Source organism: Ambystoma mexicanum, chromosome 6q (genome assembly GCF_040938575.1).
Source record: "Ambystoma mexicanum isolate Mex_15411 chromosome 6q, UKY_AmexF1_1, whole genome shotgun sequence".
NCBI lineage: Eukaryota > Metazoa > Chordata > Amphibia > Caudata > Ambystomatidae > Ambystoma > Ambystoma mexicanum.
In genome coordinates this window covers 782,448,169-782,592,347 of record NC_090937.1, presented here as the reverse complement: position 1 = coordinate 782,592,347, position 144,179 = coordinate 782,448,169, and positions in this window count along the sequence as shown.

Here is a 144,179-nt window from a genome sequence, read left to right as displayed (position 1 = left end):
AGAGTGGGGGAAAGAGAGACACAGACATAGAGATAGTCAGGGAGAGAGACAGAGAGAGATAGAGAAAGAGAAGGAAAACATCCAGCACTGGTCGTTGTTTATGCTTTTCTGCAGTCTCCCTATCAGTTGCATCATGTTCTGCCACTGACTTCTCTCTTCCATCTCTGTGAGAACTCTAAATCGAAATGGAAAAAGAGGTGCTATTAGTTGTTCTGTGTGATGGGGCAACAGAGAAAGAGAGGGTAGAGAGGGAAAGAGCAAGAGACAAAGATTGAGGGAGAGGAAATGAGACAGAGTGACTAGTATTTGTTTGCTGGATAAAATAAACAAAAAGTAGATACTGTCAGAGCCATGATGTGTGTTGGGAAGAACAGAGAGTTAAGAGGAAAGGCTAGAGAAGGAGAGAAAGGGAGAGAGACAGGGTGAGAGTGAATGGGGTAAGCTCACATGTTCAGCTGTGGTCATCATATTGCCCACTGTGAGGTCAACAGGTTACCCATTTGTGGATGCACACATCTCTGCCATGTGGGCCCAGTACTGCTTGTGGCATTTCCACCACACGTGCTAGAAGAGCAGTCTCAGAACTGACCAAAGAACTATCTTGCAGCATTTCAGCAGACGCCCACATAAAATGTACAAGAATACAGTCAAGCTTATGAAAGACTACCATGCCCCTGGTGCTAATACTAGCACACTACAACAGAGTACAGCAGGGACAGGGGATGTAGGGACCATTCTTAGCAGCATGCTTACAAGCACCTATTGTCTGTCATCAGCCTGGGTGCCAGGATCAGGCCATTGTGTCAATGGTGAACCAGTGGTTGTGGAAGCCATGATCATACTCATTTTCACTTTGAATGTTTGGTCACTTGCTGGTGGTTGCCATCCTTACTGTCTTTGTGCAGAATCCCTCACAATGTCATTCTCAACGAGGACCATCCCCATGTTTATCTTGGACTGATTTTTTGGAGGAACCATTCATCAATTTCCGGGCACGTCAAAAATACTGCATGATCAAAATATCATTGGATTTCCACAGAGAGCTTATTACAAAGCAAACATTTCAAATCCTTTACAGAGAAATTAACACACCACTGAGCCAAATCTGTAACTTGGCATCACCTTTGGGAGTGGATATTTGTTTTAGATAGATATTCTAGATTTCACTGACCTAGATAATTTATAATATGCTTCATATGAACACCAGAGATGATTCAAAACGTGTGTAATATCATAGTCATTCAAGTGTATGGGATTAGCATTGGGTTATTATACAGCCCGCGGCAGCGGCCGTGTAGTTATGGTTAAGTTGCTAAACTCATAGGAAGATCACTTTTTGGGCGGCCCCTTGACCAATCCTTACCAGAATTTGCAAAAAAAAAAAGTATATGGCCCATTCTTAATTATTTTGAACAGTTGAGAGAGGTTTCGTGGAGGGAGGGCAAAGTTATAGGGGGGTCCCAATTTTGTTTTCCCCATAGAATGAATGGGCAAAAACTTTGCGCACGCTGAAAAGCCGAACGGCTGGACGGATTTTAACCAAATTGTGGCAGGAGTAGGGGGCTTGGTATAGAAAGCGTGCTTTTGTGTGTTTGGTGGAAATCCGACCAGTACTTTTGTTGCAAAGAATTGAAATGTACATCTAAAAAAATGAGTGACATCTGGCTCCGCTCCGCTGCCCCATTTCCCTGTTCGCTCCGCGGAGAAAAGTCTCATTGGCTTGCAGTCAGCGGTGATGTCGGTGAACATTGGACGCTGCCGGTGGTTGGCTGGAACGAAGCGTGCTGTGCATCAAAATTTCTGGGAAAGGCCGCCATGGTGTATCAGAGGACTGTGCGGCGCTGAAAGGGCCTAGCAAACATACTTTACACCATGTGGTGGTGGGAAGAAGGGATGGAAAGGGTGGGGGAGTGAGAAGTGGTTAATCTCCGAGTTGGGTGGTAAGGGATACAGGGCACTGGTAAGGAGACCGGTGCCGGTAATCCCTTACCGCCCAATTCCGAGGTCCCTTAGCGGGAACCGCGAAGGACGTGTGGTTGGACCACCCGGTCTTTACGGGTCCCGCTAAGGGACCAGGGTGCTAATTACGGGCCTGCTCTGAGCAGGCCCGTAATTAGCCCCTTCCCCATTCCCATTGAGCCCGCTCAAATGGGAATGGGGAATGGTCAGGTGAATGGGGACTTACCGGGTCGCACAAGTCGGAATGTGCTGGTAAATCCTCATTTACCCAGACCAGACACGGACCCGGGTTTGGAGGCAGCCATGGCGCAAATAGCGCCATGGCGACCTCCAAACTCAGAATGAGGGCCATAGTATTAAGTGGAAGAAGACGGTGGTGTGCCTGCATTATCCATGCATGCTGCACCAATTCACGGGTCCCCCCCATAGGTGACTATCAGTGTGGGGAATGCAGGCAACCTTTGATATGGCACGGTAGCTCGTGCCGCGACCTCTTACCGTGGTGACTGGTGGCACCTCAATTGCAGAAGGGGAGTGCATTGCACATGACATAAACATTGTAACATAGCCTGTGCTATGTTGTGTTGCGTGTGGTAAGCCTGTAGCCTCTTCCATGCATGCCTGGAGGCCTTCACTGACAACTATGGGCCCTGGTTGCAAGTAGGTTTGACATTGTTGCCTTGTGTGTGTGGTGTGTCAGCATTGCATACATTGTTGGTTCAATGGGAGCACCAGAAGTGAGCTGACATGCATATATTGTTGGTTCCATGGGTGTGGCCATTGTTAGAACATCCTACAGTTTTCAGTGTATGGCTGGAGATGGTGCAGTGACAAGACCTGCAGTGTGCCCACTGGGTGCAGTGTTGGAATACTGTCAGTATAGAAGAGGGTAGGGTGCAAGTGCATCTTTTATGTGCTTGGATACTGCAGTGTGTCAAGTGAGTGCAATGTTCTAATAGTGTGTGCATAGAAGTGGATAGGGTTGAAATGCATATTTTATGGGCTTGGGTAGTGTCCATTGCGCGGAGTGCTGACTACTGTACTGCACTGTGAAGTATTGGTTTTGTGCACTGCATGGAGTGTTGGGAGCAGGGCCTCTGTTGTGAACAATGTCTCGGTTCGGTTGGCAGTAACAACATATTATGTGAATGAAAGTGTGTAGGCGTGCCGGAGACTGTGTTATGTTTGTAGATTCTGCTAACTTTTGCATGTTTCCATGTATAGCTGTATTACAGTGCGGATGTTGGTTAGGAGTGCCGGTGGTTGTGGTATGTTTGTGGATAGTGGTACTTGTTCACATGTTGGCATGCTGGTTGGATTATGTTGTGGTGGGTCGGTCCAAGGCCTAGACTCTTGGGTGCATGGCCAAAGGCCGTAGGCCATGCACCCAAGAGCCAAGGCCTTGATCACACCCACCGCAGCAATGCAGTTTGGACTCTGCATCAGTCAGAGGGTGGTGACCTGTAAAGAATGGTTGTGGACCCCATGTTAGACTTGATAGAGCACTGGAAGTGAGCTAACCTGCGTACATTGTTGGTTCCATGGGTGTGGTTATTGTTGGAACATCCTCAGTTTTTGGTGTATGGCTGGAGATTGTGCAGTGACAAGTCCTGCAGTGTGGCCGCTGGGTGCAGTGTTGCAGTACTTTCAGTGTAGAAGATGGTAGGGTTGAAGGAGATCTTCTATGTGCTTGGATACTCTGGTTTGTGCAGATTGGTGGGGGTAGGGCCAATGTTGTGAAGATTTTGTGGTTTGGTTGGCAGTGACACAATACTTAGTGACTGGAAGTGGTTAGGGGTGCCGGAGGCTGTGGTATGTTTGTGAATTCTGCTGTTACATGTTTTGATGCATCGCTGTGTTATGGTGCGGGGGTTGGGTAGAAGTGCCGCTGGAGATGTAACGTTTGTGGAGTGTGCTATCTGGCCACATGTTCATATGCATGGCTCCATTATGTTGTGCTGGGTGTGGGCAAGGCCTACACTCTTGTGTGCATGGCCAAAGTCGTGATGGGTGTCGCTTTGGATGATTTTGGATGGTGAAATCGTGGAATCTTTTGCAGACCTTTCTACTGGAGGTGCTTTGGAAGCACACGTGACGGGCACTTGAAGTGTTTAATGGTAAATATGGAGTGCTGAACAGAAATTATAGTGTTGGAGGCAGAGGTCCTGGATGTCAATGGTGCATGCAGTACCCAATGAGGGAGTTCTGGAAACACCAACAACTATGGGCCTGGTTGCATGTAGGTTTGACATTGTTGCCTTGTGTGTGTTGTTTGTCAGCATTGCATACATTGTTGATTCGATGGGAGCACCAGAAGTGAGCTGACATGTGTATATTGTTGGTTCTATCGAAGTGGTCATTGTTAGAACATTGTACAGTTTTAGGTGTATGGCTGGAGATGGTGCAGTGACAAGTCATGTAGTGTGCCCACTGGGTGCAGTTTTGGAATACTGTCAGTATAGAAGAGGGTAGGGTGCAAGTGCATCTTTTATGTGCTTGGATACTGCAGTGTGTCAAGTGAGTGCAATGTTCTAATAGTGTGTGCATAGAAGTGGATAGGGTTGAAATGCATATTTTATGGGCTTGGGTAGTGTCCATTGCGCGGAGTGCTGACTACTGTACTGCACTGTGAAGTATTGGTTTTGTGCAGTGCATACAGTGTTGGGAGCAGGGCCTCTGTTGTGAACAATTTCTCGGTTCGGTTGGCAGTAACAACATATTATGTGAATGAAAGTGTGTAGGCGTGCCGGTGACTGTGTTATGTTTGTAGATTCTGCTAACTTTTGCATGTTTCCATGTATAGCTGTATTACAGTGCAGATGTTGGTTAGGGGTGCCGGTGGTTGTGGTACGTTTGTGGATTGTGGTACTTGGTCACATGTTGGCATGCATGGTTGGATTACATTGTGGTGGGTCGGTCCAAGGCCTAGACTCTTGGGTGCATGGCCAAAGGCCGTAGGCCATGCACCCAAGAGCCAAGGCCTTGATCACACCCACCGCAGCAATGCAGTTTGGACTCTGCATCAGTCAGAGGGTGGTGATCTGTAAGGAATAGATGTGGAGCACATTGTAGACTTGATAGAGCACCAGAAGTGAGCTGTCCTGCATACATTGTTGGTTCCATGGGTGTGGCCATTGTTGGAACATCCTACAGTTTTCGGTGTATGGCTGGCGATAGTGCAGTGACACGTACTGCAATGTGGACACTGGGTGCAGTGTTGGAATACTGTCAGTAAAGAAAAAGGTAGGAGTCAAGTGGATCGTCTATACTCTGCTTTGTGGAGATTGGCGGAAGTAGCGCCAATGTTGTGAAGATTTTGTGGTTTGGTTGGCAGTGACACAAAACTTAGTGAATGGAAGTGGGTAGGGCTGCCGGAGGCTATGGTATGTTTGTGGATGCTGCTAACTGTTATATGTTTTCATGCATCACTGTGTTAAGGTGCTGGCCTTGTGTAGAAGTGCCGCTGGCTATGTAACATTTGTGGAATGTGGTGTCTGGTCACATGTTTGCATGCATGGCTCTATTATATTGTGCAGGGTGTGGTCATGGGCTAGACTCTTGTGTGCATGGCCAAAGTCGTGATGGGTGCCGCTCTGGATGATTTTGGATGCTGAAATCATGGATTCTTTTGCAGAAGTATCTACTGGAGGTGCTTTGGAAGCTCATGTGATGGGTGCTCAAAGTGTTTAACGGTAAATATGGAGTGCTGTACAGAAAAGATGGTGTTGGATGCAGAGAACTTGGATGTCATTGGTGCATGTGTGTGTGAATATTTCACAGTACCCAATGAGGGAGTGCTGAAAAAGAACATTAGAAAGGGAAGAAGTACTGTCCCTACTTTACTGAGGTGTGGCCCTCACTGTAGCTGGAAAAACGCAAGTGCCACATCCTGCCATTGTGAGCATGGTGGATATGGAAATGAAACTATGGGGATTATCCAATCAGGTGTTCAGGGTGTGGTTGACAGGAAGGGGCGGTTCTATTTTTTCCGAATACTTTGTTTAGTGAGGTTGGTAGAGATAGAGAGATGCACAGTGCTGATCGTGGGTGATACCTTTGCGCAACATCTGCACAGGTGTGCGGTGCAAATAGGCGTTGCTGATAATTTTGGGTTGGAAGGAGGGGGCGCTTTATGGGGCAGTGTCTAGGAGTGCAGTTTCCACAGGATGGTTCGCCTTTGCAGATATGTGGCGTCGGTGGCTACCGTTAATGTTGTGGTGGTGCATTATGGAAGTCTATGTTTGGGTTACATGTCGTGTGGACATTTGCTCCATCACCTGAAGAAGTTGCTGAATGTAGTGATTCTGATTTTTCCCACTGCATAACACCAAGAGGAGTATGGGACTATGCCAGTGTAATTTGTCCCCAGCCAGAGCTCAGAAGGTGTCTTATAAACAGAAGCATGTGTGAATTTATGCACACTGCTGGGATGTTCTCCACCCACTATGAGATCATGAGGTCACAATATATGCAGTGGTTCCATAGAAATGGAATTTATTTGACCGCCATTGGCAATGCCATTTTTGTTTACACTGTGCAAGAAGCGTTGACCAGAATTCAGTAAAAATGTAAGGAGGAGAAGAAATCAGAAACTTATATGAAGAGAAAAAAAAGTTGTGTGCAAGCACGTAAAAAAACATGTAACAAAAAATGTATAATGATCTTTTCAGAGCCACTGCTACAGACCCAATCCCCTACCTGGTTTCAGATTTCTTCCCCACCTCCGTCCCCTTCCTAGCACAATAACTCTGCTGATTCCGCGGTAGTTTCAGGATTACACGTGCCACATGCGGCCCTTTTCAGGATTGCAGGCATGGAAATGGGACTGTGGAGTGTGCACGGTAAGGGGAAGGCATCCTGTTTGCACGCATGCATTGTATGTACTTCTACGTTGCCAAGAAACATTGAATGCTGCTTTTGTGCAATATTTTTACAAATTTTGTTGGAGATGGGTAGTTGCGGTACAGAATTTGTAGCATTGTCGGAAGGAAAGAAGACAGTTACTGTTTGGATATTAGAATGGCTAATATGGGTAAAGGAAAACTTTGAAAGCATATTCCATTGCAGTGGCACTAGATGGTAGGTGATGGGAGAAAGAACAGTATGTCTTGTAAGTACGTTGTGGACGTTCAGTGGCAGAGAGCCTGCTCAGAGGCACTTATAACAGAGTTGTAAAAATAGTGTACAGAAAATATTTCTATGTGTACTTTGCGGTGATGGGTGGCCATGTGAATGAATGTGGATGCAGCGATCTTGGATAGTTTTACACAACTTTCTACTGGAGGTGCTTTCACATCACATGCCACTTGCACTCTGAATGGGTAACAGTACATATGAAGTGCTGTACAGAACTGACAGTATTACATGCTGATGTCTTCGATGTGATTGGTGGATGCGTGTGTGAATATTTAACAGTACTCAATGAGGTAGTGTTGGACAAAAAATAGTGGAAAGGGAAGAAGGGCTGGTCCTGATTTGCTGGGGTGTGGCCCTTGCGGTACTTGCGCATAGTTCATTAGTCTGCATAGTTTGGAAGACTGACATTGAGAAATGCATTGTGTTGGTTTCGGGTCATGCATTTGTGGTAGATACGCAAAAGTATCCCCACAAAAGGCACGTTGTTGGCGATTTTGGTTTGGAAGGAGTGGATGCATTGTGGTGCGCTGTCCATGTCCGCAGTTTTGGCGTTTTTCTTGACCTTTGCAGACAAGTGGCCAGTTTTGCTACAGTGCACATTGTCGTTGTAAATTATGGCAGCAGGCATTTGGGTTACATGACTTGTTCACTTGTGTTCCATCAACTGAAGAGGTTGATGAAGGCAGTGAAGAGGTTTTTTCCCACTGCCTAGGTGTTTTTCTCTGCCATAACACCAATAAGAGTATGGGACTATCCGAATGTATGCTGTGCCAAGCCAGAGGCTGGAAGTGGTCTCATCGATAGAAGCATGTGTGATTTTTTGTCCGCTCGTGGGATGTTATTCTGCAACCATGACAGCATTATTTTCGTAAAATGTGGTGTGTTTCCATGCAAATGCTATTTCTTTGTCCAGCATTGGTAATGCTCTTTTGTTTGCCCATATACAGAAGGCTTTGAAAAGTTTATTGTAAGAATGTGAGGAGGAGAAGAAAACCGAAACCCTATAAAAAATAAAAATAAAGGTGTTTCTCTAGAAGCATCTACAAAAAAAATTAAAAGGCTCTTTTCAGAACCATCATTGAAGACGAAATCCCCTACCCTGGTTGCAATTTATTCCCCCACGCCCAGCACGAAAGCCACATCCAAGGCTTTTTGAGGATGGCGGGCATGGAAATGGGACTGTGCAGGCTAAGCGATTGCGCAGTAACATTTCTGGGTGTGGGGTCTACGCAGATGAATGTTCTTCAGAACTGATAGGGTAACATGGAGAGCTCTTCACTGTGATTGGTGGATGCATGTGTGACTATTTATCAGTACCGAATGAGGAGTTGTTGGAAAGAAGATAATAGAAAGGGAAGAAGGGCTGTTATGCTTTACTAGGGCACAGCCCTTGGAATACTTTGAGAAGCGCATGTGCCACGTGCTTACGTTATGAGCATGCTGCCAATGGGATTGGAATAGTGGGGATTATCGGTACTGAAGGTGTGCTTCACAGGAAGGGGCGTTAATACTTCTCTCCATTACTGTGTGTAGTGAGCTGGGTTTACATGGTCGCCATCACTTGCAAAGGTAATTTAGTATAGCAGAAATTGTTCCAAACTCAATTACAGCTCACAGCTATGTAGGCTGTAAGCATGCCATTTTCCAATAACACTTCGTAGATCGCAGAACATTTCACTTTTCCACTGGTCGAGGGTCCCGATCGTGTCTGCGCCGTAAAGGCTCAAGTGCAGCGTGGGTGCGATCCCATGATGATGTCGTGAATGTTATCCATTTTGGGCAGAATATTTTGTACGCATGTGCATAGGTGTCCCAGGCACACTGTTGGGATCACTGCAATAATCAATAGTGTGACACACGTGCGCCGACCACTTTGGGACACGCTGGGTGTTTGAAGGCTATAGTAGGTGGGATTTTTATGTGTACAGCTACCTCTAGGACGTGGGAGGGCGCCTCAACCTACTTAAAGTTTGTCACAAGTTTCTTCACATATGCTGGACAGGGGCAGTGTTACCAGGAGATAGAGGAAGAGATGTGCATGCCCGTACTTGTGCAACGGACAAACGTCCACTAGCACAAATAGTTATAGGTGGTTCACAAGGGGCAGACATGCAGTTCGGACTTGCATGGTACAGTTTCCTCCATTATGATTACGGATAGGCCAGGCAGGTGCGGTGTCAGTAGGACACCTCCCTTTTCCTTAATTGTGGTATTTCCCACCAGTACTGTGTGCTGCTGAGTCATAACAGCATTTTTAAACCAAAGGAAAAGGCATATGTACATTCAGAAACAATTTACATATCAACGATTCCTTCCACACATTCATACATGCCATTAGGAAAGGGAGGCGGTAGCAGATTTGGATACTTATTTTGGAAAATTGGGGATTTGCGCAGTTGGTTGTGAGGGGAAGAAGGGATTGAGGTAGCAGCGTAACGTCTCTAATCACACAGATTTTTATGGGATGGCAGGCTTGAAATAGGGAAGGGGTACATGTGCAGGTCAGGCAGTAGTATTTTATTTTGACCTATGTCCTTGTACGTCATCTTTTAAGGCAGAAAAAATTGTTCACCAATTCCTCACTTTTGCCTTCCAGGCTGTCCAGTTTGCTATTTACAGAGCCTCTTTCCTTTCCTGTGCCCATATGCTAAATCTGTTAGGTGTACACGAAGCAATAGATTTTACATATTTTACGTTTCAGACTGCTGTATGTTCCATTGGGGTTACTATCGTAAGTCATTGCGTCAAGAGGGACATTTTTTCAGCCACTCTATGGTGCTTGCCATTGCTGCATAAAAAAAGAAACATTATGCTTCTCAACTGTTGTATACTGCACCACCTGTGCAATTATCAGACAAACTTCAATGTGCTTACTACGTTGTAGTGACGTTCTGGTCTTAATACTTTCCAGTCCTTACTCTGCCCGTTCGTTCTTTGTTACCATGTAAAGTAGCAGTGCGGTAAGATTATTGAAGGCACACGGCACTTCTCTTGTTGGTGCATTCCATTATGGTGTACTCCCTATGCCTTTGTGCTGTTTGTTTCATAAGAACACAGTTTGCAGACCTGCTCTATTTTCCCTTGCACTTTATGCACATGGTGCTGTTTGTATATGTTACTTGGGTTTGGTGAATGGTACGACTAATTAAGAAAGCCCCTGCCTTTCTAAGCAGGTTGGATGCCACCCGAAGTCCGCAACCGGCCGCATAGTCCACGACTGCTGTGCGCATTCACATGGTGCCAGCAGTTTCAGTATGTTCTACAGTACATATTTACAAACTAAAGGGATCCTGGTAAAAACATATGAAAATCTGTGAAAAAACTTTGTTAAAGGGACATTATGGTTAAGTTGCACTAGTAAAAACCTATGAAATTCAATGGAAATACGTTGTTGCCCAGCCGTTATGGTTACAGGTAAAACCGAAAAACCCCAGAAATTCGCCAGTTATATGATGTCATCTTTGATGGCATGGGCGTTAGTCCTTGCAGTGCACAGTGGTAGTGTGAGTTATGGTTGCTTAGCTCACCATAACTGGAGAATTTCTGGGGGTTTTCGTTTTTACCTGTAACCATAACAACCCTGTAACAACGTATTTCCATTGAATTTCATAGGTTTTTACTAGTGTAACTTAACCATAACGTCCCTTTAATAACGTTTTTTCACTGAATATATGTTATTTGTTATGTATGTAAACGATTGGGTGGACATGTTTTAATAGACCCAAAATAAACATAAAGAGGGGATATATTTCAAAACAATAGCACAGCCAATGATGTGGATGACTATGGGGGTCATTCCGAGTTTGGAGGTAAGTAACGGACCTTACCGGCATGGCGCAAATAGCATGTCGACGTATTCAATAGCTCGCTAATAGAGGGCTATTACGACTTTGCGGGCACAAGCTTTGCGCCATGCCGGTAAGGGCATTACCGCCATCCTGTTAAAGGCACAAAAAAAGCCCTTAGCAGCATCATGCATAGCGCAGATAGCACTACCGGCATGAGCCAATGTGGCATTAGCGGTGACCGCTATTAGCGGTCACCGTAAATAAGTGGAACCGGAAGTAGCGTCATCACACAGCAACTGGAAGGAGCATGGCGGCCATCTTTAAAAACACAATCCATTGCCGTGCTCAGCACATAGGACCTGTGGGACTCTGCTGTTTGTCAGAAAACCTTAATCGAACACACTACAATGCCCAAGGTCCTTAAGAAGGGAGCTGCCCGCCAGCTCAAGGAGCACTTCAACGAGGATGAGTTGGATATGCTACAGGGACACTGCAAAAAGAGATCTTGGCACTTGTGGCACAGAAAGTTAGCACAGTTGGAAACACCCCACGCACCACAAAAGACTGTCGTAAGCGCTGGGATGACTTGTGGCTCAGAGTAAGGAACATACTCTCGGTCAACAGGAGACAGACAATGGCAACAGGAGGAGGTCCCAGCTCACCCATCAAGCTAACCCCATGGGAGGACATCTGCGCCAGCATAATTGGAATGGAGGGGATCGAAGGTGTCGGTGAGATGGAGTGTGGCGCAGCAACATCGGCCGATGGAGGTGAGTGTCCTAAGAAAACACTGTAATGCAAAGTCTGATGAAAGTCAACCAATATGTCAGTCCAAAGAGGCAAGCCAGGCCCACAACACACACACTCCCAGCAAAGTAGCTGTACGCATCACAGACACATGCAGATGCATGCAGCAAGGCAATGCCGTACCTGACACATACCACACAAAGATGTAAATGCCATAAGTCACACAGCATGCAGGCCCCAACAAATATGCATGTCACATAGCATAGGTCTTGGCCAACATGAGTGACCCAGACAAGGGTAGGGGGAGCAGGTGCATTCTATGGGTCCCATGACTGGGTGAATGTCTGGGCCCGAGACTGGGATCATATAGTTATTGCAATCACTCTGATTAGGGGGATTTGTTACCTTGAACGCATCCAGTGTATCTGGTATTTTTTTGCAAAACACAGCCCATACCTTTGAGCTGCTTGGGCAGATGATGCGCCTGGCCTACTCTCTGGGGAATCAGAGGATATAGCTGATAAATTAGGTGTGTTAAAATTCATGCTGCAGTTAATGTTCAGAGGACGTTCTTCTGATATCACTGAATAGGGCACAGATGTGACAGCAGCTCCCTTCCTCACATCAATGGTGTCAATAGCCTCAACATCACCCAGGAGATCTTGTATCTCTGTTATCAGAACATTTACAATGTCTATAGGTTTGAATAATTAATACCGTTTTTTATGGCCGTCCGCTGGGGAGATTAGAATAGTAGCTTTACTTTTCCTCATAATTCAAGAGAGCCGAACAAATCGCTTCCAGGTCGACCTCTGGCTGTAATGGCTTTGAAATGAACTGTGCAAATATAGCAGGTAAGGCAAATGGTGGAAAATATGCAACTAAATAGATAAAAGTAAAAAATAGGCAGTGACTGTCTGTGCCAGACTTTTTGGTTACTTGGTCTGGGAAGCTCACTTTAGGCTAACCGCTATTGCCTACACAAGGTGCTGGACTGTTTGAATGCTGGATTTCCCAGGAATAAATGGTTCAAATAGACGCAGAATAAAAATGCCTGCTGGCCCTGGCAGTAGAATATAATAGCTAAATAAAATGAAATAGCTGAAAATAAAATATCTCAATAGTGCCTTGCAGAGTTTTGTTTTTAAATTAGATTTGGCATGAACTAGATAGAGAGGGACAAGGGGACCAATCAGAAAGCAATAGTTGAAGCAGGCAGGTCTTTTTAAAATGCTTCTCCCAGCTGAGGGGCGTTAAATAAACATCTTTGTTTTCTGCACAGTGTCTGCTGTTCCATGAAGTATTTGATCCGCTTATATCTGCAAAGTTGTCCCCCTTTACACAAGCGCCATCACCAACAATTAATACGGGTTTTAACTTTGATTCCTATTCTAAATGTGTTGAGCAGGAATGGCACTGCAGCATATCACAGGAAAGGAACGTTTAAAAGAGCTATTTACAATATCACAAGTGCAGATTGAGTGAAAAGCTTTCTTTTGTAACAATGAAATGAAATGAACACTATCAGCGTGTTGATGTTATGTCTGCGTTTAGCAAGAATACCACTGGTGGCGAAAATACCACCTCCATATGTCTGCAAGTCCATCCTGTTCCGAGTGTACCACTGGTCAATTTGGTATTTCAGGAATATCCCCTAAGGTTTTCATAAAATAGCACCTTTACCTATTTTCTACCCATACTGTGCAGTAGTGGTTCAAATCCCTACTGCATATTTATTTAATGCTGAAAAGGATCAATAGGGACACATGTTTGCATTACATGGGTAAAGTGGTCAGAGGGGGTATCGTAGTTGCCCACATTTGCACCCCCTTACTATACACCTAATACACTTTTTTACTGTTGATGTGAAGTACCTGCACTTCCCTTCTTTGCAGTAATCAAATACATTTACTTTTTTTTTAATGCCTTTTTTTTTTTGTTTTTTTGTTAAAGCATTACTTTGCTAGAGGAATCCCCCAACCCGGAATCCGGTTGAGGGTTATTCAGTTGATGTTTTGCAAATACTGCCTGAGTAACCAACATCGTTGAGCTTGTAATGACCACCTACGTATTGGACAGAAAAAAGTGCCCCATAGTTTATAAAATATCCGTATTTTAGACAAGGAGTTTTGTTTCTGAAGTTTTTAGAGAACGCTATTGTGCAGTCGGTTTGAAATGTATTTATTCAATTATGCATGTTGTATTTGGCCCCAAAAAACACAAGTAGCCTGCTTTTATACAAAATGTCAGACTGCATAAAAAAAACGTGATTGCCATATAGTTTTCAATTTTTGTGCAACAGAACAAGTGTTCTGCAGGTACTATGAATTGTGAAGATGAATGCTTCTTTTCTTGTTGGACATAGACGTATCCATACTGTAATGAGTGATTCTGAATTGGATTGATTTGCATATCTTTCAAAGAGGGTTTTTTCTATTGTCGCTAGTAATATTTCCAATGATCTGATTTGGAGAAATATATCTATCTCATATGCGCCTGTGAAAGCAGGAGGATGCCAAAATAAAATCTTTCTAAAAACGCACCCAAGTATGTAAACAAGGTGTACCTAATCGTTATCCAAACCTTTTGGCGGAATACAAAAAGACTACTATTACAAAGTCTATTAAAGCATCCTTTAAATAAAATGTAGTCCACTTCAAAGAGAGATTGAAGCATTGTGGTCAGTATTTTTCGGATTACAAAGAGCAATGTACACTACGCTGGCCTCCCGCCCTCCACAATATACTCCTTCATTAAGGCATAATCTTATAGCGGAAAACGACTCTCAAATCATGTATTTTTCTTTTTTCAGCCCAGGCCATCCCAAGCCCGTCCCACTGTACTTTAGCAAGTTCTTGTTAACATGACAGCCCCAATATTGGACGTTCTCAGAGACGTGTGAGCATTGTTATGAGGGAGCGAGCCCAGTGTTATGAATATCATAGTGTAATCACGATCATAAGTAATCCTACCATTACTACTTGACTCCTCCAGCCTCAGTATCCTCACTCATTGAGGAGATACCAAAGAAGAGCAATCAAGTGTCAAACCAAGTATGCAAAATTAATTATGAATAACGAAATAGTGAAAAGCAGTGAATGCCTTATGTAACAAAACCAAATTACTGTAACTTTAAATGTGTGAATCTGTGGGAAACCCAGCAACCCGAGAGGGGTGACATTGTTAAGAATTAATAACTACAAGCAATTCCCAAGCCAATAAAGACTGAAATCAAGGCAAACACAATCCAGCAGAAATTGCCAATGGCAGAAGGGGGCTAATGAAAGGTCCATAAATTGTGAATCGTGTTGCCCATACTTTGTACAACATATGGTAAAACCTGATATAAACTCACATTGTCAAAGCCAATGGAGAAAACGACCTATCCTTGTCAGCATTTGGTTACTTGTGCAGTGGAGAACCAAGAGTCGTAAAAATGCTGCCCTTCTGGAAAAGGATATCCAGAAGGAGAGGAGCATTATTTACAGAAGAGTACTAAAGAGCAGCAATGTGAATCTTGTTTTCCCTGAAGAGTTGTTGAAAGATTTGAAGCTGCAAACTGTTGAGCACTGTGAAGCTGTGTTGAACCTCTTGTCAGTTGATCTTAACCACAAAAGCATTTGTTTTGGTGAAACGCTGTTCTGGCAGGGAAGTATACCTCAATGGCAAACCTTTGAAAAGTAGGCCTGGCACAGGAGTAAACCAGGTGTGAACTGAGGTAGTAGGCCTGGCATGGAGGTAAACCAGGTGGAAGTTGAAGAAGTGCTACAAAGTGGTCCTGACAGAGAAAATGGGCCTCATTACGACCACTGCAGTAGCCATAGCGGTAAAAACGGCACAGTTGCTGCCGGAGTCGTGTTTTTTTCTGGCGCCTGGAAATGGGCAATTACCAGGGATTTACAGCCCCGGCATTCCCTGAAGCCAGGCACCGGAAAAGGTAACTCCCCATTCCCATTCATGTCCCATAGGACTCAATGGGGATGGGGAGGATGGATACACCGGCACTGTGTGCAACAGTGCTGGTGCATCCATCATAGTCTACAGGCGGGTACCATTCCGCCTACCAGGTGAGTCCTGGCGGGCGGGACGGCACCCGACCGCAGAACTCGCAGTGTGCCGGTCGGGTAACAATGGTGCCGGTAGCTTGCCAGCACTGCTGTTACCGGACCGGCATACTCATAATAAGGCCCAATGTATGTTGTTTGTGGTGCTAAAGGAAGAACTGTGTAAAGCTGTTACAAATAAGTTATATTTCTTTACAATTTCTCAAGGTGTGGCAAAACATTCTGACCAAGACAATTATTGTTGCTATTGATGAACTGAGAACCTGTTCAAGGAAGAGGAAAAGCCTACTATGTTCTTTGTTTGAACTTTCTGTTGACAAGTTGCAGCTGCATAGAACTGGGTTGGAACTTTGTTGCAAACCAGGATTTCCTTATTTTCTTTTTTTGAACTGTGAAGTTGAATCCCTCTTAAATCTGGGGAAGGGGATTTCACCCAAGTTATAAAGAGAGACTGTGGTTACATTACAAATTCAATCATTATTGCTTTGTACTGCCATGCATAAAGCTGCATATTAATGATGAAGTATCCACAGATTGAAAATATTACCAGCTATCTCCTGTTTCCATCCAAGTATCATACTATACGTGTCACAGCATGGAAAGAAGAGTAAGGCTGCACGCAGCAACCAATGGAGATCCTAGTCCCCAGTGGACTGGTCATGGCTGGCAAGAAGTCTTGCACGAAAATCAAATCTGTAACTATCTGACTATATACTGACCCGCGCACTGAGCATCACCTCATGGACTACCAGGGGCTTTGCCCACTTGTGCGGGAAAGGAGCGCTATCTTCTCATACATTTGATCTTATATGCCTCCAGGAGACCTGGTTGGTATCTAAACCACTGTGTGAAGATTTTAAAATATGTTTTAACCAGGCTATAACTAGGAAAGTGGGGAGGCCCTCTGCGGATTTACTGACCCTGATGAGACTGGGGCAAACTCTTAAAATCTTGGACTCTAGAAATCCCAGTCGTCTTAGAGTGGCGAGTACCTCTGGGTTAGGAACACCTGACGTTAGTGTTATTCAATGTATATTGGAAGCCGTCAGGGATTGATGACGAGGAGTTTATTGACATGATCACTGGTCTGATGGACAAGTTTTGGGTGTATTTAAAATCCCCCCTTTTCCTGATATGTGGAGACCTTAATGCCAGGCTCTTGAACTAAACTTGCCCAAACGTCCGGGGACCTACTACTGTCTTTATTTAGGCCGCTTCCAACCTCATCTGAATTGCCAATTCAATTCCTTATGTTGACCTTTGGTTAGGTCACCCTTATGTGTCCGGCTTTTACAACTATTTACTTATATAGATTGCTGCAATGTGACTACTAATTGAATGTACTATAACTGATTATTTACACAAGTCACTGGAGGTGAAGGATTTTCACAAATATCACTACATGCTATTGAGTTTTTGTATCTTAGGATAAAGAATCAAAACCTTGAAATGAACTCTATGGCCAAACACTTTGTTTAAAAAAATCAAGAAAACAAACAAAATAAGACCACCAATAAACACTGGTCTATTTTTGAATAAATTTGGTGTGCTCTCTTTCTGAGCATTGTTGAAAATAATGTGTATGGTACACTGAAGTCGTTTAACTGTGTGCCCCTCATGACAAAGACATAAGTCTGATTGCCGAATTGAAAGGCAAACAGCAAAATACCAAGGGAAGGGCACCCCCTCTGTGTTAATATTTAGTAATCCCATGGCCCTTTCTCCCTTTCAGGGCTGTCCCTTCTGTTATTAGTTTTTGGATGAGTCGAGGGAGAAACTACTGCAGGGCTCTATGCAAAAAAGGCAGCTATGTGAATGTTTGAGTTGAAGGAACGGGGAGTATGTATGATGAATGGTACAAGTATAGGTGACATTCCAGGAAGAGCGACCTGAGCGCAGGGCACTCAAAAAGCCCACTTGGACTATTATTTTGCATCTTTTAGCCTGGTTACATAAATGCACTCCCTGAATGTCACACGTACTGATGAAAGTGATCATGCTATCTTACATCTTTATCTCAAGAAACAGGATAGAGAATCAATGGGAAAAATGGGGATGGTGGTGCAAACCAATCAGGTAAGGAATCGCTTACGAATTCTTCTGGGACAAGTCCCAGAAATGACTGCGAGTTATAAAATATCCTTGGCTGCTAACTCCCTGGGTGTGAATTATTCTGGTATTATCTTGAGATTCCAGACGAACTCAAGGCCTGGAAATAACTCGATAGTTAGCATAGTGTGCTATCCCAACAAATAAGTAAAAATTCAAAAAATAAACATAGAGGTGATATGCGGAAAATGGAGAGACATGAAAGGGTGATAATATTCCCATGAGGAAAAAAAGGAGTATAGGAGCTGGCTTTTGGCCACGAAGGCACAACGTCTTCAAACTGACGCCAAAGTCATGATGAAAATTATAGCCCAAAAAATACCCGTGAACTTTGGGGCTTTTTAAACAACAATTCCACGCTCCAACTGGCTACCATGATCCCGGATGTTTCAGAAAGGGCTTGGATTGAGTTATTTTCGGGGCTCTTCTCAAGCAATTCTGAAACAATTACATCGAGTATGGAGTCATCTAGTAGGCCATGGTCTATCGACTTTACTCGAGAGGATATTGTTATTAAGATTAAAAAATGGAACTCCTCTCGAGCTGCAGGGCCGGACGGTGTGCACAGTAAAATGTTAAAACGCAATCCTGAGGACTGGGCAGATACTGGCCTCTATTTAATCAGATTTTGACAGCTAGAAAGGTCCCTGCATCCTGCAGGGCAGCAATAAAAGTGCCAATCTACAGGAAGGGGATCGGTAATAGTGCCAATCTACAAGAAGGGGATAGGGAAAAATCCCAAAAAAGCTATGCCAATTACCCTGTTAGATACGCTAGTTAATATATTTGCATTAATCCTGTTGGGACAGCTTAAGGATTGGGCTATAAAAGTAGGCCATCGTGATAAACGACAGACTGGGTTTGTCACTGGGGTTGGCACTAGCCTCAACCTATTCCTTCTTAACATCTTAAAGTCGAAGGCTTGCAAGTCAAGGCAGAAGGTTTATTTAGCCTTCATTGACCTGAAGCAAGTTTTCGACTCTATTAGTAGAGACAGGCTTTGGAAAAATCTTGCTAGCTGGCACTGCCAACAAGACCTTCTGGAAGCAATAAAAAACCTGTATTCGTCAACTTCCATTCAAATCAGGATGTCGGGTGCAGGGACACTAACGAAATCTATTAGCAGCTCAAGAGGACTTAAAAAGGGCTGCTCTCTGGCACCTGAATTATTCATTTTGTATCTATCCGATATGTAATAGTCAGGCAGAAGTCAATGCCTTTCCTACTAAAATCTACAGCCACCCGATCCCATGGGTCGTCTATGCAGACGACCTGGTCTTGATTGACTACACGCCAGTTGGGTTACAAAGGCGTTTAAATCAACTGGAGACTCTCCTGGTAGAAAACAACTTGAGGGTGAATAAAAGAAAAACTTAAAATATGATTTTACCCAAACCGGGAATAAGGAAAAGGCTAAAATTCAGCTATACAGTAAACTCTGAGAAAATTGACATGATTGACCTTATGACTTACTTGGAGTTCCTTTCAATTGTAGCTTAATTGAAAAACCTTGGGTGAACGCCCTAAGACTCAAATGTGTGAGACTTGCTGCACAGACAATGAAAATAGATAGCAAGTTCGGCAAATTCACGATCAAACCTTTGATTGCCTTTTATAAATTTATATATACTGGCCCTCATTAGGACCCAGGCGTTAAGGGGTTTACGGCGCCGTAAATGGCGCCGACCCTAAACGCCTGATTCCAAGGTCCCTTTGGGGGATGGTGATTTTAACGCCTGCTTTTTGCAGGTGTTAAAACCCATGCCGCAAAGGGACCTTGGTGCTAATTACGCCACCATAATTTACGGTGGCGTAATTAGCGCCTTTCCCCATTCCCATTATGCCCTATGGGGCAAAAATGGGAATGGGGAAGGGTAAAATGGGAAATGGGGATTTACCGCCCCACTCACCTTGGAATGGGGCGGTAAATCCGCCAACCACCATGGCGTAAACGTAGTTTACGCCATGGTGGTAAGGGTACGACCCAGGCGGTAACTTACCGCCTGGGTCGTAATGAGGGCCACTGTCATATGAAGGGTAAAGGAGGTAACATGCAGTATCCTAAATTAAAGGAAAAATGTACTATGACACATGTGAAAAAGAGTAGGGAGGAACAGGGGTAGATTAGTCTGTTTGACTGTTGGGAATTAGAAATGATTAATGGTCGCACTATTAGTGATTCCCCAGCCAAGCAGACTTGGTCCAATGGTATCGCTTCGAGTACAATGGATTATATTTTTATGAGTCCAATATTATTACATCAGGTGATGGACATGGAAGTGATTAATAACAGCTGGAGTGACCATGCAATTTTACGGTGCGCACTTAAAATTGCTAGGGACCCTACTCCTCAGTCTTATATGGGTAATATTATAGTTAATAACGTTGGTACACGAATAAGCTGGTCTGATAAAAACATAAGATCAGCAACGGAGTCACTGATCCATCTTGACAATTTGAACCCTTTGTATTTCGAGGGTATGAACATTAATACAATAGAAGATTGGATCTTGGCCTTCTCCGGCAAACATGCTTCCAATTCCATAGGGACAATGTTAAGAACAGAAGGCAATACGAGATCCTTTAATAAAGAAATAAGAAATGCTAAAAGGGATCTCAGAGCCGAGTTACGAAGAATTAAGACTATGAAACTACCCATGCCTCAATATAGTGAACTGACTAGGAAAATAAAAAATAGATATAGGATAACTATTAAGAATATCAAAAAGACCGAGAGTACACGCTTGTACCAACGATTGGTGCAGACAATTGGGTCTAGACACTCGCGTAGCATTTGGGCGCTGCTAAGCGAGGCTAAGGGTAAGAGTAAAGGTCAATTGGTCAATCCCATAAGTGGGGCAGCATGGGTAGAATTCCTTGAAACTCGTAATCTGAAAAGCCAGGTAGATAAAGACAGGCCGATAAGACAAATTCCTTATGAGCAGCCGTTTGAGGTAACATATGAGGCGATATATAATAAAATTAAAGATTTGAAAGATTCAAGAGCCCCTGACCCTAACGGATTGTCTAACGCCGTTATTAAGAACTATCCAGATTTCTGGGCCAGTTTGCTTACTATCTTGTTTAAGAAGATCATGGCAGTAGGGGAAATACCTAATACCTGGCAAACAGCGATCCTAATTCCCATTTTTAAAAAGGGAAATCGGCTTGATCCTCATAACTATAGGTTATTGTCTATGCTAGATATTACTGGAAAACTGTTTGCCTCTTTACTGTTGAGTGAAATCCAGAAGTGGGCTGATGAAGCTAATATCCTGTGTAAATTCCAGAGCGGATTTCGAAGGGGATATTCTACGATCCACAATTTAATAATTAAAGATATTTTGCGTACTAGAGCAAGCATTAAGGGGCAGCCTCCTATGTATGCATTATATATCGACTTTAAGGCGGCGTTCGACACCATTCCTAGAGAACGGTTATGGGTAAAACTTGAAAGTATGGGTTGCCCTGAAAGGCTACTGTACTACCTTAGACTTCTTCACTTAAACACCTCAGTCCGTCTTAAATTAGACCAGGAAGGACATTTGACCAGTAGTGTCTTGCAGAATAGAGGGGTGAAGCAGGGGTGTGTTACGGCCCCGTTAGTATATAACTTGTATGTCCATGATATTCCAATAGTATTAGCTGCTGTGGAAAATTGTCCCCCTAAAGTAGGAGAATCCCCTTGTGTGGTCCTTGCTTATGCAGACGACCTGGTAATATTAGATAATACCATAAGTGGATTACGAAGGTCGGCCATAGCCTCATGGGAGTATGTCAGTAATAATGGCTTGACCATTAATTTAGAGAAAACAAAAGTGTTAACATATACTCATAAAAAAGTATCCCGGGTCAACCTGGTGGTGGGTAACACTACCATTCTCTATGCACCGTCTTATCGCTATTTAGGGGTAGAATTCGAACCCCACGGGGATAACAAATCTTGTAGACAAATACGTACTATCAGAGCTGCCCAAATTACGGCTTTAATGGCCAATTTCACTCGTAAACAGGGTGGATTTACGATATGGGCAACACGTCAACTGTACATCCAAGTATTTATCCCTACGATTACCTATGGACTGGAGGCGTTGTTAACTTTTGATTTACACTGGCTACAAATCATTGAAGGCAAATTCTGGAGACGGATCTTGGGGCTGCCCCCTGGAGTACCTATGGCCATTATAAGACTGGAACTAGGACTCACCTCCCTAAAAGCTGTGGTGTTAAAAAAGAGAGCGGTGTTCTTTTTAAAAATTATGAATACTACCTCCAATACCCTTTTATCTGCTGTGTACCAGGAATTAAATAAAAAATACAGTAGGGATAGATTATATGCACCCATGATGAAATACCTAGCGGAGATAGGTTGGAATCATACAGGAGCTAGCATTACAAAACCTGTTATTAATGCATTGAGTAAGAAAGTTGATTTGTGGGACTGGCTCGAGAATTTTGCTCACTTAAGTACATTGAAAAACTATCATTTTGTCCAAAACAGAATGTATACTTTTATGCAACCACAGAACTATTTGAACCTCTGCCCAGCTAAAAAACTTAGAAGATTTATCATCCTACTGAGAATGGAACAATTACCAACCATGATGAATCTTGGGAGTAGATCCAAGATGCCTATCCAAGATCGTATTTGCCGGCTTTGCAAACAAATGGACAAACTAGAGACAGTCAGACATCTATTAACGGATTGTCATGAAATGAACAATATGATCCATTTGTTGTTGGGTAAATATGTGCATAACCTGGAATCTCTGAAAGAGCTATCCTTCTGGTGCTATTGTATAAACTCAGGGAATATGTGCCTACTAATTGCCCTTTATAATGTATGGCTTAAGGCTGAAACCAAGATTGAATTGGTTAAGAGAGATATTGGCGAGTAGGAGCTGAACCTGAATAGAGCCGAAGATGAGAGTCGACTGAGTGATAAAGCTTGAGCGGTGATGGGAATTATGATCGGAGGTAGGATGTGTATTTAAGTGATAAGCTAGTAGAGTTCGGACTTCTTGTTTTGTTTGTTGGCTCTATTACTCCTCATTTTAAGCTGTATATCTTCTTAAAGTGATTTATTGTAATTGTAATTATGGAATTACTGCTATATATATTGTATAATTGTGTGAGTTATTTTATATATATTTATATTTTTATAATATGTGTAAAGTTTGAGTTTTCTCTGACTAAATCACATTAAATAAATAATAATAATTTTTATAAACTCAAGGTTGCACCAATATTGATATACAGAGCGGGATCTGCTCCCCTTCTGCCTAAGGCAACTTGGGATCGGTTAGAGGGACTTTTTTGGAGGAGGGTGTTGGGGCTCTCACAGTCCTTACCCATCTCCTTTGTATGATTCGAACTTGGTTTGCAATTGCTCAGATCAATCTATGCACCGCCTCCTCTGCCGCCTTCACCGATGCTGGCACAAGCACCGCTCTCCAGCCAACCAGGTAACTTAATTCTCCTACCAAACTCTCTAGGACAACTGCATCAAATCTGCCAAACAAACTTACTTTTCAGACCTTCTCCACACTCAATCTTCTCACCCTTCTTGCATCTTTCAAACTTTGACTCACCTTCTCTCTCCTCCCACTCCTGACCCTTCCATTGCTTCACCTCTATCAGCCAGTGATCTTGCTAACTCTTTCTCCTCCAAGGTACATACTCTATGTCAAGATATTCTACAATCCCCTTCATATATTCCCTCCTCTCCATCTTTCCCAAACCCCTCCACCACCGTTCTTAACTTCGCTTGTGTCTCAGACTCTGAAGTCTCCCTTCTCCTATCTAAAACTCACACTACTGTGGCCCCTGGCAATCCTCTTCCCACCTCTCTCATTCCCAAAGTCTAGCCACTCCTGATACCTTCCCTTGCATCCTTTTTCGACCAGTGTCTCCCTACCTATACCTTTCCCTCTGCCTTCAAGCATGCAATCATCATTCCCATCTTGAAAAACCCCATAGCAAACCCCCTTCTGGTATCAAACCTTCGCCACATTTCCCTTGCTATCCAAGCTCCTTGAACGCCTAGTCTACTCCCGATTCTCAGCACACATCTCTAATCTATCTCTTCTCCCTCCTACTCAATCAGGGTTTCGCACTCCCACAACTTCGCTGAAACAGCTCTTACCTCATTTCTCAAATCCCTCCTCACAGCCCGCTACTCTAAACACTCTTCTGTCCTTATTCTTCTCGACCTATCTGCTGCCTTTGACATAGTAGATCACTCTTAGCTACCTGACTCTCTCTCCTCCTTTGGCTTCAGTGTTTCTGTCCATGCCTGGTTCACATCCTATCTATTTAACCGTACCTTTGCCGTTTATTGGGGCGGCTGCACCTCCCCTTCCTTTTATCTCGCCCACAGCGTCCCCCGAGGCTCTGTACTTGGCCCTTTTCTCTTCTCCTTGTACACCTCTCTTCTTGCTCCTATCATCTCTTCCTTTGGAGCCTCTCACCACTTCTATGTTGATGACACTCAGCTTTTTCTCTCTTTCTCATACTTCACCCCCGTCATCCATCACAAACTCTCATCCTGCCTCAGCGCCATCAAATCCTGGATGACCTCCCACTTACCCTGAATGCTGGGAAAACAGAAGTTCTATTTGTTCCCACTAATGTCCTCCCTCCTCCTTCTCCTCCTCTTTCCATTCTCTTTCCTCCCTCCCTTCTCCCTATCCCCCCCTCTGCCCGCAATCTTGGTCTCCACTTTGACACTAATCTCTCCATTGCTCACCAGATCTCTATCACTTCCCAAGCCTGTCATTTCCATCAGTATAACATACGCAAAATGTGCCCTTTCCTTACTTTCCACACCGCAAAACTCCTTATATCTTCCATAATCTTCTCTCAACTTTTCTATTGCTCTATTCTCTTCTTTGGCCTTCCTTCCTCACGTCTAGCTCCTCTTAAATCAATCTACCATTCTTCCAGCCGTTCTCTCTGTCTTCTTTACCATCAGGACTCAATTTCTTCATCCCTTATCTCATTGGGATGGCTCTCCTTTCACTCTCAACTCAAGTACAACTTCCTCTGTCTGGTCTTCAAAGCTCTCTACGGTCTCACTCTCTCCTATCTTACTTCCCTCCTCTCCTTCTATTCTCCCTATCGTTCTCTCTGCTCTGCTGTTCACTTCTGACTTACTGTACCATGTTCCCCTTGTGCACAGTCCCGTTTTCGATCCTTCCAACTTCTTGCTCCTCTTCACCGGAACCTTCTCCCTCTCTCTCTCCACTCCATTACTTCCTATTCCTCCTTCCGCTCTTCTTTAAAAATGCACCTACTTCAGTCACCTGCCTGACTGTTCATGGCTGATTCTGCTCATCGATCCACACTGCATAAGTTATGTATTACTGACTGTTCTTTGTAAATTGTTTCTGCAAATTGTTCTTTGCTACTTGATTCTAAATATTGACTCAAATTGCTTATTTTATGTATTGCATATTGTTCTCTTTAAAGCGCGTTGGTTAAAAGCGCTATATAAAACTCAATAAATACCAATACAAATCAATGATTTGCTGGAGATCGTTGTGTGTGTCTGAGAGAAGGGTACCCCCATTTGAAATCTTGGATAAAGGAGGTTTATGGGAACCGATCACGTAGTGGATGGTTGGAAATCCTCTTGTCGAGACCTGCTCATACATTTAAACCTAACAGAGGAGGTCCTTCTTTCCAATCCAGATAAAGTGAAGTGCCAGTTTAAGAGATTGGATTGGATTAATACGCTCGAACAGAGAAGTTCATATACCCTAGCTCTGAGTATGGAGCAGGAAAGGAGACCACTAAACGCCCTCCCCAAATATCTATTGAAATTTCCATGTAAACCTTATGTGATGCTCTTTATGAGACCAAGACTAAACATTCTCCCTCCTAGGGCGACAGACCCTGTTAACTGACTCCTTCTGCATTTGTTGCAATAAGCAAGCAACATTGGAATCATCTAAACATCTAATGTCAGAGTGCCAGTCGATGGAGGGGGAAAGGAGACTCTATATAAGTCATACAACAAAGGGCTGTAAACCCTGACATCTCAAGAGTGGTGAGACATGTTTATCTTGGGTGAAAACACCTCTATGATGCTGGCGGCAATGAAGATCCTTGAACTATTGTCGGAACTAACTAAGGATCCATGAAGGGAGCGGTTGAGGGGTGATGGGTCAGGCAGATTGAACTCATAAGTGACATTTGGATCTCGCAATCAAATTGTGCTTGAATTGGATTGGTCGGGTTGTATATTCAGTGGCCAAATTGGGGTCTCTGATTTTTATTTATTTTGATTAGGGTTTTTTTTTGTTTTAAGGAGGAAAAGGAAAAGTAATGGAAATTGATGAATTATTTTGGATGTTGTTGTTTTTTTGTAAGGTTTGTAATAAACCAATTAAAAAAAAAGGAACTTTCTGTTGACAGGTTGCAATTGCATAGAACTGGGTTGGAAACTTTGTTGCAAACCAGGATTTGCTTATTTTCTTTTTTTGAACTGTGAAATAGAATCCCTCTTAAGTCTGGGGAAGGGGAATTCGTCCAGTTTATAAAGAGAGACTGTGGTTACATTACGAATTCAATCATTATTGTTTTGAACTTCCATGCATTTCCTTATTTATTTATTGTATGTATAGGTGTGAGAGACAGATATTTTTTGTTATAGAGTGTTTCCTTTATTATATTCCAGGCAGGAAAGGTGAGGCGTGTATCCAACCTTCTAATATAATAAATGGCATTCGTTGAAAAACCTTAACAAAGTTGTACACCTCACATTTCTGACCCCTTCCAAGTGTCTAGGCTGGGTAGGGTGTTTTCAGTTTGGCAATTTGGCAAGGTATCTTGTTGACTTTGTGCAGACCTAGTTGATTGATTGCAGTGTTTGACAGCCTTGAAAAGGGCTCTGCTCTGTTGAACGATTCTGCTGTGATGCTGTGTGGTAATGTAATTTGGACGAGGAGATGAGGGCCCGGTGCGCTGAGCTGTAGATTTTCAAGGTGACAAGATCTCTTTTTTGTGTTTTTCTCCAGATATTTTCTTGTTTGTAGATGGCACGTGTACTGTCGGTCAGTTCTTAAATGTATCAGGTTGTGGAAGGCTTGGTTTTGTTGGGTTGTAGTATCAATAGAACATGGATAAGGGTAGAGTCAGAGTGCATTTAAGCTTGTTGAGAAGGATGCTGATGTCCAATAAAGATGTGTGGTAGCCAGGTAGGTGAGATTTTCTTTGAAGGCATTCATAGGTAAGCTTTTTAATGGGCCTCAAGGTGTCTTTCTTTGTTTCAATTGCACCCGATGGGAGGGATCTATGTAATCGTACACTACGATGAGCCTTCAGGAGTCCACTATCACACATGGGTGAAAGGAGGCACTGTGAAGTAACTGCAGCCAAGTTACCACTGTGCCACTTTTGTCTGGGTGAAAGGCTATGAACCTGTGCTTATTTATTTTTACACAGGCTCTTGCAGTGCATCAACATTTTCTCTCCCTATGAACTACATTAATGTTTATTCTACTTTTGCATTGCTTCTTGAGCAATTGCTGAACACTGGCAAATGTTTGGTGAGGTGTCCATTATGATGTGCATGATTAAGCCACCATTTTGATGTATGTACCATGGCATTATGCAGTACTGTGCAGCCAGGCACCAGCAATTGGTGTACAGATGTGTCTATCACAACCATTCAGATGCACCATGTTCCAGCTAGGCACCAACATTGTATGTACGTGTTTGTATTGGTGCAGGGTTTTAATTGGTGGCAGGATGCAATCTGCACTGACACATGCCTACAGCAGTTGAGTACCACACATGGCTAATAGGTGGCACTGTGCATCCTCACAAAAGTAGTATACCTGCAGAGAAGCTACAATTGTATCACTTTTGTTCAGGTGAAAGATAACACTAGGGATCTATGCTTCTTAAAATGTCACAGGCTTTTGCGCAAGCAGAGTTATTCCACTATTCTCGAGCTCTAATAGTCAGACTTGTGCACTTAGCCACCAACCCTGGATGTACGGCAGTACACAAACAAAAGCAGTTTATGGTTGGTGTTATGCCGTCTGGCATACGAATTAGGAGTGCAGTCATGTTAAACTTGTGCACTGCTACCTTTGACATGATGACATATTGGGAAGTGAATCTGTTGGTCCTTATTTGTCAGCCTGGTTGCAATTTGTATTAAATGGCCAGCTGTGGAATGTATGTACTCTTTGCGATGCTGTATAAGTACAGATGTAGGAAACACATACACGTGTCTCTATATATCTTTTATGTTTCTCATGCACAGGCAATTCTCCCTCTAATTATTACAATTCACACTTCTATCATGGTACTCAAGTGTCTCTGTGCATACAATAGTTACTGCACACACATTTATACCATAGAACACAAATGTGGACTCCTTAAACGCTTGTGTTCCGGTAAACATTTGTTCAAGGCACTCTAGCAATGATTTCCGCAAAGCAGGAATTTAGGAGACACAAAGGGGCTAATTCATGGACTTATTTGCACCAGAAAACAGGGATTTGCCTGCCATTCTGCCCGCAGATCCCTGTTTAACAAATGGGGATTTGTGGGCAGAATGGCGCACAAATCCCTGTTTTTCGGCGCAAATAATTCCATGATCAGCCCCAAAATGTCCTAGGGTGGGACAAATGAAACGCAGGGGATTTGCTACTACCGCATCCCATCTTAAATCAAACAAAACTGCAATATTTCTGTGTGCCTGCAAGACCAATCTTATTACTATGCTTATTTGGGAATAACGATGCCAGTATTACAAACATAATTACCCTCTTAATTGCTGTTTATTGACATAGTGCATACTATATAAGGACAATTTTAAACACATTTTTGATTCCAGGTTTACCCTTGACAGCATGGTCAACATGCTAGGCCACCGTTACATTACAGATAATAAAAACACACTCACCCAATTACAACATGAGCTGCATGTGGTTGACTGCAGTGAGAGATCCTTATCTGCTCCATTTCAATACAGAAACTTAACAGAAAAATGTGGGAAGGTCAAATTGCATACTCAACTACCAGTGCACTTCCCATTGGTAATTGCATATCTGCTATTTGGCAGGGCAGCAGGTGTAGAGCGTTAGCATTTCAGAAGCTGCAGGAGCTGATTTGAAGTCCAAAATGAATCCTTGGGGGTCATTACGACCCTGGCGTTAAGGGTTTAACGGCGCCATAAAAGGTGTCGGCGCCGTTAAACCCTTAATGCCTGATTACAAGGTACCTTTGCGGGACCCGACCTTAACGGCTGGTTTTACCATCCGTTAAAGTAGGGTGCCGCAAAGGGACCTCAGTGCTAATTACGGTACCGCAATTTGCGGTACCGTACTTAGCGCTTTCCCCAGTCCCATTGAGCCCTATGGGGCGAAAATGGGAATGGGGAAGGGCTATGGTGAAATGGGGAAATACCGCCCCGCCAACCTTGGAATGTGGCGGTATTTCCCCATTCCACCATGGCGGACTCGTTACAACACCGGCACCAACCATGGTGCTAATAGCGCCATGGTTTAGCGCCGGGGTTGTAATGAGGGCCCTTGTCTTTGGGACAACAGTTCTCAAAAGAAAATTCTCTGAGTCCTTTTGCATGAATTCTCTGTTCAGGTAAGTGAGGTGGAAAGGTCCAGTCAAGTCCCCCTGGCCCCACCACTCTGGAAAGCTGGGTAAAAAGTCCTCTGGACACACTATTCTCTTTGTTTTCTACGGCTTTTCCTAAATGTCATTTGAGAATGTCAGGCAGGAAATACATGAACATTGAATAGAGGGAATCTTGGTGCAGATACAATGTATGCTGTATTCAAATCAAAATTCTCAATAGTGGGACACCATACTGGCTGATCTAGTTACAAGCACTCTTTAGCTGGAGGGACTTGTAAGGAAGGCATCGTATCAAACAGTGACGACAGACACAAGTGATCACAGTTCAAGGGTGTTTATTGAACTTCAATGTGTTGGTTGAACGCCTGTTTAACCCTAAATTTAAAGATGTGGGCAAGCTACAACCATAAAATAACAAATAGCACCGTCCTAGTGGATTCTCTGGGCATTTACTAAAGAAAACATATTGCCAATCCTTACCTCTAATAACAAATAGTGTGGGAAACTGATGTATGCAAAAGAAAAGTATTCACGAAATAATATGTCAGGATAGTTGAGCAGTTAGCTTCCCTTCCCCACGTTTTCAGCACAGGAGAAGGTGGCCCACTCTAGCTTCACACACACTCTGGCTTCTCTAGCACGAGGATGCAGTTCAGAACATAGATATCCTTCTGCGCCAAAGACTCTTTCCCAGTAAAAGTCTCTTATTTGCAGATTGCCTGCATTAACAAACAAATACCAAAATTCCTTTCTCATCAGGTTTTTCCCATTCACAGGTTCTCGGGTTTACTGTTCCTCACAGGTCTCCCTCAATCAGGCTCTGACCCCTTAAACACAAATTCACAATAGGTCTCCCTAGGCCAGGCTAGGATATTGTAATCTCACTTTCATTGCTTTCCACTCTTTATCAAAAATGTAAGAATTTCGACTGTGCCATGGATTTAGCTTAAACTGTCGCAGGACCACTTCGATTAACTTTATTCATAGGTTTCACCTTTAAAGTTCACTTTCACTTCTGACACTTTCACCTTTAAACATTATTTTGCTTCTGCCACTTCTTGGTTGGATACCTCAAACAGAGAGCTTCGATTGAGCACACCTGCGGTGTCCGACCACTCTGTTACTTTGTATCATACCTTCTCTGATTCATATTAAAGTTCAAACATTCATCAGTAATTCAGCTTTACTCACGTCTTTCATCACATGCATAATCTTCACGCTTAATACAATGTTGCTGCTTGCAACATTGATTTCAACACAAACAGGTCTTGTATCGGTCTCCCCAACTTACCGGCTGTATTGATTTCTCTGCCGCTGCTTTGATCCTAGAGCAAAGGACGGTACCACAGCGGCTGCTGCTCCTCTCCGACTCGGCCAGTCATGCATGACAATAATAGAACAGTGAAAAAGCCTTCCTCAGGGAAAATGGAGACACCCTAGGGGGAAGCCGACAAAGGGAAAAAGGTTATCTACTGTTAGAGGTGAACTGTGTGGTGCAACCTAATAGGTTAATACTGCCTTATGTTCAAAATAGTCCATAGACACACTCAACTTAATTTGTGGTTGTATGGGGGAATTCCATATGCCACACCTCCAATGGATCAGGACGGCACACTCCAAGTCTCACCTTCCCCCATTATAGTTATGAATTCTGTAGACAACATAGATCAAAGTATGGCAGGAGGCAGACTATCCTGAGGAATAAAGTAATAAATATGTTTGTAGGCAGGCCAATCTGTCTAGCTGCCCCACATCTAAGTTAAAACTGGGAAAAGGATATATGTGCTTCTAATTTGGTTTACTCCAGTTTATCTGTTGACATATATTTTAGCACTTTTCGACCAAGGAAACAATAGTAAGTTGTATAATTCTTTTTATGAATTACTACATTTAGTGGTGATGTTTTTCCCACAGACAATTGTATTGCCACTCCTTGAATACAGAATTCATGTCCTTTTAAAATATTATTGCTAGCAGGGCAATACAAACATGGTAAAGTTACCATGATTGTGCTGTGGCAATATTTTGGACAACAGCCAGCCAGAGAAAAAAGTTTAGGCATTCTTTGGAATATACTTCAACAAAACTGTGAAATCAAATATGCACCCAGGGCAAAGTGCTCAACCAATCAGGTGTCTGGAAATGCAGTCGAGAACACACAGCATTTATCCAGCCACCCAAGGCCCTTCTACGGGTCCCACCATCGTGGTTGTGGGGAGGAAACAGGGAGCCTCTTCCTGTTGCCTCCCCATGCACCCAACCTCCCAACCACCCCCAAGACATTCCGCAGCCTTCCCCTCCCCCCTCCACCCCTCACCATTTACCTGCCTGCTGGACCGGAGCTTTGAGCTCTGGTCCCCGCATTCCATCCCACCTGTGACCACAATGAAAATAGAAAATGGACTCTGGTGTCCTTTCTTTTTATTATAGCAGCAGCCATTTTGTTTTTTTTTAATGGGAGATTGGGCTTGCGCAATACACCCATAGCCCCTCTCCCTTAAAACAATAATATAATATAATTGTTCACAGACCGTACGAACCCCAGGGTGCGAATAGCAATCACCTCTCTTAGACAGGTGTACAGGGCCATCACCGAGGCTTGGGCTGGCGGGCTGTCCCCAGCCCTGTGCAGCCTCCTAAGCATGGGTCATTGTTACAAACATCACAAACAAATTACTCTGTGTATTCTCAAGAAGTAAATCTGAAATGCATTTGCTGGGCATCAGACACAATATTATAAATTATTAATTGTCACAAATGTATGATTTTCGGCCAGCAATGACAACAACACGTTCAGGTTGAAGACATGCTATTGCCATTGGCATTACAACCCACAAATTATAAATATGTGCCAATGCAATATTTAACTTATTGCATAAAAAGGCTAGTCAAATCTGGGGGATGTGCACAATGGTCAAATCAGGCAGTTTGTTTACACAAACATAATGGGAACTGTCCCAGGTTTGAATTCTTCTAAAGGAAATAATATTTTATCTGGTCATGTGCCCATGTTGAGGAGCTGAGTAGTATTAGTTTGTTTTCTCCTTTTATTTGTTACAGAGTTTCATGTAGTGCTATGTATATCACCTTAAGGTCATTTCAGCGCACATCCTTCAACTTAGAAACATTAGGAAATTACACCAAGGAAGGAGGCAAGCAGATAGAGTTAACTTTCTACCCTCTTTTCTTCTTCTTTTTGCCCTCTCACGTGTAGTGTTCCCTAGGACTGCTCTCTTTCACTTATTTTATTCAGCTCTTGACGCTCTCGTGCCCACATCTGATTTTTCTTTTGATTGCTACACTGATGACACCCAGTTCAGTTCCTTGTCCGTCTGCAAGGGGACATGCGTAGCCCTGGTGATTTCTACTTAGCTGGTGACTGGCTGTTGCCAACATGGACACACTTAGGCACTACACTACCCACCGATCCCAGGCAAGCTGAAATGAGTAACCATGTGTAGTAAAACACACGAGAAGCTTTCCCAGTGGTGCCGTGAATTCAAAGACTTGGTCCTGGGCTTATTTTTGATGGCACATAATTTAGAAACTGAGGATGTCAAATTTCATAATCACCATCGGAATTGCACCTCTTTCAGTATGTCCTTTTCTATAATGTATTTTTATTTTTTTTATTTTATATTGTATATGGTTGTATTAAATAGTCAATAGAGCAGAAAAATATCCAAATAGCATAGAAAACATAATACAATTCCTTAAAAGACTGTTCCTTAAAGTTGAAGGAAAAAGTGCCAAAAAGTAATCTCCTTAAATTCTTAAAAGAAATAAAAGGTTATCTACCTATTTTAATAAAAGTAAGAACACAGAGCACAAACACACCTATCAGAACAAGAGGCAGCCTAATAAAGGTTTACCCCACAGTTATCTCGGGCAGTCTAGGTGGAGAATGAGGATAAATCCAGACAGCGTCAATCCCTCTCTCGAGTTTTGTATATATAAGCAGCATTGCCACACAAGGTCAATAGGTTGGCCAGAGTAAAAATCCTCCGATAAGCATAGGCAAGAATCTCTTAAGACATAAACAGGGTAATTCATAGAATTTCGCAGAAAAGTGTCGCAAGCGGCTGGCGCAGAGTGTCCGCGTGCGATTGTCTGCGCCAGGCACGTGCGCTAAAACCGATTTCCGCGCACAGCGTATTCATGGATTTTAGGCTCCCAAACCAGCCGTGGCGCAGAGTATCGCAGCGACCCTGCAGCAGCGCCAGTAACGCCCCCAAGAACGCCCTCGCACAAGGAAAAGCCATCAAAATCGCTAAATCATCGCAAAGGGCTGCGCTAACCCTGGACCAGTTTACAGGGCTGCCAAACAAGGAACGCAAAGCGGGTAACGTTCATATCAGGGGTACGCGGGAAGTTTTACACGCGATTAGCCAGGGTACGTGTATTACAGGGGTACGCGGGAAGTTTAACACGCGATTGGCCAGGGTACGTGTATTAGAGGGGTACGCGTGAAGTTTTACACGCGATTAGCCAGGGCACGTGTATTACAGGGGTACGCGGGAATTATCACACGCGATTTGGCTGGGTAGGTGTATTACAGTGGTACACGGGAAGTTTTACACGCGATTTGGCTGGGTACGTGTATTACAGGGGTGCGCTGGAATTATCACACGCGATTTGGCCAGGTACGTGTATTACAGGGGTGCGCGGGAATTATCACATGCGATTTGGCTGGGTAAGTGTATTACAGGGGTGTGTGGGAAGTTACACACGCGATTAGGCTGGGTGGGTCCTCACAGGTGTTCCCTGTACACCCTCCACGGCCCCTGCAGGCAGCCCACAAAACAGGGGACTACCCTGCACACCTGCTCATGTCCCCCTGCACCCCCACCCCCCAGCCACCAGGGGCACCCTCCACCAGGCCCCCACCCATGTCTACCACCACCCCCACCCCCCAGCCACCAGGGGCAGCCTCCACCAGGCCCCCACCCATGTCTACCACCACCCCCGCCCCCCAGCCACCAGGGGCAGCCTCCACCAGGCCCCCACCCATGTCCCCCTGCACCCCCACCCCCCAGCCACCAGGGGCAGCCTCCACCAGGCCCCCACTCATGTCTCCCTGCACCCCCATCTCCCAGCCACCAGGGGCAGCCTCCACCAGGCCCCCACTCATGTCTACCACCCCACCCCCACCCCCCAGCAGGCCAGGGGCACCCTCCACCAGGCCCCCACTCATGTCTCCCACCACCCCCACCCCCCAGCCACCAGGGGCAGCCTCCACCAGGCCCCCACTCATGTCTCCCACCACCCCACCCCCCAGCCACCAGGGGCAGCCTCCACCAGGCCCCCACTCATGTCTCCCTGCACCCCCATACCCCAGCCACCAGGGGCAGCCTCCACCAGGCCCCCACTCATGTCTCCCACCACCCCCACCCCCCAGCTACCAGGGGCAGCCTCCACCAGGCCCCCACTCATGTCCCCTATCACCCCCACCCCCCAGCCACCAGGGGCAGCCTCCACCAGGCCCCCACTCATGTCTCCCACCACCCCACCCCCCAGCAGTGCAGGGGCACCCTCCACCAGGCCCCCACTCATGTCCCCTATCACCCCCACCCCCCAGCCACCAGGGGCACCCTCCACCAGGCCCCCACCCATGTCTACCACCACCCCCACCCCCCAGCCACCAGGGGAAGCCTCCACCAGGCCCCCACTCATGTCCCCTATCACCCCCACCCCCCAGCACTGTGGGGCACCTGCCAGCAGGCCCCAACCCATGTCACCCACCACCCCCACCCCCCAGCAGTGCAGGGGCAGCCTCCACCAGGCCCCCACTCATGTCTCCCACCACCCCCACCCCCCAGCCACCAGGGGCAGCCTCCACCAGGCCCCCACTCATGTCTCCCACCACCCCACCCCCCAGCCACCAGGGGCAGCCTCCACCAGGCCCCCACTCATGTCTCCCTGCACCCCCATACCCCAGCCACCAGGGGCAGCCTCCACCAGGCCCCCACTCATGTCAACCCAGCCACCAGGGGCAGCCTCCACCAGGCCCCCACTCATGTCTCCCACCACCCCCACCCACCAGCCTCCAGGGACAGCCTCCACCAGGCTCCCACTCATGTCTCCCTGCACCCCCATCCCCCAGCCACCAGGGGCAGCCTCCACCAGGCCCCCACTCATGTCCCCCTGCACCCCCCAGCCACCAGGGGCAGCCTCCACCAGGCCCCCACTCATGTCTCCCTGCACCCCCATCCCCCAGCCACCAGGGGCAGCCTCCACCAGGCCCCCACTCATGTCCCCCTGCATCCCCACCCCCCAGCCACCAGGGGCAGCCTCCACCAGGCCCCCACCAGTGTCTCCCACCACCCCCACCCCCCAGCAGTGCAGGGGCACCTGCCAGCAGGCCCCAACCCATGTCACCCACCACCCCCACCCCCCAGCAGTGCAGGGGCAGCCTCCACCAGGCCCCCACTCATGTCTCCCTGCACCCCCATCCCCCAGCCACCAGGGGCAGCCTCCACCAGGCCCCCACTCATGTCTACCACCCCACCCCCACCCCCCAGCAGTGCAGGGGCACCTTCCACCAGGCCCCACTCATGTCTCCCACCACCCCCACCCCCCAGCCACCAGGGGCAGCCTCCACCAGGCCCCCACTCATGTCTCCCACCACCCCACCCCCCAGCCACCAGGGGCAGCCTCCACCAGGCCCCCACTCATGTCTCCCTGCACCCCCATACCCCAGCCACCAGGGGCAGCCTCCACCAGGCCCCCACTCATGTCTCCCACCACCCCCACCCCCCAGCTACCAGGGGCAGCCTCCACCAGGCCCCCACTCATGTCCCCTATCACCCCCACCCCCCAGCCACCAGGGGCAGCCTCCACCAGGCCCCCACTCATGTCTCCCACCACCCCACCCCCCAGCAGTGCAGGGGCACCCTCCACCAGGCCCCCACTCATGTCCCCTATCACCCCCACCCCCCAGCCACCAGGGGCACCCTCCACCAGGCCCCCACCCATGTCTACTACCACCCCCACCCCCCAGCCACCAGGGGAAGCCTCCACCAGGCCCCCACTCATGTCCCCTATCACCCCCACCCCCCAGCACTGTGGGGCACCTGCCAGCAGGCCCCAACCCATGTCACCCACCACCCCCACCCCCCAGCAGTGCAGGGGCAGCCTCCACCAGGCCCCCACTCATGTCTCCCACCACCCCCACCCCCCAGCCACCAGGGGCAGCCTCCACCAGGCCCCCACTCATGTCTCCCACCACCCCACCCCCCAGCCACCAGGGGCAGCCTCCACCAGGCCCCCACTCATGTCTCCCTGCACCCCCATACCCCAGCCACCAGGGGCAGCCTCCACCAGGCCCCCACTCATGTCTCCCACCACCCCCACCCCCCAGCCACCAGGGGCAGCCTCCACCAGGCCCCCACTCATGTCTCCCACCACCCCCACCCACCAGCCTCCAGGGACAGCCTCCACCAGGCCCCCACTCATGTCTCCCTGCACCCCCATCCCCCAGCCACCAGGGGCAGCCTCCACCAGGCCCCCACTCATGTCCCCCTGCACCCCCCAGCCACCAGGGGCAGCCTCCACCAAGCCCCCACTCATGTCTCCCTGCACCCCCATCCCCCAGCCACCAGGGGCAGCCTCCACCAGGCCCCCACTCATGTCCCCCTGCATCCCCACCCCCCAGCCACCAGGGGCAGCCTCCACCAGGCCCCGACCAGTGTCTCCCACCACCCCCACCCCCCAGCAGTGCAGGGGCACCTGCCAGCAGGCCCCAACCCATGTCACCCACCACCCCCACCCCCCAGCAGTGCAGGGGCAGCCTCCACCAGGCCCCCACTCATGTCTCCCTGCACCCCCATCCCCCAGCCACCAGGGGCAGCCTCCACCAGGCCCTCACTCATGTCTACCACCCCACCCCCACCCCCCAGCAGTGCAGGGGCACCCTCCACCAGGCCCCACTCATGTCTCCCACCACCCCCACCCCCCAGCCACCAGGGGCAGCCTCCACCAGGCCCCCACTCATGTCTCCCACCACCCCACCCCCCAGCCACCAGGGGCAGCCTCCACCAGGCCCCCACTCATGTCTCCCTGCACCCCCATACCCCAGCCACCAGGGGCAGCCTCCACCAGGCCCCCACTCATGTCTCACACCACCCCCACCCCCCAGCTACCAGGGGCAGCCTCCACCAGGCCCCCACTCATGTCCCCTATCACCCCCACCCCCCAGCCACCAGGGGCAGCCTCCACCAGGCCCCCACTCATGTCTCCCACCACCCCACCCCCCAGCAGTGCAGGGGCACCCTCCACCAGGCCCCCACTCATGTCCCCTATCACCCCCACCCCCCAGCCACCAGGGGCACCCTCCACCAGGCCCCCACCCATGTCTACCACCACCCCCACCCCCCAGCCACCAGGGGAAGCCTCCACCAGGCCCCCACTCATGTCCCCTATCACCCCCATCCCCCAGCACTGTGGGGCACCTGCCAGCAGGCCCCAACCCATGTCACCCACCACCCCCACCCCCCAGCAGTGCAGGGGCAGCCTCCACCAGGCCCCCACTCATGTCTCCCACCACCCCCACCCCCCAGCCACCAGGGGCAGCCTCCACCAGGCCCCCACTCATGTCTCCCACCACCCCACCCCCCAGCCACCAGGGGCAGCCTCCACCAGGCCCCCACTCATGTCTCCCTGCACCCCCATACCCCAGCCACCAGGGGCAGCCTCCACCAGGCCCCCACTCATGTCTCCCACCACCCCCACCCCCCAGCCACCAGGGGCAGCCTCCACCAGGCCCCCACTCATGTCTCCCACCACCCCCACCCACCAGCCTCCAGGGACAGCCTCCACCAGGCCCCCACTCATGTCTCCCTGCACCCCCATCCCCCAGCCACCAGGGGCAGCCTCCACCAGGCCCCCACTCATGTCCCCCTGCACCCCCCAGCCACCAGGGGCAGCCTCCACCAGGCCCCCACTCATGTCTCCCTGCACCCCCATCCCCCAGCCACCAGGGGCAGCCTCCACCAGGCCCCCACTCATGTCCCCCTGCATCCCCACCCCCCAGCCACCAGGGGCAGCCTCCACCAGGCCCCCACCAGTGTCTCCCACCACCCCCACCCCCCAGCAGTGCAGGGGCAGCCTCCACCAGGCCCCCACTCATGTCCCCTATCACCCCCAACACCCAGCCACCAGGGGCAGCCTCCACCAGGCCCCCACTCATGTCCACTATCACCCCCAACCCCCAGCCACCAGGGGCAGCCTCCACCAGGCCCCCACTCATGTCTCCCACCACCCCCACCCCCCAGCAGTGCAGGGGCAGCCTCCACCAGGCCCCCACTCATGTCCCCTATCACCCCCACCCCCCAGCCACCAGGGGCACCCTCCACCAGGCCCCCACTCATGTCTCCCTGCACCCCCATCCCCCAGCCACCAGGGGCAGCCTCCACCAGGCCCCCACTCATGTCTCCCACCACCCCCACCCCCAGCCACCAGGCGCAGCCTCCACCAGGCCCCCACTCATGTCTCCCACCACCCCCACCCCCCCAGCCACCAGGGGCAGCCTCCACCAGGCCCCCACCCATGTCTACCACCACCCCCACCCCCCAGTCACCAGGGGAAGCCTCCACCAGGCCCCCACCCATGTCTACCACCCCTCCCACCCCCCAGCAGTGCAGGGACACCCTCCACCAGGCCCCCACTCATGTCTACCACCACCCCCACCCCCCAGCCACCAGGGGCACCCTCCACCAGGCCCCCACCCATGTCTCCCACCACCCCCACCCCCCAGCAGTGCAGGGGCAGCCTCCACCAGGCCCCCACTCATGTCTCCCACCACCCCCACCCCCAGCCACCAGGCGCAGCCTCCACCAGGCCCCCACTCATGTCTCCCACCACCCCCACCCCCCCAGCCACCAGGGGCATCCTCCACCAGGCCCCCACCCATGTCTACCACCACCCCCACCCCCCAGTCACCAGGGGAAGCCTCCACCAGGCCCCCACCCATGTCTACCAGCCCTCCCACCCCCCAGCAGTGCAGGGGCACCCTCCACCAGGCCCCCACTCATGTCTACCACCACCCCCACCCCCCAGCCAACAGGGGCAGCCTCCACCAGGCCCCCACTCATGTCTCCCACCACCCCCACCCCCCAGCAGTGCAGGGGCACCCTCCACCAGGCCCCCACTCATGTCCCCTATCACCCCCACCCCCCAGCCACCAGGGGCACCCTCCACCAGGCCCCCACTCATGTCTCCCTGCACCCCCATCCCCCAGCCACCAGGGGCAGCCTCCATCAGGCCCCCACTCATGTCTCCCACCACCCCCACCCCCAGCCACCAGGCGCAGCCTCCACCAGGCCCCCACTCATGTCTCCCACCACCCCCACCCCCCCAGCCACCAGGGGCAGCCTCCACCAGGCCCCCACCCATGTCTTCCACCACCCCCACCCCCCAGTCACCAGGGGAAGCCTCCACCAGGCCCCCACCCATGTCTACCACCCCTCCCACCCCCCAGCAGTGCAGGGACACCCTCCACCAGGCCCCCACTCATGTCTACCACCACCCCCACCCCCCAGCCACCAGGGGCACCCTCCACCAGGCCCCCACCCATGTCTCCCACCACCCCCACCCCCCAGCAGTGCAGGGGCAGCCTCCACCAGGCCCCCACTCATGTCTCCCACCACCCCCACCCCCAGCCACCAGGCGCAGCCTCCACCAGGCCCCCACTCATGTCTCCCACCACCCCCACCCCCCCAGCCACCAGGGGCAGCCTCCACCAGGCCCCCACCCATGTCTACCACCACCCCCACCCCCCAGTCACCAGGGGAAGCCTCCACCAGGCCCCCACCCATGTCTACCACCCCTCCCACCCCCCAGCAGTGCAGGGGCACCCTCCACCAGGCCCCCACTCATGTCTACCACCACCCCCACCCCCCAGACAACAGGGGCAGCCTCCACCAGGCCCCCACTCATGTCTCCCACCACCCCCACCCCCCAGCAGTGCAGGGGCACCCTCCACCAGGCCCCCACTCATGTCCCCTATCACCCCACCCCCCAGCAGTGCAGGGGCACCCTCCACCAGGCCCCCACTCATTTCCCCTATCACCCCCACCCCCCAGCCACCAGGGGAAGCCTCCACCAGGCGCCCACCCATGTCCCCCTGCACCCCCACCCCCCAGCCACCAGGGGAAGCCTCCACCAGGCCCCCACCCATGTCTACCACCCTTCCCACCCCCCAGCAGTGCAGGGGCACCCTCCACCAGGCCCCCACTCATGTCTCCCAGCGTGCTACGTGTATTTCAGGGGTGCGCGGGTGTATTTCAGGGGTGCGCGGGATGTTCCACACGCGAATAGCCTGGGCGCATGCATTTCAGGGGTGCGCGGGAAGTTTTACACGCGACTTCAGCAGGGTACGTGTATTTCAGGTATGCGCGGGAATTCTCATGTAAGTGCCCTTGGAATCGTGAGGCGCACAGCCAATGATTGCTATAAGCGCTGGAATGACCTAAAGCGCAGGGCAAAGAGTAAGCTGGCCTCAAGTCAAGCCGCAACTCTAGTGACTGGAGGTGGGTCTCCAGTTGTAGACATGGAACTCACTCCACATGAGTCAGTCGCTGGGACCTACGTCACGGAGGAACAGATCCAAGGCGTGGGAGATCTGGCTGATTACGAGGCATTGTCCGGTGAGTGCACATGCATGTGTGTGTCATCCATGTGCATGGTGTGTGTGTGAGGGCTTCTGTTCGGGTGCCAGGTGAGAGTGTGTGCGCCTGAGTCCTATGGGTCAGCCATGTGCTTCATGCAATCCTTCCTGCGCAGCTGCATTTGGCCATAGCAGTATCCCTTCTGCCAACAGTAGACATCTAGCCCAACTGCACGCCAGTTGCCCTTGAAGTGTCACCTTGCCACAACATATTTGCTTCTTTTTCACTGTTCATTCAGTCAGTTTGTTTGCATTCCACCACTTTCACTAGGCATGTCGCTGTCCACTAGTCACATGTCTGACATGGGTATGGTAAAGTGGAGTGACTTTGTTACCTGGATATCATTTGTACACACATGTCCCTGTGCAATTGGACCATTTCAGACTGGCAGCTCCAGGTGAAAAAACTGACCTGTTAGAATTAGAAAAGCAATTACATGCGGGAACTGGACTGAATGAATAGGTGCTGCCCTCCTCTCCATCTTCACTCAATAGCAATGGTACATGCCATCTGTGTGATGGCATGTGTGTTTCACCTGCCAATCACAGGCCAATGTGTGATGCCACTGCCAGGCAGCATGCAGAAAATGTGTTCATCTTCCATCTTGGTGTCATCAGTGTGTGCCATTTGCCTGCACTTCATACGCAGTGAGGGTGCATGCATGGGAGGGTTTTAGTCATGTGGGACATGTGTCATTCAAGTACTGGTTCTCTTGCTTCTCAGCCCTCAATGTGTGCCATGGTGCTAATGCCTGTTTCCATTTCTTTGTTTTCATGTCTTTGCAGGGGAAGACGCACCTGATACTGCTGGGGTTGTGGAGATGGTGCAGACCCAGGAGGGGTCCGAGGGCCGACCAACCACCAGTGAGGGACATGGTGTGGTGGTGGGGGAGAACCCACAAGTGCTGCAGGTCGTGCTCTCAAGGGGTGTCTCTGGCTGCACCTCCCCCGAGCTGTACTCAGGTGTTGATTCGGATGAGACCTATGTGCCGTCGCAGGTGAGTGTTCCAGGGAGGGATTCTGTTCTGTCTCACCCACCTGCACCAGGGTCAGAACCCTCCATGGGGATGTCAGTGTTGGCAGCTACGCCTTCGGTGGTTACGGATGCAGGGTCACACTCCGCGACATCTGATCCTGTTCCCGGGCCAGCAGATCAGAGGGGGAATGCAGTCCTGCAGCCTCAGGCAGTGCCGGCACAGCAAGGTGCAGTTCGCCTTGCCCCAGACAGGTGTGGTGCCCGCCGACGTGGTGGCCGTACGCCACCCGGCAATACCGCATGGGAGCAATCCATTTACGGTATGGCAACCCAACAGGCTGCATCATCCGAGATGATGGCTCAGGCCATGGATAGGGTGGCCACTTCCATTGTCCCCCCAGAAAGGCTGATGGAGCGACTAGAGCAGGCAACCGACTCCATCTGCCAGTCACACAGGGAGGACATGTTGGGGTCCAACAGGGACAGGCGGGCGGCACTGGCGACTCTGCAGGAGGCCATCTCCATTGAGTCCCAGGGCCACAGGGAAGCCCTGAGGCAGGAGCTCATTCACCTCAGGACGACTCTTGTTGAGCTTGAGGCTTCAACAAACCAAAGGACAGAACAGCAGCTGGAGCGTCTCACCCGTACGCTCTCAGCTGAGATGCAGGCAACGAGGGCGGAGGTCCGGGCATCCCGTGAGTTGTTGCATGGGGACCTCCGCACACTCATCCTCCAGAACCAGACCTACCACACCCGCATGCTTGCAGCCATGGAGGAGCAGACTAGGGCCTTGCGTGGGCTGCCTCCCATAGTGCAACCACCTCCGGATGCAGCTGCACAGGGTGATAATAGCGACAGCAGTGATACTCCCACAATAGGGTAGCCGTGTGGGCCATGAGCCCATGGAGGTGTTTTATCTTCCCAGGATCCACGCAGGTGGGTTCTGGTGTGCATCCTGTCCTCGGACCTCCTGGGTGGCCTCCCCAACCCCCCCGGGCCCATCAATGGCCATTTTTGATTGTTTCTTATTTTTATTTTTATTTTGATTTTTATTCCCAATTTTTTTGGGACGATCTGTTGGCTTCCGTGGTTCCTGTGGGCATACGCTGCATTGTGGCTGGGCACATGCAGGCTTGTAATGTATTTGGTTCAGATGCTTGGGTTTGAGTCACACACACCCCTCCTGCTTCCCGTTTCCATGGGCTTGCAAAGGGTGTGCCCAAGTGACAGTGAATTACACAGTGACGTTGGACTCCCATGAGCTGTGTGGGCAGTCTGTAGTCAATACTGTGTATACATTCCTAGTGCATATTGCTGTTGTGTTGTACACTGCATGTTGCATTGATGTGTAACTCTTCTTCTGTGTCTACCTCCCAATTTGCAGGTCCCTTCCTCATGTCCACACAAGGACCTCTAGTCTGGAGATGGGGTCCATGTTGGCAGCAGTGCACCTACAACTCTACATGGCGACAACACTGCACAGTTGGTAGTGGTGGGAGTGCAGGCATTTCCAGGTGGTGAGACTACTAATATGTAACATTTGTGATGTCATGTTAATGGTACTACGTGCTCAAGTATGTTGTTGGTCCGGCATTGCTGTGAGCATTTCAGGTGTTGCAGGTTTCTAATAGTGCCACTGTACATAGTGAGACTGATGTCATGTTGTGGGGATTACTTTGTTTACCTGCAATTAGCATGACATGGCACGGTGTGTCGTGTGGCGGTGCTGGGGTTGGGTTGGCTGACATGGCACTGTCCTCTTGTTGCATTTTGCAAGTGGGTATTCATTTTAGCTGCTTCAATGTGTAACTTCACAAAACTGCATTGGTGGTGTCTGTGTGGGTAGGGATGCACACATTGTGACACTTCCAGGTGAACAATCTCAGGCTGACATGGTATTCCCGGTTCATTCTCCAGACATTCAGGATCAGTGTCAGGTTGAGTCATCATTGATTGTCAGATGGAATGTGCCAGGGCAGTGTGCACTCCACAGGGGTGTGATTTCTATGTGAAGTAATTAGCCACTAGCTGTGTACGGGCTGCCTCCCCCCGTGCCCTTTCCCCTCCCATGCGCAGCGGCTGTGCATGTGGTTGGGGATGTGGGGCCATCACCATGTCCACGGCCAGGCCCCGGCGTGTTGCAACGTTGTGCAGGACACATGCTGCCACTATAATCCTGCACACTACTGGGGGAGCGTATAACAGCTGCCCGCCAGAACGGTCAAGGGAGCGAAAGCGTGACTTTAGCACTCAGAATGTGCGCTCCACTATGCCCCTGGTTGTAATGTGGGCTGTGTTATATCTTACCTGGGGTGGCGTGGTGGGGTTCCGAATTGGCGTCATCATGTGGGGGCTGAGAGGGTAGGCACTGTCCCCTGTGGAGGTGGTGATTGGTATCATTGGTGGGGTTGTGACCTTGCTCAGTATCCAACATGCATGCATGTGCAGTGGCATACATACTCACCAAGCAGCCATGTATCGCCATGCCGCCCAGCTTCTAGGTCCCGGCTTAGGGTGGACATTCGGTAAATGAAGCTGTCGTGGGTGGAGCCGGGATAGTTGGCATATACTGAGGTGATGATTCCCTTGGCATTACATGCTACCTGCACGTTGATGGAATGCCAGTGCTTGCGGTTCCTATAGATGTGCTCAGATGCCCTGGGGGGACGTAGAGCCACATGGGTGCAGTCGATGGCACCTAGCACTTTGGGGAATCGTGCCACAGCGTAAAAATCCAGGGCGGCAGCATGCCTTTCTGCAGGTGTTCTGGGCAGGTATATGTGCCTGCGGACTGATGGGCGTGCAGTGATGATGTTCAAGACCTGGTGTAGGCAGCGTGACTGGGTGGCCTGTGACACCCCACCCACTATGGCACTTGTCCGCTGAAATGATCCAGTGGCTAAGAAATGCAGTACATTGAGGACCTTCTCCAGGGGGCTGAGTGCTTGGGAGCACAGGGTGGGTGATGTGAGGTCATCCTCCCACTCACTCACCAGGTCCAGTATAATGTGTGGTGGAAACCTGTACCTCCCATACACCTGGTCATCAGGCATCCCGAAAAGGCTGGTTCTGGGTGTGAATATTCTGGCCCTGACTATCCTCCTCCTCCTCCTTTGGTAGCCCACTGCCACTGCTGCTAGGAACGGTATGTTCATCCTGGTGTCTGAGCTTGTTATTGTTAAAGTCCGCAAATTTATGCTTTGCGCGTGTTCTAGGCGAGCGTGTGACCCGCGCACCCCTGGAATCCAGTTCCCAGTCCAATAGCGTGTGGAAATTCACACGCACCACGGGATACAGCGTGTGACCCGCGCACCCCTGGAATCCAGTTCCCAGTCCAATAGCGTGTGGAAATTCACACGCACCACGGGATACAGGTTCGCTGACGTACTTGCGTGTGTAAGTGCCCGCGCACCCATTAAATACACGTACATAGGCCAATCGCGTGTATGCGCACTTTTGTCCAATTACACGCGATGACACTCTGACGTGCAGTATCTCCACGTGTGCCCCGTCATCACGTGCTGAGTGGGGAACACCCGTGCGGGTCACGTCACAGACGCGCTTACGCGCTGAGGGACTCTGGTCCAATAGAATCACGTATGCGTGCAGACGCGCTTACGCGCTAAGGGCCTTTCCTCGGATTTCACGCTGACGTGAAAACGCGAAAACACACGGAAGACCACGCTCCTGCCCAGAAGGCCGAGTTAATGCCCCCCAGTGCCCCGAGCAGCCTCCCACGTGCCATCTGCTGCTGCCTGCCTGCCTGCCTGCCTACTGCCACCGTGCCCTGCCATTTGGTGCCTGCACATCAGCCATCTGCAGGGGTCCAGTTGCTGTGTCCACCCCTGCTGGAACTGAAGACTCCCGACTGGGATTACATCGCTCCACAGCCCAGCCCCAGGACCCAGTTGCCCACCCACACCTGCCTCTGGGGTTGCCATGTCGGGCACTTCCACATCTGGCACCAGTGGCAACCCCAGGCCAGAGGGGCAGAGGGGCACCAGCTTCACTGTCACCGAAGTTGGTGTCCTGGTGGAGCATGTCCTGGGGCAGTATGATGCCCTCTTTGGATCGTCCCGCGCCAGCAAGGAAGGACGGCAGAGGATCTGGGCCGACTGTGTGGTTGCCATCAACGCGGAGGGGGTGGCAACCCGCGACGTCCTGAAGATCAAGAAGCGCTGGGAGGACTTCAGGTCCAGGACCCTTGTGTAGGCCCGGCGCCTCGTGGAGGGGGGCCGGGGCCGCATGAGTTCCATCCAGATGAGGGTCCTGGAACGCGAACGCCCAGCGCTCCACGCCCAGATCCTTGAGAGGGAGGCCCGTCTGGAGTTGAGCGGTAAGTGTCCATGCATTACTGTGTGAGACAGGGCATGTTGCGGTGTGCTGGTTCTATGATACTTGCCTGTATGTGTGCCATAGGCCATGTATGCATGTATGTGTGCAGGGACATCATGGTAATGCATGTGCGACCAGTGATGTGTGATGCACATGGTTGTTGCATGTGTTGAAATGCCGCATGGGGAGCCCTATGCAGATTTTGAACATGAGAGCATGCCAGTCTCTGTACCTGGACATGGGTGGGGGTGAGGGATGGGTGCTGATGCCAGGTACATATATGGTAGCCATGTCTGTGTGCCTGACCTGCGTGTCTGTGACTTGTGCATGCCATGGATGCATGACACATGTGTGTGACAATGCACAGATTCAGTAAAGCAGCCAAATTACCCTTGTATCCGCTGTGTTTGGTGTGTTTGGGGCCAGATGGATGTGACTGAGGTGAAGTGTGTGCATGTGATAGGCATGAGCCATGATGCATGTGAGTTACATATCATTGAATGTTTCAAGAGTCCATTGGACATGCATGGAAATGTCCATGGCATGCACCATGCCTGTTACTGTGTGTGTTTTGCCTGGACTGACCCATGTGTTGTGGAGGGACATGATGGAAGTGTACTTTGACAATGGTGCTCATCTGCTATTGCTTCCTGTCTAGGGGACCATTGTACAGTGCCCTGATGCTTGTGTTCTTTGTCTCCCTCTACGCAGCGGCTAGTGAAGAAGAGGGCGGAGACGGCGCTGTGGAGCAAGGCGGCGGGGATGCCCCCACGGCTGCAGCGGAAGGGGTGGGTGAGCCCCCACAGGGGCCTGCTACGGTGGGAGACGGTGAGGAGCCATCCAGGTTGGTGGTTTGCACAGAGGAGGAGGAGGCCGCCACTGGGGCACACATGGGGCCTGGTGGGGGCATCCCTGCTGGTGCAAGTGGTGCAGTCCAGGGCCAGGGGCAGGAGGCAGCACAGGTCACCGTGGAGGGGCCTGTGCATGTCGCTGTCCCTGACCCTGTGAGTGCACCACCATGCACCAGCAGGGATGCCCCGTCCCAGGCCTGTCCGCAGGTAGAGGGGATGTCCATGTCACCTGACTCCCCTCCACCTGCGGACGTGGGATCCCCTGGCCGTGCGGAGAAGGTCCTGATTGGGGTCGCGATGCGCACGGCTGTGATTCGTGATGCCGTGCGTGCTTCCCGGGAGGAGCACGCACGTCATCACGAAGTGCACCGTGCCGACGTGGCCCAATTGGGATCGGCCATGTTCGGGGGTTTCCTGCATGTGTTGGCCAATGTGGCGGCCCTCTCCTCCTCTGTGCAGGCTATCCACCAGTCGTTCTCCTTGCCGTCTTCCAGCCCAGATGCCACCAGGGCCCCCTGTGGACCTGCCCCGACCAATGCAGCCAGCTCGGTGGGGATCCCATCCCTGCCACAGTCGGGAGTCAGAGATCCAGCAGGGGTGGACACCACAGCAACTGGACCCCAGCAGATGGAGGATGTGACGGCATCATCGGGCAGGGCACGTGCACGACGGCGTCAGTGGTTTCCATCAGCCTGGATGCCGTCGTGCTGGCACAGGCAGTTGCGTCGGAGGCAGCAGCAGGCTCAACGTGGGAGGCATCATGGCTCGGGGCCATCAACATCAGGGGTGCAGGCATCGGCCGGAGGGCAGGAGAACCCTGGAATGGGAGTGGCTTCCGTGTGGGAGCGGTTGTGCCAGCGGATAGGTGCGGAGCGGCAGCGGGCAGAGGAGGAACGGCTCACGATGGTCAGGGCGGAGGACTCCATGCGGAGGGCGCTGAGGCGGGCTGAGTGCCTCGAGGGTCTTCGCAGGGAGTTTGAGCTTGACACTGCGTTATCCCTGCGGGACCTCGGGGCCAGGGAACATGCCCGCCTCCAAGCCATTGACCAGGAGTTTGATGATGCCCTGGCCCATGACAACAACCAGTGAGCCGTCCGAATAGCCCGCTGCCTTTGTATATAGTTGCATAGTTAGGGTTAGGTTTCCTTTGTTTTTTTGATTTTTTTTTGGTTGCGATTGGACAATGCACCACTTTTTTGTATATAGTTCAGTTTTTAGTTAGTAGTCATAGTTAGGTTTAATTTGGTTGGGCTCATGGACCCAGGATGATCTTCTTCATGGTTCTTCATTGGCTTATTTTAATTTTTCAGATTATTTTCTTGGACATTCATCTTGTTTTGTTTGATTTGCTTTGTGTTTTTTCTTATTTCATTTCCATTCTACTTGCTGTTCAATACATATTTTTTTTGATTCTTCAATGTGTCGTATCATCTCATTGCTTTCAGGCATGTCATGTTGGGTGTTTTGTCATTCACTTGCAGCCATTGTGTGTGACAGACATGTGTTCAATTGCATTATTTAAATTGGGGGTGTAACATGTAATTGCCTTTGATATGTGGGTGGGTGTGATAGTTGGTTGGGCCTTTTGGCAGGGGAGGATGGGCATTACGGACATGATTGGGGAATGTTGGGACCCAGGTGCAGGGGGGCATGGATTGGACATGGGTGGGGGCCTGCTGGCAGGTGCCCCACAGTGCTGGGGGGGTGGGGGTGGTGGGAGACATGGGTGGGGGCCTGGTGGAGGCTGCCCCTGGTGACTGGGGGGGTGGGGGTGCTGGGAGACATGGGTGGGGGCCTGGTGGAGGGTGACCCTGCACTGCTGGGGTGTGGGGGTGGTGGGTGACATGAGTGGGGGCCTGGTGGAGGGTGCCCCTGGTGGCTGGGGGGTGGGGGTGGTGGGAGACATGAGTGGGGGCCTGGTGGAGGGTGACCCTGGTGGCTGGGGGGTGGGGGTGGTGGGAGACATGAGTGGGGGCCTGGTGGAGGGTGACCCTGCACTGCTGGGGTGTGGGGGTGGTGGGAGACATGAGTGGGGGCCTGGTGGAGGGTGCCCCTGGTGGCTGGGGGGTGGGGGTGGTGGGAGATATGAGTGGGGGCCTGGTGGAGGGTGACCCTGCACTGCTGGGGTTTGGGGGTGGTGGGAGACATGAGTGGGGGCCTGGTGGAGGGTGCCCCTGGTGGCTGGGGGGTGGGGTGGTGGGTGACATGAGTGGGGGCCTGGTGGAGGGTGCCCCTGGTGGCTGGGGGTGGGGGTGGTGGGTGACATGAGTGGGGGCCTGGTGGAGGCTGCCCCTGGTGGCTGGGGGGTGGGGGTGGTGGGTGACATGAGTGGGGGCCTGGTGGAGGGTGCCCCTGGTGGCTGGGGTGTGGGGGTGGTGGGTGACATGAGTGGGGGCCTGGTGGAGGGTGACCCTGCACTGCTGGGGTTTGGGGGTGGTGGGAGACATGAGTGGGGGCCTGGTGGAGGGTGCCCCTGGTGGCTGGGGGGTGGGGGTGGTGAGAGACATGAGTGGGGGCCTGGTGGAGGGTGACCCTGCACTGCTGGGGTTTGGGGGTGGTGGGAGACATGAGTGGGGGCCTGGTGGAGGGTGCCCCTGGTGGCTGGGGGGTGGGGGTGGTGGGTGACATGAGTGGGGGGCCTGGTGGAGGCTGCCCCTGGTGGCTGGGGGGTGGGGGTGGTGGGAGACATGAGTGGGGGCCTGGTGGAGGGTGACCCTGGTGGCTGGGGGGTGGGGGTGGTGGGAGACATGAGTTGGACATGGGTGGGGGCCTGCTGGCAGGTGCCCCACAGTGCTGGGGGGTGGGGGTGGTGGGGGACATGAGTTGGACATGGGTGGGGGCCTGCTGGCAGGTGCCCCACAGTGCTGGGGGGTGGGGGTGCAAGGGGACATGAGTTGGTGTTCATTAGTTCAAGGAGACATGTGCCTTTGCTGGGGGGCATGCCCATGGTGGGTGGGCTGCCTGCGGGACATGACCAGGGATGCAGGGTAGTCCCCTGTGGTGTGGGCTGCCTGCAGGGGCCGTGGAGGGTGTACAGGGTACACCTGGGAGGACCCACACTGTCAAATCACATGTGGAACTTCCCGCGCACCCCTGAAATACACGCGCCCAGGCTATTCGCGTGTGGAACTTCCCGCGCACCCCTGAAATACACGCGCCCAGGCTATTCGCGTGTGGAACTTCCCGCGCACCCCTGAAATACACGCGCCCAGGCTATTCGCGTGTGGAACTTCCCGCGCACCCCTGAAATACACGCGCCCCCAGGCTATTCGTGTGTGGAACTTCCCGCGCACCCCTGAAATACACGCGCCCAGGCTATTCGCGTGTGGAACTTCCCGCGCACCCCTGAAATACACGCGCCCAGGCTATTCACGTGTGGAACTTCCCGCGCACCCCTGAAATACACGCGCCCCCAGGCTATTCGCGTGTGGAACTTCCCGCGCACCCCTGAAATACACGCGCCCAGGCTATTCGCGTGTGGAACTTCCCGCGCACCCCTGAAATACACGCGCCCAGGCTATTCGCGTGTGGAACTTCCCGCGCACCCCTGAAATGCACGCGCCCCCAGGATATTCGCGTGTGGAACTTCCCGCGCACCCCTGAAATACACACGCCCAGGCTATTCGCGTGTGGAACTTCCCGCGCACCCCTGAAATACACGCGTCCAGGCTATTCGCGTGTGGAACTTCCCGCGCACCCCTGAAATACACGCGCCCAGGCTATTCGCGTGTGGAACTTCCCGCGCACCCCTGAAATACACGCGCCCAGGCTATTCGCGTGTGGAACTTCCCGCGCACCCCTGAAATACACGCGCCCCCAGGCTATTCGCGTGTGGAACTTCCCGCGCACCCCTGAAATACACGCGCCCAGGCTATTCGCGTGTGGAACTTCCCGCGCACCCCTGAAATACACGCGCCCAGGCTATTCGCGTGTGGAACTTCCCGCGCACCCCTGAAATACACGCGCCCCCAGGCTATTCGCGTGTGGAACTTCCCGCGCACCCCTGAAATACAGGCGCCCAGGCTATTCGCGTGTGGAACTTCCCGCGCACCCCTGAAATACACGCGCCCAGGCTATTCGCGTGTGGAACTTCCCGCGCACCCCTGAAATACACGCGCCCAGGCTATTCGCGTGTGGAACTTCCCGCGCACCCCTGAAATACACGCGCCCCCAGGCTATTCGCGTGTGGAACTTCCCGCGCACCCCTGAAATACACGCGCCCAGGCTATTCGCGTGTGGAACTTCCCGCGCACCCCTGAAATACACGCGCCCAGGCTATTCGCGTGTGGAACTTCCCGCGCACCCCTGAAATACACGCGCCCCCAGGCTATTCGCGTGTGGAACTTCCCGCGCACCCCTGAAATACACGCGCCCAGGCTATTCGCGTGTGGAACTTCCCGCGCACCCCTGAAATACACGCGCCCAGGCTATTCGCGTGTGGAACTTCCCGCGCACCCCTGAAACACACGCGCCCAGGCTATTCGCGTGTGGAACTTCACGCGCACCCCTGGAATACACGCGCCCCCAGGCTATTCGCGTGTGGAACTTCCCGCGCACCCCTGAAATACACACGCCCAGGCTATTCGCGTGTGGAACTTCACGCGCACCCCTGGAATACACGTAGCCCGCTCCCCCAGGCCCGATCGCGTGAGGAACTTCACGCGAACCCCTGTAATACACGTAGCCCGCTACCCCAGGCCCGATCGCGTGAGGAACTTCACGCGAACCCCTGTAATACACGTAGCCCGCTCCCCCAGGCCCGATCGCGTGTGAAACTTCACGCGAACCCCTGAAATACACGTAGCACGCTCCCCCAGGCCCGATCGCGTGAGGAACTTCACGCGAACCCCTGTAATACACGTAGCCCGCTCCCCCAGACCCGATCGCGTGTGAAACTTCACGCGAACCCCTGAAATACACGTAGCCCGCTCCCCCAGGCCCGATCGCGTGAATAACTTCACGCGAACCCCTGTGATGCACGTACCCTGCTGAAATCGCGTGTTAGACTTCCCGCGCACCCCGGTATACACGCACATGTATTTTTTGTCAGCGGGTGTCCGTGTTTGTGGGTACCCCTTTGCACGTCATCTTTCCTGGAGGGCCACAGTATGGGACATTCATCATGGCAGTATATAGGTGCTATTTGTTGGCGCACCTTTTGGCGCACATTTCTTACAGCCGCAGAGACGCTACCGCCTGCTTTCTTGTGGCGGTCGTGTTTGTGCCTGTGCGCTGGTTTGAGCGTGCGCTTTTTTGCCCTATTCTATTCCTTGAATACGTGTTGTAGGCGAGCGTGTGGGCGTTCCGCGCACTCGTGCCCTGTACTTCCCCCGTGACACCCACGTTTTGGCAAGTTGTTCCCCATTCCGAGTGTTACGCCCGTGTTCCGCCTACTTTTGTTGCGTGCGCCGCGCTATGTGCGAATTTCGCTGTGGCCTGTGCGATTTTCGCTGTGACCTGGCGCACGCTGTTAGATGGCCTGTGCGCCAACGTGCGCCGCGCACTTTTTTATCGCACATCCGCTGGTTTTCTCGCGCACGGCCTTCCATGAATCGACGTGCGCTGCTTTTCGTGCGATTTTCGCAATTGCACTGCGATTTTCGCTATTCCACTGGGATTCGCACGTTTTTGCCCACTTGCGCCGCGCTAATTATTCCATGAATCGGCCTGAAAGTTGAGTACAGTGGTGTATGAGATGTTTAGCTGTTTCAGAAACTAGATAACACAATCTACATAAGCTATCCTCCACCTTAATTTGGCTTCTTCTCAACATAATGTCCAAGGTAGGAACAATATTCCAGCGCAATCTTAACAGAAGAGATCGATGCAGTCTATTTGGAAACATAGTGAGTATCTTGGAAAGACAGACTCTTTTCTTATGTTCATGTGATAAATGGGTCATAGATTTGTAAGAGTAAAAACTATCGACAGTAAGAGCCCACTCATAGTCCAACAGCTTCTTTTTAGTTTTCATTGGGTTGGTATTTAGTTGCTCCAAATCAGATTCAACATTTTGGAGAATCATTTCACAAGAGTTACAGAATTTGGTTAAGAAACCTGAGAACTCAATGTTGCTTCCCACTAGTTCATATAAGGTATTGGATAATGGGGCCTTAATTTTTGCATTTAGCATCAACATCCTCCAATGCACACAAGACTTTAAGGAGACATAACCTAGTTCAAACCTAATAGCGGTAAAAGGAACCGCATTCGGTGGGCCCAGGATCCATCTCCAAATTACACCTTCAATAGCATTCAGTTTAGACACAGTTAAGTCTGGGCATAATTCCAGGCCATATGTCAGTTTAGGGGCAATTTTCCCTTCAAAGAAGAGGAGTGCTGGTTTTAAGGGAAAAAAGCCCATATTTACGATAGATTTTTAGTATCTGATTTTCCAATGCTTTAGCTTTATTTAAAAGCACATCAAGCTGTCCTCTCCAGCCCCTATGTGCACCAACATGGTAGCCCAGATAAATTAAGCTGCTAGAGGTGCTCACCCTTACACCCTCCAGGTTCCAAGTATGGTTTACATTCTTATGAGCTCCTTTAGAAAGTGCAAGGATTTTAGTCTTGGAGGAATTAATAATCAGACCATTAATCTTAGCGTAGTCAGCAAAAGTGTCCAAGAGGTGTTGGAGGCCTACCTTAATGGAATCGAATAACAAAAAGTAATCCGCATAGGCCGGCCATACGATCTTACTGCGGCCCATTCTAGGAGCTAACAGTCCCTCTTGGAGCATGTGTTTGGTGGCATCAGACACATATTGATTGAAGACCCAAGGAGCCAAAACACAGCCCTGTCGGACCCCACAGTGTGTGCGAATGGTAGTTGACATATCGCCCTTTTGATTCAGGTGAATTCTAATACCAGAATTTTTATAAACTCCTTCCAGCAGACTCAGAAGGCCCCTTGGGAGACCCCAAAATGCAAGCTTGCACTACAGTTTTTGGCGATCAACACAGTCGAAGGCTGCCAAGAGGTCCACTGAGGCCATAAAAATGTGACCCTTGTCCCTACTCTAAGCAGCGGTCTGAATACATTTGACCACAATGCCGTTGATGTTAGTAGAGCAGGATTTACGAAAGCCTATCTAGAAGGGACTGAGTGGGTGAGTTTTTTTCCCAATCTTTAAGGTGAGAGAGAAGAAAGGCAGAAAAGATTTTGCAATCTGCATCAATCAAGGCAATAGGCCGATAGTTCTTTGTGTCCGACCTACTGCCATACTTAGAGATTGGTATAACATGTGCTATTGACCATGATTCCGGACAGACCACAGATTGTAGAATATCCTTAAATTCGTAATAGAGTAGATTGGTCCATAGGTTTGGGTCTGACTTAAAGGTATTATTGGTCAACCCATTAGGGCCAGGTGCACAAGATCTTTTACATTTTAAGATTAGACCCAGGACAATATCAATGTCAATATGTGGCTCCCATTTAGCAGTAGTACCAGTACCAGTAAGATGACTTTAGGGATCTCTCCCCTCAAGGATGGCCTAGGGGCAAATATGTTGCCATAAAAATCGATCCATGTTTGTTCCTGAATCGGGTTTAGTTGGAAGATGGCCAAATGGGTGTCTTGTCCATTGACAATTGCCCAAAAGACCACCACATTAGACTTGATAAGAGTCTGCAACATTAATTCAGCGTCTTGTTGCAGAAGGCGATGTTTAAGGGTTTTACAGAAGATTTTATAAGATTGTTTGATCTTTCTAATACCTTCAAATAAGGTTGCCCCATCTGGATTCAATGACCTGTGTCTCCTAATGTCTTTTAGCATGATAGTCTTAGCCAACGGCAAGTCATAGTTGTAGTAGTGAGAATGCTGAGGAGCGGAGACCGCACTAACGGGCTGTTGACCTAACTCCCATACCACTACCTTGACGAGTGACATGATACCTGATGTATTAAAGGTATCCATTTTCCACTCGAGATTGGTTTGATTAACATAGGCCCTTAGATTTAGAGTCTCAATGGTTTTTGGGGTCCATCTAACAGTATGTCCAGATGGACTAGGTACAACCTGTAGCTTGGTCTGGATTGTCCCATAAGGGAGATTTAACTTAAAGAGAACCATTAGGACGCCATGATCACTCCAATTATTCATATTAACTTTGAACGATATGCAACTTGTACTCAGATACTCATCCCCAAGGATGTAATTAAGCATGGAGGTGGAGTCACCACGTCGCCAGGTATGCCAAGTAGTGTCTCCAATTTGGGCTTTAGGGTACCCAACCAAGGGCTGTAGTCCTACATTGCCCAGCCCCACATACCAGGCAAAGCCTGCTTGTTTTTTCCTGGAACAACCTAGGACCTCCATATTCGTCTTGCAAATTTCCCAGGCAGGCATTTCAAATGTACACTCACAATTTAGATCCTCCACAAGTAAGACATGCCCATTGAGATTAGAAGAGGACCAGTCAGCTATGGCATGGAGATAGAAGTAACAAAAACATCAACCGATGACATACCACTGTGCCAATAGATATTCATAATTGGTAGCTTCAGGTCACCGTTCCTGGTTGAGAGAGCCACCCCCAGAGCCCCAAAGGGTAAGCCCAGAACAACAGAGCCCCTGAGACCTAAACAATTATCCACAGCAATCAGAACAACCCCTGCCGGTCTACCCCCTAAGTTCTGTCTGGCCATCTGATAATAGATCTGATAACCATCAAGGTACGGGGTGGAAGTCATCCAAGTATCTTGTAGACATACAATATTGGCTTCTCTCAAATACAGTAAACAGTCCGGATTAGTGAATAAGTGGGAATTATCTCTAGAATTTCCCAATTTAAGATATAAATCCGAGCTACCACTCAGATCGATCGCCGGAATAGATTGACTAGGGGAAAAGTTTCTGCCACGGAGTTGAGATGATAGTGGCCCAGTCAAAGTCTGATTCCTGTTTTTTTACTGATCTGATGGCTTCCGCCACTCCCTAGGGGCCCTGCAGGGGATCCACAGCAAGTTTTCCCGTTGTCTGATTTATGAGTAACTCAGGCTTATCTGGTTCTCAGGATATTCTGTATTCAACTTCGAAGCCCAAGTTCCTCAAGGGGCCAATCTGGGTAAGGATAAATTACTTAACTAGAGGAGAAGAGAGAAGAAGCAGACTTGCATCCCGGCACTCTCTGTCCAGGAAAGCCACCCTAGCTATATCTCTAGAAGAAATAAGGGTAAGAGCAAGTATTTCTGCAAAAATAGTCAGGACATTAGATCTATTTAAGCAGATTGGTACTTCTAAATCCAACAAACTCTTTATTCAGACTAGAATCAGAGGTTTCCCGGTAGGAACACTGTTACGTGTTGGACCCTGCGAAGTTGTCAAGGATTGTTTCAAAGGGCTTTTATAGCCCATACCTTGAGTATTGAGCAGAGCATACTGGGGAATCCTAGACACTGGTTTATGAAACCGTTCTACCAAGTCTCTAATACCTGAGGAAATGGATGGCTAGAGTGTTTCTGGTGGAATGTTTTCCTCCTGAAACTTCCCCCACCCAGCCCCAATATCTAGAGAGGGTAGAATGGTGTCAGAGTAGTTAGATTTCTTCTTAGAAATGACAGTACCCTGTAACGGGCCCCATATAGATGGTGGAGAATGCGGGTCACATTTCTCATTACACAAGATGCTTTGAGCATTTATAGCACATTTAGGTTGCCCAACTGAGGTTAGGAAATGGACTCTAGGGGGCAAAAAGCCCAGCCCCTGTGGCATAGGCGAGTCTGTGAGTATAGCCCCTTGATCAAGCATCTTAGTTTTCACAGAGCCACAGCCCCATCGTGAGAGCATAGGTATTGACAGCACATGAGTCAGTGGCTACTGGGAATCATCAAATTTAGGGGCCTTGGATGTCTCCAAGTGCATGGTTCAGTTTGTGCGCAACACATGGGGCTTGAACATTAATAGGGGTGGAAATATCAGTTTGGGTAGTAAAATCCACCAGCTTAGGATTCGGAGCAGTAACCGCAGAGTTGATCCCCCCTTCTAAAATAGGCCCTAATTTAGGTTTGAATAGGGAATGTACCGCTATTTTAGAAGGCACTGGGCTGGGATGCTTCATTGCGAATTTTCACTTAATCGATCTCAACTTGCATTGTGGGGGAGCTTTTTTTGGGGCAGCGGTCTCAGGATTTCCACCCAGAGCCGAAGCACCAGTGTCAACTAAAACATGTTCAACAATAACATTCAAATTAGGGTACATTAACAGTTGAAAGAGAAGGGGTAGCCCTAGTCTGAGAGCAAGCAAGGCCCTTTTCATTGCGTAAAGTCATCATTGATCCCTTAGGATGGTCATCAGAAGAGCCAGAGCAGTCTGAGATCTCAATTATCTCAGTTCGTATAGTGGACACCTGCGGGATAATTGTAGAGGTTGAGCCCCATGTGAGTATGGTTGCTGGGCCGATACTGTGGGTCTCTGACTCAGTTCGGCACCAATCCAATTCAGCTTGTTACTTATCTCCACAAGTATTTCCGTGCCAATGCAGTCAATTTTGGTGTTCACTTCTGCCATTAGTTTTTGTGAATTTTTTAGTTCTGCCCATATATTGTTGTACAATTCGACAAACGAGCTGAGGACCACATTTAGGGTGGACACAGTCGGATGGGTTAGTCGGATGCGCTCATCCAAGTCTTTAAGGGTATGATGTAGTCTTGGGGACTCCCCGAGATCCTGGTTCTCCCCTCGACAACAAGCATCCTCTGAGGGGTGTCTTTGGCCCCATCAATCTCTTCAATGATATTCGTAAGGGCAGTTGGTGTGTCTTGGGTAAGACCACCACTGGACTGTCACGTCGGGCACATGGGGGTTTCACCGGGGTAGGGCAAGTCCATTGCTTTGTCTGCACACTCAATTATGCTGATGTTGGTAATGTTGTTATGCCCACCAAAAAGTCCTGGGTAGTCATAGATGAGTGATCCAGCAAGCATAGCGTTACCTCTAAATGCTTTGGGTATTTTCATTTCAGTACTAGTAGAGGTCGCTTTCAGGATATAATTATCCATAAAGTTTGTCCCAGTATTTTACTGGATCGATTTTTGATGTTTAGGGGTATTGGAGTATAAATTTCCAGTAGGAATGGCAGGCATAATAAAAGCTCTTGGTGTATCAGTGTTATGTACCAAAGCTTTATGAGTGGAAGGAGGGTGACATTGCTCGTTAGAACTCGAGAGCATTTGCTGGGCCATAGGAAGAGTAGATGATAAGGCCTCTTTAGGGTCCAGTCCCATGTTCCCTACCAAGGGGTTGGCCAAGGGAGGCGGCACACAGAGGGAAGTAGACCTCATTAGTTGGTCAGGGATAAAGACCATCATTTCGTTCCATCTAGGGGTAAATGGATGTTATCAAGGGGATCCGGTAAAATGGCATCAGGTTGCATAGGCATACCTTTTTGGCTTCGCAGGCCAGCCCTCATACCGGTCACCAGATAGTCAATCAAATGGTCGTAAGGGCTCCTCAGAATAACCGGTAGTCCCAGATCAAAGGGCTTGTAAAGAGGAAAAAGAAAAAAAAGCAATAAGTAGGTAAATACGAGCCTCGCAGGCTGTAGGGAACACGATTATGAAGAAATGCAAGCCCCACCGTTAATTCATGAAGCACAGGTTAGAAACACAATTCCTAGCTTAAATATGCTGCCAGGAGGCCTGCTCCTGTAGACAGAGTGGATAAGTACGGGTAATACAGTCACATGAGCTCACACATACCAGGATGTGTTGTCTGATTTGTACAATAAGTTCGGTCTATATGAATGGCTAGTAGTGTACCTGAAGCGTAGCGACACGCCGGAGCCCACAAGAGCCACAAAGAGCACACTGCGCACACCGCTCACTCTGCGTGTGTGGCTGTCTTTAAGACCTGCCTCCTGGCAGTGTAGCAGCAAGTGTGGAAAGACTCGGAAAATGCCTCCTGGCAGAGTCAGGCCGCTCGAAAAAGTTTAGTAGAGGTTCTGGATAAACTCAAATAACTGACTGCGCACACATGTAATCAATACTCAATACTTCAGGGGTCCTTGCAACCTCTTGTTCCAATCAAGAGGAAAGGCCCCCAAGCAGTTCAATCCAGGCCTGGGACTGTACAGCACGACCCCACAGGAGATCCTGCGGTCCAACAGGCTCCAAGATGCCAGGATCAATGGTCACCAGTTGGAACACATCAGTGACCAGCCACAATAATTCTTAGATGTGCAGACAGGCAGGGTGTAGAAAAAACTGGACAAAGTCACAGCAACAGGCCTGAATGCTGGAATAAATCCAGTCGTTGTGCACTCGCCCAGCAATCAGATCCCCGCCCAAACACCAGGCGATCTAGGTCCCAAGACACACAGTGTAATTGTCAAATTAACGCAAACAGTTGATACACTCCATATAACGTTAACGTTAAAGCCCCAACCAGTGTCTAGGGTCTGCAATCAACAGTAATTTAGCTTCTTTTGTCTTTAAAAGCTGCAGTACTGGTGCTTTACTAATGCTCTGCTCCGCTTCTCTGCACCAATGCCAGCCTTCTCACTTCGCTTCCTCGTTTTCCGAAAGGTGGTTAGAGGAAAAGCCCTAGGGACCAGTGAGTCTCGACTCACACAAAATCACCCAGTAGCTTGGCCTGCGATCTAGATCTTTCTATAATGTATATCCCAGCACTGTCATATCTGTTGGTTGTTAGCACTATAAAATCAGATCAAATCAAGCCATGCCGCTAAGTGCTGCCAGTTCAGACTTAAGCTAGGCAAATAAAAGGACATTTCACTCAGCAACTCTCGGCAGGGCTTCTGTTTAGTTCAATAAATGCATACACCTCAATGTGAAATATATATCTGTTTTTTGCGGTAGTAAGCCCTTTCAGTCCAGTAAATACCACATTTGAACAACGGGAGCTGCATCTGAAGAAGTTTTAGGTTTAAAAGAAACGCACATAGGTCATTTTATATGCCAATCCTAAATATCCCATTTGAGCTTCAAGGGTTGTACAGAATGCCAGGGTTGGCCTTTGGGCATACGTCAAACCCACAAATGCCATTTTGTATGCAAGAACTAAAACACCACCGTTTTACAGCGTGACTAGCACATCATTACTTGTGAGCAGCTGGGAACACTTGCAACCAGCGAACGTGAATTATTCACTGTAAGTAGTATGAAGGACAGGACATCGACCGAGGCCTGTATAGACTTAGGGCCTCATTACGAGTCAGGCGTTAAGGGGTTAACGGCGCCGTAAACGGTGCCGACCCTTAACGCCTGATTCCGAGGTCCCTTTGCGCCATGGTGAGTTTAACGCCTTCTTTTTGCAGGCGTTAAAATCCATGGCGCTAAGGGACCATGGTGCTAATTACGCCACCGTAATTTACGGTGGCGTAATTAGCGCCTTCCCCACTCCCATAATGCCCTATGGGGCAAAAATGGGAATGGGGAAGGGTAAATGGGAAATGGGGATTTACCGCCCCACTCACCTTGGAATGGGGCGGTAAATCCGCCATCCACCATGGTGTAAACATAGTTTACACCATGGTAACTTACCGCCTGGGTCGTAATGAGGCCCTTAGAAGGACAAGACAGTGGGCCTCATTACGACCCTGGCACTGACGGAATGACGGAATTCCGTCTGGGCTGATTACGAGGTTCCCTTTGCGGGACCCGGATCAGACGTCTGCTAAAACCAGACGTCTTTTCCGGGTCCCGCGAGGGGAAGAGGGAGGTTACAGCGGGACACTTGTAATGTGCCCGTTGTAACCTCTCTCCCCATTCCCATTGAGGCTCAAATGGGAATGGGGAATGGTTCCTGCAAGGAGGATTTACCGGGTCCTCCTATGTCAGAATGACCCGGTAAGTCCCCATTGCAGGATCCGGGCAATGGAGCCCGGTTTGGAGGCAGCCATGGTGCTAATAGCACCATGGCTGCCTCCAAACTCGTAATGAGGCCCAGTGTCTTAGAACTTAATTGTAAAAGGCATGCAAATACAAGACTTGCACTTAGAGCAGTTGAAAAGGCTTATCGCTTATGAATAGCAGTTAAGAGAAGAATGGGTAATGTGTAGCCACATATTGGATTTATAATTTTGAAATGACCATTGTACAACTGTAAAGGCCTATTTTACAGAGCACATTCAGAATGAAATTCCGAAATGTCCATTTAAGAATATGTTCATGATTTCAGCTCAGAAGAAGCAAGAAGGGAGAAAAAACAATCCAAGCAAACTGTACAGAATGAGATAAGCCAAAGGCTAAGTTTTCTGGACCATGGGGAAATGTTGGAGTATGCAGCTTATTAGATAAGTGTATCAACATGTTTTAAACAAGGTCACTTTCCTCATTTGCACATTACTCGTTGCAAATCTTTCCCTGTGGTCGTTTTGTTAAATTATTTTATTTAAATGGGGGTGTGACATCTTTTAAAAAACGGCATAGGAGATACGCTAATGCATGACACTAAAGAGAAGACCTGTCTCCCATATACTAGAATAGATAATATCAAATTTTCAAAATAAGCATGGTATCACTTGCTTTATTGTTTTATAAACATACCGGACATAGCCGATTGTGGAGATTTGCATAGAATATGCAACTTCAGACAACACAATCTTGTGAGACTTGGCAAAGGATGGGTTTTGCAGGAGATGAAAACAGGAAGCTTATTACAAGCCTACCAGTGGTGAAAGCTACATGAGGGACCAAGTTGACTTCAAGTCCGTTCAAATATTGGCTATGCCATGTTAAGGCAGTTTTTGAAGCAGAGAAGTGCTGCGACTTGCATTCATTAATCTCCTTTTCTATTGTGCAAAGAGACAGAGACCTGGCATTTTGATTCTGCATTTCCTGAAATTGAATTAGAGGAAAGAAGAATTAAAGTATAGTATTCATACATTCTGTTTGTTTTCTGAAACTGAAAGAGAGGCCTTAGGTTGAAGCTTCTGTTTGTGTAAATACACAGGACACATTCCATCTTTGGAAGACTACATCTAAAGTTTGCCCGCATACGTTTTGTTGAAACAGCTTGTCTTAAGCAGGGTTTTTTTAATGAAAGGATTTCGGCCAAAGGTTATCTAAAGTAGTGAGGACTTAACATCACTGTATCCAACATATTACACATTAATCTGCACCACTAATAAGCCTTGGAAAAATAGATTTTAAACATAATTGATTTTAGAAACAATACATTTTAGAGTGATTGACAGAGTGAGCACAGAACAACAGAACGCTGCACCAATTGATAGCATAATTTTGCACATAGAGGCAACAAGCAGAAATATTATTTAAAAAAAATTAAATCATTTTGACTATTGTTTGTTTGTTATTTTTGAAAGCCAATGCATGTTGGTTTCTAGTGAGAGTGGATTGAAGGATTTGTGACGCATTGTGTTTATTATGGTGATTAAAGAACACACATGCAAATATGTTTTAATAGACACCTTAAAAAATACATACTAATTTGTTATTGTTGCAGCTTTCAAAAGTACAATGGCTGGTCAAAGGAGTGAAAATGAATATTCTCTTTTGACATCAAATATTGCACACTTGAAAGTGTACTCATAACAGACTGATAGTAAACATACTTCCCGTTCAAAGAGAGCATGGCATATTAAGGCAGTGAGCCTTGTGACAGCAGGGCATTATGGCTTAAGGTAACGCCCCTGGGGCCCATTGTTACAGGCACCAGGGATATTACCGAAAGCGTTAATGGCATGCCCGCGAGGGGCTTATTGCCATTAATACCCTGGCCCATTAGACCGGGATAGATAACAGCAGTTAATCACTTACTTATGCATTTTTACTTTTTCACAACCGATTGGCGAATTTTGTGTTTAACCCTTAAAGGGCATCTCTCAAACTAAAGTCTTCTGAGAAGTCCCAAAGGGTGGATGTCAGAATGGAAAGCCCCAAGTAAATATATATTTTTTAGTAATCTTCACTCCAAGAAGCATATCTTCCTTTGGCCCAAGAGGTCAGAGAGCCACTGGGGTTAAAATACATGTCAAACAATGCAAAACACTAATCCTCAAGGGGGATCTGCATTAGAACACTTCCATCAACACCCCAGTCTCCATCCCATGCCTTTGATCCTTAGAACTGTGGTAGCAGATTTGTTTCCCATCTAAGTTGTAACCCTTGTTGATTTATTATCGTGCATGGTGTTTCTCGATTGCCATACATTTTCTTTACTCTCTATTCTGCCCTCTGGCTCGACTCACTCTGCAGGGCACACTCTGGGTGTACTGATCTCCTCAGACCTTCCCCTTTCTATCCTTCTCACTACTCCTCTCTCCTGGAGTGATCACTTTCTTCTTTCCTCCCAGCTCACCCTCTCTACCCCTTAGACCAAGCCAAGCCAACTCCATCACTGCCACCCACCTTCTCAGTCATCCGACCCATGAAGTGCGTGTCAGTTGAGGCTTTTGCCACCGCTTTCTCACCCGCCCCTTTGACTGGTCACACACTGACACAGCCCTTTTCATGCTCCACTCTGCTATATACGATACTCTCGCTGTTCTTACCCTTCCCATGAGGATCGGCCTGAAGCCCAAAGCCAAGTGCAACTCCTGGTATGACTCGTCACCCTTAAACGCAAGCGCAGGGTGGCCGAGAGGAAATGGCGTGCTTCATGTACATCCTCTGACAAACTGGCCTGCCGCCTGCTCCAACTGCAATACCGGTTATCTGTCCTCACCAAGAAGAGAGCTCACATCCAAGCCCGCGTGTCTGCAGCATCTAACAACTCGGCTGAACTCTTTAAAATCTGCAAGGATATTGGCCGGAGACAAGCAAGAAATCCCTAAGAAAACTGAAGTACTAGATCTTCAAACTGAGGGAAAAGGGGTCAAATACCTTGGAGTCACGCTAACCAACACAATAAAAGACCTCTACGCAGGGAACTACACAAAACTAACAGAGCAGGTAAGAGGAGATCTGGAAAGGTGGAACCCGCTAGCAATAACATGGTGGGGCAGAATCACGGTCATAAAAATGGCAATTCTGCGCAGGCTACTATACTTCTTCCAAGCTCTCCCAATTCGTATACCCGCTTCATTCTTTAAGGCTCTCCCCAAATTAATAACCAAATACATCTAGCGAAACAAAACTCCGAGACTCTCCAACCAAACTCTCACGGCGCAAGAGTCAGAAGGCGGCATGGCACTCTCTCACTTTCGGAAGTACTATGAGGCAGCCCAGGTGTGGGTCTTGAAGGAATGGGTCCCGAACATGTCTGAAAAAATCTGGGAAGCACAGGACAGAGCAGTGGCAAGAACAACCATGCACCACCTTCTCTGGACCAAGCCCGACTTCAGGCATCAGAATGTCTGAATCAGTGAAATCATGACCGCGGCCCTGGAAATATGGGACAGGGCAACCAAAAACGAAACGCTGACAAAAGATCTAGCCCGCTTTATACCTATGCTCAAGAACCCGGAATTTGTACCGGGCACCGAAAAAGGAGCCTTCCAGAAATGGCGGGACGCTGATTGCACGAAAGTGGGAGACATGTACGACGGCCATCAGATTAGAACCTACACGGACTGCCAGGATCTATTAGGACTCACCGAAAAGGACAGATATCAGTATGAACAACTACATCACTGGCTCACCTGCCCGAGAATAATGCAAGCACTAACTAGAGACCTGATTCCATTTGAGACATATATCATGACTCAGACAGCAGAAAAAAAATGTGTCTCAACAATCTACAAATTCATAAACGCCCAGGCAGAAGAAATAAAATGGCAATACATGAGGAAATGGGAAACGACTTTAAAGAAAGATATCACGAAGGCACAATGGACATATATATGGCAAATAATCCCCAAATGCACACGGGCGATCCAAACAAGAGAAGCCTGGATAAAAATGATGATACAATGGCACTATACCCCTGAGAGGCTCCACAAAATGTACAACACAGTACAAGACAAATGCTGGAGGGGCTGCGATGAAGTGGCTAATTGGAGGCATATTTGGTGGGACTGCCGACATCTACAAAATTTGTGGTCAGAGGTAAAATCGCAGATGCAAGAAATGTTTGAGGGAGCTAAAGACCTAGGAGACGAAGTATGGATATGTGGCATGTGGGACCCCAAGGACAGGTCACTGACAAAAATACAAAAGAGGAACTTTATGGGGTTTCTCACTGCAGCATGGACTGCAATAGCCCAGAAATGGAAACAGAAAGCAACCCCTTCAAACCAGGACTGGCTCCACAGAATATGGTCATTCGTAGCGATGGAGAAAATCACATATAACATACAAGGGGCCCGCCAGGAATTTGTATCTGACTGGGGTGAGATGATAGAATATCTTCAAAGTGACTATATGATGCAGTGGTGCCCACACAGAATCCGCATCCTGCACATGTTCAAATGAAGATACAGGAACACTGAGAAAAGACGGCACAGGGACAATTCGAAGACAACATACCCGGTGTGGGGAGAGGGGGGATGGGAAAAAGGGACGATGTTGAAGTCCCGTAGTTTATGTTTATGTTTAAAGAAATGCAAATAAAAACATTTTTAAAAAATTAATCTGCAAGGAACTGGCCAATCCTGCCGTAGTCTCTACCTCCCCTGTCCCTTCCCAGACCCTCTGCACATCACTGGCTTCTCATTTCATCTCTAAAACTCAGGACATCCTGTCCTCTCTCTCCTGCTCTCCCCTTTCTCCCTTGACTCCCTGCTCTTCCTCTGGCCCTTCCTCGGCCACCTCTCCACCGTCCTTCTATGCCTTTCCCCTGTTCTCCCCAGACAAGGTTTCTAGACAAGTCTGATCTATGAAAGTCTCATCAAAACAGGTTCATCCCTGTTCCTTCAAAACCATCAAGGACAACATTGACTCCCGGCTCCTGCTCTGGCCAGCTTCTGCAACCACTCCTTCGATACTGGAGTCTTCCCTTCAACCCTGAAGCACTCCCTTGTGCATCCTCTTCTTAAGAAACCCTCTGCTGACCAGTCCTGCCCGGCTAACTATCACCCAATCTCCATCACTCCTTTCCTGGGAAAATTATTGGAAAAGCTGGCCATCTCCCAGCTCAACCTTCACACTGAATCTGTTGGTTGTCTCCATGATCATCAGTCTGGCTTCAGAGCTGCCAGAACAACGGAAACTGCTCTCCTGAACATCCGTGAAGACCTGCTCTCCAACCTTGATTGCAACACCCCTTGTGCCCTCATCTTACTTGATCTCTCTTTGCCTTTGCCATGGTCAACCATGCCATCCTGCTCAACCATAAAATGGGAATCACTGATCAGGCTCTGGTGTGACTGACTTCTTTCCTCTCTGATCAACCCTCCCAGATCCAACTTGGGTCCTTCCTCTTCTCTACCTCTATCTCTACCTGTGGTGTTCCCCAGGGGTCTATCTAACCTCTCTGCCTGACTGTTCAACCAATACCTGGCACTTCTTGCCCACTGCATTGCCGCACTCTGCCCCAACTTCCAGTGCTATGCGGATGACACTCAGCTCATCTTCAGGCTACCCTCAGGCACCTCTTCTACCTCTCTCATCTCTGACTCTCTGTCCGCAATCCAGGAGTGGTGTGCCGCCAATGATCTCTGCCTTAATGCCAGTAAGACTGAGATTCTCCTCATCGCCACACCTGCTCCCTCCTTTCCTGTCACTCTCTAGCCGGCCTCTCGTGGCCCTCTTCCTGCTCCCACCTGAGAGGCTAAAAACCTTGGGGTCATCTTTGACTACACTCTCCTTCTCTCCTCACATCTCCGATGTCTCTAAGAAATCACACTACCAGCTGCACCTCCTCAGAGGTATTTTCCTTTCCTCTCCTTCCCGCAGAAGATCACTGTCTCTAGAGCTCTCTTTCTCTCTAGGCTGGACTACTGCAACAGCCTCTTTCTAAATCTTCCTGCTCTACTCTCCACTTCTACTCTCTGCCCTCTGCAACTCATCCAGAACAGGGTTTTGAGACGTGTCCTTAGCCACAAGCCCAGGGATCGTATCTCCATATGAATGAGTAGTTCATGAGGAAGATCATGCAAGCAGAAGTCAGGCAGAGACTCCCTCAGCAAGGCAAATGGCTGACTACTGGCCCACTAGAACAAGCCAGAAACATTGTGTTAACTCAATTGCTGAACTGTGTCTAGGAATAACTAATTGGGGTAAGATCCATAATTGCGAGCAGAATGAATGAGAGTCACTGGTGGATTGCTTGGACAGATTGAAAATAATATTCACTAGGCATTCTGGTGCAGTGAAGCCAGAAAGTATTGCACAAGAAGTGGTGACCAAAACTACAACCAAAACTCTAGCAACAGCTCAATTCGATTTGTATTTGGAGGTAGACTAAGCCCATCCCTGAACTTGTTATGGTGGAAAACAACTGTGTTGCTTGTCAGGAACAAAAGAAGGATAACGTTAAGAGCAGTCTTATGGTTTTGAACTTAGAGGATTCCAGGGCAAGGCTCTGTTGGAGGGCAGATGAGCTTTCAATGGGTGGGAACAATGCAGAGAGGTCAAGGGAGAGGTAGAGGTTCCCCCCAGAATGGGCATCAAGGGGAATTGCCTAGTCCCACGGTGTATAACTAACATAAGTAGAATGGCCACTTGAGAAAGTATATGAGATGGGGTGTTAGGGAAAATAGTAATTTCTGTGCCAATTCAATTTAACCTTAGAGACCCCCAGCTCTTTTGCTGGAGTCTCGGCTTTTAAAATGTTTACTTCTGAGTGAGTGGGACTTTTTACCCCACTCCCTCACATGTTTTTCTGACTAAGATTTGGGGATTCTCACTGTTTAATGGGGTCTGGTAAACTCCATAGGCATCTGCTTTTTGCTTAGTGACACACAGCACCTTTTGTACAGAGCCACTGAGAAGTCCCTTGCAGTTGGGTGAACTACTATTCTCAAGAGTAGTAAGATGACCTTTGTTTTACTTACCTTTTCGTTAGTGGGTCCAGCGCACACCACCCTATGTGGAGTGCTGAGGCTTACATAGTAACTCCTTATACCACTTTTCATGTACCTTTTTGTTACACTATCTAACTTGAATGGCTGGTGGCAGTGGTATCTTTTTTTACTACCGTTGTGCCATGTATCTGCAGGCTGATTTCTCAGCTGCAGTACAGCATGCAAAGGTGACCATTTTTCCAAAATGGTCCCTGTCTTCTTTTTATGCCATTTCTTGTCAGTTAGTTCCTTCTGGGCTTGCACACTCTTGTTTGAACCAGATTTGAGTCCTTTGTGCATTTCGCCCTTAGTGGGCTTTAGCCCTGAATCCCGCCCAGGCTCCAGTGTGTCTGGAAAGGCAGGAAGTGAAACTTCCCTGTCCTTTGTCTCTAGGTGTGCCTGAGGGAAACCAGTTCTGATTGGCCGGCTGGCGACAGACAGTCACCCTGCTGGGTGTTTGACAGCCCTAGGGCTGTGAATGAATGGGAACTTGCTTAAAATGTGAGGTTTTTGGGAATAGGGGATAGTCAACCACTGGAGGACAACATCTGATGAAGAAGACATGAAGTGATGCCAGCAGCACCCTCCTGAACTGCAAAGTGCACGGTTAAGCCCTGCAGCTGTGCTGACCCTGTATTTATTTTGACTAAGGAGACCCGCAAGGGACAACTTCCTCCCTTTGGCTGGTGGGACCAACTAGCCTCAAGACAGTCTTCATTTTGGCACAATCCCTGACTTGCTGTGACTTTCCAAAGCTGCAGAATTCCTGACTTGCTGTGACTTTCCAAAGCTGCAGAATTCCAATGTCTGGGGACCCCTGGCCATTATCAAATGCATTGTCTTCAGAAGAGTGAATCCAGCCAAAACTTTGTGGGCCTCCAGAGAACCGTACAGAAGCAGGAAATATTAATCCAGAGTCCCCTCACCAGAGTCCAGGACTGTGGGATCAAGTAACTTCCAACCAGAGCTGTTTGTTTTTCTTTGGCACTGAGAAAAAGGCACCAAAACCACAATAGACAATTGAATGCAGAAGAATCCATTGTTGCAGAGTACCTCTCCCGAGTGCTTCTCCAGTAGCTCACCAGCCATCCTCCCTTTCGTCACCACGACCCAGGACCAGGAACAATGGTCTGCTACACTGCAACAGGAAGGCATCCAGCTGGAACCAATTCATCAATTTTCTTTGCTACTGTGGGAATTGGGGTACATCTACCGTTTGCCATTTGTAGTTCTTCCTAACTTGGGAGTACTATTTTAAATCCTTTTGAGTTAACCACAACTCAACTGCACTAGCCTCCCAGCCTGTGCTTCTTTAAGGTGCCTCATCTTGAGCTTCTGTGATTTTACTATTGAACTACTCACTATTTCAAAACATTTTATAAGAAGAGTGCATCAGAACTTTGAACTGGCCCATTAACTTTGGCTGCCCTGGCTCCCTAAAGGCTCCTCTTCTGAATCTATTGGCTTTGGCTGTGCTTTTACCCTCACAGGTTTTAATTGTTGAACACTGTCATTGCTGGGATAAAAGACTGCCCACATCCCTCTGGGAGAATTGAACTGTTTTACTGCTTATCAAGTATCTTCTGACCAGCCTTTAACTTTTCCCTACTTGAAACTCAATATTGTAATAATGATCACAAATAGGTGCTAATACTGGTCTCAAATGACATCACTCATTGTGCTGAAACATGTTTAGCATAAGAAAAGTTTACTCACCTACGTTATTGCTCTTGTTGAACTGAATCCTAACTTTTGATTTAATGGTACTATTAGTTGCTGTTTTTTTTAAAGTTTGTCTAATTATCCTTGTGTATATATAAATAACTATATATACTATAACTTTAAGTGTGTAAGAGTTTACTTTGGTACCTGTATTTACTAATTTCATTGCACAGCTCTATATCTCACATTACCCTCAACATGTGTAGTACAGGCCTATAGTAAAATGTGGGTTACCTACCACCAAGAGATAAGGTGTGTAAAGTCCCACACAGTTGGACTCTACACATTCTTACCTAACATTGGGGACAAACCATCTCTTGTTGAGTAGACTCTGGAGCCAGTAGGTCACCAATCCATTCAAACAGTTTCCCTAACAACCCTTTGTTCACCACAACTGTCAATGATTTAAGTATACTGCACACCCCCTGCCACATCCAATCAATGTACCAGTCTCTGTCACACTAGGACCCATTGCCGATAAACACACCTTTCCACTGATCCTATCAGCTGCCATGAATTAGTTAGGGATCTTTTATGCAGGTTGAAGGGCTGGTGGGTGAGTAAAGAATTCTAGAATCGTGCCAGTAGAGTAATCATGTTGCTCTGTTGATTGTCTTGCAAGACAATAAAGCTGCCTCTAACTCTGCTACTATCTGAGAATGATTTCATGATCTATGCTTCTCAACAGAGGAAACATGAGGATGGATGAGATAATTATTTCAGCCCTACCACAATCATTCTCGGTAAACCAATATATGCATACACATAAATCCTACAGTCTTCCATTTGGTTCAACATGAATCTTCAATACTTTGGCCAACAAATAATAGCTACTTTGCTAGCTCTTTTATGAGCTATATGTCGCTCTTTCTTATAAACTTGTGGCATCATGAAAATCTGTTCCTGTATCCCATACGTACCCGCTCAGCTGCAGATGGCATCTGAGGGGGACTCTCTTACCTTGCAGCTTCACTTGTGATGTCCATTGACGCACCCCTTCTGCACAACTATGTTCATCCCCTCCTATACCAGGGAACACTAGACAAATGAGCTCACTGGTGATGCCTGGGTGGGTGCGCAGTCTCTGTTGCAATATGTAAGTCTTTTCTCTGCATCACTGTGATGAATGAGACTTAAGCTGAGAAAGGGCCAACTATGAGTGGTTTCTCTGGAACTAGAGCACTGTTGAAATGCTAAGGTGAGCCCCAAAGGGCTCATGGAGTTTTTCTTTTTCTTTCCATCCTGTTATTCAACATGCTCAAATAATGCAAAACGACATGTGGGGTTGAGGCACGACATCAGTCCTTCCATTCCCCATTAACGGTGCCCATGTTCCAAGGCGAAAACATTGTAGGGTTCATCCAATGCAGACAGGAAGCACCAAGTTTGTATGCTTGCCAACCCTACCTCTGCATGGAGCAATGGGCCCGTAAGAAGCAATTGAGCATGGCACTCTCCAATTTCTAGAAGCGCTGCCTCCACAGGCAACATCATTTCCCTTCATCTCACCTACAGGCACAAGGAAAAAGGCAGAGCCAAAGGTAGCAACCATGGGCAATTAATTCCACACAGGGAAGATTCAAAGCCTTGGACTGGTCCTTAAACCATAAGAGATAGCACCACTGTTGACGAGGAGAGGAAATTACTGACGGGCCCATTGGTCAGTACTCACCCTCGAAAACTAGTAATGCATGATAGCTGCACCATGTGAGGACAGGGTGCAGGATTCACATACTCCAGCAAGCGTCAATAATCAGGACTCAGTAAATTGGCAAAGGGAAGTCCGTTTAATGATACATACATCAGCAGATGGAAATCAGCAGCATCACGAACATCTGTCTCACCCCGACTTCCTCGAACTTTAGTCAAACAGCCTCTTTTATGGGCAAAATCCGTCATCATTGACGTCTAATTCTACAAAAAATCATCATGCAATATAATTGGTTGGGAAAGATAACTTAAGTATAGGTGCTATATCTGTATATGGAAATAACGCAAGTGGATTGGATAACTCTTATCAGAGGGGCGTCTACGCCCTTCCCTCTACAACACACGTGATTGACGTCACTACAAGTACGATGTCTCATTGGTAACAGTGTCTATAGGACCCTAGATTACATGGTCCCTTGTGATTGGGCAAGTTACACCCGTAAACATAAATCTCCAATTTAATTAGCAGCATGCAGAGTAGACACCCAGGTGCCTAGTGTTCCAAGATTCACCCTCTCTCCCTTCCATCAATCAGTGTTTTAGGGCTATGTGTCAATTAGTTGGCTGGGTATGGCCTCGGATCTGTAGTCTCTTATCAGGAATAGTTATGGCACCCTCTGGTTCTGGATGACATCAGGCGGTGGTACATCTTCGCGCCTGTCTGTTCATGTGCTGGTCCACCGTGATTCTGCTTCAGTTTCCAACCTTTTGTGCATTTAATTCTGTGTGCGCTTGGCCACCTGCATGGGCCTCTCTTATCTTGACCTTTACGGCGGGCTGGTATTCTCTGTAGTTGGAGTCTTGTGAGCTCATGCTCACCTCCCCTTCTCTGGTTGACCTCGATCTCCCCGGCATAAGCCTCTCTTTGTTGAGTTTCGATTCCGCTTATTCTCTGGTCTTTGGTGGGTTTCTAAACTCGGCCTGTCAGGCCTTTCGCCGCCTGGGTACATTTCTGCTTTCACAAAATGGAGTCGCACGTGTACATTGTGCAGTATTGAGGTAGATATATGGTTGGCGCTTGCCGCTCTATTCTTCTACTAAGCATTGTAGGCAGTATCGATTTCTTAGCATCTTGCCTTTCAAGCTTATTTACACACATTCAACAGGGCGGTTGCTTCCATCTTGTCTCATGGCACCATTCTATTACGTTTTAACAGTGTCTCTCCCTTGCATCCATTATCATTATCCTTGCAGTTACTAGTACTGGCATACGTGCTTTCAGTAGCCAATTCTGTTTTTTCTCGGGGCTGCTTGGGCCCTTGGTTTATTTTCATTGGCCTTCCATTAAGGCTTTAGGGGTCTCCTCGTGTGCAGGTATTCCGCACTTCGCATCAGTGGCTGGTAAGGCTGTCTGATAGGGTACCCAGGGTTGTCGCGTTATGGCTGCTTCAACCGGTATTGATCTCCTTATGTACATGGGGCAGAGTCCCAGTGCGGCTCTCTGTTGGTTCATTTGCTCCTCATACGTCACGTACTTCGGCGAGTACCTTACTGGTAACTTGCAATGGGGGGCAGGGTTGCAGGTCATATCTGGGACCTCCTTAACACTCCCCCCTCTGGTCGGTTCATCGACAGCTCCTACTTCCTCCTTTATATTCAGTTTCTTTGATTCCTCAGATTCTTGCTCATCGTCTCCTGGGTTTAAACAAGAAGGCGTGAAAGTTTGCAATTTTGGTGTCCATATCTTTATCACCCCTTTCAAGCTTCCTGCTGTTCTCACATGCTCATCTTTGTTCCAGGTCATCAACTGGCATTGTCCATTTGGACTGCAGTAGATCCATTTGCCTTCGTACCTTCTTCGTTTCTTGAGATAAGTGAATTTTGTTCCTTCTGGTGCAAATTCACTGGCCTTCACAAAGTCCTTTATCTCCTCATCTGTCAGGTCTCTGGGCTTCCAGCCTGGCTCCACATCGACCATGATTTTCATCCATATGGCCTTCTTTGCCGTTTTCTGGCATTGTGTGTTGATTATCTTGATTACACAGAATCCTAGCAGCACCTTTGCTAGCAAGGCTCCCAGAAACTTGAATTTATCAGCCATCCATTGCGGGACCCATGAGAATAGGTTCCCAAACCAGCTGTCATCGTCCACTTCATCTGTCTCATCGGTCATCTGGTTTTTCAGGGTTGTTAACATGTCTATGGCCTCTGTGAGGGTTCCATTTTCTTCGTTGTGTGATGGTATAAATGTGCAACATGATTCTCCAATGTTTGCGCAAACACCTCCATCCATTGCAGTGATCATGTCAAGCACATATCTGCTCTGGAGGGTCATCAGTCTGACTGCTCTCAGTTCTTCCTTGATTGCATTGAACCCTTTTATGGTGGTATTGATGGTCTGCAGTAACTCCCATCTCATTATCTGCAACCACTTGGTATTTGCACCAACCTGGATGTGCGGCAAAAGTATTGTTGTAAATACGGATGAAGTTAGGCTAAACAGCCTGTGTTCGTAGGGAATGGCATAAAATGCGTCCTCTGCTTTGGCAGAGAAGTAATTCTCTCTCTTCATCCTTGACATTAGTTCCACAGACCTCCTTTTCCTCAGGTGAGCATCTGCTTTCGGGAAACTGTCCAAATTCAGTTAATTTTTTGGGATCACTAGTGCAGGAACGTGGACGTTCACCAGTGTGCATATGCCTCCCCAGTTCCTCGGTAATCTTATGTAGGCTTTGGATCCACATGCCCAATAGAGGTCCATCAGGACTGCGGTCTCTTGCAACATCCCTGGGGCTTCGTATATTCATCCGCAGTTTTGATTCTCCCCCATTTTCCTCGTGCCATTACTTCTAAAGCACAGTTTCGGGGTTTTCCAGCGATACTATTTGCAGGGGCCTCCTCTGTCTTCGACCCATGTTAACAGCTTTACCAATTTTGGCCATAGTGGTTTACATAGTCTTTGAGAGTTTTCTATGGCTTCTTGGCAGGCTCCAAGGACCATCCAAGCTCAGCAGATTACAACTCCTTCTTCCCAACCGTCGGAGGAAACTACTGATCGCCAGATCTGCATTTGGCCTTGTTCTTCCATATTTGAGCTTCTTCTGCCGTTTTCCCTTGGACATTCAGTCTTGAGTTCATTTCCCACCTTATTCCTAATCCTTTGATGTCAGGGTTCTCATATCTAATCACATGATTCTTGGTGTGCGCCCTGTTTCTTGTTTTGATGTCCTGGACATATCTGTCTTCATCAGGGTAGTCCTTTTCGTTGGCCCATATCAACGAGGCGTCTCTCCCCATGAATTGTCCTATGGTGTTACACATTGCCACATGTGACATGCAGTGTGCTGTGGGGACATCAAAGCCACAAAGATTTTGGACTTGCTCATGCTGTACAGCAGGAGTGCACAGACGAAACATTCTCCTTCTGATTGTCTTCGTCCAACTTCCTTCATGTGCTGGTACCATATGTTGTTTCCAAGATGGGCCGTGCTGTCCAAGTAATCGTTTAACTCGTTATCGGTTTCATATGGACTTCTCTTGATCCTTAGCGTTTTTCTGTGGTTGGCTATCACTATGTCTCTTAATGCATCTGTACTGCTCTTTCGTTCAGGCAGACTCTCGGGTGTTATCCTTGAAGGGGCAGGTTTCATTTCCTGCCCTGCAGCAATAGGGGGAGGTTTTGCACTTCTTTTCCTTCCCTCCTGCATTCTTTTGTAGACCTCCTCCCACCACATGTGAATTATCATCCTTCCAACAGGTGGCTGTGTTGTAGGCTCTGTAGTTACTTCTGGCGTTGGAGCTGGTGTGCTCGCTATCACAGTTGTGGTGGATGTCTTGCTCAGCTCCTCATGTGGCTTCTTTGCTCTAAGTATGAGTGGAAACACATACTTAACTACCGCATGTGTTTTCTCAGTGAGTTCTTTCGTTGCTTCCTCTGTTCTATTGAGTGATTTTGCTATTTCACTTCGGTTCGGTTTCTCACGTTGCTCCCTGCTTTCTGGAGCTGCTTGGTTTCTCTCTTTCAGCTGGTTTGGCCTGCGGTTTCGTAGCCATTGACACTTGCACTTGTTTGTGTGCATTCAGTGTATGGGTGCGTGCCGTGGACAGTGCTATGTTATCATTCATTCCGTGCTGACCCTGTCTCCAGCCTTTCTCACATTTATTACTTCAAGTGTATATGTATTATTGCTAATTACATTCAACTGTAACTCGTTTGCTTTATCATCAGTTTTTCTTGGAACAGGGATGACAATATAAGGTCTGAGTGCTTTTGTGGGCCCCAGATCTTCATTACCTGGTGGATGCACGGACATTGGTACCCTTTGTGCACCAATAAAAAATAGTTAACGATAAAAATACTACAATAATCACAATGCACATACATATTAAGGCTTTGAAAGACAGCTTGCAGCATCTCCTTCCAGGAAACGGGGGCGCCCTTCCGCTGGTGTTACGACAAGGTTACTGTTTTGGGCCCCCATTTCAACCAATTCCATAGTCAATAGTTTATTTTTCTCCTTATTCTGATCTCATCGCTCAAATGTTCAGTAAAAACTAAAGTGACAAGTGCAGTTCAATGTCCCCCCTCTTACGAGTGATGATGATGATAGTCTCTGAGTATGGAGTACAGTTCCTTTGCTAGACTATGGAAAAAGGTTAGACTATCGTTTTCAGCACATCATAATTATCCTGTATTTGTATGGCCAACGTATTCCCAAGGCACTCTTCTAACTCGCCTTGGCCCTGGGGACATACAGGACTTTGTTTGCAGTGACACCATGAAAGGATGGATTTGTTACACATCACGCAAAATAAAATATTGGAAAAATAAAAATAAAAATAAAAATGAACATATGAGAAGGTAGGAAAAAATAAGAAAAAGGTTGAAAAAGGTAAGCATGGCAGTGAAGTTCGTGTCTCTGTTCCTTTCACTTGGTCTTTCGAGGTCGAGTTGGTGAACAGTCTCTCCCCCATTTACTCCACTGCAGAACGATTATGCAAAATAGAAAAAATAAGAAAAATAGGAAAAGAAGTTTAAGATGTCGTTGTTCATGTTTCCGCCTTTTCGGTCCGTTCTACGTTGGAAGCATGAAGAACTGTGTCTTTGTTTCCTTGCTCTGTCCCCTGCTGGGGGATGATGGACAGTTCTATCTTGGATCTCCCCCTTCTAAGGTTCTTCTTAGCAGTGGATGTCCATAATTGCTTCTTAGTTCTGATGCAATAGCCCTCAGGAGCCGATTCAATTGGGCATTTTTTGCTGGATCATTAAGAAAAGTGGGCACATCAATGTTGTGGGGTCTGCCCACTAGTTCTGGAAAGTTTTCAATGAAATGAAAGAAAACACGAAACGCATACCGACTGTCTTTGGGTGTTAATGACATTTGCTCTGACTCTTTGGCTCTTAGGTCACGGGCCTTTCATGCAGTGCGATCAGTCCTTGCCTTCTCGATCTGTCCCGCGCCGAATAGTCTTACAGGAATCTCCTTAGGAATTCTCGCTGGAAGTTGAACAGCTCCACTTGGAGCATGATTCTATGGAGAAGGGTCTTCATGTGTAGGAAGTTGACTGGGTGGCTAAGGAAGGTTGCAACATCGACATCAGCAGGCCTTCCCACCATTTCTGGATAGTCTGTGACTAGCCTGATCAGGACGTTGTGGCTAGCTTCGTGTCTGCAGGGGACAGGGACATTTGCTTTGTTTTGCTGGGTCCCAATTACAAGTCTTTTTGTTGCCGCAAACAGGTCTTGCACTTTCCTGCTGCGTGGTCTGCTACCACATTGTTCAGTTTACTTCATATTTGATTCAGGATGTGATTATTTCAGGGATCTCGGATAAAGGTCAGGGTATCTGTGGTCCTCCCGACAAGTTCTGGGCACTCCTCAATCATTCGAAAGAATAAAATGTAGGTAACGTTGTCAATAACTGCTTGAGGCGGGAGCAATAGTCTTTTGTTCACTGTGCTCGGGCAACTTGGCGAAGAACTCTGCGATGACAGTCAGTAGTTGCCTGATTACCTTCTTATTTTCTGGATCTTGAATATATTCTGTGACACTGGTTTCTCTCCCTATGAGTGACGGATAGGACAGTACTACTGAAAGGGGCCCCTAGGGGTCCCTCGCGTTATGGAAACAAGGCAAGTCACCAGACACGTTAGATACTCCAGACACGAGGTTGTATTCCCAAAGCTAGGGTTTATTGCGAAGCAAATAGTCGCAGTTGGCCAACTCGCTCTCACGCCCCGCGACGTGCATATCTAGACCTCGAGGGACGCAAGAGAGCGAATTACGTACATCAGTTATATATATGCAAAATGCATATCATACAATCAGCTGTGACATATTTAACACCCTCCTTTATTGGGTTTCTTTGAACTCGGTTTGATGATGGACACTTCCAACGAATATGACACCTTCAAATATCTATTCTAGTAACAATATGCAACCTTGCAAGTGTAGAGACATCTTTTCTTTGTTGAACAGAACACAGTGCTTCTGTTCTTGTAAGCGAGCTACATACGGGGGAAGAGTCACATTCCAGACCTTGCTATCTATGAGGTGAGATTTGTGTCTTGGCAGCCGACACACTCTACATGGCTTGGAAAAGGGGGGCCGTAAGAAGAGCATAATTCAAGCCTTTAGCTGCTTTATTCTAACATATTCTACCATATAACGAGACTGGCTGGCAGCTGTGAAATGATTAAATGCCCTGCGGCTCTGCTTCAAGGCTACATTCGGGAGGGAGCCGGGCATTCCTCTCCGGAGCTGCCTACGTTGTGTTTCAATGAACTCTTAATAGCCTCATGGCCTTGCGGCCTTGTCCTTTCACATTCAGACAACAATGTTAACAGTCGAGCAGTGTAAGCAGAAATGTGCTGCGAAGCAATTGGAACAGAAAGCAATGAGCAATCGTTAGAAAACAAAATGGCGATCCTTGTTACATCAAAATGGCCGTTCATTGGTCAAACTCGGAAACCTGTATTTCTATCGTTTCGTACATGAGACGGTTGGCCTTCGGCCACCAAAATGCATTTGCCGTCCATCGTGAGAGGTGTCCATTTTTCCTAGACCGACACTACTAGCTGAAAATAGGTGAGCACATCCCACTTGAGACTTCTGCTGGGTTGAATCATATGTCTGTGAACAAAGTCTTGATACTGGATGCTTCCGGATACCAGTTTTAGTTTACAAAAGTGTCCTGTTTTTACAGTTTATCAGAGTCTGAGAGTCTGTGTTCAATGCTTTGTGGCTCAACGTGATCAAGCTACTAGTGTCACCGCGGGTTCAGAGTATGCAGATTTCTTCTTTTCGCTTGCACTTCAGCTGCACAGTACATGTTTGAAAGTCCTGTATCTCATTCAGTGCCTGGAGGAGAAGTTCAGTGTACTATTTTTACAGTGAGTTTCTTAGTTTGTGTTTTCTGCTCGTGCGTCCTTCTTCCTCATCATAGACCTTGTCTGCATGTGCTGTGGTCCTTCCCGGTTGTCTGTGGGTTACCCGGCAGTAGATACAGTAGGAGTACACTCTCCTATAAAGGGTTTTATGTCGTTCAGGAAGATCCAGGCTCTTCTGCCCACAAGCTTAACAGCGGACGGGGTGCAGTCCTCTATGATGAAGGGGCCGTTAAACCTCAGCATGTCCCATTTCTTTCTTGTAAAGTTTTTTACCAGAACTCTGTCTCCAGGGAAGACAAGGGGTGCGCCAAGGCTGAGAGCTGTGCTTGCATCAGCACTATCTGCAGTGGTTTGTGCTGTGCTGTCCCCTTTCCGCCGTTGCTGGAGCTGGCCTGAAATGACAGTGGTAGTGTGAGACAGTCCAGGTAAGCTTTCATCTCTTCTCCCAGAACCTCCCTAGTCGACTCGGCATCATATCTCGCTCTGTCTCAGGAGGTAAGGGGAGTCCTCATCCTTCTCCCAGTAACTATTTTGTGCGGCGTAAGATGATGGTCGGAGCCTGGTTGGTTCCGAAGAGCATACAATGCCAGTGGTATCCAGTGCACCCATCCTTTTCTTAATGTGAGTTTCAACTTGGCTATCCTTTCCTTAAGCAAGCCGTTGATCCGTTCACATATCCCATTTCCCTCTGGATGATACGCCGACGAGAACATGTGCTTTATACCAAGCAACAAGCTAATCTGTTCGAACACTGCGTTCACGAAATGAGGCCCATATTCTGATCTCATAATCTCACACACCCCCCATCTAGGGAAGACCTCCCTCACCAGGAATTTAGCAGCACAGGCGGCATCGGGGTGTGTACAGGGACCTGCTTCCACCCATCTGGAAAAGGGACACACCACCACAATTAAATACCTGTAACCATTACACACCTGAATCATATCGACATAATCGATATACAGGTGCCGGAAAGGTCCACTTGGTCTGGGGGTGACTCCACTCACTACTTTTAATGTGTGCCCAGAGGTGAATTGTTGGCAGACAATGCAATTTACCATAATGAATGCAACATGCTCTGCTAAATTTGGTGTAAACCAGTCTTCGGCAAGCGTTGCTGCAAGATTTTCTCTTGTCATGTGAATGGGGTAATGAAGCTGTTCTAGCGCTACTTTTAGAAGGGCGACAGGCATTACTGCTTTACCAGTGCTGTCTTGCCTCCACAATCCATCTGAGGGGTTTAAAGAACACCCTCAACGCATCCACAGATTTTTCTCCTCCTGAGGGGCCTCCCCCTGGAGCTCCATTAACTGCGACTGCCCCATATTACTATAGGCTTCTGGTGTGGCTCACGCCACCATCAGACGTTCATGGGTACGTGCCACATCCACGTCCATGATTGTTTCAGCTTTGGATGCCATGCGCTTGGCTTCCATGTCCGCTTCATGGTTTACACGTGACACAAAACCTGTCCCTTTGGTATGAGCGGCGCATTTTACAACCGCTATGCCCACTGGGAGCTGTAGTGCTTTTATCAGCCTGTCCAGTAAGGCTGCGTGCTGCACTGGCATGCCGTCCGCTCGGAGGTAGCCCCTCCTCTTCCAGCGTACCAGTCCTCCGTGCACTGTTGACGTCACATAGGCGGAGTCACTGTACACTGTTACTTCCTGGTCTGCATGATTCTCAATGGCGAGTATCAATGCCACTAGTTCTGCAGCCTGTGCCGAATAGTGAGATGGTATTCGTGCACTGACAAGTACTTGGAACTCTCCATTCGCCATGTGTTTGATGACGGCCACGCCTGTATACCTTTGCCCATCATCTTGGTCAATTCTCGATGACCCGTCAATAAAGACGATCTCTCCACTTGGCAGGGCATTTTCCTTGACCCTGGGTATCTCATCATAGTATTCTTCATAGTTCGCACAGTCATGCACAGGTTCTCCCTCTGTGACTGGATCCGCAAAAAACATAGCAGGGTTCACCATTTTGCATCGCACTATTTTGATTGATGGATTGGAGATAATCACCTCGTAGGCTGATGCTCTCTGAGAAGTCAGCGTACCCTTTGGCTTCTCTAGCATGGCGAATAATGAGTGCTCAACATATGGGGTCATGAAGCACCCCATCACAATGGATGATGCCTTCTGAATGGCGAACGCGGTGGCAGCTAAATTTTGTTTGCACGGGAAATGGCCTTTCATGACCGGGTCCAAACTTCCACTGTAATATGCTAGGGGTTTATATCCCAGTGAGGTTCGCTGCGTGAGTACTGCCGTCATAAAATCGGCATCAGTATGAGAAAACAGATAGAATTCCTCAGCATAATTAGGAATCCCGAGGACTGGGGCCTTACAAATTTCCCCCTTGAGTTCTGTAAACCCTTTCTCCGTCGCTTCATTCCATTCAATTTCTTCTCTCGTCGCCTGGGCCTTTTTAAGGGCCTGCAACAAGGGCTTGGTATACGAGCTGTAGTCAAAGATCCATGCTCTGACATAGTTGCACAGGCCTACGAAGCTTTGCATTTGCTTTACAGTGCGCAACTTGGCCGTGTTCATGATAGCCTCAGCCCTTTCTGGGGTTACCTTTTTCCCCTCATGTGTGATCAGTTGCCCTATGTACAACACCTCCTGTTGGCAGTACTGCAACTTGTCCTTGTCCACTTTGTACCCCTTCTCCGCCAATATAGTCAATAGCTGGACAGAGTCGTGTCGGCATTGCTCTTCAGTGATGCTGCAGATTAGGATGTCATCTACATACTGCAAAACAACACTGTCCACTGCAATATTGCCTAGGTCCATTTGCAGGACTCTGTTGAAAATGGATGGAGACTCGCAATACCCCTGTGGCAGCCTCGTACTTTTCAGGCGCATTTGTCTGAAAGTAAATGACGTCAGGTCTTATGAGTCACGGTGTAATGGAATAGAGAAGAATTAATTCTTCAAATCCATCACCGTGAAGTATTTCACTTCAGTGGGTATATTGCACAAAATTGTGGATGGATTAAGGACTAGGGGGAACTCGGCTCCGACTATGTCTTTCAATGCTCGTAAGTCCTTGATCAAATGCTAGGACCCCCCTTTAGATTTCTTGACAGGGTAAATCACCATATTGCATGGTGATTCCGACGTTACCAGGATGCCCTGTTCCATCATGGCAGAGATTGTCTTTGCGATCCCTTCATCTGCTTCCCTGGACATGGGATACTGTCGTGCCCGTGGCAGAATTGCTCCTGGTTTCAATTTAATTTTTACTTCTCCAGCCCCCTTCAGGAGACCTACATCATAGGGCCTTGTAGTCCATACTTTGGCCGACACTAGGGCCATGTCGTTATCAAAGTATTCTGGGCGTACCAATGCTGACATCATTCTCTGTGGTACCTCCAGCTTGATCATTTTGACCCAAAATATGAGACTCACTTACACCTATGTCTCTTCTAGGTCAGGGTGTTCTTCGAACAGATCGTCATCGGTGACGTCAGTCACTCGATACCCTTCTTCGATGGCGACATTCGCACACCAAGGTCTGCCCTCATCGTCACATCCTTCAACTAATACTACCTTTCCTCGCACCACGGCAGATTGTATCATTAAGGGAAATACTTGTCCCTCCTCTTCATGCATGAGTATTCTTGGCCTGAATAGAAACTCATCCGGGGTTCTCATAGTTTTGTCTGCGAGGCCTGGCAGTCCCGCCATAAGCACTCGCATGCCATATGCGAACACTTCTGGTTCCAGTGGTATAGCTCTCATGGCTGCATGTCCAGAATATGCTCTGATCATTTCGCACACATTTGAATAATGCATTCCTGGAGTGGAGCATACTATGCCATCCTCACTGAACAAGATGGTCATATTCAACTTTGTCATCAAGTCCCGACCCATGATATTCACCGGGTACTGATGAGAATACAATAAGGGTACATTCATGTTGCACTCTCCCACTGAGACTGGGAGTGCATCAGTAAAGGGAACTCTGCTATGAGCTCCAGTAAAATTCTGGGTATATATGGCCTCGCCGGACAAGGAGAACCATCCTTCAGGTATGCACGAGCGCGTTGCACCCGTGTCAACTAAAAAGGAATATTCTTTCCCCCTATGGTGACATTTACCCTAGGTTCCCTGTTAGGGTCTGGTGTCACTGATAGGATAGAACACATCAGAGTTCCCTCTGAGCCGTCCCATTTCATATATAGGTTCAGTCCACTGTATTCCTGTGGGTTTCCCCCACCGGAATTAGTGCCCTGAGCCACTTGCGGCAGTGTCTGCTGGGGTTTTCCCTGTGGTGCATTCCCCATGTTCAGTGCAAGCCACCAACCTGCTGCTGCATGGTATAGTTTTATGCACTGCCCTGTTGTGGGGTAGCAGGTTGATTCACCATGCCTGTCCCCAACCCTTGGTTGATCTGCCACATGCTTTTTCTTCTGCACATGCGCGTTATGTGTCCTGTTACTCCACACAACCAACACACTGGCGGCGGTCGGGCTATCTGTCCATCTGGCATAGTCAGACTGGCCCTCGGTGTGCTCTGGATACCATTTTGAACATTCTGTAAACCTTCTTAGTTACCTCTAAATTCTCCCTGATTGCTCTGCCATCCTCTTCCTCCATATCCCCTTCCTCTCGGATAATCTCCCGCGTTACCCTGATTGTTTTGTGGCGGGTGAGAGGCACGTGGTGCACTCGATTCAGCTGGACTTGTTAGCATGACTCCCTTGAGAGCATACTTTGAGAGCTTCCTCTCCTTTACGCGTAGCCTCTTTTTTCCGATTCTTTTCTTGCAACAGTCTACAATAATGGGCAATTGTCAACTGGATTTCGGCCCACGGTTTAGCTTCTATTCCTACCAATTTCTTTAGCTGTTTTTGCACCGGTTCTGGTAACCATTGGCACAATATATGATAGAATACAGGGATAGATTTCGTTCAAGACTCATGCGTTTCGAGCACCCACGTGTCTTGAAAATTCTGGATATAAAGCAAAGGATCCTCTGACTCCTTCATTTTTCGAGTCATTATAGCTCCCATATTAGATGTGTCTGGATATTGCGTACGCAGCGCTTTCCACACTGCTGCTCTACAGTTGTTAAATGGTGCTCCGTCATGAGAGGTGTTAGTTATGGTTACCCTGGGGTATCCTGCCCTTTTCCACACGTCGTCTGCTCTTTCACCAAGTATAGCAATTAGAAGACCCTTGATGTCTCCGATGGCTAGAGTGACGCCCCCGGTCATTTTCTCGAGCTCATGTATCCACTTTCCAGCTCCCGATGTCAGCATTGGAAGCTTATTTTTAAGATTCTCTCAGTCCATGTGTGGCCATGGAATATATTCCGGTCTTGCTCCCCCTTTTCTAACAGTGGGAATTGGAATGCGCAATCCTCCTTTTCCTTCTCTATACCTCCTCGGTCTCTTGCTTGGGCAGCGTTCCCGCCTTGCCTTCTACCTGGCAATGCCCTTAACCTATCTGTATAGGCAGGTGCCGGCGCCCCCTCTGACTGTGGGGTGTCTCTTCATGTCGGCTGGACCGTCCACGGGCTTCGGTGTCCTATTTATGGACCCGCTAGCATCTGACCATCGTATCTCTTGGTTCCCTGGGAGTCGCTTTTTACACCACCTCCCTTCGTCATACGCCACTTCCTCTGCTTCCTCATCTGAGTCTGATTCCCAATTTGCACAATTTCTCGCATCATCTTCGTTCTGCCCAACTTCTAGTCTATCTAGGGAACGACCTCTACTCCCACTACTTTGGGTGACATCCTCAGTGTCATATAGCTGAGTGCTCTCTAAGCGCTCATCTTCCCCTCCCTCTTGGGAGATTGGTTCCAGTCCCATCTCATCATATATTTTGTCAATCGCTTCCCCGATGCTTCTGGTGTCGAAGTCAACATCAATATTTGTCCCACTTGTACCTGGTATTGCATCGCTTGCAGGAAAGAACTCTTCTATGTCTTCCCAGTCTACAACAGGATTGGGTTTATTCACTTCCTGTTGCAAATATTCTAAATCCCGCCCCCTTTGCCTGCGTTTACGTTCTGCTTTCTCATCCATTTCTCTTCGCTTCTTCACTTCCTTTCTAGCCTTATCAACTTCCCTCATCCGTTCATCTCGACGTTCCTTTGTCCTTCTACTTTCCTCGTCTTCTCGCTATTTTACCTTCCTTTCGTGCACTCTCTTCTCTTCCTCTAACCTCAGCATGTTCTGCCTGTACTTTTCATAGGCTGCATATTGAGTGCGACTGAGCGGTATACTTTGCTCTTCGCGATATAGTTGTTCTCGCCTCAACCTATCTTTCTTGCACTCTCATTTCTTATGTCCACTTCTTTTTCCCTTTCCTTTCTTTGCGCTTCATCAGACCGTTCACTCGGCCTTGCACCATCACTTCCTTTTCCATCTAACTTCAACACTATCTGCCCTCCCATCCATTCGTCCTTTGTAAATGTTAACTCATCGGTTCCTTTCCGCTTCTTTCCTTCTCTCTCCCTATCGAGAGGTGCACTCGTTCGTGCCTGTTCCTTCCTTTCCTCACCTCGCCTCTCTTTTTCCCATGGGTCTTTGGAGGCTGAGTCAATTTCCTGTTCCTTCTCTTTCGTCTCGTCACTGCTACACACAGGTGACTCATATGCAGGGTTGCTATAACCTGTGGCTGCCTTAAGTTCTCTTAGTGGGTAAAGACCCTCCGACTTACTTCCCTCAACAACTGGTTCTGGCGGTTCTGGCGGTTCTGGCGGGGCAGGTGGTGCGGTAGGCGTCTCACCCCCCTCCGTACATACATTTAATATCCAGTCTGCGGGGAGTTCTTCTTCTTTTGCTTGTTCAAACATTTTCCAAAGCTCGAGAACACCAAGGCGTTTTTCGAGCTTCTTCCCGTTATATGTGGCATGTAGGAAGGTGGTCATGTGCTGTAAAACAGCCTTTACAATGACCCATTTTGGGGCCACGGCAACAACATTTTATTTGCGGTGCCCTTAACCCACTCCTGGCTATATTTCTTCAATTTTGTTGTGTGCTTTGGCAACTGCTTGCACAAATGTGCAAGTGGGGTAACTTCTTCCATTCTTAATTTTGTCACCAACAATGTTCATACAGTTTTTCAACTTTACGCTATTATGAGCAAGCACCACATACGCGAGCTCCAATCCAATTTTCCCGCAAACTTTTATACCAACAGTTTTACTTAAAACACATCAATTCAGTGGCGATTCCCTCTCATTTACAGAATCGCGTAAAGCAAAAATACATTGGCATCAATTAATAACACAATAATTCCACATTCAGCATAAACAGGACATATAGGACAGACGCTTGACAGACTAGACGGACACCAGCTGGTCATTCGTATACCTGCCTTCTAATTATTACCCCGTCATGGGATTTGAACGAACCCCATTCTTAAGTCTTTAAATGTAAGCGTAGCCTAATGTCCCCCCTCTGTGGGCTCTGGGTTCACGTTCCTTCTGACCACTCTTTAAAGCGCAGGAACAAGGAGAATTTTACAGTTTTTTCTCGGGTGCCCCCCCCCCGGTATTCCTTACAGTTTTTTCTCGGGTGCCCCCCCCCCAGTATTCCTTATGGTTTTTAATTTCAGGTGTCCCCCTAGTACTTTTTCCCAATTACTTCGGGTGCCCGGGTTTTACCCTCTATATCTCTACAGTCTTTCCTACTTTTAACTGTATTAATCTTCTCCACCACCCTCCGTTACCTTTCCCCTTCTTACTCTAAGGCTTATAAGACCTTCGCCAGGATAACGAGTTTCATTGTTTTCACTCACTGATCGCCTCTTTTCCTCTCTGGAACTTCAGGATCACCGCCCCTTCCTCTTCCCGCTTTTATGGTTTTCGTCCGATCCGCTGCCCATAGGAATGAGAAGGGTTATGCTTGGAAAGGCGGGTTCCTTCAGACCCACTGCAGATTTTTGGGGAATAATTACACTCATTGTCCACGGGGAGCTTCTCAGCCTACTCAGCCGGAATAGCGAAAGGACTCGTGATGTAACCGAAGGCCCAGAGTTACTTCGTGCCGTCAGTGTGTCTTATACTATATCAATTGATAATCTATAATCGATGGCCGAAACCATCCTCACGCTACCAAGTGTTGACGAGGAGAGGAAATTACTCATGGGCCCATTGGTCAGTACTCACCCTCAAAAACTAGTAATGCATGATAGCTGCACCATGTGAGGACAGGGTGCAGCATTCAAATACTCCAGCAAGCTTCAATAATCAGCACTCAGTAAATTGGCAAAGGGAAGTCCGTTTAATGATACATACATCAGCAGATGGAAATCAGCAGCATCACAAACACCTGCCTCAGCCCGACTTCCTCGAACTTTAGTCAAACAGCCTCTTTTACGGGAAAAATCTGTCATCATTGACGTCTAATTCTACAAAAAATCATCATGCAATATAATTGGTTGGGAAAGGTAACTTAAGTATAGGTGCTATATCTGTATATGGAAATAACGCAAGTGGATTGGATAACTCTTATCGGGTGAGCGTCTACGCCATTCCCTCTACAACACACGTGATTGACGTCACTACAAGTACGACGTCTCATTGGTCTCAGTGTCTATAGGACCCTAGATTACATGGTCCCTTGTGATTGGGCAAGTTACACCCCTAAACATAAATCTCCAATTTAATTAGCAGCATGCAGAGTAGACACCCAGGTGCCTAGTGTCCCAAGATTCACCCTTCCTCCCTTCCATCAATCAGTGTTTTAGGGCTATGTGTCAATTAGTTGGCTGGGTATGGCCTCGGATCTGTAGTCTCTTATCAGGAAAAGTCATGGCACCCTCTGGTTCTGGATGACATCAGGCGGTGGTACATCTTCGCGCCTGTCTGGTCACGTGCTGGTCCACCGTGAATTTGCTTCAGTTTCCAACCTTTTGTGCATTTAATTCTGTGTGCACTTGGCCACCTGCATGGGCCTCTCTTATCTTGACCTTCACAGACGGGGTGGTATTCTCTGTAGTTGGAGTCTCGTGAGCTCATGCTCACCTCCCCTTCTCTGGTTGACCTCGATCTCCCCGGTATAAGCCTCTCTGTTGAGTTTTGATTACGCTCCTTCTCTGGTCTTTGCTGGGTTTCTAAACTCGGCCTGTCAGGCCTTTGGCCGCCTGGGTACATTTCTGCTTTCACAAAATGGAGTTGCACGTGTACATTGTGCAGTATTGAGGTAGATATATGGTTGGCGCTTGCCGCTCTATTCCTCTACTAAGCATTGTATGCAGTATCGATTTCTTAGCATCTTGCCTTTCAAGCTTATTTACACACATTCAACAGGGTGGTTGCTTCCATCTTGTCTCATGGCACCATTCTCTTACGTTTTAACAGTGTCTCTCCCCTGCATCCATTATCATTATCCTTGCAGTTACTAGTACTGGCATACGTGCTTTCAGTAGCCAATTCAGTTTGTTCTCGGGGATGCTCGGGCCCTAGGTTTATTTTCATTGGCCTTCCATTAAGGCTTTAGGGGTCTCCTCGTGGACCGTGTGCAGGTATTCCTCACTTCGCATCAGTGGCTGGTAAGGCTGTCTGATAGGGTACCGTGCTGCCCAGGGTTGTCGCGTTATGGCTGCTTCAACCGGTATTGATCTCCTTATGTACACGGGGCAGAGTCCCAGTGTGGCTCTCTGTTGGTTCATTTGCTCATCATACGTGACGTACTTCGGCGAGTACCTTACTGGCAACTCGCAATGGGGGGCAGGGGTGCAGGTCATATCTGGGACCTCCTCTACACCACCATTTGGGGGGCTGCCTGAGACATCAGCCCCTGGAGGCCATCAGCGTTCCTCCACTCTCTCTCTGACAGTTTCTTTTTTCTTCTCGGCCTTCTTCCAGAAATCTCTCCAGGCCAATTGTTCATAGTTGCCATACAGATCACCATTCTATTGTCGACCTATCAGTCTGTTTCAAGCGACCCTTGTTTCATAACAATCCATAGACTGCCATCATATGGTTTCCAATAAAAGCCCACCACTAAAATTAGCACCCTTGTACCTAAACAAAATGTTGTCCTTAACTTTAACAATAAATGTAATTCCTCAAACCGGCTTTGTTGTGGGTGGCTGGGTGTGGGCAGGTGGCAGGGGGCGTGGATGTGGAGATAGGGGTGATCCCAGGCAGGTGATGACGATCTTTGGCATTTGACATGTTCTTGACCGATTGATAGCAACCCATGGCAATGTCATATGTAGCTGGACAGTTTATGCCAATCTGTTAGCCAATGCCAATCACACGGAACTGGGGGAAGCAGATGGCAAGTTGTTGACAATCTTTGGAAATGAGACAAGGAGCTGGGCAGTTGATGGACATTCTGGAAAATGGTGCAAGTGCCTTGGCCTTTGAAGGCAATCTATGTAAAAGGGGCTGCCCGCCTTTGGTCATGTTGGCCCCTTCGCCAGTCCCTCTGCCATGAACCTGATAGATGGCCTACATGGCCCAAGGAGTTGGCTATTCAATGAAAAATTGTTGGCTTTGCCATTACTTATTTTTGTAAGCAATAGGGTGTAAGAGTACCAACATGTGCAACATATTCTTTGCAGTTTGTGGCCTGAACATTAAATGATTTGGAGGTCAGGAGTGAACCATGGACTCAAAGGGCCTCATTACGAATCGGCGCCGACCCTTAACGCCTGATTCCGAGGTCCTTTGCGCCATGGTGAGTTTAACGCCTGCTTTTTGCATCCATGGCGCTAAGGGACCATGGTGCTAATTACGCCACCGTAATTTACGGTGGCGTAATTAGCGCCTTCCCCACTCCCATTATGCCCTATGGGGCAAAAATGGGAAATGGGGATTTACCGCCCCACTCATCTTAGAATGGGGCAGTAAATCCGCCATCCATCATGGTGTAAACATAGTTTACACCATGGTGGTAAGGGTACGACCCAGGCGGTACCTTACCGCCTGGGTCGTAATGAGGCCCAAAAGCTTTTAGGGCATTTTCTTATGAAAAAGAGATTAAATCCATTTCACATGTCAGAATTTCAGAGAAGGAGGCTTGCATAGTCTAAGTAGGTAGGTTACTCTGCTAGAGGGGTGATGACCCCTACTTATATGTTGAACTGTATAAGTGCCAGATACTCTGTACCGAGGAAGCTACAAGACCACTCATAATAAGACACCCATCATAGTTTTTTTTAATAACAGTGAGTACATGAAATATATAGCATCTTTAGCCCTCAGATTCTTCTTTTGCTAATTGGCCCAGTGCCCCAAAATCATCCTGATTCCCCAGTCCCTAATCCCCTCTGGGAACTTTTCTATATGACCCAGTAATCCTCCTCGAAAAACACCACACCACACCCAATTCAAACATTACTGACCACCAAAGACATTACATTTAGAATTTACTACTGTGATGATTCACAGGTTCTCGTCACTTCTCCCCAGAGGGGAGCACTTCACTATGAGGCTAGGGAGGTGAGGCTACTACTCAATAGTCCCCCTAGGGATAGTAAAACACAGGAGGATCTTCTAGGGAGAGACTCTTCTTGGGGGGATAGGGACTTCCTTCCAGAGAAAGCCGGAGTCACCCTGACTCGATACGGAAATGGGAAGAATCCAGCAGTGGCATGGCCTCTCTGAGGTGGACCGTGTGGCCACCGAGACTGCTGCAACAAAGGCTCTGTGGAGCTGCACTGACCAAGGAGGAGGAAAGCAGGAATACGTGCTGAACTCATGCAAACCAACAGCGACCTGGGACCCTGGAAAGAACCATTAGCATTCCTCAGTGAAGACACAGTTAACAGGAGTTGCGGGAAAGCCAGGTGGTGTCCAGAGAGCCCAAAGAGGCAAGTATTATTCGGGAGTGATCTCCCTCATCACAGTAGTGATACCCAAAGATCCAAGAGTCAAGTGTTCCTCAGGAGTGATCTCCCTTGTCATAGTAGTGATACCCAAAGAACCAAAAGTCAAGTATTCCTCAGTAGTGTTCTCCCTCATCACATTAGTGATGCCCAGAGAATCAAGAATCAAGTGGTCCTCAGGACTGAAATCCCTCATCAGAGTGGTAATATACAAAGATTAAAGAGTCAGGTATTTCTTGGGAGTAATATCCCCTATCCGGGTGGTGATATTCAAGGAAAGAAGAGTCAAGAGCTATGCGGGCTAGTCTTTTGAGTGTGGCAGGCCTGGGACTACTTTACCTAGACTACTTGAACAGTTCCATTCACCTGAAGGTACGAACTCCATCATCCGGCACCGCATGCATCCTGGAATACCATACGTGGAAAGAGGAGAAAGAAAGACAGCATTAGTAAGCGTTTACTCATGTTTCCTCCCGAATGAAGAAAGCCACACAATTCTTACCTGGGTAGTCAGCTCTTAGTCAGTATCATTACTGGAATATTACAGCGCTCGGCAATGAACATCGCAACCTTCAAGGAGAGAAAAGACACAGGATAGCAACATAAAAGGCGAAACAGCGCCGTGCATCGCGCATTACTCACCGAACAGCATCGCGCACACCGCGCTTTCGCCTACCGGCCGATGCTGATCTTCAAACTGCATGACAACACCACAATACCTTTCCATACCTAAAAGGAAAGAAGCAATACATTATTATTCGAACTAAGAGGAACTTAAGAACTTCATATAAAGACTGTAAAGTAGCAAACCTACGGAGTCGCAGCAGGTCTGGATTCCCACGGGGGGGCTTGCACCAGTGAAGTAAGTTGGTCACTACTCGCCCCCCACATCTACGTGCCCCTGCCATGAGGAGCAGGACAGAAAATCCACCTTTTACAATATTAAGGTGAGGAGAGGGCCCAGGGGGGAGCAAGGAGTTGAGGCCAAAGGAGGTGGGAAAACATAAAGACAATCTGGTATTGAATCCAGCTCTTCTATATTGCAGACCCATCTTTAACCAGAGGCCTTACCAAGGGACCAGGAGAGTGTTCTTGTTTCTAAATCTTTTCTTGGTTGATGAAAATACAGAATGCTGGTCCAAAACACCCACCAACATCCAATCTTCTTGCTGGGTGTCACATTTTACTGAATTCAAGAAATCATTGTGAAATTGCAATATCCTGAAAAGCTGAATTTATCATCAAAACCTGCCTGCCTGCGAAATCTGTCAAAATCTGGGTGCAGTACCCTCAGCCGCCTGAATTAATGTTTCAAAAGCCTGCATTAAAACTGTAAACTTGTACCATTAAGATCTAATGTCTGAAATCTAAGTGACCTTTTATCAAGAGTAACCTAGGTTGTAACTATTTAAACTTCATGGTTTAGAGACTGGAATCAGTGTTCTGGATGTTTGTTTTAAAATTACAAGTTTATTTAAACCAAGAAAAATGTGCAACAAAATGACATTTAAATTCAGCCTGACTCCAAGCCAAACCACAAACAACTTCCCCCACAGGGCCAGGCACCTCCCTTCTGCTCTCTAGACCAGGAACTCACATTCATGTGATGATTAAGAGGGGAGGAGCACTTGGGTTGCTGAAGAAAGAGCTTAATGGACCTCCCCGAAGGCAAGGAGATGCTAATCAGGAAGGATCGTAAATGGCCTCTGCCAGAAGGAAGGGGGCAGAGATTGCTTCTGAGCTGCAAGAAGGAGAAGGAGGACAGACAACCTTTTGTTGATTCACAATGGACGAAAAGCATATTTCTAAAAAGACTGATAATTTACTGTGTACAATTATAAAAAATATGGAAAACTTGGACTTCTGTACCTAATTTTTGGCTGCACATTTTAAGAGGAGCCAGAACTATGTGCTATGTTCTGGGAAGTAACTGTAGACATTGTGGTTTTTTACCAAATGTATTTATGTCAAAAGCATGAAACTTCACACGCTTATGCCCATATCGAAATCGCACAGTTGTACATATTTTTGGATAAACTAGGTAATGTGTTCTGGCCCAAAAGGGTAAAATTCTGTCAAAAGCCGACACAAGATCCTGGGGCTTGGAAGAGTATTTGCTCCACAAAATATGTGATCTATATATGTTATTGTTATAAAGTTTGCAGAATTCTAAATATGTATTATACAAATATGTATTATACTAAAAGTAGATTTCATGTTCGAAAGACAAGGGGAGGATTCTCTGACTCATAAAACCACATCATCATGGTGACACCCTGTTTTCTCCTCCAATCAAGGGAGAGGGGAGATTCCAACCTATAGCCAACCAAGGGGGGGCACTTTGGATAATCCAGCATACACACCCGGACAGCTGAGGACTTAGAAATACACACAGACTCACCCACCAACCGATTCCTGGCAAAGCACCCTGAAGGAGATCCATCCATATTCCTTGCTCCAGACTCCAGATATTTTACAAGCAGAAAGGCCCATTCCATTAGTTGAACCATTTTCAACTAGGCCTTGAATTTCCAGAACTAGAATCCCACCACCAAAGGGGAACATCAAAGAAAACAGCCTGGCTGTGCTGTAACTGCTTGCCTGCCAAATTATCTGCAGGACCAGGGCAGATTAAACCCAATCCTGTGCCGTGCTGTGCCGTGCTGTGCCAATCCTGTCCAGTCCTGTCGTGCGGTGACCAGAGCGCCTTGCTGATTGCAGACCCTGCCCAGTCTGGTGTGCCCAGCAGAATTCCTGTCCAGAAATCTTGACTGACCTGAATTCCTGACGGTTCTTTTCAAATACATATAGTGAGTATACAGAGTATAGAACTGTGTCACTAGCCTATGTACTGTCCATATTTAAAAAAAACAACCTCCACGAAAACGTCCATAACTCCTTCAAATTGTATGCTAGAAACAAAATTTAAATGTCTTCTTATAGCTAACATCCTAAGCTTTCCATACAACAATAACTGCATCTCAAAGATAGTTTCCCTGCAATCGCAATTACTGCACACAGAAACGTTTCCCGCAAATTTTCGTTTTGGCAAAATATTACACGTGTAAAATAGCTTTTCATTGCACCCGACCTCAAATTTCAGTTTGCACATTGCTTCTTAGTGTCAAATCATTGCTAGTGTTTGTCTGCAACCATATAAAGCAGCTCCCATTAGAATTTAAACAATTTCAGTGATTTAAGCCATATTTAGAGTTTTACCCAATCCATTCTCAGATAATCTTAAAAACCATTTTGACAGTGTGCCAATCAATTCTGTTTCTCTCTTGTGTTTGCTGGGGGGAAATTGGGATTGACATTGTATTTGGATTCTTTATTCCTGAAACCTGTTCTCTCTCCTCCTATCTCTCTACATTACATATTGGGGGTTGAGGGGTGTGCAGGGGGAAAGAGTAACCACATTGCTATTTGGTTTGAACACACACCCACAAAAGTATTATTGCCTTGCTGCATTGTTTTTGCTCATTATTACTCCTTGGGATTAAAGTGATTGCTTAGTGTGACATCACCCCATTGGTGATTAGTGTATCCCCATTAAGAATAGTGTGATTATATTGTAATATATAAATTAATATTTTAACTTTGCAAACCAGCCTGATTCCTGGTTCAGTGTGACCAGGGGGGTTCCAAGAGAGGGGTGTGATATAAGTGGTACATCATTCAGAATAAAAGAACTTTTAGACACAAATAGATAAATAAGTATTTCAGTTGTGCATTCCACGCTAGGCATTGACTTAGGTGAAGTGCCGGATTGAAATCACTTACAAGAGTCAGGGAAGCGCCAGACTCGCTGTGCACGGTCAGGAGGCGAGGGCTGCCGCCCTGAAAACTGGTTGTGCCAGTGAGGCCTAAATTATCATGTTCAAAATGGAGTCTGAATGTATCACAAAATGGAGTCTGGTACCATCATACTAGATGAGCATTGCAGCCACATGTGACGGCCTGCAGTCCCCCTGCATCCCTGGACACAGGCGCATGGGAGGCTGTGGGACGAGTCATAGTCTGAAGGCTTGGTAAGAATGGAGGGGACGGGGTGATGAAGACATTTCCTCCCATACAAGACTCTGGGAGAGAAGACAACTTTTTCATTTCTAAAGCATGGTTTATCTCCATTTCTCTGAGCTTAAGTTCTTCATGCTTTGTTCAGTTTAAGCATTAATACATTTGAATTCCAATTTAAGCCTCATCTTTTCTAGAGCAATGGATTCAGGACTGAGTGCAGGACCTGATGGAGTCCCAGTGGACAAAGGTTGAGGTTGCTGAGCAGGTAGATGAGTAGTAAGGCCTACATTTTGAGACACATTTGCCTCATCTAACTCATCCATAATAACTGACACATTATCATCCTCATCATTTTCCACATTTGCTGGAGGGTTAGGTATTTCAGACCCACTCTCCAGACTTTGTTTCTCAACAGTGTAAAAAGGAGGGTCTCCTGATTGTAGCTTTTCATATCAGACATGATTAAAATATGCGGTTTAGTGGTGTTTAGCCTTGTGGTTAGTTGATCCAAGGTAATAGCAGCACTCTAAGTGTAATCACTATACTTTATCATCACCGCTGTACACCAGTGTTAGGCAGACTCATATGCAGTACCCTTTGGGAGAACCACATACAATTAAGACTACAAGTGTAAGTACAAATTCACCTTTGGTACAAGCTTGTACTCACAGTAAAGTGGTAGCGATGGCTGAGCACCCAGACTTACCTCAAGAGTAAAGTGAGCAGTGTTAGGAAAGATTTCTTAATTGTGGGTAATTTTCCTTCCATGTGGCAACCCCTAAACTTTTTGCTGTTGTTTTCACCATGATCTAGACTTTGCCAGAGAAGTGCAGCCTTCTGGCGCACTCCTCTGGGCTTTAGCTCCATTCTTACGGGGAAACTGACATGCCCTTAAGACAGTCAGTACCGGGAAACGCTGTTTTCCGTAGTTTCTTTATCATGTTGCAGCTTTCGTGCAACATGACACAAGAGGGCACTGTAAGCTAAGTTACTGCTCTCTTGGGTCTCTAGTCTTCTACAGGCCCTAGATACTCTGTTTGGATTGTAAATGATCGGTGAAAGTGAATCGCGGACGGGAATTGTGGCAGCGATCGTTTCTTGTGTTTTTGAGCTCCTTTTGGCATTTCAAGCGCGTTTCTCGCGCTTAGTCCAAAATGATGGCCTGGCTCCCAAAATGGCCAGACCACGAGGCTCCTTTGTCCTGTCCGCTGACCGTCTTGCCCCCTTCACCTTCCCCAGGTCGAGCCGACCCAGGGCCTTCCTTATTTGGGCATGTACTTTCCTGCGAAACACAGATGCTTTCGCGGGCTTCTACAGGCCTTGTGTGTGCCTCCAGGATGTGGGCTGGGATGTCTGGTCCCAATACACATCCTGGGTGCCAGAGAGTCTAGTGTGGTATGAATGCCTGGGACCACCATGGTCAGTGATAGGTCCACGTATGGTGTGAGTGTTTGATGAGCGGATCTCCCATTGGGTCCCCTCCGTTTTGGCGCAAAGGGAACCGTGGATGAGAGGGGGCTGGAAACGCCACTACCATGTCGATCTCCTGAGTTCTCACGAAACAAAGGAATACAGGAGCCAAGTATTCTGCAACCACGAGGCTGAACCGAGGAATCGCTGGTGACCCGCTGAAGGACTGCTCCTCTGCACTGCTGTCGCTTTGTGAAACCCTTTCTACCTCTGATCGAGCCAGAAGGCCTGTACTGGTACTTCGACCCTTGGAATAGCGGGAACAGCTATTCTCGGCATCTTCACCATCTCCTGCACGTAAGCCTTTGGAAGTGTCTCTGGGCCATCCAGCAGACTGACCAGCCTACCCAGGAGTCTTGCTCTGTAACCGCCGTCAGGTTGTGTTGTATTTCGAGTCCTTGTCACTCTCACACGATTCGTACACTTGGCATTCCCAGGTCTGAAGTGAGTAGTGTACATTTGGCTGAGATACACACGGCCGCTCCGTTGCCCTGCTGTGGTAACAAACTGTGCGGGTTCACTGCGTTTGGGACGCCCTCAACTCAACTCTGCTGCTGCAGAATCTACATGACGACGAGACGTCCCCTGCTCCCCTGAACCTGCCAGCACTGAAACTGACGCGGAGAAGCCTGGGTCTGCTTGCATCGGGGACCGGTGAGTAGCATAGCTAGGAACTGGTCGCCCTCCTGCAGGAGCCCATAGCTTTTCCCCGCTGTGTCAAACAGCACGCCTTTCCGTACTCGCGCTCTGCTTCTGCCCACAGTGGAGGCTGCGCTTGAGTCGTGGAACTCTGTTCATCTTCTTTTGTGCACCGAACTGAACTGCCTCATTCCCTCGAAGAGACTCCCCTTTTTGCCCGTTGGCACCAGCGTGTGCAGGTACTTTTGAGCACAAGGCTCCACTCTTCGTAGGGCTTGGACTTCCTTTTAGTTCGGTGCCTCTGAAGGCGGACTGGGTCTAATTATTATTTTGCACTGCCTGTTTTCCTTCCGTTCTAGGTGGACTACACATTTTGTGCGTCTAACTCTTTAGACTCTTTAGTATTTGTATATATATTGTATTGGTTTGGTATGTGTTGGTTTACTAGAGTTGTATTGTGATTTCTCGCTACGGTCATTGTTGCAAAGGCCTTGGAATAAATGTGTATATATTTTTAATATAACACCTGTTTGGAGTAATTTGTAAGTGTCCTTGCTTTGTGTGCTCATTGCGGGCTTTCAGTCACCCTCACCCCTCTTGAGACCTAGTCTTGACCGTCGCGATCACTACCCTGATTGGTCTGGCTTGTCCAGAGGTTACCCTGTTCCAGGGAATTAGGTTGGCCTTCTGAACCTCTGCGCCTCCAGGACAGAGTTCAGAAATCCGTCTTAACAAGCAGTATCAGAAGTTAAACAAAGGACAGCAATTGCTATGGTTCAAACAAACACTGACTCAAGGTTTCTGAGTAAAAGAATATACATTTATTTACACCATCATTTGTAAAACAATTCACTAATATACAGCAGCAGAAAATCACAATCTTAATATACTACACAAAACCCAATCAATTCTGGACAAGTTAAGCTCAAAATGAAGTGTGAGCAAAATGGCACTCCAGCAATTTAAAAAGGGAGGGAAAGACAAGGTTATATAAAATCAGCACCAGCAAGTGAGTAGGCAGGGCAATCTAGAAAAGGCTTACTACAACTAGGATTCAAATCAATAGGCCCGGGCCAATGTTAATGGTTCAGAGTCCTTGCAGAGGATGACACAGTTCAGAGTAGTTTGCGGTTACGTCTTTGCCAAGAGTTGGAAACGAAGTTGGTTGGAGGAAAAGTTATTTAAAAGAATAGAGAAGGACAAGCCCTCAGATTGGTGAAAGATTTAAAACACTTTCACCGCGGTCGGACGGAACAAACAACCGGGTTTGAACAGTACCTTAGAAGAAGAAGAATGCTGTAGCTGAGGCAGAAGTTCCTGGCAGGTCCTGCAGGCTCCCGGTTCCCAAAGCGACTGTCGGACTGACAAGACGGAGGAAGACTGGAGGGTCCTGCACTGCCCAGGGAAGAAACCAGCAGCAGAGCAAAGCAACGAATAAAAGCTGCACTCCTTAAAACCCAAACACGGTCCGGTCCTCCTGGCTATCCGCTTCACTGAAACGGTGCCCAGTAAATTCGACCAGGGGAGGGAGGCCTTGCTTGGTGTTTGGCGAACTGGTTGGTCCCACCAGCTCAAAGGAAGAAGATTCCTTGCAGATCTTCTCTGTTGTCGAAGTTTAGGAGATTCGGACCCGCAGCAGGGCTTCACCGGGAGGTTCAGTAGTTACAGCAGTCCTCTTCCTTCTGCTTCTCTTCGGTTCTCTCGATCCAGTAGCGACTCTGCCTTCCAAGTCCCAAAAACTTGCTTTTTATGCAGTTTTCCCCCATTCACAAAGCCTGGCTGTCAATCGAATAGCAGGGTGGTTGTCCTGGCAGGACAGTCACCTAGCCAATCAAAAAAGAGTCCAACCTGGGTCTCCAAGAAGACCCTGTGCAGGGGGCCCAAAACCCCTCCCTCACATCCTGTCTACCTAGACTCTCAGGCGCCTAAGGAGGGCTTCTGTGCAGAAGCCCGCCAAAGGACGGCGAACAAAGGAACCAAACCTGGTTAGGCGCGCAGAGTACAACACGAGAAAGACCTTTACAAAAACAAATGGTGAATAAATCCAGACGGACCCAAATAAAAGTAAATGGGGCCCAGCGGATTAAAGTTTGAGGCTACTAACATAGCCTAAAATAGTACCAAGGCTATTTTCATAGACCGCGGTAGGAAACATATGGTAGATACCACAGCCACCAGCCAAATCTTAAAGAATGGGGAACAAAATAATGTTCCATGAGAGACAGACAAAAAGGGATAACTATTAACCCTTTCCAGTACTCGATGTAAGATAGTTTGTACTGGGACTGTGAATTTAAAAAGACTAATAAAGTCAATGGCAACTTTACATGTCCTGGGAGACAGTAGTCAGTCCCAGAAAATGGAGTTTAAAGATGATGCCTATGGAGTAGGTGAGGCTCCACAGTCTATGAACACAAACATGTAAAACACACAGCAAACCACATGTAAGAGTGGGAAAAAAGGTTCACGCTCTTACCAGGTGAAAAAAATAAATCCTAGAAATCCAGCAAAGCTGCTGAGGGACTCAGTAGGTAAGGGAAATTAGCCATTCTGGAGAATTCGCCCTAACATCTGTGCAGTCTGCAGACACATTATTCGTGGCATACGAGGGTTCCGGAATGCTGCCCAAGCACTCCTAAAAGGACAATGGGGGTCAGAGCTCCTTCAGTTACACACTTTATAGCAAAGCTTCCAAATATATTCCTGCCTCTCAAAGGAACTACACCCCCACTACACAAAGCTCTGGCTGCCCCAATGAATGTTCCTTCGGGCCCGTTATTCCGTGAATCTGACTATTAGGATGTACAACCACTCCACCCAGCTAGTACATTGTCTCCTTACTTGTGGGTGTGGATGGGTGCATGGGTGGGCAATGGTTGTCCAGGTTGTCTTCGGAGCATGTCACGTCTGTTCCTCTCTGCAACAGAAGAACACCTTGCAGCCAGTGAAGTTGCCAGTGTTCGGTAAGTTACAGAGGACACAAGAACCAAAAGTACATATAAAGGTAAGGTTCCTTGTACATTGGTATGACAGTCACATTGGAAGGTAAGTGCATAAGGAATATATATATAGGACATAAACACCGGCCCAATCACACCCTTCCAGCACCCAACCCAACTGTCACCTGCAGAACCATCGCTCGGCTCCCACTCATGCATTCCGAAACAGTTCCACTCGGCCCTCAAAAGCACTACATACACGAGCCCACATGAGAGCAACAGCAGCCTACTTACAGAGATATCACTGGATTACGTTTAACGTTTGCTAAACCTGAAGTAATATTATCCAGGAAGCCAGATGACTTACTCATTCATCAAATCTCCTGATGTTTTGTATTGCTGAATTTACTGAATTAAGTGTTTAAAAAATGGGCGCTCAAGCAACGAACAATATGTAGCTGACTGGTTCCTGCATTACAATCATTAACCTCTGTACAAACATAAGCCACAGGGCCGCCTTCCTCTGCATACATCTTTCTCATCACTCAAATGATTTTACTTTGTTTACCCTACGACCTGCTCTGCAAACAACTCACAATTCTTCATTACACATACAGTCAATTCCCTTACCATGCTAATCCATAAGGACATCAACACTCTAGAAAACAAATATCTTCCCCTATGTCACCAAGCTTTTATCAATAACTCCCTTGAGTCACAAACTTCACTGCTGCTGTAACATGACAGTCCATCTATGACTAGATATCATGACCATGTTTTTCTCCTATGTATGAGTTTGACATTTGCCCACCAACACCAGTTATCCCAATGTCTATAGTAACATTGCTCCATTAGGATACTTTAAGTGAACACACAACCCACAGTGAACAAGGACACACCTTTTATTTGAAATGATATGGTATTTATAACACCCCGGTACACAAGTCTTTCTAGGCGCCACAAGACAAGGGAGGGAAACACAGGGAGGGCAAGACAAACAATCCTACTAGGCCTTGTGTCATTCGGATCGTGTAAGTGCGACAATAGAAATGCAAGGGGAAGGAGAGGGGGAGTGCAAGGGAGAGGAAAGGGGGAAGTGCGTTGAGGGCAGCATGGCTCTGGGTAGGTGCAGCCAGGGCAGCGCGGCTAAGTGCAAGGAGGCAGGGTGGCTGTAGAGGTTACTGTTACAGCCCTTAAGTACGCGGTAGGCCATGGGGTATTGCAAAGGAAGAATGGTCATGGAAGGTGCCTGCTACCCAGTGAGACTCTGAGGGAACTAAGCAACCAATCGGCGGAGCAGACTGACAAGTTAGCAAGGGAACTCTCCTCACATTTGTGACATCTTTAAGAAGTCAAACTATCAGGTGCAACTCCTCAGAGATATTCTAACCTTCCTCTCTTTCCCCCAGAAGCTCACTGTCTCCTGAATTCTGCTCCTCTCAAGGTTGGACCACTGCAACAGCCTCTTTCTAAATCTTTCTGCCTCTACTCCCCATCCTCTACAACTTATCCAGAACAGTCCTGAGACTTATTCTTGGCCTCAAGCCCAGGGATTGTATCTCTCCAGCTCTTAAATCTCTTAATTGGCTCCTAGTTGTGGCAAGGATCAAGTTCAAGACCCTCTACATTGTACATCTGTCTGAGGAGAGAAGGAGAGTGTGGAGTCGAAGATGACACCAAAGTTTTTTGCAACACAGGAAGGCGAAGGTAGAGGGCCCAAAGAGGGTGGCCAGAGTGAGATCGGGAAATAGGGAGCCAGAAGTCCCAATGAGAAGAATCTCTGACTTACTGCCATTAAGGCAAAGATCGTTGGAGACACACCAATCCTGAATCGTGGATAGACAGTCAGGAATGAGTGTTAGAACCATCCAGGTGGATGTTGAGGTCACCGAGGAGGAGCTGTTGAGAGATCTAGGCAAGGAGGGAAGAAGAGAGGTTAGCCCATTCTGAGAGGAAGAGGGGGTTCTGACCAGGTGGCCTGTAGAAGGTGTCAACAGTCAGAGAGAGGCCTGGAGAGGCAGAGAGCCTGCAGACTAGGCATTCATGTATTTTCTTGCTGGGCTTTTGAAGTTCGCATATGATTTTTTTCAGTGGACTAATTCCATTTTAAAGTCCAAATATTCCTCAATAATCCTTACTATTCTCTAAGTGTTCGTCAAACAACATGAGGTTAGAGCTCTTGAGGAGCAAAAGGATAGAGTGCAACACGGATTACATTTCCTGTCCTGTGATTAGAAGCTGCAGGAGTTTGTATTGTAACGCAATATCAGTGCCTAATAAAAGTGTACCATTTGTCTGTGTTTTGGTGGCTGCAATTTGCAAGGGCACACTTCAGTCTATTTGCTTTTACACGTTGGGCTTTCTTGCAGTTTTCTGTTGTCCTCTCTGTGGCTAAATTCGTAGTACATTGAGACGGCAAAGCACACATTAAGTGCAGTTATTGCAGCTGCTGTTGAGGATAAAGTGATTTGGGTGAATCCCTTTGAATTTATGTCTACATACACTCTTCACAGTAAATTAGGTCCTCAAGTGGGTGCCCCTTGTACTATGGAGGGCATGGAGACTGAACAAATGGCGTCCCACCTAGAATGCAAAGGGAAGCTGGCCATAGTAAATCATTGTCCAGTATCCTTTCAAGGGGAATGGCATCAAAAAGTTCACATTTTTTTCATTAAAGTAATAACAGCATGCAAAGTCCGGTAAGGGAATTAGGCATGATATGCTTAGGTCTTCAAGGGGCGGTGGTATCTGAATTAGGGTGAGATTAGGGTGTGTGTGGGTGTGTGTGTGGGGGTGCTAATGATCGCATGGTCGACTGGTTACCTACACACACAGAAGATCTGATCTCAGACATGTCCCTCATGGCGCCGACAACCTCACAGGAATTAGCCCGAATCATCTCTCAAATAGTCAACGCTAATATGTGAGGGAAATGTCTAGCATGACTATTGATGTCCCTGAAACCCTGATGGTTTTGCTCCCTACTTCACATCAAAATAGCTTGTTGGAAAAAAAAACAGAGCTGCTTGGATCGACAGACAATCTGTCAGGTAGTGATGCAACTAATAAGTCTACGCACAATGATGTGGGCTCTCAGAAGAAAATCAACCCTAGTAATCCCATAGATCAAGCAATGGGCACTACTATAACTGCACTAAACTTCATGTTAAACTCATTGGTTTGGATTTATGAAAACATAAATTACAAGATGAGAGATGTAAAAGCCCAGTTTAAAACTGTTAACTCAAAGCTGTGCCTTCTGGAAGGATTCATTACAGCTCAAACAGTGATGGGGGGCTTCAGTCACATGTATTGGAAGAGGGTGTCTCTTCTAGTTCAAGGATATTGTTTCTCCCACCCCACGTTAACTTTGACACAGATAAGATGGAGGAAAACGAATTACCCTTGGAAGTGATTGAGTGTATATCCTCCAGTGAGAGGCAATTCAATGTGAGGGTGAAAAGTTTGACCCAGAAGGAACTTGTTAGCACACGACTTGGGCCACATGAAAGTAACAGATCGGACATAAGTAGCTTGGCTGATCATGTGGTAGAGGAGATGGCCTCAACAGCAAAAACAAAAATAACAAAAAACGAAAAAGGGCCATAGACAGAAAAAAATATTTTGGCTCTTGGAAATTCTTTTAGTCCCTAAGAGAGCAATTGTCCTTGGTAAACTCCGAGGGTGGATATCAAGAGACACAGCCAGTCGGCAAGATCAAAAATAATAAGAAAAAAAGAGGCACAAAAGAAAAATTGAAGACATCTACTTCGAAGGTTGTGGAGGGTACAATTTTTCACTTTTTGAAAAAACTAACCATCAAATATTACCTACTGAGACAATAAACCTCTCTCGACCTACCAAGAGACTGATAATGAAGATCCATCCATGAATAATGATTTGGTCTCGAACAAACAAGATATCTCAGATTTATTGAATGACGGCCTGGATTTAGCAGCAACTCTAGGTGGCTCTTCATCATTAATGAGAACGGTGACTTTCACACAGGTTGACGCTGCTTATTTTAGACCAACAGGTTTAGATGTAACATCTCGAGTGGACCCTAACATATACAAGTATTATACGTATGTTGCAATGGAGCAGGAGGGTGTTTATGGTGTCTTAGGTCTTGAATATATTTTGGGTCTAGACTATGGCATAGTACTGTATAGGGCTAATGTTTTAGAGTTATTTTCACATTTTGTGCCCCTTATAAATGTAGACTCATGCGATTTCGCCCTAGTGGGATTTCCAGATTTTAAGAGAACTGATTTTGCATGGCAATATGTTAAAACAAAACCTTTTAATGAGCTACTTCATGCAGAAACAGACACACTGTTAAAGATGGGGTATGACCTGTTCAAATACCAAAAATCTAATGTGAGAGTTAATAATGAGAGGGAAGTTCAGGACATGCTGATGAAGAGGGATTGTAGGGTACACTGTGGTTGCTCTTGACCTGTTGGGGAGAAAACCAATCCTATACAGGAGGAAGATTGGTCTTGGATTCCCAAATGCGTAGCTACAGACAAAACAAAGGTAGGGATTAGATGGAGAACATAGGAACATTTTTGGCTGATAGCCTCTTGGAATACTTGTGGCTTCAGACATTTATTAAAGGCGGGTAAAGATATGTGTACACTGCAAAGATACAATATCATTGACCTGCAAGAGGTGTGGCACTTAGAGACACCTTAATTAGATGGTTATACAATTTTCTCCAACCCGTATAACAGGGCCTCAGGTAGCTCCCCTACGGTAGCCTCCTTACTGCAATTAAGAGTGAATTGAATATGATAGGGCATGTGCGTCCAACATCCCATCCAGGGATTTTATCAGTTGTTCTAGCACCCAATTATAATCCTATAAATCAAGGAAGGAGGGGCACTACTGATCATTTATATTTATTGGAACCATGTGACACAGCAACAGGGGGATCTAGTTGAGTGTGTGGAAGGGCTTTTGATGAATTAGTATGGTGATAAAATTGACCCAAATGTGTTGATTGTTGTGGACTTCAATTGTAATCCTGTTGACATTTTAAATGACAAATATTCCAAAAAGACAAGAGATGAAAATAGGGTGGTGACTAATGCAATGAGATGGGGGACTCTCATGAGTGAATGGGAGATGGCCTGTCTCAACGAGTGTTTCACTAAGAACCATGGTTTGGAACACATGTGGAGCAGGGATAATATCAATGCTGGAAAGGGGGAAATGGTTCCATATCTTTGACTTGTTGCAGAGTGGTCATCAAATTCTAGGAGGTGTTTTTACTGCTTCTCTAGGGCACAGGCTTAAAATCCAGCCATGCAAAGGGTGATAAATTCAGCCGGGACACACCTGAAGGTAGACCGTTTTAATTCGGAATTAATATATCTATGTAGTTGCCTGTCTCTTCAAGCAGTATTGTATGTATTCTCGGTTCCCTCTATCATTGCTTTCTTTAGAGACAAAACCCTTATTAATAATAAAGGTATCCGAGGTCACAACTTTAGAGGGAACAATAAGGAAAATTACAAATCAGATGTCCTATACAAGAAAAGAAGAGAGTGTATAGAGGTCAACTGCATACACTTAAAACACTTCTGTGCCCTTTACGATGGTAATTGGGAGTAGATTAAGAAGCTCAAACAGGCGTTTAAAAATTTGCTAAGAGATCAAAAAATCCTTTGGTACAATCAGAGTGTCAAGCAATTCTGAAAGCACTTATATTTAAAAGCAATATACATTTCTGGAAGTTGCTAAATGAGGACCTGGGATATCAGATATATAAACAGCTGAACCCTTTCGCTGAATCAACCAGGAATAACGATTTTACGGCCTTATACATAGATAAACTGTGTTCTAATTTGTATAAAACTTCTTTAAAAACACCACCCTGGGATCTGAATGTAGATGTGGAGGATACAGGGTACCTGATCAAGAAGACTAATCTATCTCTAGCTCCTGCCCCTGATGGCCTCTCAAATGGGGTCCTTAAAGGTAACTGTATTTTGTGGGAAGACATTTTATTTAAGCTATTTGTTAACATCATGAAATCTAAGATCATACCCTCCTCTTGGAATGCTTCTATCTTGATTCATATTGATAAGAAGGGGGATATGATGTCTCTCTTCACTTATCATTCTATTGCTCTAATGGACATGGCAACTAAAGGTTTCTCAGCTCTCTTGCTGAGATCCATGAATGACTAGTCTACCTGGATGGCCAGGATGGATGTCAATCAGGCAAGCTTTCGACAGGGCCCGGGTACCCAACTCAATGCTTTTCAGTTAACACTCTTGTTGAAGGCCTACTAAGCAGAAAAGAGACCGATCAGCCAAGCATTTATAGATCTTACATCCGCCTTCAACAGAGTGAATATAAATTCATTATGGGAAAAACTGAAGAGTTGGAAGATCCCAGACCACTTACTGGAAATCCTGGTTTCCATTCATCCGGACACAGATGTCGGGGTGCGGCTAGATGATGAGTGACGCCTACAGGGGACTCTGACAGGGATGCGGCCTTACCCTGGCACCCTTTAATCAGTTTCGGCAGACCTAGAGTTGCACCTTAAAATGGTGAGAGCTTACCCTTCACGTTTGGGTACGTTTACCATGTACTATCTCGCTTATGTGGATGATGTGGTTATTTTGGACCAGACCCCTATGGGTTTACAGTGCCCATAATTGGTATATGCAGAATTTGGATTTTACTATTAATCCACAAAAGTCAAATATTGTGATGTACTCTAGCAAAAGACATAAGCCTAGTTTCTGCTGGAAATCAATGGGAAGCCAATGGAAACTGTCAAACAGCATACTTTTTTGGAATGCAATATTTACAATCGACCGAAGGACAAGTTTGCACTTTGAAAAACTAAAGAAAAAAGTGTGTTGTTTGTAACCCAAATGAAAAAGCTGAATGGGAGATTTGGTATGTATTCCCTTCTTCCATTGGTTATGACATGGCAATTATGTTTACCTACAAGGACTCTCAATGGAAAAAACTTGAGGGGTTAATTTGGCAAAGGTTTTGGGATTGCCAAACTGTTTGCCTATTTGCACTATAAGGTATGGGTTTGGCCTTCTTTCTATGGCTATTCTGATTAAGTGGAGAAGCTTAGCTGTTTATAGAAATATGTTGGACCCTCCACAATATCAATGTTCATGAAATTCAATGAGCTGCTGAAAAACAACAATTCCCTGTTATTGTCAAACTGGATGGAAGAATGTGAACATTTCCTGAGTAGCGTGAATAGATACAGAGAAACCTTGTTATTTTCACAGCCCTCTGGGAACAGGATTGGAACTTCACCAGAGCTTCCATCAGTAAATATTCACTTCATCGTGACTTAGTGTGAAAAGAGAAAGGGTGCCAACAAGAAGAGCCCTATCTTGAAAGGTTTCCTTGTGCTAAATGGAGGTGGACATTTATGAGCGTGAGGTTTAACCTCTGGTCCTCTGTGGAGGTGGAGGGAGCTAGAATGGGGATCCCCAGAGAAAAATGACTTTGTAGGCTCTGCTACAAGGAGGGGGTGATTGAGACGTTAGAACCTCTTAACAGAGTGCCCTAATACCTTCAAGATGAGATTTAAACATTTGAGCGGGTTTCCCAGTGAAAGGAAAGGAGGTTATATGTATCATCGCACTTCTGGAGTGAGATACTTGCAGGAGGGAGAATCTCCCTCTCACTGGCAATTATTAGATGCCTGAATGAGATTTTTAATCTTGAAAAGAATAATTAACGGGGGCGCTGTTGCGCTCGAAGCAAGATGGCCGCCTGATTCATCGCTCCGTCCCGTGCGGCAACCTCATGCTGAAAATCTCCTGTTTGCCCCGGCACAACGCGAAGCTGATCCCCGGCGCGGGTCATTAACCGGACGGGGAATCTACTGTGCGAGTTTCGATCTCCGGACCTTCTCCATTGCGGAGTTTCGGACCTCTGCGTGCTGGGCGGGGCCGCCGGCCTGCTGATCCCCATAACCGGCTCCAGGGCCCTTCACTTGAGCCCCGCGGCGTGCGGCCTACTGTGTGGGGGAGGGGCGCCCCGCGCTCGGCGTGCGGCTCCCTCTCCGGACTCCTGAGCGTTCCGCTCCGCTGCCCCATCCAGGGCGGTGTGCTGTTTGCTATCCGACCTTCAGCGCCTTATACTGAGTCCCATCGGCCCCCCCTACAACCGTAACGCGGTTTTCCAGCCGAATTCTTCCCGCCGGCCACCTTGATCTCGCACGGGCCGATACACCCGTTGCTCGGCGCGACCTGGGCCTACCCCTGCATCGGCGACATGTCGACACGGACCGGCAAGAAGCAATCCTCCATCAACATGTTCGCTAAACCCCCGACCCCCCTTGCAGGGGAGACATCTACACAAGACGCCTCACTCACCCCGGAACCACCCGATTCCCAGAAAATGTTGGAGTTTATCCGCGAAGGGTTTACCACTATACACAGTAAGCTCGACGATATGAATGGCACGATATCCTCCATCAAGGCGCACATGGAGAGAACCGATGGTCGAGTGACCGAGATTGAGGAGCGGGTGAGCACTGCCGAGGACGGCCTGGGTTCTCTCCGCGCAGAGGTGTCTACGCTATCCACCCGAGTTGCCGAAGTGGAGAAGAAAAATGAAGACCTGGAGTCTCGCTCGAGACGCAACAACCTCCGCATTGTCGGGATTCCGGAGGATGGTCTGCAAGGACCTATGGAGGACTATGTGGAGAGTATGCTGCTTCAACTCCTCGACTCCCCGAAACTCTCCCCGCAGTTTGCGATCGAGAGGGCCCATCGCTCTCTCGCGGCGAAACCAAAACCTGGAGCGCCTCCACGCCCGATAATTGCTAGGCTTTTAAACTTTCGAGATCGGGACACTCTCCTCAGGGCGGCGAGGGCCAAGGGAGATCTCCTCCTAGGTGGTGCTAGGATCCATCTTTATCCGGACTTTTCGATAGCAGTACAACGGGAGCGCAGGACCTTCCTTGCAGTGAAGAAGAGATTACGCGACCTCCAGGTGAAATACTCTATGCTGTATCCCGCTAAGTTACGTGTTGAACACGCCAGTCGTGTTTATTTTTTTACGTTGCCTGAGGAAGCCTCTAGGTTCATAGACGAACGCTTTCCTGGTTGAAACAATCTGCTAGCGAACACTATCACTGGCACACTATTGTTTTAGAACATTCGATCAGCGGATACCTCTCTATCCTACTTCGGCACTGCTTTGGCCCATCAGCACTTTGTCATTGTCCTATGGTGTCCCGACGAGAACACTTGACTGCACCTAATTAAGCCAGTTGCTTTCTTGTTGTATTTTTTTTTTTTTTTTTTTTTTTTTTTTTTTTTTTTTTTTTTTTTTTTTTTGGCCTATATTGTCTGCTGCACATTGTTTTATGCTACGTAGTCGGCTTTCCCCGATAGATTGATTTACATTGTGTTTGCCATAACTGCCCCCGCCCTCACGGGACCTCCTTTAGAGGGATACGGACACTAATAACGGGCACATACAGCTATCCGTTCACTGCCTCACGGTTCGGAGCATCACCGCCAGGCCACCTCACAGGCCCCCCAGGCGTTGATGCCACTGTTTTTGTTTTTCCTGTTGGGGTATAGGGCGGTCATCCCTCCGTTTGGGGGAGGAATGTGGGAGGGGGAGGGGGGAATGGGGTTTTATGTTAAAAAAAGCTTGGTGTTCACAGGGAAGGTTGAGTACGAATTACTATGCCCCCAGTGGCAATACAGATTTGCGCGCACTGGGAGACGACCATGGGGTGCATACTTTCATACACCCGTGTTTTTCGATGGCTACTGATGGAGGGATTGGTGAGGATCCTTTGACGTTCATGAGTTGGAATGTAAGGGGGTTGGGAAACCACAAAAAGATGAGGTTGTTACAACTTCAGGCCGAACGACACCGGGCTAAAGTCCTGTTCCTTCAGGAAACGCATGCACGCACGGAGTTTTGTGACAAGTTCGCAAGATCATGGGGCCCACAGAGGTACTTCACTACATACTCCACCCAGAGCCGCGGGGTCATGACCCTCATTCATAGGAGCCTTAGATTTGTCCCCACTACTACCCTAATCGACCCCCAGGGCAGGTACGTTCTTCTCCATGGTGTTCTACAAAATAGAGAGATTGTATTGCTCAATATATATGGCCCTAACATTGATGATCCCGACTTTTATACTGATCTCATAAATCTCCTAGCAGGTTTCCCCCTGATCCCGATACTCTGGGGAGGTGACTTCAATACGATATTTGATGTGGATCTTGATAGATCCGGTTCCAGACCTCGTCAACTCTCCAGAGCAGCATACACCGCACTCTCCTCACTTCCTCGTCTATCCTTGTTTGATGCCTGGAGGTTCCTATACCCAGACTCCCGCTCCTATTCTTTTTACTCCTCGGTTCACGATTCCTTCTCCCGGATTGATAGATGGTTGTTATCTGGCGACCTACTTAAGACCGTGACTAATATGGCGATTCTCCCTAGGACCCTATCGGACCACTCCCCGGTGACTGTCACCTTGTGCTGGGGCCTCGATCGGGATCGGGCCAGGTACTGGAGGATGAAACCCCTCTCTCTCCTCGACCCGGTCTTTTGCTCGGAGATGGAGTCGGCAATTGAGGAGTTCTTCAGGATCAACACTGATTCAGTTTCCTCGCAAGCCATACTATGGGAGGCCTTCAAGGTCTATATCAGAGGCATCGCCCTCTCCAAGGAGAACGGTATCCTTAAAACTATCCGGAGGGAAATCGCTGGGAGTGAGGCCACACTATCTAGGTTGGAAGCCCAGTACACCTCGGACCCGAATCCGGAAATCCTTGCGTTAATTGGCACGGAGCTGGACACCTTTCGCTCGCTCGCTGACCGCGAGCTGAAGTTCCTGGACAGCCCCGGTCAGGCAAGAAGATACGGAGAGGGTGAGCGCCCCAGCCGGCTCTTGGCTAGACTGCTTCGCCGAGAATTCGGCCCCACATCCATTCCCGGGATTGAGAGACCGGATGGGTCACTGGCCACTTCCTCTGGAGAGGTCAATGCTGAATTCCTCTCCTTTTATCAATCCCTGTACGCTCACTCCGACGTTGCCACTACAGCCGAAATTGATGCTTACCTTGACAGACTTCCCCTCTCGGCCCTCTCTCCCGCCACTATTGGAGCCCTCGAGAGCTCGCTCACCCCTCAGGAGTTCTCGGAGGCCATGGACTCCCTGGCTTCAGGCAAATCCCCAGGCTCGGATGGTATACCCATCGAGTTCTATAAACGCTTTAAATCGCTCCTGCTCCCCCATCTGACGGCACTCTGGGAGGAGTCTGTGGAGATGGGTCGGTTCCCCCCCTCACTCCGTGAAGCTACTATCACAGTTCTGCTCAAACCTAACAAACCCTCTACCCAATGCGGCTCTTACCGCCCGCTTTCATTGATTAACTGTGATGTCAAGATATATGCTAAGGCACTCGCTCTGCGGCTTATCCCCCTTATGCCACACATCATCCACCCAGACCAGTCGGGTTTTATCCCGAACCGTTCCACCTCCTTGAACTTGAGACGTCTATTTAGCATTATAAGTAGAGTAAGCCCTGATGTACATGCGGTGACCGCGGCCCTAGATATGCAAAAGGCCTTTGACTCGGTCTCATGGAACTACTTGTGGCGGGTACTTGACAGGTGCAAATTCGGCCCCACATTTGTGTCTTGGATAAAACTACTCTACTCCGATCCAGTGGCCAGAGTCCGCACCGAGGGCCGCTGTTCCCCTCTTTTCCACGTTGCCAGGGGCACTAGACAGGGTTGTCCCCTTTCGCCCTTAATCTTTGCTTTAGCGATGGAGCCGTTTGCCGACATGCTGCGCCAGAACCATTCCCATAGGGGCCTGCGCACAGCCGGCTCCTCAGATATAGTCTCTCTGTATGCTGATGACGCCCTCCTTTATATCCGTTCCCCTGAGATCAACCTGGCCCCTATACTGGAGGATGTTGCCCTATTCGGTCGTATCTCTGGTCTCACGGTAAACTGCTCCAAATCAACCCTTTTCCCGCTCACTCCTAGCACTCTTCCGCCTCCTGATACCATGGGATTCGCATGGGCCCAATCTAAGTTCACTTACTTGGGCGTGGTGGTGTCCAGGCATGCCGAACGGGTCCTGCAGGAAAACTACCAGTCATACCTAGTGAACCTTGCAGTTAAAATACAGGGCTGGGATAAACTTCCGATCTCATTGGCGGGTAGGATAGGAGTTCTGAAGATGGTGGTACTTCCACAGCTACTGTATAAGTTTGCCAACATCCCCCAGTGGCCGGGAACGGATTACTTCCAGACGTTGTCTCGCACCCTGAACTCATTCCTTTGGCACTCTGGTGCAGTCCGCCTAAAACTTGAGACGCTTTCTGCTCCGATGGAAACTGGTGGATTCGGTGCACCAGACTTCTTTAGGTACTGGTTGGCTGCACAACTCCAACACACTGCGCATTGGTTCGCTATCCCAGACTCCCCTCCTCATGTTAGGCTGGAGAGACTGTCAGTCAGCGACCGCGACATTCGATCTCTTGTGATCTCACCCATCCCAATGGTACCGGGCTCCATGGACCCTGCGACATGCACATCGCTGGCCTTGTCCAAACTATGGCGGATACTAGGTGTTACTCACCCCTTTCATGGCAATCTTCCGATCTGGAACTTTCACCCTGAGGTCCCACGGGTCCCTCCTTCCGTGGTTCGTTGCTGGGCCGACGCCGGGTATGAACTACTCCGTGACCTCTTTGATCAAGGCATTTTTATTGAGTGGCCTGACCTCCCGGCTTCTCTCAGACAGAGACCTTCTATTTGGCTTCAATATTCTTCACTCCGTAGGGTACTCAAACACAAGTACACATGCTTCCCGGCGTTACCTCCTGACGAACCTGCAGTTGCTGAATTAACCTCTCCCGTCCCCCTGAGGGGCAAAATCTCGAGATTATACACTCTCCTCCAAACTAGGTCGCCCCCCGCATTCTCTAAACTCCGGCACTATTGGGAGATCGACCTTGGACTCGAGATGACTGACGAACGCTGGGCCCACATGTGCTCACGCACCCGGGATGTCTCTTTCAACTCCCGGTTTAAATTAATCCAATTCAAGGTACTTCATAGATACCACTACACTCCGGCCAGACTGCATCGCATTTCAAACGACTCCCCCCCTGGGTGCCCCAGATGCGCATGCGAGAATGCAGACTATCTTCACATGCTGTGGTCTTGCCCCCGACTTGTCCAATTCTGGACCTCGGTGTGCTCTACTATGTCCTCTATCCTTGATTCCCACATCCTCTTATCCCCAATGACATGTTTGTTTCACGACTTCCCCGACCTCCACCGTGACTCCAGAAAACTTGCTGGCCTGTGCATGCTACTTGCTGTGCGCACAATTCTGCTTTGTTGGCTTCGGCCTTACACCCCTACCCACGCACAATGGCTTAGGGCAGTGACATGGGCCTCTGACACGGAGGAGGTCTGGGCGACACAGCAGCCCACTCATTCCAGGCCTAGGGATATATGGCTGCAGTTTCGTTTATTTATGTCCTCCATTGAATCTGACTCGGATCCGGGGTCTTCTCCTCCCTCTGCTTGACCCACCCCCCATACTGTTTTCAAGATTCCCCTTTGAATTATCTCCCTCATGTATGGGTGGTCTGACCTCCCATGGGCCCTCACGTGTATATGCACCCAACTCCTGTCTTTCTTGCCGTTTTTTTTTTCTTCTGATGCATTGCTTGTATAAATTATGCGTATTCATATTGTTTGATTACTGTTTACCCTGTATGGTTTATGTTGACTCACCTGTACTTGTGTCACCGAGCTGAATAAATAAAAGTTAAAAAAAAAAAAAAAAAAAAAAAAAAAAAAGAAAAGAATAATTAACGAGGGTTTTTTATTTGATTCAAATATTTTTTTTCCTGTTGGCTAGGCGGTTTAAAGAAGAGTTACATGTTTTATTGGAATGTAGTATTCCTTATAAGGACTTTTGTGTACGTTTTAGGAACTTTGCTCAAATATATTAATTGTGTTGTATGGTTTGTATTGACCAAATAAGTGTAAGGTTTGCTTATAAACTATCGCACAATAAACAATCATACAAATTTCGAAACAAAGCTGCCTGACCTTGCCTAACATTGACCTGCCTTCGTTGAGAGATTTCACTCCATGAATCAAACTGCATGGCCACTCCTCCCTCCTCTCCAGCATGTGTAATGGCACCCAGCTTGTGGGCTGCATATTCTGTCTGCTTATCACTATTAAGCCCTGTTGCCACTATATGGTTGTGTGTGTTGGCGTGTTCCATCTATTGAGTTTTCCATGGGCAAGCGATGGAGAGCATTCCTAGAAGATGAAGTACCATGTCTCTCCTTTTTGAAAGTTGTACGTTTAACCTGTTGTGGCTGTGATTTTCCATCTCTGTAGGACCCACCAGCTTAGTGGTAGACGTCAGGTTGACGATTTGAGTGTTTGAGTTTACTGCAGATGTCAGTGTAGTGCTCTCCAGATGTTTTGGACTACAAATCTCACAATCCCTCAATTTTGAATATTATTATAATTTGGTTGTGTGATTTTTGGTTGCATACACTCAACCTTACACAAGATACAATCAAAATACAATTCGTTTACATTCACAATATGCATTTAACAACCACAGTATATATTTAAAACAAAACGATGCCAATCCTTGAAATTATTCAACACAATCTCATCCTATCTATTTGTACCTTGTACTGAGATTTTGAATATGCTAGCTGCCTTCAATTGGAGAAGTAGTCCAAAACATCTGGAGAGCCAGAGGTTGCAGATTCACATTCAGACTTTTCCATTTGGATGGCAATAGTTGGCGCCGTTGATTCAAGTGTTCAAGTAAAATGCCACTCAAAAAAGAAAAACTTAGGAACCCTATTCGCCTTCATCAGCCCTCGAGTCATGCAACATTTTCTAATACATATTTCACCAGCATTAAAGTACGTGTTTGGATTTCCTTTCTGCTGGCAATTTGTTGCTGCTTTGCAATTAAATGGAGGCAATGGCCCAATGAATGTGATTGTTTCATTGACGAACGTTCTATTATGCGATCCCTTTGGTGGAAAAGTGACAGAAATGCTGAAAATTCAGCCAAAAATGTCAAGGGGCCTCGCCTCAATAAAAACTGCTTTGATGGGCATTACGATATGCTGTCTATTTCAAGCATAATAAATGGCTGGGTCCGCAGTACTGTGAAGACATTTAATTTACTATAGCAACTCAGCAATCATTTAGGTTTTTACCTGAAGGCAATGGACACATTTTCTAAAAGTTCACAGAACAACAGTGCAACTAGCTGTTAACTGGAGAGAGGCATTCCACGCGATTCTTTTAAAGTGCTGCTGATTTATCGTTTTCTTTCACTTATTGCTGGAATCAAGAAGCAGACCTAAGTTCTCTTTGCTTGTGGCTACATGTAATTTAGAGTCCTGGGCGTCACATAAAGGACTCGACCGAGGTCACTTGCAGATTGCCGCTGCAGGAAAACGTCTAAGGGCAGTACTTAACAAGAATGATCAAATAGCAAGTTGGGCACAGGGGTGTATTGACCACAGCACGTTGATTTATTGCACTGCCAGTGCCAGCATTCGATGCACCTCTCCCTTTTTGACATTTATCAGTGACTCATCGCCACTTTTTGACTCTGCGGATCACTTTGCTTTTTCAGCGGTTTTTCATCCACCGCCAACCCTTTGCAATTTCTTTCTCGTGCAAAAGACGTTTTTCTCCCTCGAAAATCTTTTGCAAGATATTTGGAAACCACATTATACAAATAGAATAAGCAGCATTTAAACCACCACGAGCATCTAAGCATGCATGCCCGTGTGAGTTGTTAATTTCATTGTCAAAGGGACATGTAGTATGGAATCACATAATTACGTATTGGTATGTAAATCCCATTAGCCCAGCAGCCATACCTTGTCACCTTACTCACGTGTGAGGTCCATCCACTTCACCAGAACTTTTTTCAAGACTTAAATTCCTTTCGCCTCGTGGAAGGGAAGACACATACAACCCTTCCCTTTTGGGGTCAGTAAGGGCGTCTATCCACAACCTCACTTCTAGTAATATCCCTGTTCTTGGGCCCTGTCGAAAACACGAGGGCGGGTGCAGAGGTTTACAAGTAAAGGGACGAGGTATGGCAGCAAAGTTAATGGGAAGTACCATATATAATTATGGCATTACCCACGAATCCCTTTCCTGGTCACTTTTTCCTCATGTGTGAAGATATGCCAAATACTTGAATTCAACAGGCCCACAAATAACCACATTACCAGAGTGCTGCAAACAAGCACTTTATTATGTGAGGCAGGAACACTGGTGTAGTGGGTGCTCCCGCAGTCCCTGTCGGGCAGAGGCCCTGCCAAGCTTCAGAAATAATTTATTTCCGAAGTTAGAGACCATGCACTCCAACTTCAGAAAGAAATGTTTCACTTTTGGTGTGGGATGGAGGTGCTCAGCCTCCACTGTACATGTCAGGAACTAGGAAGTGCTACCTGGTTCCTGGTTCCTGTTGGCGTGGTGGAGCATGCGAGCCAGATGCCTGTCTGGAGAAGAGTACCTCGAAGAAGATTGCTTCAGGAAACATTAGGTACAAAAAAATCCTTTTTTGTAATTGTGCGTGTGTGCATGCATGCAAGCGAGTGTGTTGCAAGTTTATGATGTGTGTTTGTATGAATGCATGCATGCATGTAATGGTGTGTTATATATTAAGTAATGTGTATGTGAATGAGAAAGTGTATGATTTATGTATGGCTGGATGCGCATGTGAATGAGTCAGTGTTTGGTGTATGGGTGCATGTGGGAATGAGCAGGTGAATGGTGAGTATATGACCAAGTGAATTTTGTGTGAATGGGTGTGTTTGTGTGTGTTTGTGCTGGGTCAGCCACTGAGGATCTGATTTTGGTGGGTGGGGGAGAGTGGTCGTTTGGTGTGCTATTACCAGTAACTCCAGTAACTTGCACATGATAAGAATCCTGATAGTGGGTCGGGTATTGCATCCATATCGGTTCGGAGGGTGGGCAATGCATCGCACTTAAACTGCACCTTAGAAATATCGCTTGGATCATCTTGGAGGAGGACAATCAGGCACATCTGATCCCTCTCTCATAGTTGGCACTTTATGTAACTCTAAAGTACATGAGGGGAGCCATGCTGCTCTAAGAAAACATGAACGGAGGGCCTTGTTCGCACTAGAAGGATCAGGGTGAATATTGTGTATTCATTTAGCACTTAGATCATCTGTGAAACGTAGCACTGCTCTTTCTACATAGATGGAACACAGGATGTAGACATTGTTATTTGTACAGCTAACCCGTTTTCTCCCCTCGCACATCGCACCTTTGTAGTTTAGCAGAAGGCACAGGCTCATTCCACACACCCTGCACTCACATATAACATAGATACTATTGCACAACACCTCTGCCATTGGAATGAAGCTACCTTTAACAAAATAAATTAGATCTGTAGCTTCTCACATCATTCTCTATCTCCTTAAACACAACCCACTCCAGTTCAGTTCATTGTTTACCTCTGCTATGCCCATCCACACGCCATTCAGACATGGGTGAATAGCAGGTCTTGGTCATCCCTGACATGACATTAATGGCTGAAATGCTCACATGCATAATAGCACTACCCAATGTTTTCCCAAATTCGGACTCTGGTCTCTTTGAGGGCATTCAATCAACAGCACATTGGGACCATAATTATGGTGAAAGGCACTATACAAATGGCAAAATGAATGAATTAATGAATGAATTAATTACATTTTCGGGCATCCATCCATAATAAAGCATCATATTTTTAAGATGGCATTTATAATAAACAAAGCATGATAATTGTTATTACATGGCTAGACTGGCATTTGGGTGCAACCAGTCTAGCCATTTGTTACTGGGCATGACATTTTGTGCTGAGAATCTATGATAAAGCAAGCAAAATAAGTGTTATTACATGGCTAGACTGGCAGTCATTCTAGCCATTTCTGACTGTGGCATGACATTTTTGCTGGGCACCTATGATAAAGCAAGCATGATACGTGTTATTACCTGGCTAGACTGACATTTGTGTGCAGCCATTCTAGCCATTTCTTACTGTGGCATGGCATTTGTTACTGGACATCTATGACAAAGCAAGCATGATATTTGTTATTGTGTGGCAACACTGGCATTTTAATGCAGCTCATCAACTATTTCTTACTGCGCCATGGCCTTTTCTTTGGGAATGTAGAGTAAAGTAAGCATGATAAGTGTTATTATGTGGCTCATCTGGCATTTTGTGCTCATGTCCAGCTATTTCTGACTACACCATGGAACATTTGTCTGGGAATCTATGATAAAGTAAGCATGATAAGTGTTATTACATGGCTAGACTGGCATTTTGGTGCAGCCCGTTTGTACGTGTTTTCTTATTGTGGCATGTCATTTGTAATGTCAAAGCCAACAGATGTATGGATGTATGTCCTAATGTGGGCATAATGCCATATATTGGCAGAACCAGCCTGGAAATGTATTCTTACAGTGTATTTACTGGCATTTTGTTTAAAGCGAACATAAGTATGTTCTTCTAGGGGAATACTGGCATATATTGGTGCAGCCATCACGGACATGTAAGGGCACACCCAGTGTGAACATGTTTTTATATTGTGGGCGAAGGTATCATGAAAATGCATTGGGAAATGCTCCTTTGCATTGTTGGTCAATTGCATCTATTGGAATTTTGGAGTGTAGTTCCTTTCAAAAATAATTGCAAACTGTCTGGCTTTTTAGCCAATTTTCCACAGAAAGTGTGCTGTATAATGCCCTATTTTAACCCATTTTTGGAAAGTGTTGTTGGGGGAAAGCCCCTCAGTCCCTATTTGGATGGGTCAGGCTCCCACATTACGTTCGGCCTCTCTAGCATAATTTTGATAAATGTTTAAGCTCCTCCAAATAAAAAATTCCCCAGCCACAACTGGGTGTGTGGCTGGTGGAGTAATGGGTATAAATGCGCGCATGCAAGGCTGGGGCCCAGGAAAGGGGCATTAGAGCATGGAGGATTTCTTACATGTTTAAATTGTTTTTTTCAGAAAAGCCAACTTGATGAATGTTATTACATGGAGGAGGGTTTGGGGTGAGGGTTAATAGCACAAAGTGACAGGAAGACTGAACATCTTCTTATATGGGGAGGGCGGGAGTACTTGTTTAGTCAGCAGGTACATGGTTTCTAACTGTAGTGTTTCATGTTTACTGGTGTTAAGGGAACAGTCAACATGATGGGTGTACTTGCATGGTGCTCGGCGGGGGCTTTCGTGGCAATCAGCTGCAGTAGCGGGAGTGCTGGTGACTACCAGCAGCCTGTTTACTTAAGCAGAGGCGGCTCGGTTGCTCACTGCACCTGCCTGCTGAAGCATCCTCACGGGGACCACCAAGCTGCCTGGAGAGGCAACGACTGCTGGGCTACCTCTACCCAACTGTGCTTGTTTTGAGTGAGATGCGCAACCTACTATGAGGTAGGACCGGCTGCTTCCATACAATTCTTCTCACTACGGAAGAAGCCCGTATCCCCAACGCCATGAGTGGCGCTTGCTGGATGTGCCCCGCACTCACCAGCATTCCATGTGTGAATTGCTACACCGGCTCCACGATCTGCTGGGCAGGTCGGGCTCGGTTCATGAATGCAGCTCTGCAGGGAACCAGCTAAGGCTGAGCCCTGCATCCCTTCTACCTTACTGTCAGTGAGGACTGCCTCACGTTTCTTCTGGCTGGATTTTTCATGTTGTATTTCATGTGAGCTAGACTAGCGGAGTATAAGTGTGTTCTGTGTTGCTCACCTACCCCATGCTTATGTGCATAGTGACATTGTGGGCCCTCTGGAGCATCCGGCCCCTGCTGTATTGGGCCCAGGCAACTAACGTTTATATGGTGCGCCCTGTGGAGCGGGCGCTGTGTAGAGTCTGTACTGGCTAACAAGATTTACTCTGTTGAATAAGAACCGCGGTAGGACTCAAGTCACCCTGCGATTACTGAAGAGGTGCTCACACTTCTATTACCTAAAGTGAGTGTTGGCTGAGCACTTCCATTGTCGCCTCCACCAATCTTTTCTGAACCTTTCACTGTCCATATGTGCCCTGCCTTCCTTGTTTCCACTAATCTACATCTCCTCTCACTGCATTGTGCCTCTTTAAAAAAATAAAAATCGTTTTTGGTGGTGTGTACTTCTACATCTGTGCACACCTCGTGCTTTGCATCTGTGCCTCCATTTTTAAAAATCGTTTTTGGTTGGGTATACTTGTACACCTGTGCCCCCCTCTTGCTTTGCATCTGTACCTCCATTAAAAAAAAAATCATTTTTGGTTGTGTGTACTTGTACATCTGTGAACCGCTTGTCTCTTGAAACCCTATTCCTTTCTGGATTGCATGTATGCCTTGTGAATACTTCTACTAGGCCACCTGGTGAGTCTAGTCAGATCTGTGCTGTGCAGCCACTCTTCTTTCATTCCTCGACTAACCTCTGCCACCCGTATGGCTCTCTCCATCTCACCGATCTTCTATAACTGCTACACTATCACCTATCCCCCATCTCTCACAAAGTCTGGTAGGAAAAAGCACAAAAAGGACATCTTGCGTGTAAAACCTGGACTTCCCATCGCAGAAACCTATTTCAGCGCTTCCTCCACAGAGGTTTTCACTGATATCCTCTTCTCTGTCCCCTCTCCAGATCTATGGACCCCCCCCATCTCAACCCCACTCTCTCTTCCTCCACATCCTCTACAACTAACGGTGGCACCAATTGGGCAGACTTTGTGGCCGGCTTCTCATCTTTACATTGCTTCGTTACAGGCACTATCCTGGTTATTTTGGACCAGACCCCTATGGGTTTACAGTGCCCATAATTGGTATATGCAGAATTTGGATTTTACTATTAATCCACAAAAGTCAAATATTGTGATGTACTCTAGCAAAAGACATAAGCCTAGTTTCTGCTGGAAATCAATGGGAAGCCAATGGAAACTGTCAAACAGCATACTTTTTTGGAATGCAATATTTACAATCGACCGAAGGACAAGTTTGCACTTTGAAAAACTAAAGAAAAAAGTGTGTTGTTTGTAACCCAAATGAAAAAGCTGAATGGGAGATTTGGTATGTATTCCCTTCTTCCATTGGTTATGACATGGCAATTATGTTTACCTACAAGGACTCTCAATGGAAAAAACTTGAGGGGTTAATTTGGCAAAGGTTTTGGGATTGCCAAACTGTTTGCCTATTTGCACTATAAGGTATGGGTTTGGCCTTCTTTCTATGGCTATTCTGATTAAGTGGAGAAGCTTAGCTGTTTATAGAAATATGTTGGACCCTCCACAATATCAATGTTCATGAAATTCAATGAGCTGCTGAAAAACAACAATTCCCTGTTATTGTCAAACTGGATGGAAGAATGTGAACATTTCCTGAGTAGCGTGAATAGATACAGAGAAACCTTGTTATTTTCACAGCCCTCTGGGAACAGGATTGGAACTTCACCAGAGCTTCCATCAGTAAATATTCACTTCATCGTGACTTAGTGTGAAAAGAGAAAGGGTGCCAACAAGAAGAGCCCTATCTTGAAAGGTTTCCTTGTGCTAAATGGAGGTGGACATTTATGAGCGTGAGGTTTAACCTCTGGTCCTCTGTGGAGGTGGAGGGAGCTAGAATGGGGATCCCCAGAGAAAAATGACTTTGTAGGCTCTGCCACAAGGAGGGGGTGATTGAGACGTTAGAACCTCTTAACAGAGTGCCCTAATACCTTCAAGATGAGATTTAAACATTTGAGCGGGTTTCCCAGTGAAAGGAAAGGAGGTTATATGTATCATCGCACTTCTGGAGTGAGATACTTGCAGGAGGGAGAATCTCCCTCTCACTGGCAATTATTAGATGCCTGAATGAGATTTTTAATCTTGAAAAGAATAATTAACGAGGGTTTTTTATTTGATTCAAATATTTTTTTTCCTGTTGGCTAGGCGGTTTAAAGAAGAGTTACATGTTTTATTGGAATGTAGTATTCCTTATAAGGACTTGTGTGTACGTTTTAGGAACTTTGCTCAAATATATTAATTGTGTTGTATGGTTTGTATTGACCAAATAAGTGTAAGGTTTGCTTATAAACTATCGCACAATAAACAATCATACAAATTTCGAAACAAAGCTGCCTGACCTTGCCTAACATTGACCTGCCTTCGTTGAGAGATTTCACTCCATGAATCAAACTGCATGGCCACTCCTCCCTCCTCTCCAGCATGTGTAATGGCACCCAGCTTGTGGGCTGCATATTCTGTCTGCTTATCACTATTAAGCCCTGTTGCCACTATATAGTTGTGTGTGTTGGCGTGTTCCATCTATTGAGTTTTCCATGGGCAAGCGATGGAGAGCATTCCTAGAAGATGAAGTACCATGTCTCTCCTTTTTGCAAGTTGTACGTTTAACCTGTTGTGGCTGTGATTTTCCATCTCTGTAGGACCCACCAGCTTAGTGGTAGACGTCAGGTTGACGATTTGAGTGTTTGAGTTTACTGCAGATGTCAGTGTAGTGCTCTCCAGATGTTTTGGACTACAAATCCCACAATCCCTCAATTTTGAATATTATTATAATTTGGTTGTGTGATTTTTGGTTGCATACACTCAACCTTACACAAGATACAATCAAAATACAATTCGTTTACATTCACAATATGCATTTAACAACCACAGTATATATTTAAAACAAAACGATGCCAATCCTTGAAATTATTCAACACAATCTCATCCTATCTATTTGTACCTTGTACTGAGATTTTGAATATGCTAGCTGCCTTCAATTGGAGAAGTAGTCCAAAACATCTGGAGAGCCAGAGGTTGCAGATTCACATTCAGACTTTTCCATTTGGATGGCAATAGTTGGCGCCGTTGATTCAAGTGTTCAAGTAAAATGCCACTCAAAAAAGAAAAACTTAGGAACCCTATTCGCCTTCATCAGCCCTCGAGTCATGCAACATTTTCTAATACATATTTCACCAGCATTAAAGTACGTGTTTGGATTTCCTTTCTGCTGGCAATTTGTTGCTGCTTTGCAATTAAATGGAGGCAATGGCCCAATGAATGTGATTGTTTCATTGACGAACGTTCTATTATGCGATCCCTTTGGTGGAAAAGTGACAGAAATGCTGAAAATTCAGCCAAAAATGTCAAGGGGCCTCGCCTCAATAAAAACTGCTTTGATGGGCATTACGATATGCTGTCTATTTCAAGCATAATAAATGGCTGGGTCCGCAGTACTGTGAAGACATTTAATTTACTATAGCAACTCAGCAATCATTTAGGTTTTTACCTGAAGGCAATGGACACATTTTCTAAAAGTTCACAGAACAACAGTGCAACTAGCTGTTAACTGGAGAGAGGCATTCCACGCGATTCTTTTAAAGTGCTGCTGATTTATCGTTTTCTTTCACTTATTGCTGGAATCAAGAAGCAGACCTAAGTTCTCTTTGCTTGTGGATACATGTAATTTAGAGTCCTGGGCGTCACATAAAGGACTCGACCGAGGTCACTTGCAGATTGCCGCTGCAGGAAAACGTCTAAGGGCAGTACTTAACAAGAATGATCAAATAGCAAGTTGGGCACAGGGGTGTATTGACCACAGCACGTTGATTTATTGCACTGCCAGTGCCAGCATTCGATGCACCTCTCCCTTTTTGACATTTATCAGTGACTCATCGCCACTTTTTGACTCTGCGGATCACTTTGCTTTTTCAGCGGTTTTTCATCCACCGCCAACCCTTTGCAATTTCTTTCTCGTGCAAAAGACGTTTTTCTCCCTCGAAAATCTTTTGCAAGATATTTGGAAACCACATTATACAAATAGAATAAGCAGCATTTAAACCACCACGAGCATCTAAGCATGCATGCCCGTGTGAGCTGTTAATTTCATTGTCAAAGGGACTTGTAGTATGGAATCACATAATTACGTATTGGTATGTATATCCCATTAGCCCAGCAGCCATACCTTGTCACCTTACTCACTTGTGAGGTCCATCCACTTCACCAGAACTTTTTTCAAGACTTAAATTCCTTTCGCCTCGTGGGAGGGAAGACACATACAACCCTTCCCTTTTGGGGTCAGTAAGGGCGTCTATCCACAACCTCACTTCTAGTAATATCCCGGTTCTTGGGCCCTGTCGAAAACACGAGGGCGGGTGCAGAGGTTTGCAAGTAAAGGGACGAGGTATGGCAGCAAAGTTAATGGGAACTACCATACATAATTATGGCATTACCCACGAATCCCTTTCCTCGTCACTTTTTCCTCATGTGTGAAGATATGCCAAATACTTGAATTCAACAGGCCCACAAATAACCACATTACCAGAGTGCTGCAAACAAGCACTTTATTATGTGAGGCAGGAACACTGGTGTAGTGGGTGCTCCCGCAGTCCCTGTGGGGCAGAGGCCCTGCCAAGCTTCAGAAATAATTTATTTCCGAAGTTAGAGACCATGCACTCCAACTTCAGAAAGAAATGTTTCACTTTTGGTGTGGGATGGAGGTGCTCAGCCTCCACTGTACGTGTCAGGAACTAGGAAGTGCTACCTGGTTCCTGGTTCCTGTTGACGTGGTGGAGCATGCGAGCCAGATGCCTGTCTGGAGAAGAGTACCTCGAAGAAGATTGCTTCAGGAAACAGTAGGTACAAAAAAATCAATTTTTGTAATTGTGCATGTGTGCATGCATGCAAGCGAGTGTGTTGCAAGTTTATGATGTGTGTTTGTATGAATGCATGCATGTAATGGTGTGTTATATATTAAGTAATGTGTATGTGAATGAGAAAGTGTATGATTTATGTATGGCTGGATGCGCATGTGAATGAGTAAGTGTTTGGTGTATGGGTGCATGTGGGAATGAGCAGGTGAATGGTGTGAGTATATGACCAAGTGAATTTTGTGTGAATGGGTGTGTGTGTGTGTGTGTGTTTGTGCTGGGTCAGCCGCTGAGGATCTGATTTTGGTGGGTGGGGGAGAGTGGTCGTTTGGTGTGCTATTACCAGTAACTCCAGTAACTTGCACATGATAAGAATCCTGATAGTGGGTCGGGTATTGCATCCATATCGGTTCGGAGGGTAGGCAATGCATCGCACTTAAACTGCACCTTAGAAATATCGCTTGGATCATCTTGGAGGAGGACAATCAGGCACCCCTGATCCCTCTCTCGTAGTTGGCACTGTATGTAACTCTAAAGTACATGAGGGGAGCCATGCTGCTCTAAGATAACATGAACGGAGGGCCTTGTTCGCACTAGAAGGAACCAGGGTGAATATTGTGTATTCATTTAGCACTTAGATCATCTGTGAAACGTAGCACTGCTCTTTCTACATAGATGGAACACACGATGTAGACATTGTTGTTTGTACAGCTAACCCGTTTTCTCCCCTCGCACATCGCACCTTTGTAGTTTAGCAGAAGGCACAGGCTCATTCCACACACCCTGCACTCACATATAACATAGATACTATTGCACAACACCTCTGCCATTGGAATGAAGCTACCTTTAACAAAATAAATTAGATCTGTAGCTTCTCACATCATTCTCTATCTCCTTAAACACAACCCACTCCAGTTCAGTTCATTGTTTACCTCTGCTATGCCCATCCACACGCCATTCAGACATGGGTGAATAGCAGGTCTTGGTCATCCCTGACATGACATTAATGGCTGAAATGCTCACATGCATAATAGCACTACCCAATGTTTTCCCAAATTCGGACTCTGGTCTCTTTGAGGGCATTCAATCAACAGCACATTGGGACCATAATTATGGTGAAAGGCACTATACAAATGGCAAAATGAATGAATTAATGAATGAATTAATTACATTTTCGAGCATCCATCCATAATAAAGCATCATATTTTTAAGATGGCATTTATAATAAACAAAGCATGATAATTGTTATTACATGGCTAGACTGGCATTTGGGTGCAACCAGTCTAGCCATTTGTTACTGGGCATGACATTTTGTACTGAGAATCTATGATAAAGCAAGCACAATAAGTGTTATTACATGGCTAGACTGGCAGTCATTCTAGCCATTTCTGACTGTGGCATGACATTTTTGCTGGGCACCTATGATAAAGCAAGCATGATACGTGTTATTACCTGGCTAGACTGACATTTGTGTGCAGCCATTCTAGCCATTTCTTACTGTGGCATGGCATTTGTTACTGGGCATCTATGACAAAGCAAGCATGATATTTGTTATTGTGTGGCAACACTGGCATTTTAATGCAGCTCATCAACTATTTCTTACTGCGCCATGGCCTTTTCTTTGGGAATGTAGAGTAAAGTAAGCATGATAAGTGTTATTATGTGGCTCATCTGGCATTTTGTGCTCATGTCCAGCTATTTCTGACTACACCATGGCACATTTGTCTGGGAATCTATGATAAAGTAAGCATGATAAGTGTTATTACATGGCTAGACTGGCATTTTGGTGCAGCCCGTTTGTACGTGTTTCCTTATTGTGGCATGTCATTTGTAATGTCAAAGCCAACAGATGTATGGATGTATGTCCTAATGTGGGCATAATGCCATATATTGGCAGAACCAGCCTGGAAATGTATTCTTACAGTGTATTTACTGGCATTTTGTTTAAAGCGAACACAAGTATGTTCTTCTAGGGGAATACTGGCATATATTGGTGCAGCCATCACGGACATGTAAGGGCACACCCAGTGTGAACATGTTTTTATATTGTGGGCAAAGGTATCATGAGAATGCATTGGGAAATGCTCCTTTGCATTGTTGGTCAATTGCATCTATTGGAATTTTGGAGTGTAGTTCCTTTCAAAAATAATTGCAAACTGTCTGGCTTTTTAGCCAATTTTCCACAGAAAGTGTGCTGTATAATGCCCTATTTTAACCCATTTTTGGAAAATGTTGTTGGGGGAAAGCCCCTCAGTCCCTATTTGGATAGGTCAGGCTCCCACATTACGTTCGGCCTCTCTAGCATAATTTTGATAAATGTTTAAGCTCCTCCAAATAAAAAATTCCCCAGCCACCTGATGAAACGAGTGTCAGCTGCTGCCTGTGCTTCCACCTTCATCCCCTCTCTCTGTGCTTCCTCTGGCTCTACCTCTGACTCTGCTATCAGCAAACCTCCACCTGTCCCTCACCAGTACTCTTGACATTCTTGCCCCAGTCATAAGGATCCGCCTGAAACCTGCCAATAAGCGTAGCACCTGGTATGACTCCAAACTTGCGGCCCGGAAACGAAAGTGCAAGGTGGCGGAGCGGAAGTGGCATACCGCAGGCTCATCCTCTGACAAACTGACCTGCCACCTGCTCCAAAGGCAATACAGACTCTCCATCCGTACCAAGAAAAGAGCCATGATACAGGCTTGGATTTCGTCTGCATCCAACAACACGGCTGAACTCTTCAAGATCTCCAGGGAACTAGCAAACCTTTCCACAGTCTCCTCTTCCCCTTCTCCTTTCCAGGCCCTCTGCAACAAACTGGCCACACACTTCACCACCATAACCCACAACATCCTGAACACCCTTGCTACCCACCCTCCCAACCCTTTCTACTCCACACCCTCATGCCTCCCTCGGCCTCTCACCCTCCTCCTTCCTCCTTCTCCCCGTCACACCTGAACAAGTTACCAGTGTTGTCCGATTGTCCGATCCATGAAGGCCTCTTCTAAACCGTTTTCCCCTTACTCATCCAGGACCATCAAGGATAACATTGGGCCTCATTACACGGATGGCGGTAAGGATTTACCAGTACTGGTAAAATACCGGTACCGGTAAATCCTTACCGCCTTACTACGAGGTCCCTTTGCGGGTTGGGGGATTTAACGCCTGCTTTTTGCAGGCGTTAAAAACCAACCCGAAAAGGGACCCAGGGAGCTAATTACAGTACCGCAATTTGCAGTACCGTAATTAGCGCCTTCCCCATTCCCATTGAGCCCTATGGGGCAAAAATGGGAATGGGGAAGGGCAATGGTGGAAGGTGGAATTACCGGCCCGCCAACCTTGGAATGGGGCGGTAATTCCCCTTTCCGCCAAGGCGGTGCCGGTATTTTACCGGCATGAACCATGTCGCTAATAGCGCCATGGTTCTCCGCCATCCGTGTAATGAGGCCCATTGTCTCTCTTGCCCCCACACTCACTGATTTCTGCAATCACTCTTTTCTCACTGGATTTTTCCCCACCTCCCTTAAGCAGTCCTTTGTGTGCCCACTGCTGAAAGAACCTTCAGCAGACCTGCCAACTACCACCCTATTTCCATCACCCCCTTCCTGGGGAAGAAGCTGGAGAAGCTGGCCTTGCCCCAGCTCAACTCACACACTGAACTTGTTGGTGGTCTACACGACCATCAATCTGGATTCAGAGAATAAAGAGGCACAGAAACTGCTCTTCTGCACACTTGTGAAGAACTGCTTGCATCTCTGGACTCCAACTCCCCAGCTGTCCTCATCCTTCTAGATCTCTCCTCAGCCTTTGATACAGTCACCATTCCATCCTCATACAAAGGCTTGGCGATACCCTTGGTATCTCGAAACGGGCACTGGACTAGCTGACATCGTTCCTAACTGACCGCTCTTCCCAAATCATCCTGGGCACCTTCTCCTCTCCTACTTCCTTCTCAGACTGTGGTGTACACCTGGGCTCTATCCTATCCCCTTGGCTCTTTAACATCTACCTATCTCTGCTTGCATGCCTCCTCTCCTCCTTCTCCTCCAACTTGCAGTGTTACGCAGATGACACACAGCTCTTTTTTAAACTTCCTGCTGATCCTCTTGCACCCTCCATCATCCCTGAATGCCTATATGCCACCCAGTCCTGGTGCACTTCCCACAATCTCTGCCTCAACACTTGTAAAACTGAGGTCCTTCCCATTGGGAACCGTGCTCTCTCCTTCTTCCCTTCACTCTGGCCATCCTCCTTGGGCTTTGCCCAGCTCCTTCTTCTGAAGCCAGAAACCTTGGAGTCATCTTTGAATCCTCTCTCTCCTTCCCCCCTCACACTCTGGACTTGCCAAGAAGTTCCACTTTCAGCTCTTCCTTCTCAAAGAAATTTTAACCTTTCTCACTTTCCGCCAGAGGCTCAATGTTAACCGAGCCCAGGTTCTCTCTAGACTTGACTATTGCAATAGCCTCCTCCTGAATCTACCTTCTTCCACTCTGCAACCCCTCCAGCTAATCCAGAATAGGGCAGCAAGAATTGTCCCCTGCTTTAAGCCCAGGGACTGCATCTCTCCTGCCCTAAAAAGTCTTCACTGGCTCCCGGTTGCTGCGCAGAATCAATTCAAATACCTCAGCATCATCCAAAAGGCTGTCTGGGCCCAGGGACCACACTATGTTCAACTTTATCGTACTAAATACTCTCCCTTTACACCACTAGGTTCCTCTGGAACCAACTATGTAAAGTGGTTTGATAAACTGAGGGTAGGTGGTTGATTGCTTTCCTCTGCTGGCTCCCTCCTATGGAAAAGCATCCCCTGACTCTGCGCCTTGAGCAGGTCTTTCTTAAATTCCAGAAGCTCCCCAAGACTTTCCTCTTTACCTCCTCCTTCCCTTCTTCTTTCCTCTGCTAATCCCACAGTTTCTATGATTGGTGACCGGGGCTCTTAGGCATCCTCGGGCCCCAGACATCTCACACCCAATCAGCCCAGCTCATGTGTACCCTCAGCACTTCCCTTGGCATTCCCTCCACTCTAGAGGTTTGCACTTACTCCTAACGTGGCTCTTGGCAGTGTAGCACTCTACAACCCTAGCACTTCATCTGTGGCTCACCCATGAACTTGGACTCCCGATCACTTACCCCTTTGTCCTCTTCCTGGCTGCAGTTGCACATTCTGAATACTCACAAGGCATAGTAGGTTCATCCTTTCATCCGTTTCCCCCAATGTTCTTATTAAAAAATTGTGTTTTGTATTGTATTTCACACCCTTGCTCCCTCCACTAGCCCTGTGGGTGCTTTCAAACGGTATTTTATTTGCTGTATAAGCACCTAACAAGCAAACAATGGCCCTCATTACGACCCAGGCGCTAATGGTTTAACGGCGCCGTAAAAGGCGGCGGTGCCGTTAAACCATTAGCGCCTGATTACAAGGTCCCTTTGCGGGACCCGTACTTAACGGCTGGTGTAGACCAGCCAGCCGTTCAAGTGGGTGCCGCAAAGGGACCTTGGCGATAATTACGGCAACCGCTATTAGCGGTGCCGTAATTATAGCCTTCCCCATTCCCATTATGCCCTATGGGGCAAAATGGGAATGGGGAAGGGCAAATGGTGAATGGGGAATTACCGCCCCGCCAACCTTGTGATGGGGGAGGTAATTCCGCCATCCACCATGGCGGAGACCGGCATGGACAATGCCAGGGTCGTAATGAGGGCCAATGAATAAATAAAGTAAATGGTTGGTAGAGGCATTTGTGCAGAAAAACAAGGAAATGGTTTCTTTATGTATCACTGCATTTTGTACTGGCATTTCCGTCAAAGTGATCATAAAGAGTATTCTTACATGGTGGTGCAGGGTTGGGCAAACATTTGTGCAGCAGAAATAAACATGTTTTCTTCTTGTGACAGGAACTTTTTACTTGCATTATGGGCAAAACCAATAACAGAAGGTTTGTACCGCGGGATAATGGCATGTAGTGGAAGAGCCAGCATGAACATGTTTTCTTCTGGTATCATTGCTGTGTGTAATATTACTGGCCACGCACAGGGTTGCCTGGTACATTTGGGTGTCAGGACTCAGAAACAAGGCAACCCCCTTGTTTCTACGCTGCATGAAAGGTTTACAGTTTGATTAAACACATACTTACATATTCCACCTAGTGCAGTGCTCGCCTCACCCTGCAGCAGCATGATCATCATACGCCTTGCACATGTGTGGTGGTGCAAGCCAGCCCAGAGCATGGTGCAACCAATGCTCCGTTGCCAAGCTTTGGTGGGGCTAAGCATAGCTTGCAGGGGGGGCGTACATGTTGTGTTACCCCATTTGCTAGGATTTTAAGAGTGCAAGATCCCTGAAATGGATGCCCCTACGAAAGTTTCCTCAGCACCTGGGAACATGAACTGGTAGTGATTTAGAAAGGTAGAGTGCGAAGAACAAGTAGTCACCCTGCAAATAACCACCATAGGAACCCCCATGGATCTACCCAAGTGGCTGTTATCTCCCTAGTGGTTCGAACCTAAACAATAAGGGTAAGGGAGCATCTGCTCTTTTATAAGCTTTTACTATTACCATCCTAATCGATCTACTTAAAGTCGACACTTCTGGCTCACTGCCCTTCCTGGGACCCCCAACTTCAACAAATAGATCTTACACTATCGAAAGACAACCATAGTATTGGAAGGCACCCCAGACCGGTTTCAAAATGGGAGTATCTGGGAGAACACGTAAATAGGGGGCCTTACACCACAAAGCACCCACGTCTCCTAACCTATGCATAGATACAATGGCTACCTGGAATCAGGCCTTATTTGACAACTATTATAGCAAAACCTTCGCCAATGGCTCAAATGGGAGCCGATTCAAGGCTTACAAGATGAGAGGCAGATTCCATTGAGAAACAGGCTACATTCTGAGAGTATTTCATATTATAAAGTCCTTAAAGAGACAAAAGTCAAGCTCCTCCAACATATCCATCCCTCTGCAGGGACTACAAATGCTTTTGTTGCAGCCCACTGGAACTTTAAATCAGAGATTAACAACCCCTTCTGGAAACCTTCTAACAGGAAATGCAGGGCTAGTGGAGTTACACAGGATAGAAGATACAAAGCCCTAACCCAACAAAAGACCAGAAAGCCACACCAATTATGCAAAGAGGTCCTGCTATTGGGAGGTAATCGAACTAGCTGAGTTCTCCTGGTAACGGCCCACCAGCCTGAGCCTAGACAGGCCTGAGCAAAACGAGGGCTTCGGCGAGGGCTGTGGCCTGTGGCTCGGGCATGATTGCTATTGGGAACCCCGTGGTGCAAATAGTTTCTTTATTTTTTCCTCGGGAGATGGCCTCTGCGCTATTGCCACCACAGTAAAAGGGACTTAGTCCCTTTTCCATTTCCATGGTGGCTGCCACAAAGCTCCAGTCCAGCAGGTCAGTGGGTGGGGAGTGGTTTCTCATGTCATTGGGGAGGGGAGGGTGGAGGGTGGGGACATAGGGAGGCAACAGGAACAGACTCCCTGTTGCCTCCCCACAAAGGGCCTCAGGTGGCTGGAAAGAGCAGGAGGTACATTCTGTATCCTCACCTGCACTTCCTGCCACTTGATTGTCTAAGCACCCTTCCCTGGGTGCAAATAGAAAAATCACCCCTTATCTGCAGCCAATGATTCGACAATGAAGTCCAGTCACTATATTGGGGACAATCGTTTTTTTGTGATTCACCAAGAGTCAGTTTTGTCATCAAGCAGCAGACTCTGCTGACATGGGATGACACTTCCAATCTAGAGAACTCTAAAATCAACCAACCTTTCAGGTTGAGATGAATGATGATTTGTCCCTTAGGCAAACATGCCAGGACCGGAGCCACCATTTTCATTAAAATTCTTGATACTGATTGCTGGACAAATGTTAGCAGCATGGACTGATAATAGAGACCCACATAGCGTATAAGAGAAACCTTTAGTGGTGAGGAGATATCAGTATATGATGATAAGAATTGAGTGATCTGAAGAACAAAAATGGTAAGATCTTCTGGAAGAAATCATTACAAAATAAATATCCTACAACTATCAGTTGTTCATCTTCTAGTTTGGGACAGGTCTGTGTCCGAGTCTGGGAATGAAAGGACATGAACTCTATCTCATAATCGAGACAGGAGAGGGTGGGCAAAGAGGCCACAGAGAGTCACCGCGCTTGTACCATAAGGTAAATTATTGGTACGCGGTAGCGGTCAATTGTTAGGGTATGAGTGCATTGCCCTGCCACCAACAGTGAAAACCTTGCTAGAACAGTTATAAACAATTGAACTGCGCCACACCAGCTAGTCCAAAAAGTACAGTTGTACTATGTTTTAATTCGTATTCAGTACAGCCTGACACCTGTTTCGAGCATGGCTTTTCCTCTGAGGCAAAAAGTCTTGTCAGATCTGGGTCTTCTCCCGTAGACTCATTCTGTTGCCGAGAGGCAGCCTCTATAATTATTGTGCATCTGCAATTGGAGCATTATTGAAGAACTCAGCAATCCAGATTATTTATTGGTTACTCTACATAAGTGTGCACCAGATCGGGCAAGAATTTTTGCCTCAGAGGAAAAGCCATGCCCGAAACACGTGTCAGGCTGTACTGAATACAGATATATCCCAGATATATCTCTGCGTAGCTCCGGAGAAGCAGACCGCTACGGCCCGTTCACTTATGGGCGTAGAAGCGGCTGGCACAACATAGGAGATGTGCCTTGGGGGAAATTAATGTATAACCTGTAGAGGAGGGGCACCAGCTCTTGGAAATTGCTGTATTAACGTGCTTTGGAAGAAATTACCGTATAACCTGCAGAGGTGGGGCAGCAGCTTTTGGAAATTGCTGTAATAAAGTGCTTTGGAGGAAATTACTGTATAACCTGTAGAGGTGGGGCAGCAGCTTTTGGAAATTGCTGTATTGACTGCAGACGAGGGGCAGCAGCTTTTGATTTGTATTACAGAGTGGAAAGTTGTTTGCAAAGGACATTTTAAATTAAATAAGCAAGATCAACCCCCAAATACACACCAGAAGTAACATAGTAGAAATCTCAACATACACACTTTTGTTTGGGGAACTGCAATCATTTTTTCTTTTATTAATTGGGTATTACACTGGAGGACATTTCTACAAGTATTACATTATGAATTTGGCAAGTTTGGATTAAGCATCTGAAATGGCAGCAGGAAGCATGCCCCCCGCCACCCTTTTTGTCAGAGCCCGATACCCCTGTTATAAGGTGGGACAGTTGGAAAAGACTTTTCAACACATACCTGATAACTATTGGGGTGATACATTTTCTCCTGCAAGGAAAGAGGCAATATTATTGCACAATCTAGGGACAGAGGGGCGAAGTGTCTTTGATGGCTATCTGACTCCACAGACATAGGACAAGGAGAGGAAGACCAGTTCACAGTGGTTTCAGAAAACTGCAAACACACTTCGGCCAAAGAAAAATATCACTTTCGAGAGACATAGATTCTTCTCTAGAAGTCAGGAATCCTGTGAACTAGTAGAAGCATCCGTTGCAGCTTTACGCACACATGTGATTTTGGACCTCTAACTGACTCTCATTCGCAATCAACTAGTACGTTGTACTAACAACAACAGGATACAGGAAAATTGTTGTTGAAAGACCTGTCTCTAGAACAAGCAGTTGAAATAGCCAGAGGTATGGAAAAAACTACTAAGTATATGGCCAGGAAGAAATCGGATAAGAGTCACAGTGAAGTGGCAGCAATCAAGAATGGTAACAGACAAACCACGGGTAAAAGCATAAAGTGCTTTAAGTGCGGTAGCAACCGCCATGTCTCTTCAAATCCTTTCTGCCCCACAAGGAATGCCAGCTGCCTCAAGTGCAAAAGAAAAGAGCATTTTGCTAGAGTCTGCAGAGATAATTCGACATTAGAGAATATAGAAACGAGCATCAGAAGTCCTGAGGGAGAGAATATAGTAGTGTAGCAGAACATGCAAACCAAACATGTCTTAGAAATTGGAGACGTCTCTGGTGGAAAAAAGGACCTACAGATGTTTTTATGGTTAACAACAGAGTGGTCACGATGAAGGTGGACAGTTGCTCACCATGGATAATAATGTCCGAAGAAACATTTCTTAATTGTGTAAAAAGCAACATGAAGGATCTATGTAAACCTACAATTGAACCGTATACCTACGGAAATGTCAAAATTGAGCTACTAGGAAAGTACACTGCTGTCATAAAATTCAAGGGAAGAAGCTGTGAAGATGAAATATATGTAACAAAGGAACGGTCTTCATTATTAGGCTGGAATGAACAGAAAAAATTGGGAATAAGAATACAAGCCAATGCGGAATGTTCAGTTATGGTTGCTGAAATTAGAGATCAATGGGAAAAATAATTTCCTAAAGTATTCACAGATGACTTGGAAAATTAAAAGGTTATGAACAAATTAAACTAAAGAAAGTTGCTGTATCAAGAATAATTAAGGTTAGGTTGGTACCACAGAATCTCAGGAGTAAAGTGAAAGCTGAAATAAACTCTCTGCTCCAAGGAGGCATCATAGAGAGAGTGGAAGGAGCTGAATGGTTGTCACCGGTGGTAGTAGCGACTAAACCCAGTGGCGACATAAGACTATGGGGGTCATTCCAAGGTGGGCGGTAAGTGGTTACCAGCACCAGTAAGGATGCCGGTGCCGGTAACCCCTTACCGCCCTATTCCGAGGTCCCCTAGCGGGACCTGCTGAAAACGTCTGGTCAGACCAGACGTCCTTAACAGGTCGCGTTAGGGTACCAGGACGCAAATAACTAGGGGGGCAAATAGCAGGCCCGTTATTAGCGCCTGACCCATTCCCATTGAGCCCTATGGGGGCTCGAATGGGAATGGGGAATGGTATTCGGCATGGGGACTTACCAGGTCCGCATAGGTCGGAATGTCCCGGTAAATCCCCATTCCACCTACCCGGACCCGAGTTTATAGGCAGCCATGGTGCTAGTAGCACCATGGCTACCTCCAAACTCGGAAGGACCCCCTATGTGTGGATTTGAGAGAACTTAATAAGAACATATTAATTGACCATCATCCTGTCGAGGGGAAATTCTGCCGGGGTCGGCCGGGCCGTCCGCAGACCTCCGGGCAGGGAGGCCCCAACTCCTCCCGTGTATATCTCGGATCGAGACAGAGTATGAGGCACACACAAGGAGCAAGGCAACTTCTGCTGTTTATTATGCAAACGGCAGGGATGGGTCAAGGAGCGTACGCGTTCGTCCTGACACACACACAATCCTGGGGCTCGCAGGCCCTTTTTACTACATTATGACGCGCTACTTGCGTCACTTCAGAAAGTTAACAAAAAACCTATCGCCACTCTTAATTGGTTGCTCGAGTGGTAGGGTTAGTATAGTACACATATAGAGAATGATATTAGTGGTCAAGGTGTAGTCAGGTGGTATATCTGGGTTGTCCCTATAATTAGATACATAAGAATTGTTACATGAAGACTCCTGAGGATTGGCTAATGTTACTGACGTCTGAGATAAGAGCCCCATGTTCTGATTGGTGCATCCGTGAGCTCCCCAGCCTGGGACCACCGTTGTTCCCAGCTCTCGGTGTACCTGTGTTTGCAACAATGTTTCAATAAGGGTACGTGCAGACAATGTGAGGATTTATTCATAGGTAGAAGGCTGACCGCTCCCACTGTAGCAGATGTCCATTAAGCCTTTCAAGTGTATCGGCCTATGTCTCGTAGCGAGGGACCCAGACGCCTTTCTTTCTCCTGGGCTTTGGCATCTCGTCAGGTTCGGCTTGGTCACGTGAGGCGGGACCGTGTTTGAGGCAGAATTCTGCACAATTAATATTGCTTTTCCACTGTGTGTCTGGTTTAATATGTAGATATGATTCTAACGTTGGTACGCGGAGTGCAAGGTTGCAACATTATACCTTTGATGATTTGTTCTTGGATGTGGGTTTGCAACATTGCGACCTTGGCTGGTTGCTCCACCAGGCTCATTCTGCGGGATCAGCAACCTGACTTTTGCTTTGTTAATGTCCACGGGAACTCTTGCCTGAGGCCTACTTGGGCCTGGTGTATAAGTGATCCATTTCGGGCATGGGTGCTTTAGGTTATAGTGGCGTATATTTCCATGACCAGTATCGTGTTTCTATTATACCTCTCATGGTGGTAACGGGTTTCAAGAGAAGCGTGAGCAAGCGGCGTTATAGATGAATTCATGATGCATCTTGCGTTTCTGCATTCTGAAAGCCTATGTAAAAATAATAAAGATGCACGTCCGTGAATATGCCTGTCGCCTACGTCAGAGCACTGAGTATGTTCTTCGTGTAGATTGTTGTGGGAATGTTAGGTGTGTATATTTGTACAGATGTGCTTCCAGTTGTCTAGGTCGTCATGGCATCTCTAACGACGTGTGGTTTTTTAGTCTAGCTGATCCGAACCGCAGGTGTCGACATGGCCAGTGCGGGCTGCTGGGCAAACAGGTGGACACATCCGTATGTTCCTGTACCATGGTACCTGGTCGTCTGGTAACTGGACAAACTCTTCTCGCGGCGGGTGTCTGGGCCGTGACCCTCTAGGCCAAGCGCGAGAGGTGAAGGACGGGAGCCTGGTCTTCCATTCTCCCACTTCAGTCCCCCCTCTGGTCGACTTGTCGACCACAAACATATCCTTCTCGTTATCTCCTCTTACCCTCCATATCTTAGTTATCCCTCCGAGATGTCCATAATGGTTTACATGATCTTCAAACGACCAATACATGTATTCACATGTTCCTCCAGGAGTACAGTATACCCATCTTCCTATGTAGCTCCTGGGGTTCCTTGGGTTCTCGATCTTCACTGATGGTGGATCTAGATGGTTGGTGATGATTTGTGTGCGCAGCTTCTCCCTCTCTTGTATTATCACCCCTGTATGCTGACCATCATCTGCTGGCATCAAGGGGTGCATTCCCACCATTTCCAGCAACTCGTCAGCCGTGCGTGCCTTTCGGGCTTTCCAAAATTTAATTATGATCAGAGTAGCTCCAGCCAAAATAGTACACCCCACTATTATTTTCAGTCCATCCGACAGCCAAGATGGCATCCATGACCATAATAGTGAGAACCAGCTCTTATCCTTGTTTACACCGTTACTCTCGTCCATCATTTTAGAGTGCATCTGGGCCAATTGTGAAACTGCTTCTGTCAGTGTACCATTGTCAGCATCGTTGGCAGGTATGAACGTGCAGCAAGATTGTCCTATCTTTGCACAAACTCCTCCTTCCATTGCTGTGAGAAGGTCCAGTACATATCTGTTCTGTAGTGCTACCATCCTTACAGCTCGCAGCTCCTCTTTAATTGCGTTGAACCCATTTACTGTTGAATTGATGGTCATCATTAGTTCCCATCTTGTTATTTGGAGCCATTTTGCGTTTGCGTATGCCTGCAGTCCCGGATGTATTATTGAGGAGAAAAACATTGCTGCTCTGCTGAATAGTCTGTGTTCTGGCGGTATTGACGTTAGTTCCGTTTCCGACCTTCCCCACAGGTAATTTCCTGTCAGTGGCTCCCCTTGTCGTTTTCTCCTATTTAGGACAGTATCCTCGCTGTTGGTCTTGTTCTCTTGCTCCTTCTGGAGTGGTGCAGATCTCTTTCGTCTCTTATCCCCTTCATCCATTTTAGGAAATTTCGCCACATTGACATGCTTCTTAGGTACCACTAGTGATGGTACATTGACGTGTACCATTGTGCACACACCATTCCACAGGGGAGGCAGTGTATGATATGCCTTTTCTCCGCAGGCCCAATAATGGTCCATTATTACTGCTGTTCCCGCACCCCCCTCAGGTAACTCCATCACACTTGCACAATTGGTGTTATATCCTACATCCACCTCTCCTTTATGCTGGTAGCATACTTTGGGCGCAGTCAATGGTAATATTGTTATTGGGTCTTCATCTTCTTCTACCCACGTGAGCATAGGTACGTACTTGATCCACGTCGTCCAACATCGATGATTGTGTGTCTCGATGGTTGAGATAGTTTCTTTTGTTACCATGTTGCTGCCAATTACTCCTATCTCCCAGCTGTTGTCCAGATACACCTTTCCTGTTATCGTCAGTAGCGGCCTTTCCCAGCATCCTTGTTTACCCGGAACTTCAGTGGCGTACCAATCACATGGTAGATACTGCAGTGTTACCTTCTTTGTTTCTCCTTTTGCAGGGCCACTTGTTATGTACCTGAATGCTTCGGCATGTAAACTGGTCTTGTGATAACTCAGATAGGTCTTGAGGAAGTTGTTTTCATATGGGTATGAGTCTCGCGTTTTCCATGTCATGTGCACCACTGTTCCTTGAAATCTTCCTTTCGTTTGGAACAGGGCCAAATATATTATGCACTGTGCTGTTTTTTCATCTATTTCTGTGGCAACAAATGTTCGTGAGGCGCTCATGGCGTATGGTATTAATGAGCAAACGTAACAGCTATCCTCAGTTGTCTGCTTACCAATGCGGGTCATGTGCTGGTACCATATGTTGTTTGTGACATGTGCTGAATCTTGTACATAATTATCAATACCTTTATTGTCTGAGTATGTGCTGCGTTTAACTCTATTTTTCTTGGGTGCAATGTTACTATTACCACCTGACGTAACACCTGTTGCAGCAGAGGGCGGGGGTATATTAAGTTTGTGCGCAGCAATAAAATCGATAGCATAGCTGTACTGCCAGACAGAGGCAGCCAAGAACCCGGTGATCATAAAAATCCCTATTATTTTTATTACATGTGCTAATTTCACCGGCATTTTGCTCTTACCTTGCTGCAGTCCTGGCAGCTTATTCTTGCGACGTTACAGTTGCCCGCCTAAAAATTCTCAAAAGTGCTTGTTATTAAATGTTAGTTTTAAGCTCTCCCTATCAAGTAGTCATTCAGTGCCCAGGCGAAGAGCTGCTCCCACGCTACTCTAAGTGATGGGTCTCTTAAGACCGGCAAGTATGGGTGGAGGTGGGGCATGTGATATTCTATGGCCAGGAGGAAGGCTGTGTAGTAGACACGTACCCTTCTCCTTTTTAAGTATGTTGGCCTCTTTATTTCGTATACGAACTGGTGTGACAATTCTTCTGGGTAGTTATCGTCTGGCAGCACCATCTACACCTGCACACTGAATTTGTTAATTAGCTTTCTTAACAATACAATATTACGCAGTTCCTGTATGTGCGAGAGAAAAAAGAGAACATTCACGTGTTTACATGTGTATTAGTGCAAGCATGTCCTTCAGTTTTAGTTACAACTGTACTTAGCAGTCAATGGGGGGGTTTGTGCTCAAATGGCGGAAGTATTTTTACTCTTTGAGCGAGTGATCATGGGGTGGGCAGTATGGGGATCACTCCCTTCTTCGTTAGTTATTGTCTCCGAGGGAACAATTGGGTCGTTGTCTGTGGTTAAACTTTCTTCCGCTGTAGGGGATGTGGTTGCTGTTCTTCCAATGGATCTGTCGTTGGCGCTGGGGCGGGTCTGCAGTTTGTAGATCTTTACGTCATGTAGGTGGTTCCAGGCACGCTTATCCTTTAGTTTTACTGCTCTTGTTGATACGTCCTCTACCAGATGGGGGCCAGTGAACCTCTTCTGGTTCCACTTCCTATTGAAATTGCGAAGTAGTACGTGGTCACCTTTGGCAAGTTTGCACAAGTTCTCCTTTCCCAATTCTGTATTTTCGTCTTTTTCTTGGTTGCTGGTAGACCCGCCCCGTGTGCGCTCGAGCTGTTGAGACACAAACACGACACTAGTAATCAAAGAAGACACATATTGATACATTTCATCACCTAACACATTCGCTGAACTTTCGTGGTCGGTGAATGCCCTTGACGTTGGTGTTAGGGGAAGGCGCATTTGGCGTCCAGTAACCACTTCGTGTGGGGTGAGGTGGTGGTCGGACCCTGGCCTGTTTCTAAGTTCAAACAATGCTAACGGAAGGCAATACAACCAACTTTTCTTTGTTGTTTGATGTATTTTAGCAATTGCCTCCTTCAATAAGCCATTCAGGCGTTCGCATACACCATTAGCCTGTGGGTGGTATGCACATGCAAATTTGTGTTTAATGTTCAGCAGGGATGTGATATGCTGGAACATTTCGTTTGCGAAATGGGCCCGTTGTCTGATCTTAACACCTCGCACACTCCCCACCTGGGGAAGACCTCCCTTACTATGAATTTGGCTGCTCTAAACGCATCAGGGTGTGAACAGGGCCCTGCTTCAATCCACCTAGAAAATGGGCATACTACTACAATCATATACCTATTACCTTGACATATGTTGATCATATCAACATAGTCAATGTGAAGGTGCCGAAAAGGTCCTTCTGGCCGGGGTATGATACCTCTTATCACTTTTAAAGTATGACCGGCCGTAAACTGTTGACATGTGAGGCAATTGCTGATAAAATTTGACACATGAGAGGTTAACTCGGGACAAAACCAATCTTCTCTAATTCGTGCTGCAATTATTTCCTTGCCTGTATGGGCAGGGTGATGTAATTGGCTCAGGGCGGTATTTAACAGTGCCAACGGTATTACAACTTTCCCAGTGCCACCCTGGCGCCATAGTGCGTCAGTTGGTGACATTGTGCATCCTCTTTTCACCCATACTTCTTTTTCGGCCATCGGTGCAGCCGCTTGTAGTTCCATAATCTGTGTGGCTGGGAGATGGGTGTACCCTTCTCTTATTAACATCTCCCTAGCTATTCCCCTCCCTCTCCCTCTCTGTGAGTCTGTGGGGTTCCATATCTCACCAAAATATGCAGCATATTTCGCATGTGCGTCTGCTGCTGCATTACCTTTTGATACGTAGTCTTCTCCATTTGTGTGTGCGGTGCATTTTACCAGGGCTAGTTCTTGGGGGTCGTTTATTACTTCAATTAGTTCAGCCAACAAGAGGGCATGTTGTACTGGAGTGCCATCAGCTCTCCTAAACCCTCTTCTTCTCCATTTTGATAGCCCTGAGTGGACAGTTGATGTAACATATGCACTGTCAGAATATATAGTTACCCTTTTATTAAAACTTTCCTTTAATGCCAATATTAGTGCAACGAGTTCCGCGGCTTGAGCAGAGTAATGCTGTGGTAATTGTACACACTTCATAGCCACACACACCGGCGCCTCCATCATTTTTACTACTGCTGCCCCAGTCCTTCGTATCCCATCTCCTTGATCAATAGTTGATGACCCATCAATAAACAAAAGCTCACCTCCCTCTAGTGCGTTTTCTTCAACTTTCCTAGTACATGAGTACATTTCAGTTACTTGGGTGCAGTCGTGGGCGTAATCTCCCTCTTCAATTACTTCTGCTAGGAACCTTGCAGGGTTAACCGTGCTACATCTAACAATTGCTAGTTCAGCTTTAGACAAAATAATCTCATAACCTGATGCCCTCTGTGTTGTTAGTGTGGACTTAGGTTTATTCAATATCGCAAATAATGCATGTTCCACAAATAGTGTAGTTGGACACCCCATAGTTATTGCTGATGCTTTTTCTACTGCAAAAGCAGCTGCAGCGAGACCTTGTTCACAAGAGAAGTGGCCTAACATTATAGGGTCTAAGTGACCACTGTAAAATGCTACTGGTTTATAGCCCATGCTAGTTTTTTGGGCCAACACTGCTTTCATCACTGCTGAGTCGCAATGTGAAAATATAAAGAAGCGCCGCTCATAGTCTGGGGATGCCAGTACTGGAGCAGTTGATATCGCGTCCTTTAATTCGTCAAATGCCTCCCTCATTTCCATAGTCCATCCCAACTTTTTCTCCCCTTTATTTGCTTCCTTCAAACCCTCAAGCAGGGGTCCTATGTATGAGCTATAATCAAATACCCATGCTCTACAGTAGTTGCACAGCCCCAGAAATTGCTGCAGTTCTCTCACAGTCTGTGGCACGGGAGTGCTTGAGATGGCCTGTGCTCTTTGTGGTGCAATCCTTCTTCCATGTTGAGATATCAGTTGGCCAATGTAAAGTACCTGTTCCTGACAGTATTGTATCTTTTCCATGTCTACCTTATACCCCTTTTCAGCCAATATTGTCAACATTTTTAAGGAGTCCTCTCTACATTTGCTTTCGCTTGTACTGCAAATTATTAAGTCATCCACATACTGTAACACTGTGCTTTCCACCTCAACGTTACCCAAATCCATCTGTATTACTCTATTGAAAATTGAGGGTGATTCACAATACCCCTGTGGTAATCTGGTATGTTTCCACTTTGTATTTCGGTAAGTAAAGCTTGTCAAATCTTGTGAGTCTGGGTGTAATGGTATAGAGAAAAAAGCATTTTTAAGGTCAATCACTGTAAATCGTGATGCTTCTGCTGGAATGCCACACAATATTGTGGCCGGGTTTGCTGTTACTGGATACTCTGCTTCTACTATGTTGTTCAAGGGTCTGAGGTCCTGTATGAAGCGCCAAGACCCCCCTTTAGCCTTGCGCACCGGGTACACAGCTGTGTTACATGGTGATTCTGAGGGGACCAATATGCCATTGTTTATAAGGACCGTTATGGTTTCATATATGCCCTCATCTGCCTCTTTTGACAATGGGTACTGTTTCACTCTTGGTAATATGGCACCTTTTTTCAATTTTATCCTTCCACCCCCTATGCTTTTTATGCATCCCACGTCATAAGGGCTAATAGTCCATAATGATTTGGGCACCTTTGACATATCCTCCTTAAAAAATGGGACTGGGGTGCCTGCGGGTGCCTCAAGTGCCATTGCAATTTTCTGTGCTACTTGTTTGTGAGCCACTCTTAGCCATATTTCTACACTCATCATGAACACCATTTCATTTTCTTCCTTTTCTTCTGAGAACAGCTCTTCATCTGACACCTGGGTCAGCCTACACCCTTCTGCTAGTGCTATCACCGCCCTCCAGGCTCTCCCTTCTTTATCTTGGGCGTGCACAGCAACATAATCAGCTGTTGCAATAATGCTCTCAATGTCCACTGCAAACACCTTCCCTTCCAGTTCATTAGCTGGTGTTTCTGGTCGGAATAGATAGGCTGCTGGCCTCCTCCATATTTTCCCTTCTATCCCTGGCATCCATGCAAATGCCATGTCTGTGCCATATTGGAATATCTCGCCATCCAGTGGCTCCGCCCTAATCGCTGTCTGTCCACAGTATGCTTGCAAAATCTGTCGTGCTGCGAGCATGTTAATCCCTGGAGTAGAGCAAATTATGCCATCCTCTGTAAAGGAGATCGTCATATTCAACCTGTTCATTATGTCTCTCCCCAGTATATTTACTGGCGAGGCACTATAATACAAAAGTGGGACTGACAGATCATAATCTCCAATAGATAAGGGAACGTTATCAGTAAATGGAACCAACCCTTTAGCCCCAGAAAATCCTTGGGTGTTCATGGCTTCGCCTGACATCTTAAATTTACCTTCCCTTATGCAAGACCGGGTTGCCCCGGTGTCAACAAGAAATGATAATTTTTTGTCACCTATCGTTACCTCTATGCGTGGCTCCTCCGCACTATTAGGTGTTACTGACAGGATGGGACACACCAAGGCCGTCTGTGGGCTGGCCTATTGGGGGTACAATGATTGGCCATTCCCTGTATAAGGGTTGTGTCCCAACACCGACACCCCACCCAATTGTGTTCGTTCATTTTGGGGTGGTGGTTGTATTAACGCCACTTGTTGTTGTGGCGGCGTCAGTTGCTGTGTTATTTGTTGTTGTGGCAGTGAATAGGTTTGTTGCTGTCGTGTTTGTTGTGGTTGGTCACTCCCTT